General features: G+C 41.1%; 4 protein-coding genes across 4 annotated transcripts; all 4 read left to right on the top strand.

Moving 5' to 3' along the window:
* The first annotated feature begins 13,602 nt into the window (after nucleotides 1–13,602).
* Nucleotides 13,603–51,207, top strand: adamts10 (ADAM metallopeptidase with thrombospondin type 1 motif, 10). The gene is made up of 25 exons (XM_080506158.1): nucleotides 13,603–13,770; nucleotides 19,963–20,102; nucleotides 20,197–20,406; nucleotides 22,365–22,533; nucleotides 23,200–23,402; nucleotides 24,508–24,591; nucleotides 26,574–26,719; nucleotides 27,815–27,858; nucleotides 28,421–28,526; nucleotides 29,881–30,027; nucleotides 30,249–30,390; nucleotides 31,289–31,396; nucleotides 31,742–31,887; nucleotides 33,466–33,529; nucleotides 33,633–33,735; nucleotides 36,279–36,412; nucleotides 38,678–38,801; nucleotides 41,428–41,508; nucleotides 41,614–41,777; nucleotides 42,005–42,131; nucleotides 44,575–44,704; nucleotides 45,100–45,304; nucleotides 45,856–46,032; nucleotides 46,559–46,724; nucleotides 47,145–51,207. Exons 1-25 carry the CDS (start codon nucleotides 13,668–13,670, stop codon nucleotides 47,252–47,254), a joined length of 3,333 nt encoding a protein of 1,110 aa, XP_080362284.1. The 5' UTR covers nucleotides 13,603–13,667; the 3' UTR covers nucleotides 47,255–51,207.
* Nucleotides 51,208–54,086: 2,879 nt separating this feature from the next.
* Nucleotides 54,087–73,469, top strand: myo1f (myosin IF). Its single transcript, XM_080506156.1, has 28 exons — nucleotides 54,087–54,217; nucleotides 57,918–58,046; nucleotides 59,314–59,403; nucleotides 59,485–59,579; nucleotides 59,716–59,803; nucleotides 60,330–60,419; nucleotides 60,937–61,068; nucleotides 61,183–61,317; nucleotides 62,408–62,540; nucleotides 63,423–63,619; nucleotides 63,743–63,823; nucleotides 63,923–64,009; nucleotides 64,188–64,274; nucleotides 64,652–64,819; nucleotides 65,002–65,087; nucleotides 65,177–65,258; nucleotides 65,693–65,799; nucleotides 66,232–66,330; nucleotides 66,527–66,671; nucleotides 67,536–67,650; nucleotides 67,742–67,911; nucleotides 68,118–68,263; nucleotides 68,997–69,143; nucleotides 69,228–69,376; nucleotides 69,496–69,558; nucleotides 70,881–71,088; nucleotides 72,315–72,475; nucleotides 72,598–73,469. Exons 1-28 carry the CDS (start codon nucleotides 54,215–54,217, stop codon nucleotides 72,672–72,674), a joined length of 3,270 nt encoding a protein of 1,089 aa, XP_080362282.1. The 5' UTR covers nucleotides 54,087–54,214; the 3' UTR covers nucleotides 72,675–73,469.
* Nucleotides 73,470–74,778: 1,309 nt separating this feature from the next.
* On the top strand, nucleotides 74,779–79,921 carry acer1 (alkaline ceramidase 1). Its single transcript, XM_080505654.1, has 7 exons — nucleotides 74,779–74,834; nucleotides 75,806–75,918; nucleotides 76,106–76,220; nucleotides 77,197–77,335; nucleotides 78,116–78,253; nucleotides 78,352–78,489; nucleotides 78,752–79,921. Exons 1-7 carry the CDS (start codon nucleotides 74,828–74,830, stop codon nucleotides 78,927–78,929), a joined length of 828 nt encoding a protein of 275 aa, XP_080361780.1. The 5' UTR covers nucleotides 74,779–74,827; the 3' UTR covers nucleotides 78,930–79,921.
* A 5,813-nt stretch (nucleotides 79,922–85,734) lies between these two features.
* On the top strand, nucleotides 85,735–107,341 carry mllt1a (MLLT1 super elongation complex subunit a; the record flags this gene model as incomplete). The annotated part of the gene is made up of 13 exons (XM_080505712.1): nucleotides 85,735–85,877; nucleotides 95,562–95,742; nucleotides 96,681–96,763; nucleotides 98,626–98,769; nucleotides 99,621–99,737; nucleotides 101,533–101,851; nucleotides 101,882–102,195; nucleotides 103,477–103,564; nucleotides 103,749–103,860; nucleotides 104,328–104,427; nucleotides 106,286–106,360; nucleotides 106,540–106,611; nucleotides 107,213–107,341. The coding sequence occupies exons 1-13, from the start codon at nucleotides 85,866–85,868 to the stop codon at nucleotides 107,339–107,341; spliced, it is 1,746 nt and encodes a 581-aa protein (XP_080361838.1). The 5' UTR covers nucleotides 85,735–85,865.
* Nucleotides 107,342–108,096: the final 755 nt, after the last annotated feature.

The following is a 108,096-nucleotide window of genomic DNA, read 5'->3' as shown; positions in this document are numbered from 1 at the left end:
TTGATGAAAGATTAAAAACATCTTAAATGGTACTAAAAAATTCAAACCAAGCTGGCTCTGACTGCAGTCTGGAGCAGTTATTGTGACGGCGGAACAAAAGCCAGTAAAGTTGACAGAAAATGTAAAACGTCACAGAAAGGAAATTATCTATTTTCAAGAAGGATTTAGATTTTATGACACCAAGAAACAAGAAGAGAACAAAACAGTCAGGTGCCAGAATGAAGTCAGTTGCGGTTGGTTAGACATAAATGAGAGCGAATAAATTTAATAAAATCATTCTGATCCTTCTCAGAAATTTACTGTTATCTAAATGCTGGCAATGCTTTTTTTTGTTGTTCTTTTTAAGTTAAACTTCACTGTGTGCATGAATTTCTGTTGTGACCACTGTACAGACAGAAATGCTCCCCAGTAACAAAAGCCACCTTCAAACTCACCTTAACGCCCCTGAACTGTCTCAAATAAAGCCCATCATGGTTTCCTCAGTGAAACCACCGCTTCCTGGCTTCATACCCGAGTCGCTGCCCACATCCACAGTGGACAGCCGAGCCGAAGCCACATGAAGGGGACACCCCACTGAGGCAGACCCTCGACTCACCACAACAAAGACGGTTCGATCCCTCGGTGTGGACAGACAGTCTCCACACTGGCAGTGATGCCAGTGTGCAGGAATGCCTCAGAATCCTTACCTCAGCTCTTTTTTGGGGGGATACATTAACCATTACGGCCTACAGTGAGATTTTAAATACACCGCTTGCATTGAAATGTCACTTACTACATCTCACAAGTGGAGATTTGACTTTTATTTTAGCACTTTTTCTGATTGTCAGTGCCATAATATCATTCAAAGCCTTTACTTTAGGTTTTCAGTGACTTATCCAGTATATTTTTTCACAAATAAAGTAAACTGGACTCTGTCAAATTAGGACCTTCAGTGAAACTTCCGCTGGTTATCATTTAATTACGTAAATACTCACGTTTGTTATATATTAAGGTGTATTGATCTTTCTGTCTGCGGCCATCGTGGGCCAGTTTTTAGCGTCGTAGCTGAAATGAGAAACGTTGCCTTCAACTTTTCCTCTTGGTGAATGAAAGTGATGTTCTGAGTGCACATTTGCAGTCAGTGGAGGAAACAGACTAATATGATGTTCAAGATGCAGAATCAGGAACAAAGAGTGTGAACTGTTAGCTGTGAACTGAAAGCAGCATGTTGCCACTGACAGTCGTCCTTTTCTTTGCATTCTTCACACAGTCCCCCTCAGCACCACAGCGAAGCCCAACAAATGAAAACAAAACGAAGCCAAGGCTTCATGAAGTCACTTCGAAGTATGATTCAACACAGCAAGCAGATAGTCTGGGATTCACCAACACTGAAGTCGCGTCACCTCTGTTCGTATCTATGATCCCTCGAAGCTGCATGACATTTACATCCTAATTGAACTTTGTGGGATTTAGACCGATTTTTAAGAAGTCTTGCAACAAAATAAAAAGTTACACTGCTGTTAGATTAACTGAGTAGAAGTCGTTAGTTACTCATTTGTCTATCAGAGTGAATAATGTTACTTCACATTACAAAAAAAACCTGCTGCATCTTGGGAACAGTATAGAGCTGAAACAATAGTAGATTTAGATGTGGATTTTTCTCTTTCTGATGAATTGAGGTCAAAACTATGTGCTGATTGCGACAGAGAAGCCCGATGCTGCTGAGAAACGTCAGATTTACGTGCGGACGTCGCCACGCAGTCAGTTACATGATCTGCTACTCTCACAAGCGTTAAGTGTTTTCTGTACATTAATGTTCATGCACTGAACTAAGACTATCTGGAAAACTGTTTAGGTTTCAGAGTGTTGAGGTCACAATTATTTCTGTTGCCCTATCAAGAAGTGAACTCTTAGTTATGTAACACAAAACATTCCTCCATATATACATCAACACACCGAGCACAAATCCAACAACACACTGAGTGTCATTTAACGCCCAATTTTTTTTGTTTGTTTTCATCATGGTTTATGTACATTTTTTTATGTGTTTGGATTTGAAGGAGAAGCTGATCTGCTTATCAGATCAGGGGCCTAAATGTCCTAAATCATACTTTCTTGAGTCAGTGCAAACAATTGACGTTCAACAAAACAGCTTACGTATGTTTCTGTTATGGTTTGGTTTATGTTAGAAATGACCCTCTGGAGATGTAATTAACACTGCAAAATAAAGATTAAAGAAAATATGTTGCATGCCCCCCCAAAAAAACCTAAAGAAAAACACACTCAAAAGTATTCATGTTTAGTTTTTTCTCCTTTTTTTTAATGTTTATTAGTTTTGTGCATCTTTTATATCTTTGTCTAGCGCAAACCTCCATCCTGTTGTTGGTCTGAAACTATCCAAACATTTAGTGATTAATGAACAATATTTGTACATTAAAAAAATGTAGTTTCCTGCTTTTTCATTCTCTGCTTTTTCATTCTAGCCAATATATCATAACGGTGGTTGGCATGTTATGCAGATATGCCTTGGTCCAGCAACAAAAATACATCCAGTAATTTTAGAAAAGTTACGAGCGATAAAAGACTCACACACACACGGACCTCTTGGGTGCGTTGAAACCTGCCCATTTTTGGTTTTCTATTCCGAGGCACAATGAAAACTGCCATTTATATTTCGCCCATAAAAAGGCTGCTTTTGTAAGCCAGAGGTACATTGCATCAGTCTGAGTGGAGTGAACGTACAATTTCTTTTTTTTCACCAAAAACTTTGATACAGTCTTTAGTGCAGAGTGATTAGAAATGTACGAGATCACTGGGGGTTTAAAATCATACATGGATTTTTTGTTTTTTTACAATGAGAATATGAGTATTCTACGACTGCAACACCAACATTTCTGCCGTTAAGTAATCAGATATAACTGAATCGACTTACATTTCACTGCGGCTGGTGGTTGTTGTTGCCGTAGAGAAAAATGTATATCTGTTGATCTGAGAGCAACGTGAGGCGCCGTGGAACACCGGAGGTGTGTGGATGTGTGTGATGACACTCACACACACTAACCCACAAATACACAATTGCAAATGCTGACACAGAGCCCTGAAATTCCGTTTAAATGTCACCTATTAAGTTTTTTTTTTTTTGGAGCTCTGTAAATCCTTTCCTGACCTATTACAAATTGTAACATACAGGTTCCAACCACACAAGTCAGAGTGGCTTAATATGTGAGGAACAGTTAGACTTTTGGAAATGCCCTTACTTTGTGTTTTATTGATTGAGATGCCTCAGTGAGTAACTTGGAGTAGTGATTGGACAGTAATCCTGACATGTTACAAAGTTAACAGATCCTAACCTTTTGCAGCTTTAATGCACAGCATTAACAAGCTACATGTTATGTGAGTGATTCCCACAACTGTTTCCTCACAGAAAGTGTGATTTACCACTTTAACAACTAGTTAGTGGTGTTAAACTTAGGCAGAATACACGGCTACAGAAAGTCTAAAGGATCCACCACGAGGGACCTAGAATTGATTTTTCATTGCCTTCAAATGTATTTTTCAATCCCCCTGCTGATGATTCAGAACAGTGAGGGTCCCTGAGCAAGGCACTAAACCTGGAACTGCTCATGTGATATCGGGCGAGGTGTCAGCAAAGACTTCTCTCTCACTTTTTGGAACTTCACAGGTGAACAATCTGAGGCCTTGCAGGATTCGCTGCAACATAAAAAGTAGTTAGCGGGGCAAACGACCGCCATTGTTAGAAAGGCTTGAACAGAGGCTGTGGCGTCTGAAGTTGGGCATGTTTGTTTCATTATTAATGCTTATCGTTTACTCTGCTGATTATGTTGACGTGTGGATTTTATTGAGTCGAGTTGCTGTGGGTTAGCGTGCCACCTATTGGCAGGGACATGCCATTACCTTTTTTCTTTGTACTGTACTGCGTTGTTCTGCTGCCATGTGGGTGTGGAAGGGAGTGAAGCTAGTGTGCGTTCTTGTGTATACTAACAGCCATGTGGATACTGGCTTGTAATAAGTGATATTACTTAATAGTTGGGTCATTTTCCTCATAGAGTTCTTGTTCTCTGTTAAGCACATAGTCTGCCAGTCCTTTAAGATATGTGTGTTATTGTTACAATGGTGTAAATCACTGTAGTTTCTGTAATTATCTTTATCAGTCAATATGCTGTTCTGGTGAATTCAGTTAGTGTTTAATCTGTACTCTGTATGATTTAATATGCTCTGAAGGCAGTTTGTGATTATAATTCCATGATCCATTAATCTAATGATTGTAATTTGTTGTTGTTGTAGGACCACACCCGCATACCCAAAGACATACTCAAACCCATCGAGTCTCGTTCTTAATATAGTGTTCAAATTATTCCAAAGTCATAAAATGTCTAAACAGGTGTGACAGATGAATGTAGATTAGTCTACACTCATTTGGACATCTACAGCAGTCTGGCATGTTGATTGTAGAAACTTTTTCCCCCTCACATCAGAAGGCATTTTAAAACGAAGTACTCAAGTTGAAACAATTCCTATTACTATCTATAAGTTCTAAATACCAGCAGTGCACCTCTTCTATTGTCTTCAGGCTCTCCCTCACTGACTGCTCCGACGACACATACTGTATATTCTGCTGAGGTTGTTTGACATTTACATCGACTTCTTCATCTCTACTTGGACAGGAAAAAAACACAACCTGAATGTTAGATGTCAGGTAACATGTTGGATTTTCCTGTAGAACTTTAAATCCTACAGAGGTATCACTTTCCCAAAAGCCACTGCTTGGGGGAATTTTCTGACCATCAGCTGGTTATTGTGTTTATTAGTTGACTGATAAATCTCATACAACCGATTCAGGGCCAACATAGGAATGCTAACACAAGCCGCATTTCTGCGTGCTCGTAGTAATACACTATTAAAAGCAGCATGAAGTCAAACTGCAAATCTCACCAGATTATGTGAAGGAGGATAACTGGAAGGTCCCACAAAGACAAACTCCTCATCAGCACATTTTTTCCACTCAGCGAGTTTCGTGCTTATAGGGGGATTCTTGGAAGTTGTACAGCATGCCACAAAGGAATCAGTTTAATAACTGCCTCACTCCCCACTAATATGCTGTGAAAGATATTTAACAAAGGCATCTTAAAGATTAGAAAGTTTGTGTTTTCATTAGGAAAGAGGAAAGAGCTGATGGAGACGAGCATCAGAATACTCAATATGAAGTTATTACAATGGCTAAGGTTGTTCTGGACCAACAGGTCAGGTGACAAGATATGTCTGTTTTAAAATTAAATGTTTATGTGAGAACTTGTCTGATATGCAGCTTCACTAGTATTTTCCAGGCCGTTTCTAGAGAATTTCAGTCTTTAAACTGCATCTCTGGGAAATGTTGGTCAGTTGTTGACTGCTTGATTTAGCCGTTATTTGTTTTATCTGTTATTCAATTGATTTAATTGGTTTTCCACTACTTTAGAGCCCACCTAAGCTTTCTAAATTATTCTACCAATTCAACCATTCAGACCAGTCATGAAAGATGCCATTCAAGGTGTTGAATCTATCCATTTGCAGCCCTTTATGTTTAGTGTCTTGATCCGAAAACCTTCTGATTGAGACACAACCCACTCTACTAACTGACTTACACTCATTGTTCCATCGGTTATTTATTTGTTCTGGGTCCTTGTGATAGTTGTTTGATAAATCATTGCGTTAACTCCTGTTTATCATTCACTATTTAATTTGTTGGTTAGTAGGTTCACTTGTGACACTATATAATATGTGTTCTACATAGTTCGTGGTTTACTTATTCTCTCCATCTGTCATTTGCTTCATTATTTCATTTGGCCGTTACAGCTTTTCTTGTTTGTTTGTTTTTAAAAATTTCCCTTCACAGTCAATTTTTCATGTCCCCTTTTTCCATATCCATGTGACTTTGCCTGATATGTAGGAATTGACAACCTTGTGCACAAAGTCAATTTCCAATTAATACATAACTTGGGGAATAGAATATATTAGTTGAGAGGCCAGTGACAGCCAGGAGCAAACTTTGGTGAGACTTGTTCAACTAAAAACTGCTGCAATAATGAGGAGTCTTATTCTCTTCAGGGATTGTTGCTTGTGCAATACTCACAGGGCCAAAGCAACGGTAGGGATCGTAACCATTAGACCACCACAACCCACAGCCCTCTCACACACAAGCGCGCACAGACACAGACACACGACCCCCACCTCACCAGCAGCAGCTGCTTCCTTGGAGTTGCAGGTCTGGCAGGCAGGCAGTCAAGCAGGATCCACAGTGGTCAAGTTATCCAAAACACAAAGGCAGAGAGGAAAAGGCCCGCTTCCAAAACAAAAGCTGGGCTGTACCGAAACACGTTTACAAACTTAAGTGACATGCATTCATAAGGTATTGTAATAAATTACACTTTATTTTTTCAGACCTTGAAGTTATATTTTACTCTTGAATGTCTACACAGCTCAAAATGTTTTTCTGAAGATTATATTTATTTCAGGTCAAGGTTTAGCGATTGGAAAACACACTCGTCAACTCATCATTAACAACCTGCATTGATGAAAGTATTTTTTTTAAATTAAGAGTGACTTTTATGAAATATCTTGTATTATCTTTTCTATAATAAAAATAATAAATTAGATAAAAAAAAAAACATTATAAAAAAACAACATAATGAATGGCTTTGGCCTATGGTTACGAGTCACAAGTTGGGTGCACTTTGTTGGGTATAGTACGACAATTTATTAATGTGTGTGACAGAATAAAATACAATTTCACCAAAGGTCACCCGCCTACAAACGGTGCTTTTCTTTCGAAGGTTCTGCTCTGGAGCTTCCTGCTTCACAGCGGCTCGCTTGACTGCAGACTTGCGTTTGTGCTGCTGGAGGTGGAAGAAGTTGAGTCTGCACAGTGAGTCCGCCGCCTCCTCTCCACACCGAGGACCGATCACCGTGGACCGAGGACCGAGGACAGAGGACAGAGGACAGAGGACAGAGGACAGAGGGCGGATTCACAGAGGAAACTTCTGCACGAGGACACGGAGAAGGTAGGTCCTCGCTCTCTGTGTGTTGCATGCAAAGCTGTGGAGGAAACCGGCCCAGACGTGATGCTGGGAGAAGTCTGTTCTCCAGCGTCGCCCTGTCCTTCCTCCACTTATTCTTTCTGCACAACCAGATTTAAAAAAAATTAATAAATAAAAAATGCGCACCCATGGAGTTTTCCCCAGGTCATCACTGTGGAGTCACAAGTTCAGGGTTCACACCTTTGTGCATCTTATTATGGTATTTGCATTTATCACACTTCTCCTCAGCCCCATCTCTCTCTCTCTCTCTCTCTCTCTCTCTCCCTCTCTCCTTCTCTTTCTGTCTCTCTCTTACAATGTGTGTGTGTGTGTGTGTGTGAGAGAGAGAGAGTGTGTGTGAAGGGATGATGTGGCTGTCAGCAGACATCAGGTACATTCAGTGAAAGGTGCCATTGTGACCAGCTGGGGGAGCAACCTGCACCTTCTCCCTGATGCAAAAGACAATCAGCAACCCGTTTCTAAGCAGATTGCTGTGTAGGGCAATCATCCCTGAAGAGATTGAGACTCCTCATTATGTTCTTCCAAAGGGACTGCAGAGGCACAACTCGGGTTTTGAGATTCAGAGGTTCACTAAATGCCTGGATAACATGCAGACTCCGGTCTACCAAGCTTGAGGTCCTTTAACAGCAGGGACGATGGATGATTCCTAAGGTCAGACATGACGCCTCACAGCAAGTGTTTCACTGTGTTGTTGAAGTTTTGATGGCCATGTAGCAACAGGCAGTTACTCAGATACAGCGATGTAGGGATTTATAGTTTTCTCAGGATTAGACCTTTGTATTTTTAATATTATCCACACTGACACATTAAGGGTGCATCAATCCAACGCTTTATTTTGCCACCTTAAGTCTGATTATTTTGTTAAGACACGGTTTTATCATGATATCATAACTTAGTCTATGTAAGGACTATTTTGTGTGGGCAGCTGCAGCTCAGTTCGTCTTTCAGCCCCAAAGCTTGGCAGTTCAATCCCGCTTCTCGCCCTGCCATGGGCCATCTTGGCGAAGGCAACTCCCAAGTTGTCCCTTATGGTGGACAAGCCACTCGCATGGCAGTCGGTGCATTTGCAGCGGGAGCGATGTGAACGACTGTGTCAGTCGTTTGAACGTGGCGGATCATATAGATTTACACTGAGACTGCAGAGGCTTTAAAAGTAAAGGTCCATGTAAGAGCGATGGGGTCACGTCAAGCTTGCTACGAGTCACCGTGTTTCCTTTTTCAGTTCATCAAACCATGCATATTAAAACATTATTATTATTTTTTTTTTACTCCAGATCTGTGCTTTACAGTCCAGATGGTCTTAAATCTTCTTTTGTCATATGTAACGTTGAGCTGTATTGGTAATGTTGCTGTTGTGTTTAGAGTGAAATATGTGATTCCAAAATCGACAATGAATTGAATATAAAACTTTCCACTAGAAAATGTACTATGTGCCCTGAGCTGCTGCTGCTGGCCGACTCGCTTCATGTCGAGTCAGCTCTCTCTTTCACTAAATATTGTTTCAGACTCGAGAGGCACATTTTGAAAGTCGGGGGTGCACATCCGAGGTTCTCCGGCCTGTTTATGTTCCCACTTTTCATCCGCACACTGTTTATTTGGGAAAATTTAGAAAGGAATGCCCGCCTCCTTCTCTTTCTATCTTTCAGCCATAGAGTTTGTAGTCTTATCCTCCATCTTTTCAATCACCTGCTCATGGTTTCACGTAGAGATTTCACACGAATCACAGACTTGCTGCCGAGGCGGCGTCAGACCATCGACATTGGTCTTGCAGGCCATTTGATCCCACGGCCTGATGGTATTATTAGAACAGAAAAGCTGCACTACGACTTTAATGGAGTGATGAATTGAACCTAATGCTGATTCATGAGCTCTTCGCTGATCAAAGTGTAGACAATGTATGTATGTGTGTGTGTGTGTGTGTGAGAGAGAGAGAAGGACTTGAAGCTTAGCCGAGGGACACTTAGCATCTGTGCACACCACACAGACTTTACTTTGAGCTGGTCATATGGCTTTGATTATTCTGCTCGTTTTCGGATAGCTCCACTCTCCCTGGCAACAGTTAAAGACAAGGACAGCATAGTTAGCTTCAGCATTTAAAAGTAAAAAAAAAAACAAAAACCAAAACATTGCCAATACATCCCTTACACCACATGCAAGCACCACGAGTGGATGACAAGATGAAAAAAAACAAAAACAACGTGTCAAAAAGCTCCTTGGTTCACCGGCTTGATTGCATTTGGCCCCGGCCGTCAACTCCCACCTAATTATCCAGAGTGGTTCAACTTTTCTTTCACTTGTTAACAACGACCCCTTTCTTTCGCCCCATTCTTTTCTTCTCTCTTTCGCAAACCGCGATAGCACTGGAAGCTGTGTGGCCCGTCCATAGCCCGGGCCCCGCTCGCCCCCCTCGGCTGTGATTGCATTTATACGCTCGATGTTCGCGGCTCATCCAAGCAAAACACAGAGCAGTCAGTGTACGTGCTCGCTTTTGGCTTGCTGACAAACATACGTTTTTTATTTCGCCAAAAGTGATACAGCCCAGAGGGGGAAAGTTGTGCATAACAGGCCGTGGAAGATATAAAGCGCCGTCACCTCTGTGAGACAGCTCGCTCTTAATTTAGCTGTATTTCCGCGTGGTTTGCAATGCGGTAATAATTTAAACAGAAAAGCTTTGCTGGGCACTATACACATGTTGTGGGGATTTTTTTTTTCTTTCTTTCTTGAAAGCCCGTCCACAAATCTTTTTAAGCAGCTTCACTTAAAAAGCACCAAGGGACAGCACTGGGGGCGGTGGGGGGGGGGGGGGGGGGGGTTCAAGCACCCTCCCACCCCCTCCCTTGGTTTAAATAAACAAAGAGAGAGCTCGTGGTAATTAAAAGCACTTGATATCAAGCTGCAGGTTTTATAACCCCACAATAAATTGAGAGTGGGAGCACAAGTAATGAAAATGGAGGGCAGCTTGGCTTGTGCAGGAAATGACTGGGAATAAGCTGGAGGGAGGGGAAGAGAGAAAGACTTTTAGTTGTTCCACATATGATGACAAGCTGCAACAGTACAAAGACCCTTTAGTGCCTTTAAACGCAAACGTACCTGTCCGCTGCTGTTTGAAATAAACCGAGAGGCACGTCAGAGCTCTCTCTTGACTTATTCATCCACACTCGGTTTGAAGTATTAAAGCTCAAGTATGACTCTCCCAGCTGGCTGCAATGACTCTCTCTCTCTCTCTCTCTCTCTCTCTCTCTCTCTCTCTCTCTCTCTCTCATGGAACTTTTTTTTTTCCTTCTTCCTCTTTTCAGGAGGCAACTTGTTTCCCCTGTTCTCGTCACCAAAAGGTTTCCCATCTGCCTCCGATTACCTTTGCCTGCACTTGGTTAACTGCCAGCCATCTGGGCCAGTGTGGCGTCTCCACTGGCTCTTCTCTCCCCAGACGGCTCTGGTGGAAGGGGGGGGCGGAGGGCAGCGGGTGGGAATGGAAGGAGGGGGAGCTGGGATGTGAGTGAACTGGGTGGGCAGAATTTATTGGAGGATAGCAAGGGTTGGGTTTTTAGCTGACATTGCAATCTGTAGCCAGGAAACTGAAGTCAAAGTGAAGGGCACCCATGAAAATGTGACTACTGAACCTGTTTTTGTAATGGGCCCTGAGGGTCTGAGGAAGTCATTTTCCATTGATATTATAAAGCAGACTTGCTCTGTGTTGCTGTGCAAAGCAAAAAAAAAAAAAAAGGGACACAATTGGAAGGAAGTTGGGGTTTATATAAAGTACACTGTGGCCAAAATTCGCAGTTGGGGAATTGAACAATAGTTATCATCCATTTGCTAAACTACCTCAGAAACCTTTTCTGACTTCAACAATAATTTCTTCATCCACTGGCTGAGTTGACAATGTATAGCACTGTGGAGAGGACGCGCAACTGTTTGTCCTGACTTGATGTTTCTTTCCAGCTCTTGTTTTTCAATAAAAACTTCAGTCAGTGTTAGTTGTGCCTCCAGACTACAAGGCAAAGAAATGTTCACACATGAGGAAGTAATTGTCCACAGTGATGCAGCCTTGGCACAGTTCTTCCCAAAGTACTGCACTGAAGTACTGCAGTCATTGAATCTTAACTAAATTAAGGTCCCAGCATACGTCCCTCCGATTATTTGAGAATTGCCAATTAAATTTTACTGCTTGTTTGTGAAACCTTGAACGACGAGATGCCGCGCTCCTGCACGGCCTCATTACTGCATAGGAACCTGCCGTGGAATGAAACCTTCATTTGAAGTTCATCAAAGTCCCATGACCTTTTAGTCCAGTCGGTCCCCCCCCCCCCCCCCAAAAAAAAACCCAACAACACAGTTTTTCATTGCTGGGAAAGCTTTCGAAATTCTTTTTTAATTACTTCGAGCTTGTTTGAGTGTTTTCAGTAATTTTTTCAAGAGAAGTTCCTCTTCCATGCAACTCTTGATAAAAAGGCAATTTCTATTGAGGAAGTTGTTTTGATAAAGCGGTATAGAAGATGGATGGATGGAAATTAATTATAAATTTAGCTGGCCGCACAATGGTGATGCAAGATGTTCATGGGTTCAAATACTGGCCCGCGACCCCGAACAGGATGAAGCAATATAGAAGCGAGATGAATGGATTGATGAAATGGTAAAAAAGAAAAACAATTGTTTTTTTAAATTGTGGCTATTGTGATATGTCATTGGGGGTCAACAAAGCAGTACCAAGCAAAGATTGGTAAATGTTATGATGTAGAACAGCAGTGGTGATTGTTGAGATTAAGGACGATAGTCCTGTGTGAGGAAAGGACTGTGATCAAGTTTTTCCCGACATGTTGGTTGATGTAACTTGATGAAATGTTGTTTTTATCATGTTATGTTAAATTCATAGCTCTTATGGGATACTTAAATTTTCCATATGAACAGTATCAATGGTAAAATGTCCAAAAGAATTAATACAAAGAATTAAAGGCAGTACTGTCTGTATATTTAAAAGATTGTAGTTTTATGTTTTAAACACGGGATAATTGTGCAAATAAACAATAAAGTATATGCAAGGCTGTGATTTGAGCATTTAAAGAAAAGTAGAATATCAATTTAAAGAGTATTTATAAGCAAAGGACTATTGTTAAACAGAAATCAGAACAGTGATGTGATAGTCTTCATTGCTCTTAGCCTTCATTGGGCCTGTATCTAATACTGGATTGTATATGAGGGACTATGTTTACACGATTCAACGAGCAATATGGAGATGATTACATTTTAGGAGCAAAGTTATATAGATGGCCACTGGTGTCACAGATGTCATAGAAACAAGCTTGTGGCTGAACTCTGTTCATTCATTTTGAAAGAAAGTAATTACGTATATTTCTGCCAAGCCGCAGCCACAAGTCTGCTTTTCAAAATAAGTGTGAAAAATCTTTTTAACGCAACTGTGCTTTAAACTAGTGCTTTAAATGTGATGGCTCGGGTTGGTGGAGCAGTCGTCTCCCAAAGGTTGCGGGTTGGATTCCCATTTCCATCAGTCCACGTGCCAAAGTGCCCTTGGGCAAGACACTGAACCCCCAAACTGCTCCCATTAGAGTGACATTGCCTTGCACGGCCGGCAGCCTCCGTTGGTGTGTGAATGTGCTTTGGGGCTGCTCACTCAGTGGAAAGGTGCTCTATAAGTGAGGTCCATTTACCATTTAAATGGTGTCAAACACCCTCAGTATCAATCGGTGTATAATTAATACAGCAGTGTTTGTTTCAAATCTAAACAAGATTCTTATAGCCACTCACACCAGTGGTCTTCCACTCAGGACTTTGGCCAATTAGTAAGCTGCACAGTCTGGCAGCCAGCCACAAAGTCTCTCAGCCGAACAACGGAGCACAAGAGTCAGCCAGCGTAGCGGTGATGGCATCCTGCTGCTCCTCTCAAATTGGCTCATTTTATCCACAGACCGTCTGACATAATACCCACTTCAAGCCCTGTTTGGGCATTAAGCACTGCTTTTTACAAGATCAATGGCTTGCTTTGTGTTTGAACTCTTTCCGGTGGGCAGGCAGCTTAAAGTGCGGGTCCTCAGGGGCCCCAGGTTGAGACCTGCTGTTGTCTCTGGTCATCAGAGTGAAAGACGGGGTGCTTGTCCCTCCTCGAAAGCCAAGATTGATTATCTGAAAGAACAAAGCAGCATTGGGCGGTCCTTGAATATGAACTGGGTAGATTTGTCTTGTTCGACTGGGAACTGCATGGGTCAAAGGGATCTCATGCTCTCGCTCCGTCTGTGTTTTACTATGTCTCTCTTGTTCCTCCCTCCTCTTTCAGACTAAATCTGTCCCTCTCCTCCCTTTCACTGCCTTTCCTGGCCTTCCTCGTGCGGTTACCGAGCGGTTTCTCCTCCACAGGGCCACAGAGACGAGCGTGCCCTCGTCGTTTGCTGCCAAGGCCCTGGAGCGGTTGGTCCCGGTGCTGCAGACTCTCAAACGACACAGCAGTCATGGCCCAACAGAGCGCCGAGCTGTCCCACTGCTAAAGCGACGGGGCATCCCAGAGGGCAGGAGACATGTTGGGACAGAGGCTCGGTGACCACTGCACTGAAGTCTGTTACTATAGCTACTACTGTAGTAACCATGGAAACGCTATGGAGGACTGGTCTGGTCTGTACTGCCATCGTGGTTCTGGTTGCCACAGAGGTCGCTGGAGATCGCAGAGAGGATTTCTCCCAATCACAAGGTGAGATTTTTATACATAAAAGATTCTTTTATACATAAACGTAATGATTCTCCATGGATTTTCTGTCTTTTTAGCTAAACCATGAAAATAAACAAACACAGATGAACATACTTTTATTATACGGAGGCCAAACTCACAGGACTCAAGAAACAGCCGAGAAGAAAAAGTCTTCAACTGAAGTGTTCTATTGACCCTAGAAATTTTAAAACCAACATGTATTGTTTTGAATCTTTGTCATAATATATCAACAAGCTATCTTAAAATCTTTCTCACAGTTTCTTAATCAATAGAGACTTGCAGTATTTGTCCAGAAGAATGACACTGGTTGTAGAAGCTCCCTTTTGACATGTTCGTTATCAGCGATTTTATAGTTGGAAACACTGATTTCCTTTCCAAGAAGTCCACTCTATACCTCTTCTGAAGTCAGTGATTCTTGGAGTGTACAGTATTTATGTTCCCCTCATCCCTCCGAAAAACAAACAAAAACATACCGATCTCAGACGTTAATTCAGAACAGACCCGAAGCCAAGATCTTTTCAAACTATAAAGATTTCTCGCGCATCAGTAGTCTGAGACCTGAGTTTAAATTAAACACACGTCTTATAAATAGTAGGAAACATACAAGTAGTTTGTTTGTTGTATGTCATTCAGACTTTAAACTGGGTTACTTTAATGTATTTCATAAAACAGGGCAGAATCAGTTTCTCATTAAAGCAACAGCTTGTTGAGGGGCAAGTTTACACTTTCAAAATATATCAATTTAAACCATTTAAAAACATTATGCTATACTAGGTAATAACAGTTTTAAAGACATTATTGTAGCAAATGGAATTTACTTTGAGATAAAATGCAGTATTATGCAAGTAGTGAAATGGGAAACAATTGCTTTAAATGAGACCAGAAGGGACGATTGCAGGTCTTCAGATCGGACCCGGCTCAGGCTCACTCCGGGTCTGCAGGTCTGGACGGTATGAACATGAACTCTTAACTCCTACAAATCATGTTGCCATGGCACGGCCACGCGCCCGCCTCCTTCGCCATTCACAGTCGCTTTTATTCACACTGAAGCTCGAACAGTTGAAATCCCTCCGAAGATATAAATTCGATGAGCGTCACCCAGGACAAGACGATGATTGTGTATTTCCTAAACTTAACCCCTGACGCCCTCACTGCCATCTGGCTCGAATAGTTTTCCATACTGCTTCCTTTACATAATCTATTCAGGGCTCCTTCCCACTGAGATCTAGTTTTCCACAAGCAGGCAGGTCTTTAAAACTCAAATGCTTTTATTCTTTTTATTTCTCCAGATATATACTTTATATATTATAACATTACTCTCACATTTTGTGCCCCCAACTTTACAGTTATAATTCATTCCATTTATTTTAATTGATGTGATACATTTGTTTTTCAAATAGCCAAACATATTAATCCACTGTATAACTTGGTAAATACCAGTGGTAGCACACTGTGGTTAATAAGCCAGGTCTTGTTGTGTGGAGTTTGCATGTTTGCCCTGGGCCTGATTTAGTTTTTCTTCTGTGCACTTCAGATTTCTCCCAAAAACCTAAAAGAAATCAAACATGGTCATTACTTTAGCTATTGTCTCTTAATATGTTGTAGGTGTATATATATATATAAGTGTGTGTGTGTGTGTGTCTGTGATTTACTCATAACTTTTGCAGAGGGGCTGATATGAAAAAGACTCTGGCCTCTCAACTCGACCTTGGATTAAGCAGAGGATGGATGGTTGTTAAAGACCAAAATCAAAGCTAAGAAGAAAGAATATTGAGTGGACAGAGATTCCATAATGTTTGACAAATATACCAATTATCTGCAGTAAAATGGTTTACACTTTTTAAGCACGCACTTAAAATATAGTTTTAACTGTTGGTGTATGGACGTGAAGACATAAACGTCTTATTCTCGAAGCACTGCTGGTTATGACTCCATTTCTCTTGGAAGGCTCTGTCTGCAAGATTTGTGGATTGGTGCTGCAGGGATCGGATCCCATTCAGCCACAAGAGCATGAGTGCAGTCAGCCACTGATGTTGGATGATAAGACCTGGCTCACAGTACACATTCCACTGCATCTAAAAGGTGTTGCATGGGTTTGAGGTCAGGGCTCAAGTTAAATTGTTCCACACCAAAACCAGAGCTTTCATGAGTGCACCATTTTTCATGTAAGCAAACTAAAATAAGCGTTTCATCATTTTTTCTAATTTTTTTTTTTAATCCACAGATTTGGCAGTAAATTATTATCTTAATGCAATAAGATTTCACACAGTTCTCTTCCGCACAGCTACTACAAAAACTTTTGGTCGTGTTCCACTTGTCTGTAATGCATTTGTGCATTACAGATGTCGAGTGTGCAATGATTATGCAGACAAATTTCAGGAAAGACATGACCAGAATAAAAGTGGCAACCTACCAAAGCCCCGTCAACCTCTGCCAGTCCGTCATGGAATTTCTGATATGGAACAAAAGGGCTTTTGCTCAAACCAAGAACAACACAACGTATTTGGATGGGACATTTGTAGTCATGTGTTTTTTATTTGTTTTTTATTGGTTCATTTATTTTACAAGGACTATGCTTATTATTAAGCAAAAGACCATGAGCGAGCCAAAGCTGGCTCGTTTACATCTTTTGGGCCATGACACTTTTGGAATGTCAACGTGAACACATGAATTAATGCGTAAACAATAGACATAAAACCAGTGTCCAGGCTATTGCAATATAGCCATTTGTGTTATTCACTGGCCCTTGAGCACCAGCCGTACTCCTACAGGAGTCTGTTTTTGTAATATTTAAAAGCTTTCTTTCAACACATGACAGTCTCTTTTGTGATTAATCGCTAAAAGGTGAGATCTCCACATGATCTCAATTACTTTCGTACTTTTATTGAATCAGTCCACCTCTGGTAGTATTTGCTTCAGAAGAGGCTGGTTGTGTGCTCGGCCTGAGATGCTGTGGAGGTGTGTCTGACATGGAGGGAGGGGCGCTTTTCCAACCAGAGTACTTCCTTCGACTATTTTCATTTGGCGATAACAGAACCAAGGGTGTATTTATCAGCACAGACCCTTCAGTATGTAACCGTGCTGGCCAGGGAGTTTTCTGCTGTTAAAATTAGAAACCATGTTTCCACTGTCAGCTTGAGCTTTGTTTTCCATGTTAACTTAACATTTCCAAATCTTGAATTCATTTGAGGTTTCTCAGTATACTAGGTACTGTCAGTGTGTTAGTGTCATATGAGTGTGTGTGCAGTTTTACCTCGTTGCAAAGAATGCAATCAGATATAAGTGAAATATAAATTCTCAAGTTTGGCAACAAGAAGCAGAGCAGGAGTGGCAGGTGTTTGCCGGCAGATACGTTTTTTTGTTTGGTTTTTTTTTCCACATGCTCTCACAATTTTGACAGGAAGCAACAGTCAGAAGCCATTTCTCACGTGTTTAATCCAAAGTGGATGGCTTCAATGTGCTGATGTGCACTTTGCTTTGCTATTTGATATGTGAAAGTAACGGAAGAGGTTGCTGTTACTGTGATAAAACATGCATGTAACTGTCTTGTGTTCTCTTCAACTAATTACCTCCAAATGTGATTAACAAGCTGCTACACATGCTGCATTGATGGGCCCTATAACAGTGTTCCTCTCATCTCACATCTGGTGAGTGTCTGTTACTGTACAGGAAGAATATTAACTAACTGGCAGGAGTGACTAGGCTTGATAACGTTTATTTCTTATTACTTTCTACTAAAGAGCTTTGATAAACTTCTTTTTAAGTTCAAAATGTCAAAATTAGGCACAGTAGGTAATCAAGTTACAGTCACTATTGGCAAAAAGATTGATGTGCTTTATTCATGTTGTGATGGGGAAACCCTTTTCATGGGAACAAAAGCAGGAAGTTGGAAGTCCTGTGGAGAAAAGACCGAGGTGGGTTTATAAAAACTCTTCTGCTCAAAACTTTACTGCATAGTAATTTGTTTACCTGTTCTGTGTGAGGTCTCATTATTTCTTCCATGGAGGTGACTTGTATATCTACTTTATTAACACCCTCCGCTCAGTCTCTCTCTCCAGGAGTTTATCCTGTGCTTTAAAGGTAATTTTAGGACGACCTGCCTGATTAGTTGATGTGGTTTTTCAGTGGGAAGGATGTGTTGTAGAAAGCTCAATGTATTTTTGCATGTTCGCTTGAAAACTATCCCAGTAGTTCTGATGAGATTGATTTGAATTGTTTGGGTAAGGCAGTCCTAATGAGAACACCAGTTTGCACTCTTGAACTCGATTTGATTTGATATTGTTGTTTATAATACCTTTATAATTCCCTTCCAAAATCATTAAACGTCACTGGAGCACCGGGCAGCGGGTTTATTGATCAGGTAACAACATGAAAGGCATAAAGCTTTGAAAAATTAAATATGGTCACATTTTAACAGCATATTTCTAATGGCATCGTTTTGTTTCATTCACTGCATTTATAAATCCCTCTGATCTTCATCCATAAAACTTGCTCAAATTTAAAAGTTTAGTGGAAAAGTCAGGACAGGCCAATCAGAGGCAGAAGTGGGCAGGTGATGGGATGTTTCTTTTGTTAGTAGCAATGCTCTTTTCTGTAAAAGGTCATACTGACTTAATTAAATAAAAAATTTTCCCGGAATAATTACAGACAAGACTAAAACTGAAGGGCGTTGCTTATTAGGTTCCCAAGTGATGCATAATTCTACTGTGTGCCAGTAGAATTATTAATTCATTCTATTAATGAATCATTCATTTGACAAGTTTTGTCAGTGTATTTGTTGTTTAAAAGTTAATCTGTGCGATGTTGTGATATGGTTAAAACTGCCTGCTTGCCTCTCTATTCTGTTATGGTGTTAAATGTCGCTATTCTTAAATTGTGATTTGTCAAAAAAAATATCTATGACTCTTCTTTCATTACAGAGAATAATAAAAGCAGGATATATTTTTGATCATGTTCTAGGTGTATGTATAGGTTTTCATCTACTCGGTGTGAAAAGGTTCAACTATAACAGAGTTACTCCAGTCATAGAATAGGTGGGCTAATGTTCGGCGGTATGATGAACGTTGTAAGGGCTAAATAGAAGTCGGTCAAGCAGAGAATGATGAGACAAGACAAGCTAAGACTTTTGGCAAAAATGAGACTGGGAATAACTGACAAGATGATGTTGTAGATCGAGATGACAGGACAGGTATGGAGGTTGTATGGGGGTGTGGTGAATAGGAAACATGGGAGGAAAGTACAGCTTCATAGAAGAGTAGTAATGACTGTCCAGTAAATAACAGGTGAGAAAAGGTCAAAATAGCTTCTTTGGCTGAAATTCTAGTGTTGCCCCCTTTTTCCCCCAGTTTGTAACCACAGTTATTAGGTTGTTTGGGTTCTGTTCCAATTTTTTGACAGTTTCCCCCATGACTTCCAGTAAAAACTTCATAGGCCTTCCCACCTTAAACGTTTGCTGGAAATTGGGTTTGCCAATAAAATAAAAATAATAATAAAAAGAAAATACAATGCAGACAATTGTGACCCATTCATTATTGTATAAGCATTGTACTTTGTTCTCACACTTGACTTTCCCATGTTGAAAATAGACGAGCAGCAATAAACCACCAGTGTTTACAAATGTGCTTGACGTTTGTTCGCGTCGTAGCTCCTCTCTGCTGCTCACAGATCTTTCTCAGTTCAGAATTTTTCAAATCTGTATCAGGGAACTCTGAGCTCTGTGTATTTACTTTGTGTGTGTGTGTGTGTGTGTGTGGGGGGGGGGCTACTCCTCCACCGACTGAGACCAAAGGTTCGATAAAAGCTGGACTCATTTGCTGGTGACTTTCCCCTGTTAGTTAGCTGACGTTGGCTGTTTGGAACTTTGTATGTTTGAACAATAAATCTTCACTCGGCCTCGGCCCAGACTGGGACAGACAGGAAGTGTATAGTTTCAAGGTAACCATGGCAATATCCCATCTTTGGCCTCACAAAGGAAGGGGGTACTTGAAGTGGAGTGGCCTTGTCAGCATTGCGCTGAAAGTTTTGAAAACAAAGAGAAGCTTGCTATCGATCTGTCAATAATAAGACCTTGAGCAAATCGCAAGCCAATCAGACCAATCAGACCAAGCCGTATACTGGTGCATTTAGTTAGACTCCAATGATGATTTGATGTCTTTCTTATTTCTTCCTCCTCAGCTGCTTTTCTGTCCAGTCTCAGCCAGTATGAAATCGCCATTCCAGTACGTCTAGGGCCCAATGGCGGAACACTGGATAGACACAAGATGCAACACAACCAAAGAAGAAGACGCAGCACTGATGACAGCTTGCCTGACTCTGTAATATATTAAAAAAAAATGTTTTATTATTTTTCTTAACTCAAAAAACTTGAATAGTTGCCTCATGCACATTTTTTTTTTCTATGTGCCTCAGCTCTTCTACCAGCTGTCCACGTCAGAAAACAACTTCTTGCTGAATCTGACGCTTCAGGGAGGTCTGCTGTCCCAGCAGTTCAGAGTGGAGTACTGGAAGAAGGGTCGATTAGCCTGGAGTCACCCTTACTCTCCTCACTGCCACTATGTGGGTCACCTGCAAGACCAGCCGCACTCCAGCAAAGTGGCCCTGAGCAACTGTAACGGCCTGGTAAGAATGAAGCCCCCAGCTTAATCCACCGTTAATACACTATGTGAGGTCAGCCGCAGCCGTGCTGGCTCAGCAAATAAGGGATCAGAAATGTTTGATTCCAACATCAAAGCATAAAAATTCTTTCTAACCTTGAATCCTGAAGCCAGACTTAATCTTCAAACTGACCAGTGTACTTTTCATTCTGAAAGCAACACTTTTAAAAAGAATTTACTCAAGATTTATTTGTCAACATGAAGGGCCAAGTGAAGGACGTGAAGTAAGAAGACTTTCTTGCGCTCTCGCCGAGTAAATTCAACAGGATATTTAGGCAACTATTATTTTCATTTCACACAGCGGGTGATTATTGATCTTGGTCTTTTTATATTGTCAATGGCAATTATGTTTTCACAACTAGAAAATGCCAATTTGGTATCTCTTAAAGGAAATGTTAAAGCTTAATATGAATAAGATTCCCATGTTTACAACAACAAAAATGAAGGCATGACGATTAACTTGTGCCAGCGGTAATTATTATATCCATTATTTTTGCAATTTGCCTTGTGATCTAAAGTTTTTAAAACATATATAACATCAAGTGTTGTTGAATTTCTTTGGAAAACAAATATTGGTTGATGTGTAAATCACCTTCATTCGAAACCTCCCAATTTATCAAAAGCATCAGTTCAATTTTATTTAACTGAGAAAGACACCTGCACACATCACAAACGAGACACTGCATTTGTTTGGCGACGACTCCGACCGCCCGGTTTGATCGCTTGTTCTGAGTGCGTCGTTTTTTTCTTGCTGAAGACTCTGTGCTGTATGAAGGAGCACCTTGAATTTGTGTGTCCTCTCACTACAAACAGCAGGATTAGATATGTTCACAAAGCGTTAATAAGCCGCACACGTAATTACTGTTGGCCAGGCCAGCATGAGCACATTCACCAGTGAGTGGGCTGCATGAGCAGAGGAGCATCACTAACTTTATTATGGGATTAAAGGCACTTTGAAAGCTGCCGCAGTGAGTCGAGGGCAGACACTCGCTCTGACAAGGGCCAACACATCTGAGCACAATCAAAGGGAGTGTGAGTGTATCTCACTCTCTCATTTCTCTCGCTTCCATTCACTCTTTCATGCTCTCATGTGTGTTTGTCTGCATGTGTGTATTTGTTCTGTGGGGTCCTGATACTCGGCAACAAGAGTTCCCCCTAAGAGGACACTGGGGGGGGGGGGTACAGAAATATGATCAAGTTATCAATTATTTCACTGAGCAATTATTTCCTGTAGAGATTGATTGTTGTTTATGTTGATGATTTAAATGTTCTAGTTCAGTACTGTCAAGCTATTGTTATTCCTGAACTTCTTGTTGTCAGCGAGGATGAACAATATAATGTACTGCATTTTTGTAGGTAGATTTTCCAAACTTTTTTTTTTTTTTTTAAGTTTACTTAAGTTACATCAATATTTATTGGATCTGTGTTTTCTCATATGTTGTTTTCTGTTTTTCCCGGTGTCTTGTCTTTTCACCAGTTTTCCATGACCCTACTGTGCAATACTGTTTATTGATATCATTCTAGATTTTTAGCATGCCATCGTAACCACATTGATGTGTTTGCTGTATATGCTGACGTAAAGTGGAACAACAGCTGAAATATTGACTCGCGTGGCTCTGAAGAACATGTTACCATTGAGTCGAAAGTTAAAAAACGGTGCTAATACGAAACGATAACACGCTAGCAAGATTCCGAGCCACGTGGAAGGAAGATGTTGGTATATATTGAATGTACTTCAACTTCAAATGAGTTCCTGCCCTTCTCTTAATGGTATGAATTTTTTTTGTTTGCTCTTTTATAATGCCCGATAGAAAGAAAAAAGTTTGGTCGAAGGTAAGGATTTGGGCAGATTGTACACTGTAGCATTTACAATGTGTGTCATAATGGCAATCAACCCTATTCTTCAAATTTGTCTCTCTGCAGCAGGGGGTAATTGTTGCCGGGGGAGAGGAGTACCTGATAGAGCCCCTTGTCTCACCAGATAACCAAAACAGGACAGAGAGGGAGGAGAGAGCAGAGGGGCGCCCCCATGTGGTTTATAAAAGGTCATCGCTCCGATATCAGTACAAGGGCCAATCCTGCGGAGTCATTGGTGAGAGAAAAGAACGATGCCGTGGTCTCTTTGAAGGCGGTTGTACTGTCTACGCCAGAGGAGTAAAAGATCCCAGACTAATTTGCACACTGGCCAGCAGCAGAATGTCGTGGTCCTGCCTTGAGCTCCCACTGGTCATTAGATGTGGCCGAGTCCTTGTTACAGTGCTGGGGTGTCGAACTGCGGTCCTCCAGGGCCGGGGATCCTGCATGTTTTAGATGTCTCTGCTTCAGCCCAGCTAAATCGAATGTTGACGTCACAATCACGCTTGTAAAAAGCCCGACAACGAGCTCCTCACTGAAATCCGGTGTGTTGCAACTGGGAGAGACTTGAAACATGCAAACCTGCAAGACGCCGGCCCTCGAAGGCCGGAGTTCAGCACATGTGGTGTTGTTACTTAAAAAAACAAACATCTGTGTTCTATGTTTTGGTGAGTGACTGCCATTTTAATTCTGTGCCAAAATCATTGTGGCTCCCAAAGTTTTACAGCATATTATATGAATCTATTGTCAAATTTTGGAAATTGTACTTTCGTAATTGAACAGTTAATTGGAAAATGCATCATTGATTTTCAATGTATATAAATACTAAACTGCAGCCAGTCTTTTGGTTTAGATTTGTTTTGCATTATATTGTCAAAACGTGCGTACATGTGATCTACTTCAGACGAAAAGCCAATGAAAGGTGCATCGTGGTGGCAGCGCACTCTGAAGACCCCTCCTCACCATGTCGGCCGGGGCCAGCTGCCCCTGAAGCGGTCGGTCAGCCGGGAGCGCTACGTGGAGACACTGGTGGTGGCCGACAAGATGATGGTGGGCTACCATGGTCGCAGGGACATCGAGCAGTACATCCTGGCTGTGATGAATATTGTAAGTTTCACAACACAAACGATGTCAACATATTAAGAGCTTACTTTTTTTCCCCCCCAATGCCTTTCTCAGGATAGAAACAATTCAAAGTCTCAGACTACATTACCATCAAGCACTGAAGTTTGTCAAAAAAATTTGGGTTTTTTGTGTGTGTGTAGTGTAGATTTTTTTAGGCTTCGAAATGCAATCCATCAGGCAGTCGTGGTTTAGTGACTTGGCATCCCGTAAAACAAAGGAACAGCTCCTAGCCAGCGAAGAAGCTTTTTTCAAAGTGGAGTTTCAAAGACCAGAAATGACCTCAGTAAGACTACATGAAACAATAGCCAGATGTCAACTCCTGAGTACCCTGTGTAGAAAATAACAAATTGAATTGAAATAGATTACAATTAGGCTTATTAACTGGCATTGACAAAAAAAAAGAAAAAAAAGAAAGCTCTTCCTGATTTCTTCCCCAGGAATCCCCATATGTTTTGCCATAGAGCCCAGATTCTATGTCATTGTCTGCACTGTTATCAGCGAGGATCTCTGCCCACTGTTTGTCGCTTCAAACGCACGTGCAGGTTAGGAATGTTTATAATGAAGGGGTTTCCACCAGACAAAGTCGGTTGCATCTCGACGGTTACAAAGCCAGAGAAACTAAAGGAGCCTTTTCAGTACTAAAGAGCAAAATTAACCATGTTACACCAGACAGCAGTAATAACAACTGTCTGAGTGCAGCGTTGGTACTTTAGTGGTTTCAACTCTGGGTTTGTCTGTTTCTGTTACTGCTCTAATTCTAGTAATTGCTATACTTGGAGGCTAATCGATCTTGTTGAGTGGTTGGTTTGTACCTTAAGCCAGTTCTGATAGCAACACGAACATCCTTCCAGGCCAAACCATTCTTTTTTTGCTGTTGGTCTTTGCCGTAGTAATTGAACTTTTCTAGTTTTTCTCAATTATATTTCTTCCCTTCTTTTTTTCTGGAAATCTTCCTCTTGTCATCATAGAGTTGATTATATGATGGATTACTCACTTTCATATTTCCAGAGTGGTCTCAGCTGTACTGTAATGCACTTTAAGTAAAATATTTTTAAGACTGGTCTTTTCTTGTTTCCCTGGAGGTCAGGTTGCCAAACTGTTCCAGGATTCTAGCCTGGGGAATGCAGTCAACATTGTGGTGACACGGCTTATCCTGCTCATGGAAGACCAGGTGAATTAACTACTGTCACTCACTGTAAAAGCTGTGCAACTCTCAACTCTTCTCTCCTATTTCCACGTCTTGGCGTGCTTGGGCTTATTACCTTTCTGTCCAACTTCCATCAAACTTGTCCCTGAATGGCATATATGAACTCCTTATTTGTGTCAAATTATTGGCTTAAGCATGTTTTCCTCCACCACTCCCAGTCGACTCTGAACATGTAAGTGGGTCTTGTGAAGGGCCACTGTAATAACAGAAATTAGAGGATGTAAGGAAGCAAAGGAGAGATGATTGAGGAAAGGTGGAAAACTGCAGGAATGAGGGGAGTTTTGTACCTGTCAGACAGAGCTGCTTTGTGACTGTCCTACTTGTTAGTGTGCTTGAACAGTGACCTCTCTGACGAGGGCCGTGACGCATGTACAGGTCGCAGTAAATCTCAAATTAAGATTTGGATTGTATAACGCAGCAGAGTAAAACTGTTTCACAAGGATCATCTTATCAGACCAGGTTCAACACTGAACTGGTCCAATTTGTAAATGGCTATGAATATGCAGCTGAACTGGCGATTTGGCTCAGTGAATTGTGAGTTTGTGCTGCGTTTCTCTTCAGACAGAAAGCTCCACTCTATGATTTACCTTCAAAGTATAGACATTTGTGGTTCCCGGCGCAAGATCCTTAATGATGTGTCATACGACAGTAATTTAGGGCTTAGCACATTTCAAAAATATTAGTGGTTGCTAAATTTAAAATAAGACAAATTTAGATATTGCACCTGTTTTACTTGTGCGTCGGTGTGACGTTAGCCTTCAGCTCAGGAGTAAATCCGCACAGCACTGTTTGCTTGTGTTGCAGACGGTTGTCACGTCATGTGATGTGAGGGATTGATTGGAGGTCAGAAACGACATAGAGTGAGAATCCACACTTGACCACAGGGCAGCAGTTCAGCTCATAAAAAGTGCACGACCTCACCAGCACTGCTCAGGCGATGACTGAGCCGTCTGACTGCCTAGTAAATGACCTTATTAGCCTGCCATTAACCGCATGTGGCGAGACGTGAGGCCAGCTCCTCCGTAATGTCAACTTTTTTTGTGCTCTGACAGATGAATTATGCTGAATTAAAGGAGCATTACATTGTGGCTTTGAGGTTTCCTGTGGAGCTGTCCTATTAGGGAACATTTATGATTCATACAGCTCATGCTGCCTTAAAATTAGTCCCATATTTACTCCTCGGATGTGTGCATTACCTGACATAATAAAAGACCAATGTTAGGATCATTAGTGGTGAGCGATATTAGTGTTGTTATTCTTACTCCATGGACTGCTGAGGCTGAGGTCGAGGCAGAATTGAAAGCGGTCTTCCGTGAGTGTTACTGTTGCTGGTTTCCAGGTCTGAAAAAGGCAAGCTGTCCCTGGAAAGGAAAATAAGGCTTGCAGTGGGCCCAGCAAAGAGGGACTGTGGGATGAGACAATTACTAGTTATGTCACCGCACGCATTCCTGGGTTACGAGTTCTTGCCAGCTGTGGTCAGCAAAGCAGTCCTTCCTCTCTCTCTCTCTCTCTCTCTCTCTCTCTCTCTCTCTCTCTCTCTCTCTCTCTCTCTCTCTCTCTGTCTCTCTCTGTCTCTCTGTCTCTCTCTGTCTCTCTGTCTCTGTCTCTCTCTCTCTCTCTCTCTCTCTCTCTCTCTCTCTCTCCCCTCTCTCTCCTCTCTGTGCCCTCAATACTGTGGAGGTGAACAGATGCAAGTATATCATAGGATGGAAAGAGTGACATGCTCTGGTGATAAAGATGCCCAAATCATTGCAAGACAAAAAGTTTAAATCTGTGTTATCATAGCATTGTTGGGTCGTCATATGTTTGTCATAATGCCACGTCTTTTGGTATAGGGATACATTGATATTATCAAATGAAATATTTGTTCAAATGCATGTCGTGCAAGACAGGAGCTAATGTTATTTTCCCAAATGTATGCACATAATTTCATTCTTATCTTTCAGCCAACGCTAGAGATTAATCATCACGCAGGAAAGTCTTTAGACAGTTTCTGTAAGTGGCAGAAAACCATCCAGCATCGGAGCAGCTACGGGAATGCCATACCAGACAACGGCATCGCTCACCATGACACTGCTGTGCTTATAACCAGGTCAGAAATGCAAAACGACAACCTACCTTACAGGAATAAGTATATGAAACCGCAATGCTGTTGTTGACGTCTCTTCATATATAGTTCTTCAGATAGTTGAGTTTTGTATTTTCTATCATAACAAAACTGCCACTGCAACCTCTTGTGAATCAGGGTATGTTTCGTCTGCCTTCCTGTTCACAAAAGGGTTAATGGTGCTTCCTCCGAGCTGAATTGTTACATTCCCAGCCCCTCTCCTCATAGCTTGTCATTAAGCCAAGTCCAGAAGAGTATCTGCATCTTGTCGTGTCTGTGGTGACAATTGCTGGGGCCTCACAGTGCAGCTTAGCACCTGGACAGAAAATGTGAAAAGACATGCGGAGAGCAAGAGACTGACGGATTCACTAGTTTTGAAGAAAACAACGCAGAAAGACACTGTGAGAGAATGAAAGAGAGAGAGAGCAGAAATTGAAGCAAACTTGCATTGAATCTGCCATTGGAGATTTCTGTTTTCTCCTTAGCTCTTTCACTGTACCGTCTATAGGTTGCGGAGGGAAACAGAAACGACAGTGCTGGATGCATATTAAACAGATAAACCGCTGATCCTATTGACTGAGGAATGTGCAACAGAACAATGCCATCATGGTTTGGTCAGAGTCATCTGAAAGCAATGAGGGCAGAGCTTCCACAAATACTTTCCTATTCTATCTCACATAATGTGTTTTAAACTCCTGCTGCAGTTAATTTAGAGGACCTGTACAAAAAGAGGAATGTCAAGGCGAAAACCGCTTCCGAAATGTGGTGTTGTGTTGGTTTTGTGAGAAACGTTTTATGACAGCCTTTATCAAGCAGAAGATGGACGTGGTCCAGACAGATGACACCGCAGTGTCCATCTGTGGTTTCCTGCTATTGTTCCTTTAAAACATTATCCACATGTTATCACTACTGTCTGTCTATAAAATATGTTTGTGTGTCTGTCACTGTGAATATGCTGCATGTCTGAATCGAGCCGATTTGTATGTATGAAGCCATTATCGACTTTGATTACAACAATGCATTCTTTACGTTTTACCGTCAGTTAAAAACGGTCTTGTTTGTTTTCTGTTCCGTCTGCAGGTACGATATCTGCATTCAAAAAAACAAGCCCTGTGAAACCTTAGGTAATATTCATTTACATACACTCGACTTGAGGCTGGCCTACAGCATCTTCACATAATGAAAATTGTTCTCTCAGCCAAGGCCTAAAACCTGAGTGTGCCTCTCAGACTGTTTACATCATGGTTCTTTTCATTGCACTAAGTGTTAGGCAGATTTACAAGGAGGAGTATTATCAGGGTTCTCATGAGACTGAAATTCCTGAAAAAAGTTATGCAAATAGAAAATACTTTTTCCAGAATGGTTTAGATTTAATAGAACATTGTTGGAATAAAGTCAAAACTAAACTGAAGTCATGCAAATGAGTAAAACGTTCTGTAAACATTTGATATTCATAGATTGGAATCCTGATTGTGCATGCCGCTGCTTGTTTCAAGGATTCAAGTATTGACATTTTTTTTTTTTTTTAAGCAATGTGGATTCATAGTTATCAAGAGTAAACATGGCACTGCCTTTCTCTGTTCCAAAACAGTTGATTCAGGGTTCAGTCCAGGTATTTTGTACGGTTTGAAAGGGTTTTACGTTCACATACTGTGTTTCGTGTGTCTGTGCATGTGTGTGTGACAGGTTTGGCTCCGGTTGGAGGGATGTGTGAGCCCGAGCGAAGCTGCAGCATCAACGAGGACATCGGTCTGGGAACGGCTTTCACTATCGCTCATGAGATCGGACATACGTGAGTAACGTGCTCACACTCTGCATCATTTTTAATTCCCTGGACATTTTGATCATCTCGGGGGGGGGTGAATCTTAAGAAGAATTGGTACATGTTTTGCAGTGTGCAACAATATGTATCGCATATTTTGAAGCAGCTTGTCCAGTGCTGGTCCTTGAGGGCCGCCGCCCTGCATGTTTGAGATGTTTTCCTGCTCCAACGCACATGATTGTAATGAGTAGCATGGCTTTCTGCAGGCTTTCTGAACAGCTCGTTTCTCGAGATTGATAGTATTGATTTAAACAAGTCAGTAAGAAAATAGCATTGAATTAATTTAATTGTTGTAGTTTTGGAGTAGTTTTCCTGACTCCGGGTAGCTTTTTAAATCATACATGTTTTTGGGAGTAAGTTTTATAAGTGTCTCTCGATAAACACTTCAGTTCAGTTCAGTTTTGACTGAAGCTGATCTATCACTGTTCGAATGGTTAGAATAGACTGAACTTTATGTGCCATGAGGCGGATCGATGGAATGAAAAACTTTTCGGGCCTTCATTAATTTCAGACATTCATTAATACAGTGATTGAATGAGTCCATTCAATGTTGGAAAAACTGTTGTTTTCCATTCAGCAGCCTTATACATGTCATTTCTGCACATCATACTGGGCCTGAATGCACCTTAAAAAAATAAATAAATCTGAAACAACTTTTTTTTCTTAGTTGTTTATGTATGTAGGTAATTTTTACAGGAAATATCGGTCAGTTTAAACAACAAGTACTCGTGTCTATTTACTGTTTAGTGGTCTGTGCTGTGTTCACCGCACTGTCAGACGTTAATCTGAACTGATCACAGTTTCTTTGCGATGTGCTCTCTAAACTAACTCTGTCCACTTCTTTGGTTTACAGCAAGAAGCTGAAGGTATTATCCCCATTTCCAAACTAGGACCCCACTTATACAGCAATTGTACTGGGGTTAATTTTACTTGCACTGAACAGGACACATTTGCCCATAGCCTAAAAATTAAAGCAGTAAAAGCATCAAATCAAATAAAGTGAGTTGCATATTTAATAACATGTCCAATGTCTTGAGTTAGTCCCTGATTTAGTCTTTGGTAAGCAACAAGTTGGTTTTTTTTCCACTGGTGATACATGTCTTCTGTGTTTGCATGAGTCGAAGGAAGCAGAGTTTTAATCGGCGAAAGGTGAACACTTGGAACAGCTGTGAGCTGTAATCTTTCATATGGCTGCTTTTTAGATCGTGCTCAGTTATCCACAGTGATCTCTTTTCCACTGTCCCCATTGCTGCTGCAGGGATTATGAGCCGCCTGCATGGCCTCAACGTGTATTATAATGTCACTATATTATCATGTGCTTTAGGTTTGGGATGAACCATGACGGTATGGGGAACGCCTGTGGGCCTCGCAGCCAGGAGACCGCCAAGCTGATGGCCGACCACATCACCATGAAGACAAACCCGTTCATCTGGTCGGCATGTAGTCGAGATTACATCACCAGCTTCCTGGAGTGAGTCAGCCTATATGAGATATCTGCAACACCAGAAATAAATTGGTGATTAAATATTTGATGGCCATTTGAGTTTTGGATAAGTCTTGACAGCAGGAAAATAAACTGCAATTTAGATATGAGGACCATTTGAGTTGTCAGCAAAATTTGTGTTATTCTGACATGAAAATACTGAGACCTTGCACTTTTGATTTCACTCTCTTGTCTTTGGTTTCCTGTAGCTCTGGTATGGGCTCCTGTCTGAACAACATTCCACCCAAACAGGAGTTTGTGTATCCCACCACAGCGCCGGGTCAGGCCTACGATGCAGATGAACAGTGCCGTTTCCAGTATGGCGTCAGATCTCGACAATGTAAATACGCTGTAAGTACACAGTTAGGATTATATATCTTGTGTATTTTCAACAGGTTTAGTTCATGGAACTTCACACGAGAAGACTTAGTAAGCGTAATGTATCAGTTTTGATGACATCTAATATTTTAAGCCTGATCCCAGTGAGATTTAAAAAAGAATTGTGAATATTTTGTTATGTGTGTTTACTGATATAGAGTAAGCCATTTCATGTTTCCCAGACATCACGGTCACAAAGTTGGACATACAGTACCGCATCTTGTTTTAAGAAAAGCGAAGGCACAGGTTGATTTTTTTTCTGATTCTATCTTGAATACATACATTTAGTACATTTTTAGTTTTAAAATGTCATTAGCTGTGTTCGTTGATGCAACTTTTTTTTTAAAGCTGTCCCTTTGTATGTTTGTATTCTTAGATGTGAGTGATTTTTTTATGATGCTCTGTCCATTCGCCAGAAAGTGCTGGAACTTTTCTGTGCATTAAATATTCCTTTTCACTGTTTTCCCTGTTGCTGTCAGTTCACATGTGTCCAGGTTCGCTCGATCTTGCACCTTCCTCTGGATTTAATCTCCTCTGGCTCTCTTACCTTTAAGTCTGTCACGTGAATCAACTTGTCGTGTCCTCACTGTAGAGCATCCACTTTATTGCATGGTCGAGTTTTACAAGGTTGACTTTAGAGGGAATGGACATCTGGAACAGTGAACTGCTTTATAGACACATTTCTATCAATACTATTTGGTCGGAGCATATGGATACAATAAAAGCTAACCCCATGTGTTAAGGGCATTGCTGTTGAGGAAAGAGCAGGACTGCATTTCTGCTCTCAAGTCAGCACACTGATCATGGACATAAAAACACTGAAGGCTTTTCTCTTCTGCGTCTCTCTGTTGCACATATCAAACGCTCACAGGAAGTCTGCAGTGAACTTTGGTGCATGAGTAAGAGCAACCGTTGCATCACCAGCAGCATTCCTGCTGCAGAAGGAACCATCTGTCAGACCAACACCATAGAAAAAGGGGTAAACGGCCACAATATTATATTTATATATTTCTACCTATGTGGTGGACATTTTTAAGGGCAGGCTTTCAGTCAATAGAGAAAACCAAGTATTGCTGGTGCTGAGTCTGTTTTGATAAAACACATTTCTTTTTTGTTTTTGTTTTTGTAACATTGTTTCATGTACGAATTTGTCTTTTGTCAAGTAATCAAATCATTCTAAAACAAATTGCTAAATTAAAAAGTAGTGCTTTGTAGTTGTGAACATTGTCGTTGGATTTATATTCTGATATGTTTCGTTACACGTTTATGTTTATGGACGAGACCCATTGGATGATCACCTCGATGTGTATGTTTCCGTTGGCAGTGGTGCTACAAGAGGGTGTGTGTGGCATATGGGACTCGTCCTGAGGGCATAGATGGAGGCTGGGGTCTGTGGTCACCCTGGGAGGAGTGCAGCAGGACCTGTGGAGGTGGAGTGTCCTCTTCTGTCAGACACTGTGACAGCCCCAGGTACAGACTTTTAACTGTGTTCAGTCTGAAGTGGATCAAGTCATTCTTTTCCGATGTACTGCACAACTGAAGAAGACCACGCACACCCATAAATAACAAACTACGATCGGTTAAAATAAATTTACTTTTCGTCTGTCTTCTAATTTCTTTACACCAAACACATTGTGTCAGCTCCACTCAAGACTTAGCGCTGTTACTCCTGAATACCATTTGTTTTTCTGAGATGACTTGTTTATTGATTGTTTTTGTCATCATCATTGAATATGGATTTATGATCTGGCACAAAACAGTGTCTTGTCAAAAAGCACTTTGAAACATGAACAGGTGGCAACTAACATTGAACTATTCATTTTGCGATTGAAGGACGGCCTATTCTGTAATAGTCAGAGAGGTCGTAATATGTAAGGTCACGTTCCCTATTAGTGGGTGAACGATCCAACGCTTGGTGAATTCTTGAGGGAACTCTTTGTTTTTATTCCGCTATTGCATTTCTTCTCACTCAACAATGAACAGCTAAATATTGAGTGTCAAAGGGGAAGGTCACCATTGACCCATATGCCTCATTTTCGTGAATGCAATCTTAGGAAAGCCACACTTTTATTCTAATCCTGAAAAAAAAAAAAAAAAAAATGTCTTCACTGCACGAGTTAGTCTTGAGGAAGTTCATCAAGTAACTCTGATTTTCCCGTAAATGGATACCGCCACAAGTTGATAATTAAGTTACATGTGTGAAGTTTTGATTTATCTGATTGACTGTTTGTTTAAACTCCCAACAGCCCATGCATGATGGACTGGTTTTCATATCATATTAAGCCGTGCAAAATATCTCCAGATTTCAGCTGAATATTCATAACACGTGCATGTCAGGACAGACGTTCCCAGTTCAGCAGAGTTTCTCAGTGCAGACACGATGAAATAATAAAGCAAGAGGCCTTGGTGGGTGTTCAAAAATGATGGATGTTTTGTAGCTTTATCAAAGATGCAGTTATGCTGAGCAGTAAATTATCATCCATAGTGGTCGTAGTAAATCAGTTAAGGATTAGTCAGAAGTTCTCAACATTAAATGCTCATTCTTTTTCACTGCTGCTTTAAAACTGCAAAATGTCTTTTTTTCTCTCTCTCTCGTGTAAACTGTGCAGAAGACATCAGTCGTGCGATTTAAATGCAGGATCTCCACACAGACAGCGGTGGAATCTGAATCATTACGAAATACCAGCCTTTTTGATTTGCAGTCACCAGATGGTTCGTCTTGAATTGATTAAACTGAGAAAGGATTGACCCAGTTCCGAGGCCAGCAGTGTTCTGCTGTATCATTTCTGAGCATCACTTTTTGCTTTCAGTCTATTTGAATTTGTTAAACGTAGAGCAGGAGCAGTCGCCAGAGGCCGGCTCTAGCTTTATTCTCTGTTCCCCTGAAAGTGTTAGAGGGTTTCTTGGTTATACGATAAAGTAAAGAAAATGAGTCTCACGGTGAGATGAGAACGTCCAAAACACTGAGTTTTGACCGATGTAATGGAGGTCACAAATAAAGTCATATTTGTATGTGACTGACCCACTTCTCCATGTGTTTCATTGTAGACCAACTATCGGTGGAAAGTATTGTCTCGGAGAGAGAAAACGCTTCAGATCCTGCAATATTGACGTGAGTATTTCTACTGTATGTCATCATCGACGGGTCCCATCACAATAATGTGACTGATTGTTGTATTTGATTAAATGCTTGTGTGTTTGTGCGTCTGTTACAGGAATGTCCAGCAGGCTCCCGGGATTTCCGTGAGATTCAATGTGCTGAGTTTGATAGCGTTCCTTTCCGGGGAAAATTTTACACCTGGAAACCTTACAGAGGGGGTGAGTCAGTCGCCCAGCTTTGTCTTGGGTTGTTGCATGCATCCATTTAGTGGGAGCCTTACTTTGTGTTTCCATTGCAATGTTGTTCAGCCCTGTACAATCTGAAGAACGGTTTGGCGTTATGGGGGGTTATGGGCAACCCGTCCCTGCTGTGAATGCCATTTGGTTCAGTTTCTACTCGTGTGTTTACTTGAGTTTATATAAAACACTATGAACTCCGTCAAAAGCTTTTTTTTTTGCTGGAATTATTTCCATTTTTCAGTTTAATAAAAGACTGATATTGAACAATCATTGATGTAACTTGATTAAACTTAAAATTCGTCAGCTTCTGCAGCGTCAGTGAGGATAACTGTTGGCTGCTGTGATCCGTTAACTGTCACTCTGAGTACCGGCTGACGAGACGAACAAAACAACACAGCTTTGAGACTGTGAGGGGTAGAAAGTGCAGGTTTGTATGTGATCGGCTGATGGTGGTAAAAAGCGAAAGGATTGGAGCCGCAGACTCTTATCTTGTCTGGCCTACAGATGCTCCATGCAATGCAGGGAGTCATGGATCCCACAATGCCCTGCAAGAATTCTTCTCTTCTGATGATCACGAGGCGAACCTGGACGCAAAAGATCAATTGTTTTAGCGACGTAACTGCTTTTTATTCTGCCTTCCAACAACATAATGGTTTACAGAGACAGATTGCAGCTTTAGGCAAAAAAGTGCTTCTTTCATCAACTCAGCTGATTTTACAATGGAAATCCCTTGCAGCTGTTAAAATAGGATGAGGGCCACAGTCTCTGCCCCAAGTTAAGGACAGATCACGCTTGCCGACCCCTCCACTGTCCTCTGTCGCCCCCTCATTTCTTCCTGATCCTCTCACCTTCAGCCTCAGTGGAGACAGCTTTCTTTTCTTCTTGCTATTTTCTTTATCCCCTCACTGTAAAACTCTTTCCATCTCTCACTTTTTTTTTTTTTTAACTCAACATGATGCAATCTCTCTTTCTCGTTGCTGTCGCGACACAGAAAACAGTCGGCCTCTCTGTCCCGGCTCAGGCAGCCAAGGACAGTTCATTGAAAGCAGCCTCTCATTTAAGGGGCTCCACATCCGTTTTCAGCCCGACAGGTCTTAGAATCCGTCTTCACACTTTACACTGCACACCATTGCAAGTCCTTCTATACACATCCTGCTGCAGTCACTCTGCCAAAACTGTGCACCATGGGAATAGTAGTTTTCCGACTATTTGATTGTCTGCTGGCTTTACCAGTAAGCCACCCCCCCCCCCGTCCCCCTTCATAGTACACACTGTACCTGTCTCTGCACTGCCAGCACAAACACACACAGCTTGAGCTGATGTCAACAGCCACTCAAGCAGTGGAGCTGTTGGCACGCTGCACTCATGAATGAAGGATACATACCACTTGGCAGGAGACGTTCAGCGATACTGTGTGTGTGTGTGCCTGTGTCTGCTCACATTTAGGTATGCTGGATTATTTATGCTCAATTTTGGCCAAAGTACTTAACCTCCTGACATCAGTGGAGCTACTAAATACTAAATATATATATCTGCACATGCTCTAACTGGAGCAAGTCGCACAGGGCTGGAGCCTGTCTCAGCTGCCCATGTGTGAGAAAACTAAAGAAGAAATTCAGCGTTGAGTGAATGTTTGGTGCCATGGTTTAGTGTTAACAGTGTACATTTTGTATATTTTTAAAGCATATTTTAAAACAACTTTTGTCGACTACAGTGTTGTACAGGTTATTCCATGATAAAATGCCAATACAATGAAAAGGCATGAAAGCAATATAATGTATATTACATTTTTTCGTCGCACAATATGCCACAATATGATATAATCATATAAAGTCATATGATGATAAAACAGGATGAAATTTGCTGTGTTTAAAATGTGAAAGACCAGTATGTCCAAACAGTCCAAACAGATGAGGTTTTAGCACTGATCTAGGAAGCTCTACTCAGTATTCAGTCTGGATGCATTTACTCTCCAGAGGTGAAGACACAATCAGTTGCATGTTCACTGACATTCAGCACAGGAAATTCTTTCTCACTCCCCTGCATCTCTCCTCTCAGTGCACCCCTGCAACGCATTCAGCAAAACATGTGCAAACAATTTGCAGCCTTTGTCACACGTCATTACAAAAGTAATGCTTAACACCACAATCTCTTACAGGGTTTGATGCGGAGAAATGACATCGTCTGTTAGGTTGATGTTTATAAGTGTTTCACTTCAGGTTTAGTGAGTGCCTCACGAGTTCTCAGTCAGTTACATCAAAGTGCATCAAAGCACAGGAGGATGGCCTCTTGCCAGCAAACTAAATGTTTTTCTAATTCTGCAAGATTTGTTTAAAAGGTTTACGAGAGATTCATTTTCTGTTGTTTTTCCAGTTGACGGTAATGCTCTTGTGCTGTAATTACACGCTGTCTTTTGTGGAGTGACTTTTTTTGGGCACGTTCGTGTGCTGCAATCCACAATCTGTCTCGATTTGCTCTGTTGACACTGTGCTGCGTCTGTCTTGATGTGTTTGTGTGTCCAGGTGGGGTGAAGCCCTGCTCTCTCAACTGCCTTGCAGAGGGATACAACTTCTACACAGAGCGTGCTCCGGCTGTGGTGGACGGCACGCCGTGCCGAGACGACTCTCTGGACGTGTGTGTAAATGGAGAGTGTAAGGTGGGTTGTGTTAAGCTGTTGGAAGCAATGAAAAACTTTGAATTGAGTCACTTATAACGCTATTATACTGACTGTCAGGACTCTGGAGAGACACACTCATGTCATTCACACAATAACTGCTTACAATCATCACTGTGAAAAAAACCAAAAACTGACATACCTATAGCAGAATCACCTCCTCATTCTAGCTTTTAATGTACATAATTCAACTGCTGCTTCCTTTTGAAGAAATGGAAACCACTTGAACGTCCACCAACCTCTCTGAAATCCATTTCACATCCACAAGGCTCATTTGTGAAAGATTTCAGACACAATGAAGCACCAGTAAGGATGGTGTGCAGCTTACGTAGCTGCTGTTGGAACCCGACATGTTTACTTTGGACGTAGTTGTGCTCTAACTTCACGTAACTAAACACAGTTTAAAGGAAGGAAAAGAAGTGAGGAAATTGCACAAAAACCCTCCAGAATGTTTCCCTGTTGTTAAAGCGAGGGCCTGAAGTATTTGGCCTCTTCTCTGCGCCTCTCACCCTCCATGAGCTTTTTTTTATTTTTTTATTTGAAGCGTCTAAAAATTCCCTGGGACGGCAAAGCTGAGGCGCTCCAGTTTTTGGAGTTGTTTAAAAACTTTGTTTATCAACAGCTGCCTTCGTTTCCCTCCTCCCCTTCACTTTCTCTTGACTCAGTTCTGCTCTGCAGAAACTCAGTGACCCTCCAGCTCAGCTGTTTGTCTGTCTGCACCACAGGCTCACTTTCATTCACTGCATTCTTAGTATCTCGCTCTCTGTTTCCCCCTTCGTCTGAATCTCTCAGCCTTCCCTATCCTCGCCCTTTGTTCTTTCTCCTGCCTCCCTCCTTCTTTTATGTTATAGCCCCAATCGCAAAAAAGTTGGGGTGAGTGGAAAAAGTTAACAGTGATTTACAATTTTACTATACCATTATTTCATTTCACTATGGAACATAGGCACCATATCAAATATCTTTAAAATGATATGTTTCACCATTTCATGAGAAATATTGCATAATTCTGAACGAGATGATGTACAACATCTGAAATAAATACCACAGGGTCATGTTTACCATTGTGTCATTTACAAGCTCCTTCTGGCAGTCTGTAAACAGTCTATAAATGTCTGGGACAATAAAAGATCCATTGTTCGAGGTTTAGGAGAGAAATGTCCCAATCTTGTGTGATTTAAGTTTTTAGCAGCTTAAAGGTCTTCTTCCATTGTATAATACACCAGAGCGTCGGCTGAAGGTGTGGATGGGATGCAGGTCGGCACTATGAGTCTTCTACTGTGAGGGTTGCATGAGTGTCCACACACTCGTTACAGCCTGCATTTGTCAATCACACATTGATCTGTGTTCAAAACTGTGATTTCTAGTGTTGTTCCTATTGTTCACAGTAACGGCCTGTTCCAAACGCTGTGCCGGCTGACGGCCCAAAGCTCACCAGAATTGAGGAAAGATCTCGAGCTTTGTCACTTGAACATGTAGATATTTCCAGATTGATGATTTTTTTTTCAGACTATCACACACAGATTGAAAAGACCCACTTCTCTAATATGCACTTTTCATACTTCATCATTCAGCTGACCTAAATTACCACGATAGCTGTTTTTTTTAATTGACAATCTTAAATATTTTTTTAATGGTTTTGTTTTTGAAGTTAATCTGAAATGAATTGTACAACTGAGCAAATGATATTGAGATCGCGTTCTGATCCTGCATGTGGACACAAGGTCTCAGAGTTCAATCTGTGACATTTGAAACTTTAATTACTCAGCCAACCAGATAACTGTGGGGTGAATCACTGTTTCGACTCTCAATTTAGCTTACAGCAGTAATTCAGTCAATGTAAAACTAATAAGAAATGTAAGCCTCATTATCCCATTCAATAATAAGCAGCTGCCATATGAACGTATTGGGAACTGAGCAACCGCTGTCTGTTTATACCTTTTTGTTTAGGTTTGGTTCGATGTTAAAGAGTTTGAGTAAAGCCACCTGCTTCGCTCATCATGAAATTTATTTATGTCGACAGCTATGAGTTTAGCAACCTAAGAGCACGACGTCTGCACAGGATCAGAAAACACATCTGGACTTACCATCTGATATTTCTGTGTTTTGAAAAAGTGGTCTGGAAGACATTAGGAGGTAATCCCTCAGCCCGGCCTCTGACACCTCTCGGTTTACAGACTGTGCCCCTTCACCCATGAGTCTTGACCCCGAGTGACCCTGCGGCTCACTCGTCTCTCTCTCTTCTCGCAGCACGTCGGTTGTGACCGTGTACTCGGCTCCGATGTACGCGAGGATCGCTGCCGGATCTGTGGGGGTGATGGGAGCAGCTGTGTCTCTTTGGAGGGGGTCTTCAATGACTCGCTGCCCGAAGGAGGTAAAGAACTAAAATACTTAAGAACTTCTTCTACGCTGCCAGATTTCACAGATTCCTTATGTGTGAACTCAACAATGTATCTTTCGCAGACTTCAATAGCAGTTTGAACTCTCCAACAGTGACTTCCTTTTTCTATTTTTCACCCATTTACAGGGACCAGTTGAACATTAATTGTCTGCCGTCAGTTAAATGTGCACATTTGGATACTGTCTCGCAATGTGACTGATGAAACCCCAAACTTCCAAACTGTATCGTCTAACTTTCTGTCCGCATGCAAAGTCTCTTCGCAGCATGCTGTTAAAGTTACTCATTAGAGCCAGCAGTTACTCCATATAGCTACAACACAATCCTTTTGTCCTGCACCTGCTGTCCTCGAGTTTCTCCGTAGAGTGCTTCCAGATAAATGAAGTGTATACACAAAGCAGGTGAGAGTTGATGCAGTCCAGATATTGATCTGGCACGACATAGAGAACCCATCAGAGGTCGACATTTACCAATTTTAACATTGCCCCAGAGGACAACCTGTAAGATATTTCTTTTTTTTTTTTTGTGATGGCAAAAGTACTTGGGAAGTCCTTCAACATCCTATTGAGAGGCCTTGATTCATCAGGCCGACAAAAAAATATCACTCTTATCTTTGGACATGGTGTGGACTTCCAAGTTGAATTAAACTGGTTATGCAATCTTTATATATTCATATTAATAATCAAACATAATAATATATGTTACATTTAACTCGATGACAAACACTACACTGAGCCAGCCCAACAGCCCTCGGAACATGAAAGACCTCCTCAAAACACTCTGGCATGAAAATATACACATATGCTTACCATATACTGTGTATACTTAAACATATTTAATTAGCAGCCACCCACCCGGGGACATGTGGTAGACAAATATACGTGAGGTCCAACCAGTGCGGCTTGAAGTCCTGTTGCTATCGAATTTATTTTGGGTGATTTTCGCCCCCACATCACCAACCCCAGAGTCTCTCACTCAACTGTCAACAGCGTTCACACACTCCCAGGATTCCTCAGAGGGGCCACACCCTCAGCAGGCGTCCGCGCTCCGAGCCGCAGGGACCAGGCCTCTCGGTTAACCCCGGCTGAGGTCTCAAGTACCCTCGAAATATCTGACATTATTGTTGTAGTTAAAAAAGAAATACATTAGTGAGGGTAAAATCGAGGAGGTTTTCTATGCGAGTTCTGTGGCGGAATGCACAACCTACTATGGATTAGAAATGGATGCTCCTGTCAGCATCACACATTAGGTTCTCATGAAAAAGAAGAAACACATTTTGAAATATTAAATACTGTAAAAAGGTTCTGCAGGCGTTCGCGACCGTCAGTTCTGATAATGAGTCACTGTTATTTCACACCGACTGATTCGCACCAATTGTCGAATTGTGTGGGCCATAATAGTGCAGCCTGTATGGAAGGCCTCTCAACAGTAAAAACTTAAAACACTGAGTTCACTTGAGTTTAAACTTTGCTCCATAGTTAACTTGTCAGAAGTCTTTAATGTCAGTCGACTTGGTCGCTGCTGCAGCACAGCATGTTCTTATTTTATACCAAACTGAAACTCCAGGCGCAGATCTTGAAGGCTTTTTCTGGTCTCAAGCAGATTTATTACAAGCAGAATCACTCAGTCATGTCCACAGCAAAACGTTTGATTTCTCAAAAGTCCTAAAAGCCTTCAGCCAGCACTTCTCTCCTCGCTGTATCAGCAGCTTAAAGGTTCCCTGTGGCGTTTTTGACCTGGAGTAGCACTGTGGGGCATTTTAAAATACACCGGTTGCTGTGAGGTTTGAGCAAAACCAGAAAAAGAATTAGTACAAAGCTGTATAAACAATACATGTGAGGATTTTAAAGAAAATTGTATTTTGCAAGTGTTTATAGACAAATGAAATGTATTTGTCATTTTTATTATATTTTGAGTGGTCAACATCGTGGTGCCATGAAAAGTGACCTGGATGTCATATGGAGTTTTTCCTGCTGCAAACGTTTTTGTAAAGATTCTGTTGTTCCAACATGTACAATAGAGGCATTAAGTTTATCCAATGTATTCCTGTGGCTCTGATACGTTATGAGGAAGTACTTGGGCGTCACGTGGCCGAGGTTGATAGCGTATTTGCGAGCTCCACAAGGAGGTCACAATCCTCTCATCACTCAGAGAAACTATTTTATTCCTCTGTTGTTGTTAACCGTCATTCCTTCTTTCTCCAGTGAGCCAAAGCAATTCACGGGGCCGCAGTGGCTCGAGAGCAGCGCCGGAGAAGGCAGACTGTTCACGGAGTAGATTTGAAATGAGCATAAAAAAAATCGAGAAGAGAACAAGCGAGCAAAGCAGATGGAAATGAGCGCGGAGAAGAAAAAAAAAAATAGGAAAAGCGGTCTCTTGGCATCGATTTTGCTCTCGAGCAAAGAGCCGAGCACGACCGCCGAGGATCGCTGCCCAGGAATGCAGCTGGAATCTGAGGCCTCTGTTTAGTCCATTGGCGTCTTACGGAGCTGCACACTACTTATACATCCCGACCTTGATCCCCAGTGATTCCACCACTTTCTCCTAACTTTCACCATTTGTTGTGTGCGTGTGCGTGTGTGTGCGTGTGTGTGTGTGTCAGGTTATGAAGAAGTGGTCAGAGTTCCAAAGGGATCCGTCTTCATTCACATACAGGAGCTCAATATTTCCCTCAACTACCTTGGTAAGACGATGTTCAGCCTCATTTTTCACACAACTATCTTCCACTGTAAATAGAAAGAAATATTTTTTTTTTATTCCTGGTTTTGTCTCTCCTTCTGTGTCCCAGTGCTGAAGGGTAAAGCTGACCAGTACTATATCAATGGGAAACTGACCATCGACACGCCTCGCAGGTTCAGTGTCGCCGGCACCACCTTCCACTACAGACGACCCACTGATGGACCGGAAACACTTGAAGCTCTCGGTCCAACAAATATGACGCTCGTTGTCATGGTTAGATCACAATTAAAGACTGATTGAAGCTCTTCCTTATCAACTGCTTGATGACGAGAGATGCTCTGGAAAAGTCCACCGATTGAAGAATTGAGTTTCCATGTTGGACTGGTGTGTGTGTGTGTGTGTGTGTGTGTGTGTGTGTGTGTGTGTGTGTGTGTGTGTGTGTGTGTGTGTGTGTGTGTGTGTGTGTGTGTGTGTGTGTGTGTGTGTGTGTGCGCGCACAGGTGTTGGTGAGGGAGGAAAACCAAGGGATCCACTATCGTTTTAACCCCCCCATCAGCAAGGACCCGCTGAGTGGCTTTGCCTGGCACTACACCTCCTGGTCGCGCTGCTCGGCCCTCTGTGCTGGAGGTAGCAACACAACAAGAACACACACTCTCACTGTCGGGGACACAACCATGATTTAACTCATTCCTCAGAAATCCATTGGTGAGCATTACAACAAAACGGTTGCGGCGTGATAATGTAATGAACTCCTAAAATCCTGAAATCACATAACACTCATGTACTCTAAGTTCAGGACAGCATTTAAATTAATGTATTTAATCCTTCAAACATAGGTATAATCAAGTTTACTCTACATATATGGAAAATAATTCCCTTTTTAAATTTTTTTATTATCATTCATGTGCTCTTAAATTATGACTATATTAATATAGAATTACGAAGAGGGAAATGAAAAAGATGACAGAGAATATTAGAGACGATGCATCATGGCGACAAACGATCAGTAGTGACCTTTTATAGCTCTACTTTGTTTGAACCCATCATATTGAAAGTTTTTCCACACCAAACATCCTGCAGATTTTTCATCTACAAGATGATTTTCGTGTCACTGGGGAGACTTTAGTAACTGGCTTTTTAATTTGACAGCCAAATTTGTTTCGAGGTAGTTACCATGAATGCCATAATTTTCATTTTCATTTGACCAGAAGCGTTTTACCATATATTGTTGTACTCTCTCAATTGTGAAGGGTATCTCTCTGTAGAAAATATATACACAGGATGACTTAAATTTGTAACATATCTAAGTTACAACACTGAGAGTATGTTTCACTGAGTCTTTAAAACGTCAAGTGCTTCAGCGTTAGAAGCAGCTGAACATCAACACACCGTTTTCAGCAAATGTCACCCAGATGTCAGATTGGGAATCTTTACTCAAAAGCTCAAAACTAAAAAAAAACTAAAGTAATACTCACTTTGAAAACAATTCATTTACTCTGAACAATTCATTGAGGTCAATGATCACAGACATAACATCCCCCCATAAAGACAACAACAAACAACAACAAACACAAAAAATACGTTTTTTTTTTCATGACAAAGGTCTCTAGTGTTATCTGCCAAACTTTGATAGCGGCCTCATGTTTACGGGGCTTTTATCTAAACCACCCAGCTGTTGGCAGACCGTGTGACTGTGTTTTTCAGATAGGAAAGTGATAAGATAAATCATCTTACGAGTATAAACATGTTTTGTGTGATTTTGTATTGGTGTCATTGTTGTCCACATTTTTCCTCCATGACTGTTTTCTAAAACAGACATTTTAACTCTTTCGCCCTCTTCTTCTTCTTCTGAGACGCACACACACACGCACGCACGCACGCACACACACGTGCACACACACACACACACACACACACACACACACACACACACACACACACACACACACACACACACACACACACACACACACACACACACACAGTCCAATATAAACACAAAGTAGACGTCCCTGTAGACTCGCATTGACCGGGGAAAGCCACTGTGTGACGGGGGTTCTCTGGAGTCGCTGGTGAAGCCAGAAGCATTGGAACGGTTCACAGGCTCTCACACTTCAGGGAAATCACGTTTAGCCAATCTGCCTTTTCCTCTTATGACCTTTGTTGAGTTAATGATCCTTGTTGCTTCACCTGATAACGGCTTGTTTTCTCTCTGATAAATACATTCTTGTACTTGGTGTCCACCACCCGAGTGACGAGGAGGATGTGAACCTGGAGCTCGGCCAGTTAGTGAGAAAATAGCAGCGTTTGAGATTTTTTGTTGTTGTTTTAGTACTCAGAGTACTAGTAAACAGATTCACTCAACTTTTTTCACATAAATATATCTCATTGCTCGTACCTTCATATTGTGTCACCAATGTTAAAACAGTTGTCACTATGCAGTACCTAAGATACATTGAGGTATTTAAATGTTTGTTTTTTTATTTTCAGCAAGAAAACCTTGCTGTTTCATCTGCATGCAAGGAATATTGAAAAGGCACCAAGCTCAGACGAAAGGGTATTCTGATGTAGAAAACTATGGTGTGGGTTTTTTTTTTGTAGGAATCCTCAGCAGACCGTGTGATATTATCATTGATTCAATCAGATTGCGAAACAGGCCACATATGTGTAGATGGGCCTTCACACCTGAAAGCCACCAATACTTCGGAATGGAGAACGTTTACACTCATAACTCAATCCATCCATCTTCTATTCCGCTTAATCCAACTGAGCTATGCCGTAGCTCATTCAAGCTGACTATGGACAATGTTCACCAGTCCACCACAGCGCAAACACAGAGCGACACACACTCATACCTTCAGGCAATTTCAAGCCATTAATTAACCTCAAGCTCAGCCTGGAATCAAAGCAATGTATATTGTCACTACAAGGCGGGAGTGCTTCCCACTTTGCAGCAGTGCACCGACAGCTCACTCATATAATTGTCCATGGTTGATCGAGGCACAGTTAAAGACTGTTGGCGCAGAAAGTGGATATTTCTCAACAATTCCCCCGTGTGTTGTGTCGTCAGGTGTGCAGGTGCAGCAGGTGGTGTGTAGAAAGCAGACTGATCATTCAGTCATCTACAACCACTTCTGTGACAAGAAGAGCAAACCCAAAGAGAAGAGACGATCCTGCAATACTGAGCCTTGCTCCCCATCGTGAGTGGCCTCCTCCGTATAATATGTATTTATGTATTGAAGACATGAATGTATTTTTCAGTTTCTTAATTCAAGACATAATCATCTCTCTGGCCCAGCTCCCCTTTCTCCACAATGTAGGCTGTTACTTGGCTTTTATTGTCTGCTTTTATCCCGACTCTAAAATGACATTTACATGAGTAAAGAGGAGTGACTGCTCTAGTTTTCTTCTGCGTAGTCAATGGGAAGGTGAAACTTAACTGGAAAGAGACCATTACAATATACATTTCTTGTTTCTTCTTACTTTAATTTGCTTATTTTCTTGCTGCGCCGTATTTCCTTGTGTGTTGGTATTGTCTCATTGCATTATACAACTGAAATGAGAGAATCGAAAACAGACTTTGGGCGTCTTCTAGCTGGTGGACAGGAGAATGGTCGGAGTGCAGCCGCAGTTGTAACGGCGGCCTGCGGACTCGAGAGGTTCTGTGTAAACGGCGGATCTCTGGGCCAGAGGAGAAGGTCCTCGATGACTTCACCTGCACCACCCCTCGTCCTTCGCTCACCGAGCCCTGCAGCAACCACAGCTGTCCCCCTGAATGGCTGGCCCTGGACTGGTCAGAGGTACAGTCTGTTCTGCCTGCACTCCGGCACTGTTTTTACTCTATTAATGTATGCATATGAATCAAAGCTTTTCACAAAATTCCTCTCAGGTGAAGCAATGCTTTCTTTTTCCCAGAATAAATATCCGAGCACAGCACAGTACAAACACCTTAACCGCAAAACACATAACAGAGAGACAGAGCAACACAATACATCACTAGGAACTAGAGTCCCAGTCATGAAAACTCAATTCTCTCAGTTGGGGGGGGAAACACTAAAACTAAGTGAAAACGTGTCAGAGGTGCTTCAGTGTTCAGCTTGTCTCTGACATCTTGTGTAATGTAGCAAGGGCACACCAGTGATTGGAATTATGTCCAGCTGTTTTACAGGAACAAAGCAGGCTGTGGACTTTTTGTTTTCATACAACTGCTGCCCTCTGCTGAGTGGATTAACACTCCTCTGGTGACCCCCCGCTGCACCCTCCCATTCCCTCCATGCACCTATTTTTCTGCCTGATGTTTTCCTTTTTTTTTTTTTTTTTCCCTCTCTCCATTTCCTCACTGTGTCTGCAGTGTACGCCCAGCTGTGGTCCGGGCTACAGGCACCGTGTGGTCTTGTGTAAGAGCGGCGAGAGCGGCGACACATTGCCAGAGTCCAAATGTCCCAAACAGGTCCGGCCCACCTCCAGAGTGCGCTGTAACCTGCAGCGCTGTCCGCCCTCTCAGTGGGTGACCGGCCCCTGGGGAGAGGCAAGACTTTTAACACTTTCCTTTTTTTTCCCCCAGTGTAGTCACATTTAATTTGTAAAATACAATTTTTCCATTATAACTGTCTGTAATGTTCTCCACGTTGTTGGTTTTGTGTAGTATCTGATTTTCTATCACTTGAGTACATGTAAAATATATATATATAGAACACAGCAGAAGCTTGTTACGAGTTCATACTGTTTGATATAAACTCTTAACAAACAGAGAATGATTTAATTACAGCATACATAAACTTTTGCTGCCTTGAGTCAAGCAATAGTCTCAACATATAGATGCACTGTCAAACATAAACTACATATTTTGACTCGAAAATGTTCATGAAGATAAAACCAACAAGATGCAACATGTCCACTGACCTTAAAAAGTGCCTTAAGAAAGAATATTGCAAAGCTAAGTCTTTTTGGTTCTTTTACATCACTGTATTGCTTTACTGCATACATATTCACCATGTAGAATTTCATGTTTTTTTTTTTGTTTGTTTGTTTGTGTTTTGTTTTTTTTGCTTCAGTGCTCTGCCAAGTGTGGTCTGGGTCAGGAGATGCGTTCGGTGCAGTGCCTGACTCATACCGGCCAGCCATCCAATGAGTGCCTGGAACATCTGCGGCCTGCAGCCATGCAGCAGTGCAAGAGCAAATGTGACCTCAGTCTGCCCGTCGGTACAGACAACCCTGAAGGTCAGGGGTCAAAATTGAGTCCCTTTTTGTGTCTCACTGTGCTGCGATTTAACGTTTTGGACATGAAATCAAAACAGGCTCATGTGGCATTTCGGGATTTGTTCTGTTGAGATTTAAAATGTGTTAACGTGACCCTCTGTGTTATCAGGGAGGTTAGTGAATACATCAGTACAAGCTGAAAGTAAGATTTTGCAAACATTTTGCAACATGAGGGATAAGGGAAGCTTATTAAACCAATGACTGTCTGGGATGGAAATGACATGAAATGAGACTTTCCTTGATTTAGAAGCAATTCGCTAAATTCATCAGAAAAATCTAAGTTTCAGATTTAAAAATTTACAAATAAACGAGCAAAACTGCATGATCTGGGTAGAAATACAATGGAATTAATAACAATGCCTCTTGTTTGTCTCCCAACAGAGTGTAAAGATGTGAACACTGTGGCCTACTGCCCCCTGGTGCTCAGATTTAAGTTCTGCAGCCGGCCATATTTCAGACAAATGTGCTGCAAGACCTGCCAGGGACACTGACTCCAAGAGACCCTCAGCATCCTTCTCTGGGTTCTGTTTCTTCACACAGTAAGCCTGACACCCTCCCACTGGGCCTGATAACGGCTGTCCTGTCCGGAGACTGTCACATCCAAGTGGGACACTGTCAAACAGACGCCTAGTCTCACGAACTGGTCTGAAGAGACCTTTGTTTCCTCCACCCAGAGTCCAGATCAGATGTGTCTCTGGGCTGAGTTTATACATTCCACAGGAGCTAGGCCTGCTGAAACCTGGAGAGGCAAAGAGGAAAAATTGTCTCTCGTCATTTTCTTTTTATATTTTGGTGCTACTATATTTCACTTTGGCCACAGGACTGTTCACAGTATCTCTTTCCTTTGCTGCAGTGGTCTGAAGGTTTAGCTTTATTTCTCGAACCTGGGTGTCAACAGGTGATATTTGTTTAGTTATTAATTGTTTAAAATCCACTTTATAAAGGAAATGATTTGTCAGCATTTTGCTGTCCACACCAAGGAGTATCTTATGTTATAAAATAACTGTTTCTATGTTATCTGACAGTTATTACTTGACCCTGTTTGGTTTTATGTTGTCGCTTTGTTTCATATCAACCTATTCATGGAGTCCTCACTGTTTTACAGCTGAAGTACGAGCAGAGTTTGATTTGCACAAAGAGTCAACAGTAAGAGGACTTGTGTCTGTTCGTGTGTCACTTGGACTTGATGTCTCTGTGGAAGCTATACATGCCTCGCTGCCGTGAACTCGCCAGAGTCTTGCCATTTTTGTTCGCCCGTGTTAACGTTATCACCTCTGCAGTACATCTTGTGTTTCTTGCTCCCGTAGCAATGTGAGTAAAGCCGGTGCTTTTCACGTTACTTGTGTTATTTTGAATTGAGGCCGTGCATGAAGTCTTCAGACGGGCACACGACGTCGTCATCAGAAAATCCCTCAGTGCAGCAATGCTGTTGGTCCTTTTCTCATTTTGTCTTTACCACATGGTTGGCGGTGTGAGCAACTCGTACTGTGGTGGGCGTTCAGAGCACACTGAGCCACAGCAAGTCAACTCTGCCAGCAGGAAGAGGATGAGAGAAGACCCCTGACTACGCTGCTTTCAAAGAGCAGTTTTCATAAAACTGGTTTCTTTCTGGATCAGATCAGATCAATTCACAACCAGTCTGAGACCTTTGTCTCTGTCTTGGGATTTATCTTATAATGTGATCATATTAAAAAGGCAATGACAATTTATTTTAGCAAGGCGTGAACCCAACAAGGGGATTTCAACACACTTTAGGTGATTGTTCATTCGTTACAAATAAACATTATTTTCAAAGGGAAGTCATGTTTCAACGTTATCTTTAAAGGAAAGTCATATTTCTGAACACCTGTCAAATCCAGATTAAACTCAGTTCATAGTTTCCTCAAACTCCTGAGGAAAACACTCTCTCCGACAGCTTTCCATTTGCAGCACAGTGGCATCTTTCTAGTTTAAATATAGAACATGGATGAGTCAGACTAAGTAATGCCACATTTGTGTGCCGAGTGGTTGTGTTGTGTTGTGTTGTCACTGCAGCATTCAACAGACTACTTGTAAAATGTAATTGTATGGAGCTAGCAGTTGTGATTGATTAAAAGGAAAAGATCATTGATTCACTATATTGCAATTTTTAGTGTATGGAGCGATAAAGCAAGATTCAGTAGTTAGTAGTTCATCACATATACACATGTAAACACAGTAAACACTGGATTCAGTTGATAAGAAGATGGCTCGGATGACTAAAGATTATACAGCCACAGCAAAAACAATGATGTGACACAGTATAAAACATGTATCTGGACAGTTAGTGTTACCATTGCTTTCTATTACACAAGATTATCTCAGTTTATGTATGATGTGTAGCTTTTTTTGTCCTGTCCAAGTACGAGCACTCAGTACTTGAGCACCACACTCATTGAAAAATATTCAGTGTCCTATAGATTTACTGTTTATGGTGCAGTCGCCTGGTCCAGGCCCCACAAACAAGGAAGCATCAGAATAGTTTAGCTGTAAACCTTCATTTAGCTTCTAATTCTGCAAATGTGGTTTCATGCTGTGAGCAGAAGGCAGTGCTGATGTTGAGAATTTGCAATGAGTTTCCTTTTTCTCATCTGGACGATGGTTACATTAACAGACGAGATGCAAAAGTGACTCGAAACACTATCTTGTGGTTGAAAATGGTTACAGTGGAGAGGGTTTAACTCAAAAGCTCTTAACTTTCATCACGAACGGGCTGAATGAGGAAGACCAGTATCATACTGATTGATAATGACAACTTTTCCCTCGTGTCATGTTCACGTCATGTTCGACAGACAGACATTATGACTGGGTTTTTAAACTATTATTTTTGGTTGTTTGTGAATCGTTTAAACTACAAATCTTACCTTTTATACCTTTTGATCTTTGAAGTGTAGGTCTGTGTCTATTATTCTCTGCAGATTTGACCTTATGAGTGACACCATTAATATCACCATGTGATACACAATAAATGTAAGAAGAGAGAACAGCGTCCATTATAATTTTGCAAATGTACTAAACTAAGAAGCTAAATTGATTAGGATAATACAGCAGTTTCATAATGCTTCACCTGACGCGACTTGCCTGGCAAAGAATCCACTAAACATTTTCACTGACAGATGTTGAATAGGCAGTTTTAGAAATTACTTTTAGAACCGCCGCCTCGTAGAATTACAGATCTGTCATCGGTGTGACTGCATCGCTGTGGCTTCCACTGTGCTCTGAAATCAGCCACACTGTGACACTGATCCGCTCCGTGCAGTACTTCATGTTAAAGAGAGGAAGCGACAGAACCAATTCACTACAGTGTTCTTCCTGTTTATTTTCTCCGTGGTGCTTTAGTTTGAAACGGTGCTATTAGTCAACTGTTGATGTCTCCTGGTTCTCGGTGTAACAATTGTTAAAAATCATAAATCCTTCAGAAGTTCATGTGCCTTTTGAAAGTAGAGAGCTCTTCCTGATGTGTATACGTACGTTACCCACCGTAAGCCGCCTTTGGATTGTTCTCACTAGTTCCTGATGTCATTTGTTTAAAAATTAATTGGCGAATTGAGCCCTTTAAATGTCGCCCTGGCCTCGCCCATAGTTATCTCGGATTGGTTTCAGCGCCCACGTCCATGAACAGTGTAAAGGGAAGATGGACAGATGAATGGACATACATTTGAGGATTAAAAGATTCATAAGCGGCACAAAAAAAATGATGTCACATCCTAGTACTTTTCTCCATTAAAAATCTTGGTTTGGAAACTAACTCATACCTCCATGCACTTTTTGGTTGACAAACTGTGCATGAATCAAACAGCTTTTTTTTTGTTAACCATATGAACAATGGAAACTTTGCCCATGTTGATTCCTTTTCTGTCATTAAAGTGTTTGATGTATCAGTCTCATCCCAACAGCTCAATTTAAAGAAAAGGTTCAAATGCCTGTTTCAGTAAAAATCCTTAAAAAACCTGTTTACACCTGGCTTCAATGTGTTTTGGATATTTTGATAGTGACACTATTTTTAAGTGACTTTTATATTATTAAATGAGGGATCTTTCAGATCAGAATGGATCAGCCTGGTGACCTTCAGGGACCTCATTAGTACCCAATCAATGTCTGTTCCAATAAAAGTATTTAGTAACCCTGAATTGAGGGCCAGTTTTAAAAAGGTTGATGAACCTTGGTGTAGACATAGTTACACCTACTTGGTTTGTGTCACAGTTAGAGTCAGTGTGCCTCTTCAATGGACCCGCTCTTCAGGGGAGACGTCAATGCCAGGTGTCGGGGTTGTGGATCTGACCATTGTGTGAGCTGAAAATCAGGGTTCGGGCTGATTTGTGAACTGTTTTATCATAGAGGAGGAAAAGAACAGTATTTGTTGTGTTGCTTTTCACATGTTAATTATGTACTGTATATTGTTCAATGCTCTTGGAAATGAGTCCATTTGTTCCCATGTACATCTTTTTAAAAGGAAATATTAAATTGAGTAAACCTGGTTCCTTTTTCATTTTAACAAATGACACAATGTTTAGGTTTCCCACTCTCAGAAGTCCGTCATTCACCGCACACTTGTCTTTGCATCCACGTAAAAAGCGTAATTTCATCAGTCATCAGGGACGTTTGTCTATTTTTGGACCCCAGTGATTTCATGGAAAAAAGTGAAGCAACGACTTCTTCCTGCTGACTGAAAGACGCTGAGATGACGGTTAAAAGTGTTAAACGGATGACAAATGACCCCGTGTTTGTCAAGATGAACTTGGATGGACGGTATTTTCTGAGTCATCGTCAGTAAGGACGTATGGATTGTTTCATGTTATTACAAATAAAAAAATAACAACATTGCAGCTCGCAAGACACTGTAGACAACAGAGTAAAGACAAAAATAAACCTGTGAAAAACCACAAAAACACTAGGTGTAATCCAGGTCAACTTCTAAATGGGAAGAAACAGAGGTATGACAGACTTGTTTCTAGTATTTTGAGTTTGGTGACTCCTAGTGGAAAATCATAAAATACATTTATATTAACATTAATGAATCTCTGCAAAGGTATTGGTTTGAGCCAAACTGGAAAAACAAAAGCCAATGAAGTGCAAGGGACACAAAGTTGTTACGGGAAAATTAAATGATCCAGATCTATCCAGAGATCCTCTTTTTTGAATTTTAATCATGATTGACCAAGGTGCTCTTACACAGGAATAGTTTCCTCAACTTCACAGTTCTCTCAGAATGCAAGAAAGGGATTCCAGGTCTCTCTGACTTTGGCTGATTTCTTTTTTATTGTGTATGTTAACTTTTCAAGGACAAGGCATGCTGATTTACATGTATGCCATGTAAATGTGTTTTATTGGGATTTTATGACCGAGACCAACACATTGTGCTGCATAATTGAGAAGTGGAGGGAAAATGATACCTGGTGTTCAAAAAATTTTGCGAATAAACCAAAAAAAAAAAACAGAACAGTGTGACGTGATGCCCTGATGTAAACCCATTGCGAAGAAGTGCCTGCACAAGTCCCTTAATCAGTGAATAAAGTCAACCTGTGGGCAATCTAAACGCAGTATAAGTCCAGCACATCAGAGAGGATTTTATGCAAACGTGGCATCATGAAGAGCAAGGAACACACCGGACAGGTCAAGGTTGTGGAAAACATCTCATAGAGCACCGTTGCAATCCACCATTCAAAAACTCAAAAGAGTACGGCGCAACTTTACACCAAGAGATATGGCCGCCCACATAAACCGTCAGGCTGGGCAAGGAGAGCATTGGTCAAAGAGTCGGCCGAGAAGCCCGTGGAAACTCTGGAGGAGCTGCAGAGAACCACAGCTCAGGTGAGATGATCTGAACACATCAGCCCCACTGTCAGACATGGCGGTGGCAGCATCATGCTGTGGGGATGCTTTGCTTCTGGAGGAACAGGGAGACTGGTCAGAGGTAATGGGAAGACGGATGGCCAAATACAGGGCAGTCTTGGGGGGGTGAGGAAACAAGTCTGCGAAACTGTTGAGTGTGATGGATGTTAACTTTGTTTCACATGCAGCATGTATCGTCCACATTTGTTTTTGTATTATTTTCAGTTCTTGTTCAATACTTGAGAGTGTTCACAGTCATTTTTGAATCAATGCAAAAACAAAAAGGCAACATAGGCCTGATTTGGATTTAAATATTTCAATTTCATCTGAGTGTTTAAGTTCAGTCTCATACATCGTTTATCAGTGTGTCAACCGTTCACTGGCTTATGTTATTCAACTGATTCATGCACGTATTATTCTCTCTGTTTAATTATGGCTGTGTTTACATTTTTAATTTTAGTACTATGGATGCTTGTGTCTTTGTGTGTACGTGTGTGTTTTATATGTATGTACTGTATGCATGTGTGTGTGTGTGTGTGTGTGTGTGTGTGTGTGTGTGTGTGTGTGTGTGTGTGTGTGTGTGTGTGTGTGTGTGTGTGTGTGTGTGTGTGTGTGTGTGTGTGTGTGTGTGCGCGCATGCTTGTGTGTGTGCGTGTGTGTAATTTCCCTCTTGAATTCCCACGCCCAACTATTCATGAGGAACTTTGAATTACATTTTATTATCTGAAAAGGTGCCGTATGAAGATTGAATGATTGAATATCCACTTCTGGCTGGTTTGTAGCTGTGACTTTAAAAGTTTGACTTCAGATTTTCAGTAATGTGAGGTGTGCCGTATGAGTAAAACAAAAACTGAAAATGACATTAAAGCAGCAGTGTGACACCTGCGCTCACTGCTGACACCCTCGCCGCTTTGCATATGAACCAATGGGTTATTATGGGTGTTGGAAGCTGCACAAACACTCAGTGAAGCAACCACAGCCTGGGTGGTGCCGGCAGCAGCTCGCAACTGAAACACCATCATTTGGCAATAGGGTAGAGGTAATGACCCCCCTGGCTGCTGTTGTTGCCATCGACGCCGGTACTTGTACAGGGCAGACGAATTGGACTGACTAATTGTGTTGTTAACCTTTAAAACTTACAACACTGTCATAGTTTTATCATTCTGCTGAGGGCTCGTAGCAGAGTGGAAATGCAGAAGTGATGGCTTTGTAATCTGTGGTAAGTGTGGGTGTGTGTGTGTGTGTGTGTGTGTGTGTGTGTGTGTGTGTGTGTGTGTGTGTGTGTGTGTGTCTTTGGGCAGTTCTTGTTTCACACAACGACTGTGGGAGGATAAGGAAGTAGGCTTTCAATATTGTCCCGGGTGTCTTGTAGGTAACAAGCTGCTCTGGCACTGATTGACCGTCGGCATGATGGCTGCAGTCTGAGGAGGCCCGCCTGTGGATTATAACAGCAACATACACACACACACACACACACACACACACACACACACACACACACACACACACACACACACACACACACACACACACACACACACACACACACACACACACACACACACTGGACACCTGAGGAGGAGGAGAGGCCCAAAGGAGCAATGGTACAGTACTGACACTTCATTTGCTCTTAACAGCTGTATTACAGTGTGTGTGTGTGTGTGTGTGTGTGTGTGTGTGTGTGTGTGTGTGTGTGTGTGTGTGTGTGTGTGTGTGTGTGTGTGTGTGTGTGTGTGTGTGTGTGTGTGTGTGTGTGTGTGTGTGTGTGTGTGTGAAAAACATGCAGAGCTTTTTCACCTAGATCTCAAAAAGTTAGGATTTTGCCAAAGAACGAAAAGAAGTATTTTTTATTTTCAAAGTTTTTGTGTTTATAAAAGCTGAACTTTCCTTTTTAGAAGCTGTGACTATAGGTCTGTTTCTGTTTAAACACAATAGGAGACACAATGCAAGTTTCCTCTTTTTCAAGAGTCTCTTCATACAGAGACACCTCCTCCTGCTCCTAGCAGCTTAAAGCTTAGATTGCAAGGGTGTGAACCCTGATATCTGATCATGTTTCTGTTAAAAACCATAGTTTAGGGATGCCTCTGCGTGCCAAAATTCATTGATAAAAAGCATATACATAAACTTAAAGAGAACAAAAAACTAAGTGTGAAAGCAACAACAGAGTATTGTGACAAACATGAGCTGCAGGCGGCAGCAGGAAGAGAGCCCGTCGCTTGTACAAAGTTTAGAGGGTTTCACAAGTGGCTATGATGAGGTATGAGAGGGGGAAGTGGACCAGGGGAGTCACAATACTTCCTCCTCACTCTCAGAAATCAACCTAAATCACACAGAAACCCGATGAGGCTGAAACATGTTGCTACAAGCGTTTACGTTCATCCAAACAGGCTCAACATGTGTTGCCAAAGTTGCTTTAATTTTCGGTTTTCGCCCGACAGCCGACACGCTCATTGTGATCGTTTGCTTTCAAAATACTACTGTTGTCATGGATAATATTGTCGGTGAAGAAGCAGAGGCGGCAAATACGATGTGCAGTATTTTAGGGTCACCTCACCCTATTTGCTCTGTAAGTTCCTGTCTCCTGTCTATGCGATGAGGTTTTTTTTTTTTTTTAGATCTCAGCTGTCGTGACTTCTGTCAAAACCGCAGCGCATCACAAATGACTGGCACTGTGTGTTTGTCATACTCAGCACATTACCCACTTTAAATTTTATAAAGGGATCTGTTGAAAGAGCTCAATGAACACCAATCAATGATACACCAGCAAGATGTGTGTCTCTGAAAAATAATCTTTTACAACACTAATGAGATAATGTTTTCAAAAATGTAATGTAAGTCTCTGTTAGGGTCGCACCTGGACTTACTTATGTACTAACTTATCTAGCAAGCAGCCATCAACAAATTAGCCATTTATTATCAATTGATAAGTCACAGACAGTGTCTTTTCATGTGAAAATACAATAAGTCTGGCTTTCACTCGAAATGTTATAAATGGTGCGTGGGGTCAGTGTGAGGCGTTGAGGCACATATCATGAACAGCGTTATTTAAATTTCTTCCAGGAATAATGCCCTTATCTGTTTCTCAACGAAGTAAATTGCAGAAATGAGACTGCATATTGAGTTGATGCCGAAGTAGCACAAGAAGAACTATTCATGTAAAGGACACACTTTCCTTTATTTCCTTTGACAGTTTTTCTCCCACAAAGCAGAACACCCTTGACAACAAAGTCCAGCTTTACTTATGGATTCTGTGTTCTATAAAAGAGATTTTCAAATTTAACTGAATAATCTGAAATGTAGTAAAACAGGATAGAAGACTGAAAGTCCAGACGGAGGCTGAGACGCAGGCAGACACTTCCTGCAGACTCAGATAATGTACAGTTGACACATGAGTGAAAATCCTCATGATTTCTGACTCCACACACAGTTGTTGTTCAGTGCTACCGCGATTAATATTCACTGAAAGATAAACAGAGTGGGGTTTATTTTTAGTCTACGTTTATATGAAATGAGAAGAAAAACTCCTATTGCTACATGTAAGATAAAACATGAAGCCCAGAAATAACAGATGATATCTTGGAATGTTTGTTGATTATTGGAGGAGACAAGAGTCGCGAGACCAAACTTCTGCAGGCGCAGGGCAGACATGCAAATAATATCAACAATAATAACTATTATTCACCCACAGTGCCCAGCTCGTTTACAGGTTAGAAAGATTCTCCATTAAAACCCAATTTTCAAGGTATTTTTATGACGAAGCATTTAAAAAGAAAACTTCCCAATAATGAACTTAACAAGATTTTTTTTTCCACTGAAATATTTGAATTTTCAAGATCAGAACACATTGTCATTTTTTGGCATCCTTTGACATTTTTCATTTTAAGAAAATGTTTATGTAGACTTGAAAGCACAACAGAAGTTCTCCACCAGTTCCACCAAACAAACCAAGATTTAAAACAGAGAACCTCACCACTGTGAGGAAGGAGTGCAAACCGCTATACTACTCTGCCACCAGAAAATCCAATAGATTTTGCTAGTGAAAAATGTAAAGACTGAATACAACACGTTATCAAGTAATCAAAGTTAGAGAGTGTGTGATAATATGCTGATGTTAAGGACAATGTTTTGTTCGGTCTGAGAGGGCGTAGACCTCCGTGTTGGTACAGGGTCAGGGCTCAGGCCACAGCCCAACCACTTTAGCCAATAACAAGCCTGGTACCACATCACACATCAAACAGACCCGCATCTTTGAAGAAAAAGAAAGAATGAAAGAAAGAAAGAAAGAAAAAAAGCAGGAGACAAGTTCACCCCAGGAGGATGTGCACCAGTTCAGACATTAAACATTTCCATGGGAACATCCTTTTCACAAAGGCCGGGTTCACGGCTCAGCAGCCGGCCGTGTTAAAGCAGCTGGTTGTGCTTCAGCAGGTACTTCACATGTGGCGTTACATTAAAAGGTTCTTTAAAATGTCCAAGTTAGAACATGAGCTCGCCTCACTGTGACCAGTTGCCTGGTAACCAGGCCCTGCTTCCTGTCATGACGACCACAGAGGGTTACGTCGTCACTGCTGGAAAACCTGGCTGTTATTTACTTCATTACATATGTTTAATTATCCAAAATCCACAGGATTTTTTTATTTTGTTCCATTTCTCTCTTTTTTGGGGGGTTTACTGTTCACCACACTTTGTCATTGCTTTTTTTTTTTTTATTGTAGACTATTCTTCATTTTTGTTTTGTTTTTTTGTTGTTGGTTTCATTTTGCTCTTTTATTTGCTCTATATCTCTTTACTTTCTTTTGTCTCCTCGTTCTTTATGCTTTTTTCTACCCTTCATTGGTCCATTTTTTTGTTAGTTTATTCTTCAATTTTTTGATTTCTGTTCGTAGTCTCAGTATGTGTCTGTTCATTCTTTTTCATGCATTTCTTTTCCATCTGCTCCACTTGCTGGCACATCAAGTGAACTCTTGACGTTGAACGTGATTCAGGTTCCAAACCCAGTTTTATCGTCTGTTGTACAAACTAATCCAGTCTATGGTGCAAGGTTCTCATGATGTGCTTTGGTGACATCTGTGAAAAAAGGGAACAACGAAACTGACATTCTCTTTTCCCTTTTTCTTTCTGTCTTTAAACAAATGTATGATACATAATAGCTGGAAAATTTGCATTTTAGACATACATACAGTATATCTCAGTCCCTTTCAAGACGCTGCATCTCACGTCAAACACAATTCACCTCAGAAGCCTTTGTCTCAATTGTTCCTGCTCAAGTTTTTTGTGTGTATTACTTTCTGCTGCGTGATCCAGGCGAAGTACCACTGGCAGAGTCAAAATGTGAAGCAGAGTGGCGTGGACGACATGGTCCTGTTGTCCAAGATCACAGAGGTCGCCATCGTGGAAAATCTGAAGAAGAGATACATGGACGACTACATCTTTGTATCCTTCCTCATGCTGGGCACCACATCTTAATTTTGATTTGCGGTCATACTGACGGAGTTTTCAAAATGTCATCATGAAAGCACAAAAATCCCGTTATGAATATAGAGAGATGTCTGAAGAAGGCATAATGAAATAATTTACATGTCGTTTTCTGCAGTAATCCAATCTTGATAAATCGACGACCTTTACGCCCATAGTCCCTGTTGCACCCACTTCCCACCTCCAAACTTAACCAGCTGTAATGCTCAATGCACAACCAGCAACCAAGCAAACATATAAGGGCATAAACAAGAAACTCTCTCTTCCTCTTCTGCCTCCATTATGTGACTCAACAGTTCATTTCCGTCTTCTCAGAGCCCTGGTCAACATCAAAACCATATTTAGAGTCCAAGAATACAAAACCTTCATATTAAATGAAGAACAACTGTCGTGGCCCCTTGTGATATGGCAGCAATAGTAAAACAAAAGAAGTGATTTCTAATTAAGTTGCAGGAATGAAAATGACATTGGCATTTCAAAATGAGATTTTAAAAGGGACTATTTATGGATACAATTTAGATTGATCATGTATGATTAAAACGATAAATGCATCATATTCTTAATATTCTCAATGAAAAGCATAGACACTTGCAAAATCTCCAAATTACCGTCACTTAAAATAAATAGAATAGAATAGAATAAACATCCTCGTTTTAAAAAAAACTTAGAAGTGTTCAATAAAAATCCGTTTTGTAAAAAAAAAAAAAAAAAAAAAAGGAGAACTAATTATTGCGACTATTATGATCATGCCTATGACCCATATTTTTGGAAATACTGATGACAAAATGGATTCATATATTCAGTATTTCCCCTATCAACCACTTGCCTGTGTGGGTGGTGCACTTACTCACTCAACCACCGTGGTGTAGATTCATGTATCTTAGCAGTCGTTACTAACGCAATATTTCTAGTAAGAGAGATGTGATCATAACTAACTTAAAAATGAATCAATATGTATGTTTTGAATGAACCATGAATGGAAGGACTGTTTGGACCACCGGTGTACAATGTAATTTCCGTTTGGCGGCCAGACCTGCAAGATTGTTGACAACCCCAGTGAAAACTCATGCAAACTCCTCCCAGAAAGGCCCCACTCCTCAATCAAGCCTTGGTTTTCTTACTGTGAAGCAGCGATGCTAACCACAGTGCCTCTTAAATTTGGAGTATACTCTGTGAATTTAGACGTACATATGATTCCTTAACCTGAGTTGCCTTCCTGACTCAGACCTACATCGGTCCAGTACTGATTTCGGTGAACCCGTTCAAACAGATGCCCTACTTCACTGACAGAGAAATCGAACTTTACCAAGGCGCAGTGAGTACACATTTCCGTGGTTCGTGTGTATGGCGTGGTGCTTTCTCCTGCTGCTCCGTAATCTTGTGACCCTGCTTGCAGGCACAATATGAGAATCCACCCCACATCTATGCCCTGACGGATAACATGTACAGGAACATGATGATCGATGGAGAGAATCAGTGTGTCATCATCAGGTGATCACCAGTATCCCTTTTATAATGCCAATCATTTCAGTATCCTTGGATTTCATATTACGTCAATGTCTTACTGTCTTACGTGTGTTTTGTGTAATCTGTTCCTGTGCATTTTCGCTGTTTTCTGTCACTGCAGTGGTGAGAGTGGAGCAGGAAAGACAGTGGCTGCCAAATATATCATGGGTTACATTTCTAAAGTGTCTGGAGGGGGATCCAAAGTGCAGGTAAACCTCAGGTGGTGCTACCACACAACAGACCGCTCGACATCATTGGAATTAATCAACATTATTGGTGGGGCACTGATCAAATAGTAACCTCTTTACTGAATACAGTTTGAAACATGAAGCAGTTGGTGTGTCTGTATATGCATCACACTTGAACTACCGCAAATGGAATGATTACATTTATTTGAACAAATTTTTTAAAATTCCATTGAACATTTTGTGTGCCATCATGAATGACCAGTGCAGGATGGCAGATTAAAAATGCTTAAACATGCTCCCAATCCTTATGAACCATGCAAATATAGCACCCTTTTAATAGCCAAATATGCTTTACTTTGATTTTCTGTAGATAATCCTGATAACAAACCGACAAATGATGTATCCGGCTGGTAATTGACGGACAATTGTCAGACTTCTCAGTCTAACTCTGAAAGAGAGCGTGAATCACCTGTCACGATTCTCACCACACATCACTGATGTGTCAGTGTTTGTGAGTCACTCATTATGCTGCTGTTGTGTATTGCAGCATGTCAAAGACATCATCCTGCAGTCTAATCCCCTGCTGGAAGCCTTTGGCAATGCCAAGACTGTCCGCAACAACAACTCCAGTCGATTTGTAAGTAAGATCCTCACTGTCGAGCCTCTAAAGGTGCTGAGTGAAGACTTGAGTGTGTTTGCTAACTACTGATCGATCAGGATGTATTGTTTGATGGGTTTGAATGAGAACACAATGATGTTACGGACATGCAGAAACACAAGTATCCAACAGAAGCGCAGCACTAACAATGTTAAGGTGAAACATGAAGACTTGATTAAAACGTGGCTCAATGTGGCTCAATGTACCTAAAGTGTAAAGGTAACCAGCAGCTCCTTATAGAGACCGACTTGTATGGCTTCTCTACAGCATACATACATCCATTTCTATATTGATTTGTTCAACTCAACTACTGGAACACTTCAACACTTTAACTACTGTAATTATTTGCTGTTTGTTGTCTGAGTGGATGGTGTGACGACGAGCTGCCATAAAGGATTAACATTGTCATTTCAACTGCCCTCAACTGAACATTTGATGGATTATATCATGTGTCTTGACCCCAGTCCGAGCGCCATCTTTTCATTTCCACACACAGGGGAAATATTTTGAGATCCAGTTCAGCCGGGGCGGAGAGCCAGACGGTGGCAAAATCTCCAACTTCCTGTTGGAGAAGTCTCGGGTGGTGAGCCAAAATGAGAACGAGAGAAACTTCCACATTTACTATCAGGTTAGTTGGCGACGAGTATCCTCACAGTGATCTGTGGCTTTGATCAAACTGAAAGGTGACACATTAAAAAATAAAAAAATAAACTTATTCTGTTCCTGCACTGGTGTTTTCCAGTTGATGGAGGGCGCCAACGCTCAGCAGAAGGAGAGTCTCGGCATCATGACCCCTGACTACTACAACTACCTCAACCAGTCTGGGACATACAAGGTGGACGGGACCAATGACAGTAAAGACTTCCACGAGACGATGGTACTGTTGTGTAATATTCTTATATTCCACAGAAAGCATTTTAGCCTTTTACTCCCTTCACTGCTACAGCCAGAATTACACCACAAGACACCAGAGGGGCCGATTGGGTCGGTGGATAAACCTTGCATGCAAAGCTGTGGGAACGAGGGGTCAATGAGCGTGCTGCAGCACCCCCTGTCGCATATCAAATGTGTATTTCTCAAACTTAAAACATGAATAAAAATCAGTCTCCATTACAGCAAAATCCAAAACACAATACTAACATGAAAACGTTTCTGTTTATTCCCACTAAGTCACCAATACTCCACATCGATATTAATAATGTCATTTTATATTTTTAAAAACTGGCATTGAAGAGCCTGGTCACGCTTGTGTGATATTTGGGAATGCTTCTGGAAGGTTCCTCATCTACTATAGGCTTAATGACTGGCTCACAGTATCAGTGGCTCTAATTGTATTGAGCATTTATTGTGTGAATCTGGCTCCTCTAGTGGTCTTGTTTGATAACTGAATTATTACTGTCAGGGGTCACTGTTCTTTCAGTTTGTGTGCCAGTGTTTCCTCTGAGTGTTTCTTATCTCTGACAAGTTTCACATGATCAGACTGATTAATTAAGTGTTTGCAAAGGCTAATGCTCTGGATATGCTCGGTGCACATATGTAGATGGAAACATATAGGCCAGTGGGGAAATTTGCGAATCTTTTCACTAAAACATAAGGAAACATTGAGAGCTAGTATGTAAAAGTATTATGCCTCATTCTGCTCATTTATCACACACAAAAAGATTAACAAACCACATAAGCACATCATAACCACAAAGAGATTTAACAATAATGAAACAACGAATGACCAAAAATGTGACACAAGCTGTACAGTAATACATATAAAACTACCTGGGTGATAAAAGTTATACACTTTATGGTTTAAAACACTGTTTTATAACATATAGCAGAGGAACGGCAAACACACGCTATAGCAACCATAAAAGCATGAAAATCAAAACAAGTCAGAGCCATAAAAAATAATGACTGCTTATATGGGTTTTTTTTGTTTGTTTTTTGTTTGTTTTATTTTTTTATGCGGTCTCTAGGAAGCCATGCAGGTGATTGGGATCCCAGGTGACATCCAGGGTCAGGTGCTCCAGATTGTCGCAGGCATCCTTCACCTGGGAAACATCAGCTTCATCGAGGCAGGGAACTATGGACAAGTGGAAAGCACAGACTGTGAGTGAGACACACGCACACACACACACACACACACACACACACACACACACACACACACACACACACACACACACACACACACACACACACACACACACACACGCACACAAATAGCTTTTCCTATGGGATACAAGCAAATTAGAGTTGTGACAAAGGCAGTCCCTTGACAAGCACTGCTAACTGATATGTGACTTTGCTCCGTGGTACTACTTTGTTTACGTTCTCCCTATTATCACTTACATTTGCATTGTACATGAAACCAAAATACACACAAGGCACGTCTCTCCTTTTAAATCACAACTTTATACATCTGGGCAATGTTTTTTGTTCACTCTTAAATTTTTCATTTACTTTCATTTACTCGGGCCTGTAACTTGTAACGTCTTTCTGCATATGCTCTTCTGCGTAATGTCATTTTATCCATCATGACATTTTTCATCTGTCTAATATAATTTGATTAATTTCATAAATCACTCAAAAACTGCTTTTACTCTCAAGTGTTTGAGTGGTACATATTTTTTTCCTTTTCTTTTCATGCATTAGACATTATTTGTTCTGTTACCTATTCTATTATGTTTTAAACGTTGAGCAACTTTCAGTAGTGTATCATATTCAAGTATTCCCAGTGTGTCCTGGACTGCACAAATAACTCTATTGCTTTAGATATTTCTGTGCATACATGTATATGAACATCTAGATGTTTAAGTGTACACACATTTAATTACACATTTAATTACATTAATTCAGATACAGACTGAATAATCAACTTAAAGATATAGATAAACATAAATGCAATATCTAGATGATCATATTTCATTGTCTGTGATATGTCAAAGCAAAACTATTCCTGTTCATTTGAACTTTGCTTTTCTCGTTTAGTGCTTGCCTTCCCTGCTTATCTGCTGGGCATCGACGACAACCGTCTGCAGGAAAAACTCACCAGTCGGAAAATGGATTCGAAGTGGGGAGGCAAGTCGGAGTCCATTAATGTGACCCTGAACCAGGAACAGGCCACCTACACTAGAGATGCCTTGGCCAAAGCCCTCTATGCTCGCGTCTTCGACTACCTGGTGGAGGTATTTACTTCTTTTACATTCTTTATAATGCAAATGTAGCAATAAACACACTCAGGGAAATGGAACATTTAAACAGCCAGTTTAATATCCATTTTCTTTTCTGTCTCTGTCTGTCTTTTTCAGGCCATAAATAAAGCCATCCAGAAACCATACGAGGAATTCAGCATTGGAGTACTTGACATTTATGGCTTTGAGATATTCCAGGTTTGTCCTCTACAAGCTTATCATTTAGACAATATTTATAGCCTGTTTAACAATAAGACTTTCTGTATACACTGATTGTATTGTGTTTTGTTTTGACAGAGAAATGGTTTTGAGCAGTTTTGTATCAACTTTGTCAATGAAAAACTGCAACAGATCTTCATTGAGCTCACTTTGAAGGCTGAACAGGTAACTGCTGTCAATTTACTTTTTTATACTCATTAAAACATCTTCTAATCTGTGTTTCATAGTACATAAACATTACCAAGTGTAAAAAAAGAGTGAGATTCTTATCTCATCTCGTCTCATCTTACCATATCCTACCTTACCTTGTCACGTTCTGTCTCATCTTATCTTTTTCACTCAGGAAGAGTATGTTCAGGAGGGCATTAAGTGGACACCCATCGAGTACTTCAACAACAAGATTGTATGTGATCTTATTGAAAATAAATTGGTAAGTTTGTGTCCATCGCTTTATTACTAAATTACATGTCTATTACACTTCAATTTGTCTTTGTGCACAGCAGCAGCAAATGACAAAGACACACGAGTAACGAAAAAGTGAAAGAAAAAAAAAGACTAATAGTTGAATATTAATATCCGTAATCTTAATTCAGCATTTCACCTTCAGAGTCTGCATTCATGTCTCTTGATGGAAGAAAATGAAAGTTCAATATAGGTTTCATTTCTTTATCATCTACAATAATGATCTTTCAATCGATACATTTTAAAAAGTTCCTTTTTTCCTTTTGAATTCCAGAAAACATAGAAATAGTGTGGAGTGATTATTTTGAAATTAAATACTTTTTAAATGTTATGCCCACCTTGCAGAGCCCTCCAGGGATAATGAGTGTACTGGACGATGTGTGTGCCACCATGCATGCGAAAGGAGAGGGTGCGGACGGCACTCTGCTGCAGAAACTGCAGGCTGCTGTGGGAACGCATGAACATTTCAGCAGCTGGAACTCTGGCTTTGTTATTCATCACTATGCCGGCAAGGTAGGAACCTTAAACCAGCTCGTCAGTCTTATTATTTGGGTAATGTATTACTGGTACTGTTCAAGTAGTCTGAAGTTACAGTCACATTTGGAGGGAGTAAACAATCAAGCTTGTAGTTAATGATTTTATTTATCTGGCAAGTAAAATCTGCACAGCAGTTACAATGTGTGTTGTCGTCTCAGGTGTCTTATGACATCAATGGCTTTTGTGAGAGGAATCGGGATGTGCTGTTCCCTGACCTCATTGAACTCATGCAGAGCAGCGAGATGTGAGTCTTCTTTGCCCAACAAATATAATTTTTTGATGCAAACTTTGTGTGGAAACACAAAACCAATGAAAAGGAATGTGTCTTTTCAGTGCCTTCATTCAAAGCTTGTTCCCTGAAAACCTCAACACGGACAAGAAAGGGCGGCCAACCACAGCAAGCTCTAAAATCAAGGTAAAAAGTTGAGTCCTGAAAAGCAACATACAGTGACCAGCCATTAACATTATGACCCTGACTGCTTTTCAGTTTTACAGACATATGCTTTGAAGTCAGATTTGCTATTAACTTCTGCAGCAGTTTGAGTTACTCAAGCTTGTCCATTGGATCAGACCAACCAGGACAGCCTTCACTCCCTATTGACAGATATTCACCACTGTGGACTGAAAAAAAAAAAAACCCACAAGAGCTACACTTTTGAAGCTACTCTGAACCATTCATCTCACTATGATAGTTTGGCCCCTTTTAAAACTCACTGAAATCCTTACATTTGTCCATTTTCCATTGTCCACACGTCAACTTTGGAACTGGTGTCTTGATAAAACGACGAACTATGGAAGATTTTGTTGTCTGTTATAGCAATAATTCTAACAAACTTATGTTTCCAATAGAAACAAGCTAATGATCTGGTGAACACACTGATGAAGTGCACTCCTCACTACATCCGCTGTATCAAACCCAATGAGACAAAACGACCAAAAGACTGGGAGGAGAGCAGGTCAGCAGCCCTCTGGGGCACGCATACAAACAACGAAACACTGGATTGGCGACTTCTCTTCTTTAATCTTTGTCTAAGTTCAAGTTAATAGGATTTTTTTTTTCAGATAAAGCTTCTGAGAAAATAGAGAAAAAAAGTAAAGTTTTGTATTGCAATAATGAAATGATTCAACCGACACTGGAGCCTCATAGATATATCAAGTTACTGTTGGTTCTTCAAGCTTATGTTATTTACTTTGAAGTTGTACACTCCAGTTATAAATCTAACAACACATGCTCTGTTTAGCAGTTTGACTGCAGTTGTACAAACATGTTCACATATGGTCAAAGCAGAAAATCATTGACTAAATGAAGCACATTCTCTTTTTAAAAAAATCTTTTCAGATACGGTGACAAGTCTGTAATTTTTAGTATTCATCGAATGTGTTTTTAGGGCAAAGCATCAGGTTGAATACCTGGGCCTGCGGGAAAACATCCGTGTGCGAAGAGCTGGGTTTGCGTACCGCAGAGTCTTCAATAAGTTTCTGATGAGGTGGGTTTTATTTTTGTTTTTGATAAGTCTGCAAATACCTGCAGCCCTTTTGCTTTGAAAAAAACAAGTGTGTGTGTGTGTGTGTGTGTGTGTGTGTGTGTGTGTGTGTGTGTGTGTGTGTGTGTGTGTGTGTGTGTGTGTGTGTGTGTGTGTGTGTGTGTGTGTGTGTGTGTGTGTGTGTGTGTGTTGAATCCAGGTATGCCATTCTAACAGCTGAAACATGGCCACAGTGGAGGGGTCCAGAGCAGCAGGGGGTCCTTCACCTGCTCCGGTCTGTCAACATGGATAACGATCAGTACCAGATGGGACACAACAAAGTCTTCGTCAAGAATCCAGAATCGGTACAGAGCTCTGAATTAATCCCAATCTGATTTTTATTTATTTTGAACCACTGATGCTTTACAATTGAAATACATTTTGTTTTAAAAATCTACAATCTCTAAAAGGTTGGTACCATATTTAAGGAGTGAATTGAAAAAAACAATGATGTGTAAATCAGACACTACCATTTTATGATTTAAAAAAAAGTTTTTTTTTTCAAATTTAACTTGAGCAACATATCTTAGCACCACCACCACACAGTGGAGGAAACCAATAAGAGCCGCTGTTTTGGGCTGTTGTGGACTGAATGAATGAGAGTTGAGGTGGATTTATGCTTGGCAAGAACAGATAAATTAGTTTGTTTTCTTGAGGTTGGAAGCACAAGACCGCATTTATTTCTATTCAGGCACTTTCATACTTCATCAGAAAGCCAAGAACAGAACTTCTATGAAAAAGAGTGAACATAGGTGGAATGTTTGCTTCACTGCATTAACGATGTTCACTTCTGAACATTCACACACCATTTGCTGAACACTACATGAGGAAAAGGTTCAACAGTATGTCAAAGACACGCTGCAAGAAGAACTCCTAAACCAGAGCTGAGAGAAATTAAGGATATTACTCAGTTCTCTTAGGCCTGAGAGCGAGAACCAATTTCTCTGTTCTATGTGTATTTTAGGGAAGCGACGTCTCTGATTAGTAAGCAGATGTTTACCAATCTGTCAGGATATGTCCAAAAATGTTAAACACATTTTATTTCATCAACGTTTTACATACCATGCCAACTTATACATTCCTGGGGTCATATACTGACATACTGTAAATTGCAAGCTTTATTTCAAAAGGTGGTATTAGTATGTTGCGGCGTGCTCTTGTCCCCTCAGCTCTTTCTTCTGGAGGAGATGAGAGAGAGGAAGTTTGACACCTTTGCTCGGATCATCCAGAAGGCCTGGAGACGATTCATTGCCCGGAAGAAGTACGAGCAGATGAGAGAAGAAGGTGAGTTCGACCAAAGCGGCTTCAAGCCGTCGCGGCCGAATGGCACATTTTGAGATGCGGTGCTAAACATTGTTGTGTTGGTGACTCTCAGCTTCAGACATTCTGTACAACTCGAAAGAGAGGAGGAAGAATAGCATCAACAGGAACTTTGTTGGAGATTACCTGGGGCTGGAGCAGAGGCCTGAGCTGCGACAGTTCCTTGCCAAGAGGGAGCGCGTCGACTTCGCTGACTCCGTCAACAAGTTTGATCGCAGGTTCAAGGTGGGACGTTCTGTCAAGGATTGTGCTCTTGTCCTTTGTATACTTCAGGAAAACTGTAGCATTTACATTGTTTTTTGGGGGGTTTTTTTAATCAAAGGGGATGTTTTAACAGCAAATCGTATGGATTTGACTAAATAATTTGCAGGGTCTTCTTTTATCTAGCAAATGCTCACAGATTTTTCTTCCTATTTTTTTCTCATACATAGTCCATCAAGAGAGATTTGATCTTGACCCCCAAAGGCATCTATCTGATTGGCCGAGAGAAGATAAAGAAAGGACCTGAGAAAGGACAAATAAAGGAGGTGCTGAAACGAAAGCTGGAGTTTGGAAGCATCGGCGGCGTCTCTCTCAGGTCGGCCCAGTGTACCAAAGACACATTTCCTTTAGCTGGCATGCTCTCGTGTTTAGCATTGTCTACTGTTATGAGAAGACCTGTACAAGCAAAGTTCAGAACACGAATATTTACTTTATCAAAGCAAACAATGAAGTAATGTTATTGCTGGTGGATTTAAAATCCCATGAATATGTCTTGTACTTAATACAAGATGTTTGTACTTAATCCTAGCAATTCATTGACTGTAGATAAAGAACTCGCTATACAAACCTCATAGTTCTATTAAAGTAATATTTCCATTTTAACATTAAGTAGTGGTATTTCCATTTTAACATGGGAGTGGAAACTTGTTTGTCAAAAAGGGAAAGCAGAAAGATGGCCACACAAAATGATACAGTCTTCAGATATTAAAGATGAGAGAAGTTTGAGGATGTAGGAATGCATATAAAAAAAACAAACAACAAAAAAACCCAGCATAAATGTGCATATTGTAATGGATAAATGCAGACAACGCTAATAATGAGATTTTGCCCACTGGCCTTCGAGAAAGGCTTCAAATATTGAACATTTTAAATGAGGATATCTCATTTCCAGTTTGTTTGAAACATTGTACAAACTGTGCATATTAGTGGATATCTCTTTTACGCCTCCCATTGGCTTATCGGACCTGTTAAACAGAAACCTGTTAAATTACAATTATCACTTATATTTTCTTATTCAAGCTTGTGGACGGTCTGGTTTCTTTCTTTAGCACGAGACAGGATGATTTCTTCGTTCTGCACGAAGCCCAGTATGACAGTCTGCTGGAGTCCAACTTCAAGACAGAGTTCCTAAGTTTGCTCTCCAAACGCTACGAGGACGTGACCAAGAGAAAACTGACAATCTCCTTCGCTGACAGGTGGAGGAGCTCACTCTCATGTTTTTAATCAGGCATCACACACACAAACACAGATTCCACTAACACACTGTGCCACTATTGCAGGCTGGAGTTCAGAGTGAAGAAGGAGGGCTGGGGTGGAGGAGGATCCAGAGTGTTGGTGTTCCAAAGGGGCCAAGGAGACCTGGTCCAGCTCAAACCTGGAGGGAAAACCCTCTCTGTCGCTATTGGGGACGGTCTACCCAAGTCCTCCAGTAAGTTTAAAGATCCAGTCAAGTCAGGACTTATGTGTCTTTCACAACTAAATATGTTATCACAGAAAGACTTTTGCATCCTGCTGCTGACATTCTTTTTAATTTTTTTTTATTTATAGAGCCAACCAAGAAGTCTGCTCCACAATACCATGGAGGAGGGAGAAATCATGTAGCAAGCAGAGGTAAAATGACGCATAAATCTTTCATATTCATTTCTATATAAGGTGTATTATCTACACAGGGAAACAGTGGTCAAAAGGTTTAATGAAACAAGTTTGGGACCAAAGGTCAGCTGGTTAAAATCCAATTGTTAACAGTTGTGTTTCTGAGCAAGGTCCCTAAAAAGTACCAGCTGCTCATCATAGATGTATTGAAGTTAAATATGAATGGGCCTTGTTAAAGGATGTTTCTACTGATTGCATAGATGATTAATAGCTTTGAGAGCCATGGTTACATCTGACGTCACATTAGCCCTTCTAAATTGCTTTTAAAAAGGCTGTAGACCCCCCCACCCACCCACCCATGTCTGTATCTGACCATCCACCCATCTTCTATTCCACTTTATCAGTGCCTTCCCGAAAAGATCCTCTGCATTTGCACAGACAGCCTTTTCATATAAAACCATTAAACAATGGAATCAACTCCCTGACCGTCCGAATTTGTCTGTAGATCTGAATCATTTTTCTCGAAACTTAAAGAAATACATCCTCGATGACCAACTATGTCAGCATCAGCACACCCAAATTTTACAGATGTAATATATTGTTGCAAATGTTTTTTACTATTGTATTGATTTTAGGCTGTGATGGTTTCTCGAAAGTAAGCCATCTGATTTTTTTTGGTTATTTTAAATATTACTCTTCAGCTTCGATTGCATGTACTGTATTTGTTAGTGCTATTGACAGTTATTTGCAATGTAATGTTTTAATACTGTGTGCACCTGCCTGGGGACTGCAGATGGAAATTAGCATGAGCTAAATCTGGTACAGAGCAACTTTTTGTAAGATCAATGTATTTTGTACATTGTCCCTGTCAAATAAACTAATAAAATCAAAATCAAACTTGGGGTTGTACACATAAAAAGACCACACAGTCAAACAACTAAACACACAAATGCGCTAAAATCCTTGTTTTGGGGCTGTAGAAGGAAAATGTACTGTACAAAACCAATATTTTTTTTCTTTTAGGAGCCAAAGTCAAAGGCTTCCATGAGCATTAGCATTATATTCAATGGAAAAACACACACACAAAAAAAACACTGTCTTTGTAGTGAGCAACTAGTCCCGTCCCTGGAAGTAGTATGAAATAAAATTTGAATATGGCTTCCAAAGAAGTCACTCAGGCACAGGTGTAATGTACTAACGCCACACAGAAACACCGAGAAGTAAAAGCATTTACTTCAGGTCATGATGTAGAATAATATGAGTGTATTTAACAGTTACCTTTACTTTTTCTCTCTGTCTCTCTCTCTCTCTCTCTCTCCCTCTATCCCTCCATCCCCCAGCACACCAGAATGGAGCGCCCAAGTTTCCGAGGACTCCTCAGAACCAACAGTCAGACATCACATATTCCTCCCCCCACATACAGGGCCGGCCTCCCAGTGCCGCCCTGCCCAGACTGAGCTCCCAGAGGGCCCCCCGAGCCCCGACCCACAACCAGCACAAGCAGGGGAACCTGGACTTCCTCAATGTTCCAGAAGTGGGCATGTCAGGGTGAGGACAAAAGATCACATTGTGACATATCTATAATAAAAACTAAAGAACGGAGGCATGTTGACAGTATGTGTGGGTGGAGCTGATGAATCACGAGAAATATTCAGACTTAATGCCATGAGCTGTCAGGACTTGTTAAGGCGAGGCCCCAAAAACAAATAATAGAATGACATCTCATTCACTTTGTTTTTTTTGTTTTTTTTTCGGCAAACAAACCTTCAAACCTGTTCTCATTGTGAGCTGAAGCTTTGATACTACATTAAATGTGAGGAATTTGTGTAAAAGGAATGGCAGGGACAACGTCCTGTGTGAACTGTGTGCATGAAGCAGACATTTCACATATTGTTTGCAACTGCATGTCATAAAAATCTGTACAGCTATAATTTTTATAATCATATATTATGTAATTACACGATTTAGATGTTTGTTATGATGTTTTACCTTTAGTGTAGTAAATCACATGACATTAAGTAGCTCGGCCAATGACATTTTAATCATATTAAATTAGTAATGCAGTTAACGTTACAACAAACTCCTTGATAGTTATTTTTCTCTTACATGTCAACAATTAAGAGCTGCTGTGTCTTTGTTCTGCACACGGTGGGGCTTTTTACATTGGCATTATCCGACATGGTTGTCTCTGGTTAACAGACGTTCAGTTACTATTTTACTAAATTCCTGTTTACGATCATTACTCCTGAACAAATACACTCCTTTGACAGCAACTTGAAAGATGCCCCACTGTAGGCAAAAAATGTACTTTCCTGTATCATACAGCCATAAATACACATCAGCTTATATTAATAAGGTAAGAGCTGTCTATAATGCTTTTATTAATCTCAGCTGTTTTGTTGCTGCTGCTTGGAATTGTCATTGGCTCCTAAAATTGTTTTTCTCAAGGACCAATAGCATCCAAATTATAAAGTAGAAAGAGTAAATGTCTGTCTGTGACTAATCGATGTAGATTCATCTGGACTTAATAAGTTAATCAGTCAGTGAACTGAACCACACAGTGCAGACAGCTCAGCTCACACATCACAACACAACAATAACACAGATTTCTGCTCATTATTAAGACAGAAGTGAGTAAAGTAACAAGAATTTCATCTTTCTAGTTAGTTCCCCCCCAAAAAATGAAGTACCATTTTCATCGAGTACCATTTCAGCTTCAAGGAAGGCTACAAATTTTCTCATTCTCTTTGTCATGTATCTTTTTTCTTTCACAGACAACAGAGGAAAAGGAGCATCGGCCAGCGACCTCCTCCTGCTCCCAAGCCTCAGCCTCGACCTGCCGGCTCACGTTGCCGGGCGCTGTATCAGTACGTCGGCCAGGACACAGACGAGATCAGCTTTGAGATCCAGGATGTGTTCGATCTCATCAAAGAAGGTGTGGAGGCAAATGAATTGAAGGATGGCAAGAGAACATGAATATAGACCAAAAAAAAAGCAGTTTAATGAAGCTGTCCTAAATTGCTAAATGATATGTGTTTGTGCGGTTTCTCCCTGCAGATCCGTCAGGCTGGTGGACGGGAAGAATTCACGGAAGGGAAGGGCTCTTCCCGGGTAACTATGTGGAGAAGATCTGATGAACTCATTCGGCCGTTGTGGATATGTCCGCCTCTGCTGAGAAATACGATTTATTTGTTTAAAGCAGGTTAATCTGTTCGGAAATAGACACTGCAGGTGTGTTCGTGCATCTGCAATTGACCAGGTCTAATAAAGGGTGGACGTTGCTGACATTTGAGCTACGGCTAACTTGTTTGACTGCACGCTATATGTGAACAGCGTCAAGAAGACATTGTTGTGGTGATTATTGTTACAGCACACCTGCAAAGAGCCACTCGGGTTTCATCTCCATTGTTGGGTCAAACAATCGATGAACCGTCATGCAAGGAGCTAATTGACTTCCCCTGAAGCGCCCAAACATACATCACTGATTACCACCAGAAAACAAAAAAAAAGAAAAACTGCCTCACTTCTCGATGACTGCAATGTTGCATGACGTACCTTGAAACATTTATACATATCTGCATCCAGTGTCGCTCTGTTCGTTTGATTTATTGAGCAATGAAGAAATAATCAAGAGCAGCAATGTTGTTTTTAATTTGTGGATTTTCAGTTTTATCCTCTCAAAAAAAGTTTAATCTCGATGAAAGATAACTAGATGTGGAGATGTAGTTTCATATTTCTGTTTTGTGACCTGTCACCAGTGTGTTGTCCAAATATCAACATAAAGAAATGACTGAATACTGTTGTGTAAATTTCAGCTTTTTTTTTACTCTTTTTTATATCTATATATATATATAATTTCTTTCTTGAATAATGAAATGTTCTGACAATCAATGAAAATATGCTTTCCTCGAGGAACATCAACAGAAAAATAAACCTCACAAGATATTTTTTTTTCACAAGTTGTTTTAAATGCAAAATAAAACAAAATGCACAACTCAATCAAGTGTTTGTGTTATATGTCCAGATACGTCACTGAAGCACAGAAAGATACATTTTAAAAAAATAGCTTCATGTTTATCCTCAGGCTTGAACATACAGACGGAGTTGTAAGTGGTAACTGAGTTAATGAAGCTTGATGGTAAATTCAATGATGAATACAAATGAGCAATAAACATCCCACCTCAAACCACAAAATAGCATAAAACCTGGGTTACAAATATCCACCTTTTTTTATCTTTACCCTATTTATCGAAATGTTCTTAATCATTTTTTAATTGGTGACCTCTGGCGCTCCACAATTGTGTCCTGAACTTCATGTACTGAACCAGTACTTTTGACTAATAGTTGCTACAGTGTGTCTTACAATTGTTTTTTGGGGGGTTTTTTCTTCTTTTTTTTAATGAATCTGTCTATTCATCTGTTGCCTCTCTTTAATCCAGATTAAGGTCAGTCTGATCCTTCTGTCCCGGCCCAACCACAATATGAGACAAAGGGCAGAGCACAACCTGGGCAGGGGACCAGGCCATCCATGGGCCCAATTAACCCAACATATCTTTGGCTTTTGAAATAGGTCTCTGCTTTAATAAAGAAATACATCGGATAGCACAGAATTGTGATGTTTCCTACAACGGATACTTGCTGGGAGTACACAGAGTGGACCTTGTGTGTCAGTTGACCTCTATGTTGAACAAACGCTGCATGGTATCAACTTCAAAAACAAGGTGAACACATCTACCCTGGCCTATGTATTTTTGTCACACATGTATGAGTCAGACATGCTGCACCACCTGTTTGCTTGTCATCCAGTACCTCCAGACCTTTATTTTAAAAGGCTTTGACTTGGCAGATGGACTGGTTGAGCCTCTTCTCCAGGGATGAACTGAGATTAGGAAACGACTTGCAGCACGGACGGTACTGTGAACTTTATCTCCATTTATATGTGATTCGTCAAATTTCGATAGAACTAAGAGCTTTTAATGGATGTTTAAAAAAAAAAACCCTGTAACATTTGCGCTTTAGGAATTTTACGCACGTTTTGCATCCTACCGCATGTTCCCATTTTTCAAAAATCTAATTTTCCACGTAGAGTGCGGCACAATCACTGCCAAAAGCAGCCACAGGTGAAACCACTCCTGTGATGGTGTGAAGCAGTTCAGTTTACAGTTCGGTGACGTCAAGGTCCCGTGCAGCAGGCTCGGCAGCGTTTCGACGCTCCTCGCGCATCCACCTGTTGTGTCACCTGGAGCGCGAGCAACACTGACTGGGTGGAGGCCGGCACGAGAGCAGCATGGGAGGTGAGAGAGAGAGAGAGAGAACTGATTTCTAATACTTTAAACTTTGCGACAGCGCAGTTTTAACGACAATCTAACTCTGTGTTTCTCCTTCCGTGCTTTATTCCGCCCTATTTGTCTCTTTACGGAGTGTAAAAACTGCCCACAGATAACTAGAAATCACTGGAATAGTCTCATTGTTGTCCACAGAGCGACTGTGCTGATCGTCAGAGAGGCTCTATGTGTCTCATCTGTGTCTTATCAATGTCATATTTTACTCACACCATTATAGTGTACCAGTGCCATCAGCATATATAAAATGTATCCACGTGATAGAAGCTGTGAACATGAAGGCTGCGTTCTTGTCAGTTCATTTCAGTTTCTTCAGTTCGTGTAAATGTGATATCACTTCAGTTTTCTTCTGGAGTTGATGTTTGATTTTACAGTTGAAAATATAACGTTATCATCAGCAGGAGATTTTTATGTTTGGTACCAGTATTTACACAGACCCCACCTTGTGTAACTGTAGCAAAGTTCACAGTTCATTTATTGGGGATAATATACTAGTTTTATTGCAAATACATAAAATGGAACTGGTCATTCTGCAAAACATGTAACCTGCTTTAATTCTGTTGTTTTACCAGTAATGTAAGTCTGCTATTGTGTCTCTGAGGTTTGTGGAACGGCCCCCAGTATGTAAATTCAACTGAATAACAGTGACCTTTTCAAAATATTAAGGCTTATTTGGACCGTAAAGATGCTGGAATAAAAATAGATTCATGAAAAGGCTTTCTTGCAGTCACTGTGTCCAGATTTGACTGCTCTTCGAAAAACAGCACAGGGGGATTGGAAACTGATTTCCATAAACAACATATTCAAATATTCTTCTTGTAGATAAACGGACACAGAAATGAATTTTCCCAAAGTGCTGGTTTGCTCTTTATTGAACTGAGTCAGCGCTGAATGTTTTTTTTTTTCTTCTGGCTGTGTCTCAGGTGTTTACTCCAGTGAGAAGGTGGCAGAGGTTTTCTCCTATGGGAGTTCAGAGATCGACTGGTGTGAAGACAATTACAGTCACTCTGAACACGTTGTGGAGTTTTTTAACACGGTAAGTCCTACAATACGAAACATTCACATTTGTTTAAGGGAATATACTGTATCTATTGTGAGAATACTACAAGCAGCACCTGACATATACCTATTTATTTATTTATTTATTTATCTGTCTGTCTGTTTGTTTGTTTATACATTTCCATCCTTTTTTTTTTTTTGACCTATTGCTACTTTGCCCACAGATAACCAGCTTTGTGTTCTTCATCATATCGCCCATCATGCTCTACCTTATGCACCCGTATGCCAAAGAGAGGTCCCTGGCCATCCACATCGTCTGGATCATGATGATATTTGTAGGTCAGTCAAATCTCCATTTACCTTACCGGTGCCTGATTGGCTCACAAAGGTTCACATTGGCAGAGTTGTCCTTCCAATGTTTGTGTTACGCCACCATGTTGACGTGAAACGCCAATCCTGTTGGGGCCATTCAAGTTTACAATTTAGAAAATATACTCAGGAACAATAGGAGGTTGAACATTAACTTGCTGCCAAAAGGGTTGAGAAATACAAACACTGCGGTTCAGATAATGCTCAGGTATTCATAGATGACTGATAGCTGAGCCGTGCTAAAGGTCTCATATAAACCCAGGATTGAGATTAACACTCGGTCTGTATCGTTGTATCGTTCAAATAAAGCTGATAAAAGATATTGTATGTGATATATTGTTGGTTTTTGTCACTGGTTGGCTTAGTAGATATAACATGGATGTAAATCATCAACGTGCTATGAACTTAAACTGTTTTGTCCTATAAGCAGAGAGGGATGGACTGTATAATCTGGAGGATTGTTATTGGATATTGATTTTTCTTTCAAAAGAATCATTGATTCTTCAACTCTGTAAAGTATCTTTGTACCCGATTAATCAATCAATAAAGAAAAGTACCAAACATCTATGTTGCAGCTTCTAACATAAAAACGGTTTTCTGTCACTTTTGCAATAGCAAGCACATTAATATGTTTAACCAAACGAGACTGATGGAGACCCCGCCATGGTCTCTGAAAACAGAGGAAAGAAACATGCTACTTATGCTACAAATCATGAATAAGTTACTATTCAAATGACCAGATTGTCATTCGAATGTCACTTTAGTGCATCTGCAACGAGATGCACCTGAAATCTGTTCTTTTGTTAATAATCATGAAAGCCTTTACATTTTCCAATGTGAAGTTTGAATCTCTACAAAATCCAATCAATTCAGTTTCATCATGTATGACTTGTGGTTTTTGTCTGTACGGAGTTATGTCATGTTCAGTCACTTTTCTCATTCACAGGAATGTTTTCTGCCTACTTCCACATGACTCTGAGCTTCGTTGGCCAGATGTTGGATGAGCTGTCAATCTTGTGGGTGTTGGCAATGGGATACGCTGTCTGGTTCCCTCGGAAGCTCTTTCCTTCTTTTATAAAAGACCGGTAAGTCAAATTTGTCAGACCCCCCCCCCCCCCCTTCTGATCCCCTTAATAGGCCCTTCTCTGTGTATCTGGTGACTTGGATGTGATTACGAGTCTGTTTTTAAAGACTCATTGACAAATACATAAAAAAAAAAAAAAAATCCTTCAAATTGAGCAAAACAACTTCAAATTAAACACTGATGCTTGTGAGGCTGTGAAACTCAAGCCTTCAGGGCCCATGAAGTCAGTCTGACGGCTCCAACTGGAGTCATTGTCCTAAAGACACAATATGGTGCGGCTGTCCTCACCTCACCGTGACAGTATAGGGGGCTGTAAAAATTGAGCTCCTCCCTACCTCTCTAAATATTTAACCACAATGTTGTAACTCGCAATTAAAGTTTGATGAACATCTGAAAGGAATCTCCCGGCCCTAAATAATCTCACATTGATTTTTCCACTTATCTTTAAGCTTCATGAGCTTGTCTTACTGAACATGAGGGGATTACTGACCCTTCCCATCAGGGGAAGGAGGAGGGGTCCAGAGGGTCAGGTGGCTCCTGAGCCAGAGCTTGAAATGAAACATTAATATTTCATGGTGAGACGACTTGTTGGCACATCAGGCAAAGATAGAGCTTTTGCATTTGTTGTGGACTAGTGGCATGACAAACATCTGAGAGTAATGACCTGAACCGGCAGTGACTTCACGTTGTTTAACAATACACACTGTTTCACTATTCTCATGTGGTTGTTTTCATGTTTTCTTCTTTAAAAAAAAAAAAATGTGTTTCTGTTTTATTGAAGGTCCACTTTTTCAAGACTGGTCCTGGTGATCACGGTCATCAGCACTCTGTCATCGTTTGTCAAACCCACAGCCAACGCTTACGCTCTAAACTGCTTTGGCCTCCACCTGCTCTACACTTTAGTAGTCGAGATGAGATGGTGAGAAAAAGACGTTTCTGCTGCACACTGTACAGTAACTGCACATGTTGTTTTTTTGTTTTTTTTCTAATTATTCACTGACTCTGTTTCTTCATCAGCTGTACTGACCAGAAGGTTCTTCGCCTTGCCAAGCTGTCAGTTGCTCTGTGGGTGCTTGCCATCTCGTGCTGGATTAGTGACCGTGTCGGCTGCAGTTTCTGGCAGCGGGTAAACTTCTGCTACCTGCATGGGTTCTGGTAAGTTTCCATCTTAATGTGTCTAATTCCTTTTCCCCACTTCACTTTTCTCTCTCCCACTCAAAAAGTGTAGGAAGCGTCCTGACTGAATACATCTGCAGCATTCCGATTTCAAAGTTTTGCTTTTTTTTCCTCTATGCCTTTCCCACATCATTACAACAGGCTTTACCTACACACAAGCTCAAATCAGGAGATTACTAGAAACTGTCTCCTATCTAAGTGAAGAGGTTGTACATTGAATTCTAATTTATCCACCCTGCAGGCACATTTTCATTGTGATGGCTGTGGCCTATGGCAGCACCCTCATCGCTTACCTGGATGCAAACTACGAGATACCGTACTCGCTGCCCGGACTCCAGTACTGGCCCTGTGATAAGTGGTCTGTTGGATTCCCACACATTGTGCTGAAAGGCACCACCAAGACTCAGAAACGGTGCTGACAGCAGTGACATTGATTGTCGGTTCCGCCGGGTCTTTGCTCCACGCCCACTCAGGCAGTGAACTTCAGGAATATAACTATTTAAATGCACTGAATCAGTCGAAGTCACATGAGTATGATTGTTACCCCAAAATGTGACTGACACTCCAGTTAATACACAAACTGACACAAAGAAAAAAACTCGTATTGAAAAAAAGAGGCCTTAATTTTCTTGAAGCTTGAAGACAATCATAGACTCATTTTGACGTGTTTGCATAAAATGTAACAAAACTACCCGTGTCAATAATGAAATACTGTTTTATGACTGCTTTAAAATTGTACCACACAGAAATGAAATTATTTTGTTAAACCATACAATGACTTACTGGAAAATTACGGTCCATTAAATAATCTTTGTTTACGTAATAATTATAGGTAGTTTAAGCTAAATGTTTACTCCTATTCTCAGTTTCCAGAAAAGATCAATCACAGATAAAACATGTTAAAAATATATATTTTTTAAAAAATCATATAATGTTAGATGCAGAGCAGCCCAGTAAAGCTGACTGAAATGTGCACATGTGCAACATTAAATGATTCAACATGTTTTTTTTTAGGTTGTACCATTGACGGTTTGTTTTACTTATTATATGAAAACTGAAAACACTCAGAACGACTGACACAATGAGGAAAACTTCGTGTGGTGTGTGTGTGTGTGTGTGTGTGTGTGTGTGTGTGTGTGTGTGTGTGTGTGTGTGTGTGTGTGTGTGTGTGTGTGCTACAATTTGTAAAGACAGTGAATAATGTATTTTTTTGTTTGTGTAAAACATTTTTTTTCCTCATTTATGAATCCATATCTGATTGAGGATATCATATTGAAATGCTTGTTTTCTTTTAACTGTCTGACATTCATGCTCTCTCTCCTCATGAATGCTGTGTTTGTTTCTTTTTTGAAAAAAAAAAATGTTTTTAGCAGCAACATAATTTGAGAAAACTTGACTATCATGTACTGTAATGATAATGCACTCTCACTTGCGAATAGTATCTTTGAATCACTTAAAGAAAATACAAGCAGGGTGATCAAATGAAAATAAAGGTTCGCCAAAACAAAACAATGTTAGTATATAGGAGTACTTCTTTCCTTTTTTTGTTTTATTTTTTTGACCATATTTCAGAGTGTTTGTTTTGGTCTACGTTTCTACAACAAATCAAACAGCAAGAGGCAGAGCGCCACGGCTCCAGATAGGTACTGCTGGTGTTCCACATCAGACAAGGTTTCTTTTTCCTTTTACTGCACCATTACTACACATTACATGAAGTTACTTTGACTCAATCTGCACAGAGTTTGAGGCCTTTACAGTGCCTCTCTTCAATTCACTTATTACAACCCCCTTTTTTTATTAGACATTTGCAAAACACAACATACAGGCCCACATTACTGTTCTCAAAAGTAAAGGACACGTCTTTTTAGACTTTCAGACCAAATATACCATTGTGATATTTAAGCATGTCTTTGAGCATCAGCTCTTCTCTACTAATTTTTTTGGAGGCACTCTGGAGGAAAGTTTTTAATGCACGTTGAATAACAACACATTATATTTCTTGGCTGAAACCAATGCTTTTTTAATCGAAATTCTGAACAAAGTAATTGATGTTCAGCTCGGGAATCTGTGAGGCCACACCATCACTTTTTCAGTTGTTACATTTTTTTAAACTCGAGCCAAATCACATCATGATTGGTGGCCCGTTTATTTTGCACAGAGAGTCAACTTGCTGTTTAACCCTCCTGATATGTTCCGGGTCAAATTGACCCGTTTCAAAGTTTGAAGATCAAGCAAAATAGTTAAAAGTATTTTTTTTTAGTTTGAAACTTCTTTAGCTTTAATTAAACATGCACTGGGTCAAATTGACCCGGGAACATCATTGCTGTTCCTGACAAACGAACATAACAGGAGGGTTAAAGAATTAGGAGTGAAGCATTGTATGGACATTGCATTGATTTGAGTGGCATTTTTAACACTGTCTTTAACTTATTAGAATTTTTGCACAGTGCACATATGTTGTCCTTATGCTAAAACAGGGTGTGTGTGTGTGTATTGGTATTTTCCTTCTGGACCCGTGAAATACGATTCTGGAGTGTGTTTGTTGTATCTGTCACAACAATAACATGCAAATCTTTCCCCTTTGTGTGACTGACCCGGATTCACAGACCTGGCCTGCTATGAGTCTTTTTGTTGAATCTAGGGATATTCAGAATATTCGTGGCACTGGAGCTCCATTGACATGATCTTGCCTGAAAAACACAATAAATGAAACAATAGATCCCTTTTTACACTCTCGCTCTCTCTCTCTCTCTCTCTCTCTCTCTCTCTCGCTCTCTCTCTCTCTCTCTCTCTCTCTCTCTCTCTCTCTGAGAAAATGCACGTGCTTTTTGGTGTTCAACACTGGCCTCCAGTGGTAGACAGGATGTATCGCATTAAATAAACGGCTGACCATATGATGCACACCACGAAACAAATAAATGGGGGCACTTTGGACACCTTATTATGAACAAACATATAAAATATAGTTGTGCAATCCAATACAACAGCCTGGCCAGATATTTGAGTGGTACATCATTTTCAAGTATTGGTTGACACTGTGAGAGGCAATACATTAATTACGAGCACAACTGAAAATTGTTGCAATGTAAAGGTAGATTTTATGACGTTGCTGATATCTTAGATCACATTACTTTATTGACGTGTATATGATGAAGTAGTCAATGAGTGTATATAGACTTGTTTCAGCATATTATATTTGTTATTTTATTATTGTGTCTCATATTTCATTGTAAAATGTGGATGTTTCTTATTTGTTTGTTTGTGTTTTGTATGTTTTTGCTTTGTTTGTTTGAAATGGAATAGCTCGAGAAGAAAGTATTTATAAGAATTACAGTTATGAAATGGATAGTTTCCAGATTAATTAGCTCTAAAGATTGGGAACAGGCACTATCTCAATGGAGATATTTTCTTTATAAAAATGTCCAGGATGGAGGATTTTTCTGCAACTTTGCTTTGAGTTTAGATTTAGCTGTGTCTTCTCTGTGATTTGGGACGATACAGTTATGTGCTGTCATTTATTTATTTAGTTAGTTATTTAGTTAGTTGGTTAGTTAGTTACTTAACTTTTTTAATCTGCTTTTTTTATTTATTGTTTGAGTTCCTTGGCAATTTAAAAAAAACTGCCACTGGGGGGTGAAGTTGGGTTTGAGGAGGAGGAAGAGGAGGAGGAGGAGGAGGAGGAGGATGGCGAGAGGCACCAAGCCAGTGAGAGAGTGGTGACCTTCTGTCACGTCGTTGAGGCCCGATAATCTCACTTCAAAGACCAATCACCGCAGAGACCTGACTGCAGCAAACCCCCGCTCTCTGACTCTCTATGAGAAAGACGTCGTCAAGTAGAAGACTGCTTTCCTTTCAGACGGAACGTCTGACACAAGCTCCGTGAGAGATGAATGAAACAACCTGGAGGCTCTGAGGTACTGCTACATGTGTTTTGGCAGCTTTCTGATACTTGCAACAATTTATAAATGAATCTTACTGATGTGAACTTTTGAAGTTGACACACTGATTCCGTGGCTTTAATAGATGAGCGGTTTCCCGGTTGCAAGTAAAACAAAACAAAAAACCCAAAACAAAAACAAATGAGTCCCCAAATGAAAAGTGAAATGTTTTGCACTTAACCTTGAAAATGGGTCATACACAAATGGACTGATGGTGTCGGCGCGGGTACTTTGTTAACCTAATTTTCACGACAGTTTGTTGTCACATTTTCTGCAGTATTCAATGCTGACACCTCTATTAGAGCCGTCTGTTAGAGTAGGGTAAATATTTGATAAAGGCAGTATACCTGTGTTCTGACCTCAAACACCAAAACACTTCCAAACAAGAACCACCCCCCTCCAAAAAAACTGCAGCAGCCAGAGTTCAGGAAAGATTGCAGTGTTTGCTCATCTGGCAATAGTTTGTAAATTTCATCTGTAATTATTTTTAGTCTGGCCACACAAGCAGGAAATGACTTCAAAAATGAGAATAGCTGTTAGATGTGTCAGTTCTCGTTGGGGATCCTTGTGCTCTCTGTCCTCTGTCAAAATGTACATTACCAGTGTTTTCTATAATGTTGGCACGCTCTTTAGTAATTATATGCAAATAGGCACAGATCCCCTTTAAAAGAATCTCACCTTACAAAGAATGTCAAAGGAATCCCCTGCACATCAACATTTGAGGTTATGGGTCGGGAAATGTATTTTTTCTAATTTGTTCTAAATTAATATTCCAGTTAAGCCTTCACCTCACACAACTTCACCTTCCTGGAGAAATTGCCTGGTGGAATTTTGTTGCCGAACATTTAAGATTGAAGTCAGCATGATTCTCTCATTTGTCCCAGTGGATGTAAATACCTGAACTCCAAGAGGAAACCTAAAAGAAACCAGGAAGAAACATTCACAGTCACTCACAGGTCAATTTTGGTAGTAAAAGTCAGTCTCACTACATCCATATTACATTAAAAAACGTATGATTATAACTGTCATTTCATTAATTTCAACTTATGACACTTAATACTTTTTTTTTTAACAATAGCTTGTACATGTGCCTTGATTAAAAAAAAAAAGCTATACAAATCCGATTATTCCCAATTGTATCTCAGAAACAATCACACATAGATAACTCTTGATGATTCAATAGATTTCACTGGCAGTGTTGTTCTTGTTTCGTGAGCCGAAAAAGCTCCATACGTGGATTTCAAAGGATTTCCTATCAACATGAATCTCAGCCTCTGACTTTATGATCTTAGTGTACTTCTGTGAAGTATTTATACAGCTGCAGATCAGGTTATATGACAAGAAAAAAAGCACTGTTGTCCAGCCAGCTTGTGGAGAATTGGGCCTGTAAACAGCTTAGTCAAAATTTTCTGTGCTAATCAATTATCATAAATCACGGTGATCATAAACATTTGCCTTTCTTTTATAAGGATAAAAGCCCTTTAGTGGTGTTACAGTGTTATGTGGGATATTGTCTTTGTCTGTCTTTTGAAAGAGAGGATTTAAAGGTTGATGTCTCAATACAAGTGGGACACCCTCGTGTCTGACGGCCAGGTGTGACTCCTTTATATTTCCCCACTCCGATTGGTCTCAGCCTGGATCACTCTGAGCGGCAGGAGATCTGGCGGCACCGAGCCAGTGAGAGAGTGGTGACCCTCTGTCACATAGCTGAGGCCCGATAATCTCACTTCAAAGCTGGAGCACTCCAGAGACTTGACTGCAGAGGACCTTGGCTCCGTTAAAGGAAGGTCTTCAATCAGAAGACTTGTAGCTTTCTTCTGAAGAGAGAACTCTGAATGGATTCAGAAATATAGATGTATCCACAAACACATTTTTAAGACAAGGGAAACAGAGATTTTGATGATTACACCAATAATCCATGTACTTATAATTCAATACAATCAGTTCATCAGGTGCGAAGCTACAAAGTGAACTTTAAGGTTTACTAAAAAAAAAAAGAAAGAAAGAAAGAAAGAGAGAACCGCTGTCATGTTCGGTGCGGAGACAGGGGCCAATGAAAGACCAGAGGCTGAGCTCAAGGCAGACACTGAGATTTTCATTTGAGTGATCAGGATGAACAGGATTAAAAATGAACATATCAGAGGGACAGCTTAGGGCAGCAGTATAAAGACAAAGAAGAAGTCAGGCTGAGCTGGTTCACACATATGCTGAGGAATGATGGTAAGCGAATTGGACAAAGGATGCTGAAGACGGTGCTACCAGGAGAGGTGGAGAAGCAGAAGACCTGAGAGAAAATTATCATTTTTAATAAATGGATTTCTTTTTTTATTTGATTTTTTTTTTTTTAACTGTGAACACAAGGTCACTTGTTGAATGGGACAGTTTTCATTTAGCTTGTTGATCACTATACAGCTGGAAGAAAAATAAACATGCACATTATAGTCACACACAAACATTTTGATGAAAAGGAGAGTAACATATCATTTTCCAAAAATGTTGAAGAATTGGAAGATGTGTGCTGTGTGAAATAATTATGTGCACACAAAGCTGTATATCAATGTTGGATGATTGAGACTAGATCTACTTTTCTCTTTTAATACATGGTCTTGTTACTTCACTCTTAATATTAAACCTTTTCTAAAACAGTGCAGACAAATGATCTGATCGACTACTGCGGACAACAGATTTATTGCCATCAAAGTAAAATTTTGTCATCGAAGTTGGCTGATATATTACCAGCAACTACATAATATATTTTTATTCGCATTTTACACATTGACCAAACCTCCAAAAATGTGATTAGCATATTTTCGATGCATCAATAATGAGTTTCTGAGCCATGTGTATCGCACTGAAGCAGGGGCCAGTGTGTGCAGTGCAGCCACATTCTGGATGTAACACTGAGGTGCAACATCCTGGAAAATTCACATTAGTATGCAAATATAGAAGGATCTTGCGAGTTGCCTGAGTGAATCTGGGCCCAGCAGTTAATGGTATTGATTTTGCATGCACTTCTCAAACAGCGATATCTAAAACGTGAAACTCCTGCTATTAATCAATTAGCCTGCTGTGCATTTTACAATTGAAACAGAGCTGCACCCATTGGGACAGGATCGCTGTCACTCGAGAAAACCACCAGAAAATGCTTTAATTGTATTTGCAGCTCGGCGCCCGCCCCGCCCCCCGCCCGCTCCGATTGGCCGATTTCGCTCGAGCTTGAATTTACCGCTCTCCCATTGGCCGCGGGAGCTTTCTGTTTTGGTTGCCTGCCAGCGGGCGTCTGGAAGGGGAGGAGAGGGGAGCCGTCTACCTTCCGCTTCTGGGGCTGGATTGACACACAATGAGGAGCAGAGGCTGGGGAGACGCTCCACGAACGCCGCTGTAAATAAATACAACAATCAGTGACGGCAGAGAAACATGGAGAATCAGGTACCGTGGCTTTTCCCGTCTCCTTGCGCGATGTGAACTTTTGGGGGTGAAAATGGCAGCCGGCAGCGTGCTGGCAGGGCAGGAATGAATCCTCTGTTCGCCAGAAGAGAGAGAGAGAGAGAGAGAGAGAGAGGGAGAGGGAGAGAAAAAACCCCGCTTCTGCTGCTAATGAACTCGTAGTTGTTTGGCTCCGGCGCTATGCTAACTGGCCACTCATACATCGGTATTTACCGCTAGTGCTAGCCACGGTGTGCCACAGTGTTCAGCAGCGCCGCTGCGAGCAGCCACACAAAGAGACCCTCACCTCGGTTCTTTCCCCCTGCGTTCTACGTTTTAGCAACCACCCGCTCAGTTAGACAGCCTTAAAAAAAAAAGAGAGAGAGAAAGAAAAAAAGCCTTATCATGTCGAGGTTTGGAGGAGCTAGCTGTGCTAATGGAGCTATAAGGAGTGGACTCGGCCGTGGGCTAAGCGGCTAAGGAGCCACTACAAGGCGCCGGGGAAAAAAAGATTTGTCCTCCCCAGGTTGAGCCGGAGAGGCGGGGTGTTGTCTGCGCTGGAAGCGGCCTCAAACCTCCACATTCGGGGGGCTAATAAAACCAGGGATCTGCGCTCAACCTTTGAAATATCTGTGCATTATTTGCGAACGCTTGGTTAATGTTTAATGCCCGGCGCGTTCGCGGTTGTAGAGTAAATCGCGTGCAGCGCGATGGGGACGCCGATCGGTTCTCTGTACGAATGTTGAACTTGAATTCAGTTGTGATGACCACTCTGGCACTGGAAGATCATTGTTAAACCAAAAGAAAAGCAGTGTTCCATAGACTGCCTTTTAAAAAATCTGCACATTTGATACTGATGCATGTTTTGATCTGCTCAATTTGAGATTTTGTCACCATCGAAACGTGCAGATTTTATTTCGCAGAAACGTGGGTAAAGCAAATTATAGATCTGCTTACAGTGAAGGAGACACTTCGACAGAATGGGTTTCTCTAAATGCCTGAGGTTATGCAGGACTGTATTTCAGATGGGTAGGCCACACACACCCATGGAAAGTGGCTCAGCCACTTTCTTGGAGCCAGTCTCCTTTCAGTACTGGCTTCTTTGAAGTTTTAACTACATCTGTGAAAGTGCATCCAGGGGAAGTCTTCTGCTACAAGTTAAAAGCACTACTGTTACTGTCAGGAGATTTTCCCATCACACGTCCAACTGGAAGCATGATTTTAATTGGGAGGTTTTTTTTCATTGTGAAATTTTAATCTAAACTTTTGTAATGTACTTATGACGGCAATGGGGAATAAAGCAGCCTGCCATCAAAGTCTATGTAAAGCACTTGTACGTCTCCATTACGTGTCAATATAAGCCAGATAAAATTAGTCTCGTCAAACATTTGATTAAATCAACAAATGGGATTAAAGTGACTTAAATTCCCGAGCTTTTCTTCTGTATGCATTGAGTCTCCTGGAGAACCACCTGGAAACAATAGTGAGCGTCTGCCTTCAAAGGAAAGAATGAAAGCCAAAACTGAAAAGAGTGCTAATTGCCCCCGGATATCAACAACCACCAAATAAAATGGCATTCTAAACCAATTTACATGCTCTAATTATAGTGCAGCAGAGTGACTTACAGTCACTCACTGTTGATAAGGGCGCCTGACTCTGGACTGTGGCATTCATCAGTCACAACAGATAATCCATGAATACTCTTGGTGTGTCATCAAAATTAAATAAATCAATGTAAAGTGACCAGTGCAGAGATAGGTGTGGCGACCAATCCTTTCTGTCGGACATGGCTTTAGACCAAATTCATTAAACTCGTGGGCAACTGTGATTCACTAGGTAGATTAGGTCATCGTTCTGTCCAAATATTCACCCATGAATACTGAAGTGATCAGATTGATGTGCAGCAAGAATATCATCAGATTGAGGCATGGCTTATATGGCGTTTTCAAGAGGAAGTCAATCACATTTGATCTGTGATGCTGGCCATTTGTAAATTGCACCTTTGAACCCATATCTAGTGTTACATGGAAGCCCACCACTATATCAAGATAGATTTGTTAGGGTGACGAAACAAGCTTGTTGCTTTTTTTTATGTGTGTGTGTTTAAACAAGAAACGCCTAAGAAACAAGCGATCTGCAGGAGCCCAAATAATGTTTGACAGTAGCATTGTTTTCCAAGTCGGATCAGTTGTTCTTTACTGCTGCCATTTTTTTCTTGAAATTGTGTGCGTAAAGCATCACAATGTGAGTTTACATAACAAGCATGCAAGCAGGGTAAGAATAATTTGATCCCAAACGAGGGAGGCGCAGGACATAAAACGAGTCTACTTCAGAATGAAATTTCTTTCTTAATGGAATCTATTGGATTAAGATCTTCTGAAAGGCATGTTTGAAAGGCTTTCATTACAATTATAGTTTACAAGTAAACACAGCGAGGGAACATTTCACTATGACAAGAAGTTGTTTGGAGAATGTTCATAGGACGGTGGCTAGCTATTATATGGAGTGTCGGACCGTGGTTGTGTGCACTTTGTTTCAGATTCTTCACCCAATCATTTGAAAAGTTCAAAACAATGAAACAACTTGTCCTAATTTTGGGCCCCACACAGATCTGTCTTTGGATGTGACTCCAGTAAACATTTTCTAACATGCATCATGCACTGAAGATAAACCTCTAAGCTTACCTTACGCTTATTTTTAAGTCAAAATAATCCCGTCAGAGTTCTACATTTAATAGTTTATTTCAGAACCTACATAAAGAAAGTATACCAGTGTCTCTCTAGCTGAGGCTGGTATGTGCAAAATAATTTTTTAATGTAATAAATAAGCACCCCCTCAATAGTTGGCACTGAAAATCTTAATCTGTTCATGTTTTATCCATATGAAACGCTCTGCTCTACTGCCATGCACATGCCAGCCACGAGTTGGAGCTTCAGCGATGTCAGACAGCAGTCCGCTTCCGCATTGCAATGTGGGTAGATGAGGCGATGCATCGCATTGAACCACCATGGTGTGACAGGTTTGTTCATTAAAGCCTCAGGAAGTTGGTACCTTAAGTGTGAATACCCCCGATGATGTGAAATGATAACGTCTTGAGTGCTGCCCAGTTCAAAGTGCCTCATACTTCAGCATTTAAAGCATTTACACACAGATTGTACTGAATTTGAACTATTTTCTCAGCATTTTCTTTTTAAGCCAAATCACATGCTTCATTTACATAGTTCCATTTATTTAACAGGAACAATTGTCACCAGTAGCATGCGTATTGGTAGATTACTAGATATCTTTAATGTTTATCTCAAAACCTCCGCAGTAGTTGTATTTGTGAGGTGCGCTGTTAAGAAAGCTCAGTTGCAGGTTCCTGCTGAGTTTAGAAACAGAGCAGGATTAGCTTCTTCGAGGTGCGACGTGTGACGTGTGACCAACTGCTGTTATAGATTAGTTCGGCTCATTACCGATCAATCAATAATCAATACGCTTCTTATTGGAAAACGCAGGTTGATTTAAGAGGGAGGTTTGTTGTCCCCGAAGAAATGGTTCATAGTCGGGCTGACAGTGTTGTTGTCTCTACGTCAATGGAGAGTTGACTCCAATGAGCAAACAGGTTCTCGCAAAGGTTTGCTGGAAGAAGCTCATGTAGGGAGAAAAAAAACGTAGATATGTAGACTTAAAGGCAGAAGCTGAATAGCAAGGGTGGAAAGTTGGCGTGTGGCCAGTTGTGTTGGTATGTCGGTGGTATCTCACAGGGCCAGCAATCCTGCTCCTGGGAGAACTGGGACTGCTGGGACAGACCTCGGGAAAGGTAAGGGAATTGTCAGAGCAGGCAAGCAAGTGCAGCTGATGGCTTTGGTTCAGAGGGACGACTGCCAATTGGGGGCCAGCAGGGGGACCTGCTGAGCAGGTTTCATAGCTCCTCTGAAGAGACCATGCAGGAAGAGGAAAGGGTTTTTTTAATGGTGGGAGTGACCTATTGGTCACTCTTCGAATGAGGCCATGCTGCGACACTTTGCTGATTTACTCTGCAGAATTATTTTTTGTATTTTGTTTTGCTCCTCTAACATTTTCATGTTTATGATTTAGTAAATGGGGCTAAAGTGTGCAGCCTAGTCCAGCAGGGAATGGTTTTAGCTTATTCTAGCTCCCCTCCTCAAGAACATCTTCCTTGTGCTCTCTTAATTAATTTAGGTCTTATTTAGTTTTGGTCTTTGAATGTTGCCATGCTGCCACAAGTTATGTTTCTTTTTGTTTAACATTAGCATATTAAAGCTTTATTAACTCAAAGAACCCTAACCTGGCACTGACACTAACTTATTTGTGTTCTCTTACTACATGGCTATGGTACTGTAGTACCAGGAAAGGTAGCATCAGCAGTGTTGGTACCTAATGCTCCCACAAACTTGTTTTTTTTGTAAGGTGGCAAGTTCATTTGAGCCATGACAGCCATCTGGTAATTTTGGTAGTTTAGCTTCAACAGCCATAGCAGGTCCTGGATATCATATGAAAGGGGAGCAATTTGCTTTTGACCAAGACCGCAAAGTATAAATCTCAACTGCAACATTTTCACCCTGAGATAACCGGCCCTCTGTGTGTTGACTCAAGTCCAATTCATGAATAACCTCGCATCACGCTATGACTTTTTAAAGCACTATTATCCACCATTACTCCACTCATTAGTCACATTACTCAGGCTCACAGTCACATGCTCGAGTGTCTAGTGAACAGTTGTCACTGCATCTGGACCGAGGCAAAGTCTTCATGTCCTGAATTGTACGGAACAAAGTTGCGAAAGTCGTCTGCTGATAATAATTGTGGTCACATACATGCAGACATTTACCATCAGTTGCCAGAGATCACACCGATGCCTGGCAACCTTTGGTGTGTGTGACAGATATTATCCAATTCATTTCTAACAGTTAAGTATTTTTTATGGACTGCAGAAAAAAAATCTACATGGATTTCTTCCTCACAAATTACTGGTTTTGTTTGCAAAGTTACACCAGGAGGCAGGCCTGAAACCATGTTACACATGAATAATCCATCAAAAAGTGATTTTATTTTTCCCATTAGTAAAGCCACTTTTAAACAGTGCATTGAAAAATCAAACAAAGTTGTCTTACGAAAGGCGCTGTTTAACACGGGGACCGTTTGGCTGTTTACAGGACACAGAAAACCCAACTTTTAGAAAATGGCTTCCGGAGTGCAACATTTTTGAAATGCTCTGTTCTCCATCTCTATGTAAACAGGATAATTTTTACATTTCTGGATCACTGGGTAATGCTCATGCACACTTTGGTCGTATTAAATACTGTAGTAATGCACTTTTAGAAGTGCACTACGCTGTGGCGGAAGGCCATAGGCGGGTATTTTGTCAGCATTTAAAATCTAATTCAGTTGTTGAAAATTGTGATGAAAAGCTTGAAGTCACAATACATTTTGGCAACGATGTTTAAAACACCTGTCTAAAAACTGTGTTGCATTTTTTATATTTTCTGTGCGTTTCCCTTTTTTGTTAGATTAGTCAGCCTTAAATCAAATTTTGCCTTGGTTGACACAAGGAACATCTCGAGTCCTCACAAAAGTTCTCATTCGGTGAAGTGTTCTCGGTCTAAATATTCTTGAAAAAGAAACATCCATCCGACAGACTTAACTCAAGTCCAGCATGTGAATGTTTAATTTATGTTGAATCCGTTTCCCGTTGGAGCATCTCGACACAGCTTGACGTTGCTTTGATTCATACGTGAACAGCGAAGGAGGGCCGTGACCTTGTGCGAGTACATTGTGAGCTTTAATGTCTCCTTGTAATCCTTAGGTGTGTGTGTGTGTGTGTGTGTGTGTGTGTGTGTGTGTGTGTGTGTGTGTGTGTGTGTGTGTGTGTGTGTGTGTGTGTGTGTGTGTGTGTGTGTGTGTGTGTGTGTGTGTGTGTGTGTGTGTGTGTGTGTGTGTGTGTGTGTGTGAGAACTCTGCATTAGGGAAGACTGGACGAGCACTCGCGCCAGTTTTTGTAATCCCCGTACACCCGTACACACGCCCTCTTTCCAAGGTTCACTTGCTTTGTTTGGGTGCCACACACAGGTTGTTTGTAACCTCCTGTCCTTCGGAGTCCTGTAGCTTCCCAGTGAAAGCTCCACTTTGATCTCACTTTGTGTGATCTTCCTTTAAAGCAAAAGTGACTTAGCCTCCCATAAACATTGCCGCTGCTGAGATTGCTTATTCGTGTGTGTGTGTCATCTCCGAGGAAAACCTCCCGACTTTTATTTTGATCGGTTATTAGCTGGCAGTGATTAACGTGGTCATGTGGAGTGTTATTTACAAGGCAGCCGGGAGTTCATTGTTTTCATGGGAGCCGGTGTGTCTGCCAAAATTTGTATTTCCCTCAACTGAAGCGCTGAGTGCGTGTGTGTGAGAGAGAGAAAGAAGGGAGTAGGACATACAAGCACTATTTCAGTATTACCAGCTTCGCTTTGCTTGTTTTTATGCAAGTTTTTACTTTGATAGAAGTGAAATTTGTCGTTTCAGTGTTTGTCCACATAAATGTAAGAAAGCAAACAGTTAAGAATGGCCTTTTCTGAGATTTGTCCCATTTCATCTTCAGATTTGGATACAGCACAATTATTTTAGATGTAAATATTTGGGCAACCAGAAATAATCCCTTTGTTTGAGTGCATTTGTATAATTTGTAAAAGTCTATGTTGGAACACATATAAGTTCAGTATTTTTAAAAGGTGCAGTCTCAACATGAGCCGTTTTCAATGTGACTTTTTGTTGTCTTCGGTTTGCATTTTTCTTTATAAAATGACACCTGCAGTATAGCTTTATTGCTAATACTCCTTCTCTAGCACTAAGGTTGTTTTCAGTGCTGCGTCACTGATCTATCAGCTTTTATTCTTCCTGGTCGGGCCCCTGCAGGCTGCATGTTTAACAACCTCGCGATCTCAGTATCCTTAAAGGTTACAACATATTTCCACTGTTGACATTTACCTCTGTGCCGTTCCTCCAGTTGAAATGATCTGCAGCTGTAATAATTTTCGTTGAAAAATACTAAACACTTAAGTTTTCTTGTCTCTCAATGCAAGTAATTTGCTGTTATTCTGGTTGATGGTGTTGTATCCATCACATGCTGGTTAAAGAAAATAAAGCTTAAATGTTGCATTGAATTTCAATAGCTCTTCAAATGGTGGCAATATAATAGCAATATTAGCAACAATAACAAACATAAAGAAGCCCTACCACAAGTCGTTCTTCTGTCACACACACACACACACACACACACACACACACACACACACACACACACACACACACACACACACACACACACACACACACACACACACACACACACACACACACACACACACACACACACACACACACACGTTAAAAATCTGACGCTGAACATGAATATGACTCCTTTGCTTTGAAACCTACTCCACTGATCTCAGTCCTGAAAATAACGGCTCATTAATTTTTGGGGCCAATCATCTAATCAACTAATTGTTTCAGCTGTAATTTTTATGCCTCTGGGGCTCTTTTTTGATTATTGGCTGATATCTCACATAGGGATGCAGCTAATTATTGTTATTATTATTCAGAAGTAATTATTCTGTCAGTTTTAGTCTCAATGAATCAGTCAGACGAAAAACGGCAATTAGAAGTGTTTTGTGTTTTTTAATCTCTTTTTTCCCCCCCTGATCAACAGTTCAATCCCTAAAAATACTAAATTTATCCAATATGTGTTGAAGAAATAGCCACTTGCGGGGGCAAATGCATCAGTAGGAGAAAAGTCCTGGTTTTCAAATTAACTAATCAATCAATTAACAGTTTGTTGTTACTCATCGCATCTTTTACCACAGTGTATATTTATTGCCCGTCTTCATCCTTCCTGGGCTTGTAGTCCTGATTTCTTTACGTTTTGCTCTTCACAGCCCTGCTTCTTGCAGTCTCCTCAAGGGGGGAGGGGTTGCCGATGATTGCAAGGACTCCACAGCGGCTCGCTGTGGGTGTGGTGGAGTCTGGAGTTTAAGGGCATTACTGCCACAGAATGGCCGGGCATTGTGCCAGGCAGCGGTGTGTGTGTATATGTGTGTGTGTGTGTGTGTGTGTGCGCTTCGGGGGAGTGTGGGGGCTGCAAAGCGCCAGACCAGCTCATCTCAAAACTGTCTCCTCTAATCCCCCCTCTCAGTCCCAGCTCACGAGCTTCTCAGTGCGGGGGCTAAATCCCCACATTCTTCAGTCCTCCCCTGGACATAAAGTGCCTTTCTGCCCCCCCTCCCCTCCTCCTCCTCCTCCTCCACTCCCAACGCCACAGTGTCATCCGTGTGGCGCGCTGCCGTCATAGCTTGTGGCCGACTGAGGCGCCACCACGACAACGTGGACTAACCTTTTGAGATGCGTCGACTCGAGCTGCAAATTACTTGTGTTCCTGCTCCCACGCGTTGTCCAGTCCTCGCATATATTCCGCGGTTTTGTTCAACGTGGACTCGTGGAACTGATGAATAATGACCCCATGGATTAATCTCACCACTAGCTTATGTTTATTTCATAAGATACCTCCCTTTTGCAAGGTGTCTTTGCTGCTGTAATTTATCACTGCCAGGGCCCGACACCCAGCTCTGACGTACAGTCATTATCGATCCTTCTCATCGAATTCCCTATGGTCGTCATTTGGTTTACATTTTCAGCACACATATTCACATATGCAGCTCACATCGAAAGGATCATTTCAATGTGCACAGAGTGGTCCCACATGCCGCTTATGCTTAGTATCACATCTTTTTAGTATTACTGAATAATTGAGTTCCAGATCATTTCTACATGTATACACACAATTATTTAAAAACAGATTTCATATTATAATGTCAGTGAAGACGAAGACATTTGACGTTGCCCGTCAGTACGCATCTTGATTAGGGAGTGGTATTTACCACTGATATTGTGATGCGGTGCAAATAACCGTTCACAAGTTTGCCAATCTATCTTGCCTACACTTCATTTTAGGGTTGTAGGACGATGCAGCTAATCCCAGCTGACTATGGGCCGGGTTGAACCCTGGACACGTCACTAGTCCATCATAGGGCAAACAAGAAGCACTGCACTTTTTTTAGATTCACGATTTTACATGATCCCCTCCTTGATGCACGTGACATCAAATTTCAGTATATCCAAGTCCAGTGTTGTGTATTTTCCTTATTGCTTTCTTTTTAGGCAGGCATATTGAAACCAGGGTTAGACACCCCTGCTCTAAAGCAATTACTTCCCCCTTCAGCCCCGAGGTGTCTGTGTTACCAGTTATCCTCAGAAATCAGGGAGTGGGGTTGTTTTGTCGAGTCACTTTTCACTGTTTTAGAAAAGTGGACCAACAAGACTCTGAGGACTTGAATGGAAATATATTATTCTGTTAATTGAAAATCTCTCAATGGATTTTATGTGCCGATATGCTCAGTTCAAACAATAACTGCAGAAGCGAGTGTCGCTATTAATGCCAAGCGCTCAATCAGTGTGGATGTTTAATTTCAGTTTTATTTCAGCACTGCAAACATCCATCTTTCTGACAGATTTTAGATCGTCGAGACAAAGATCCCCTGTTGAACACACGGGTTACGAGACACGACGCTCAAAGGGAATTTGCCCGTCACCCGTGACCACATCTCTTGTTTGCGTTGACGACACGTCGTTTTCTGTTTCCAGTGTACCGTGCAGGTCAAGCTGGAGTTGGGCCACCGAGCTCAGCTGAGGAAGAAAGTGACATCGGAAGGTTTCACCCACGACTGGATGGTGTTTGTCCGAGGGCCAGAGACGGGCGACATCCAACACTTTGTAGAGAAGGTTGTCTTCCGCCTGCACGAGAGCTTCCCAAAACCCAAGAGAGGTATGACGGAGCGTCTGCAGCTCACACACAAAGAACTGCAAATACGGACACATCTTTCAATATTTATGTTTAAATGCGATGTTGCTGATCTGCGATGTCCTGTAGTACTCGCCTTTTTGTTTTAAACTCTAGGACTTTATTGTTCCACTGCTCGAAAATCAAGAAACAACATTACTACATTATGTTTGATTTTTCGACGCAGAATTGTTCACGTCTGCATCGCAATTCGTCGTACTGTAGAAACGATTAAATTCAGCACCTCCAACAGACATGTGTACAGATATGCAGACACACTTGGATGTAGATGTGTAAAAATGCATTTATATAGACCTACTCTTCTAACGATAGATAAAAGCCCAGGCATACATCTTGAATATATGTCTGTATATTTGTGCACATTGTAATTATAAGTAAAGACCATGATCTGATGCTTTTTGTCATTAAAATCACTCCACTTGGTCTCACATGAGTTTCTTCACTCCGATATGTGAATATCATGCGGTGTCATAATTACCTGTTTCATAAAAAAAAAAAAAAAATCTTCCATGTCGATATGGGTTCTTCCATCATCTTTAGCGTAAAATTGAAATATATTTGCATAATTACTTTTTCACCGCTTGAAGTCAAGAATTTATATGGTGATAATTTAGACCCTACTTTCTTAGTTGTTGTCCACATGGAGCTACTGCCCTGCATATTTACCCACCTTTCTACTTTCGTAAACACTTTTTAAATAAATAGCCTGTCATCAGACACTGTGGGAAGCTGATAGTGACTCACTCATGTGAATTAGGTGTGTTGCTGAGGCGCACATTTTAAAACGCCGGGTAGTGGCACTGAGCGACTCTGATTTAAACATAGAAGTCCTTGTTTTAAGTTTTCATTTGTACATTAAATCAGGTTTATTATCACAGTGACATGTCTGCGTCTCTCCCCAGTATGCAAGGAGCCGCCGTACAAAGTGGAAGAGTCGGGCTATGCTGGTTTCCTCATGCCTATTGAGGTTTACTTCAAAAACAAGGTAAGAGACGGAGGAGTGTGGTCCTTTATAACTAAGTGTGGTTGTTTTTGTTAGTTTTAAGTATTTACTCACTCGGATTGGATTAACATTGCGGTTTGTGCTACGTCACACATGTTTTTAAATATTTGTCTTTAAAAAGATTTTGCTAATCTGGCCTACTACTACTTGAAGGAAGGTAAATAGAAGGAGCTAGGCTAACTTTAAGGACGTGCACATTTGTGTTTGGAAATAGGTGAATGAACTTGTTTCAAATTTGTTTCTGTAAACCAAGACGATATACTAATGAGCAACGACGCCTGATTGGCAGAACTTATGATCAGCTCAGGGTGAGGTTCACGACAGAAGAACCCATCTCACCAACGTGAACAAGGAGCTTCCAGAAAAAGGAACGTTCAATTTAGCAGGTCTTCTTTAGATTCTAGAATGTGTCTCGTTCTTGTTTTGTTTGAGAAGTGCAACTGTAATTTTGATGACCACAGGCAAATCCTCGGGGATCCTTCCCTTTATTTGGAAAGAGAAGTCTCATAGCAGTAATCAAAAAATACATTCAACTGCCGCTATTTTTAATGTGGCCTTTTGTTTAGCCTTGTTGTTGCACCTATTATTTAAAGTGCCTGTACACTGAGGGACCTGCTGGTACAGTTACTAATTGGGTTCACAAACATCAGTTGGAGTCGTCTGTATAAACAGTCTAATTGTGTCACAATCATTGATCTGGGAACTGAAATATGACTCCAGTCTGAATGGGGGGGCCTCAAACTTCTGGAGCTCTCCCACACAAATTATAATAAGAAGGAATCTTATTTTTCTCGAGAAATCTGTCTGTGCTAAGCAGGTTATTCATTGAATCTATCAAGAAAACTCGGTCTTCCTTTTACCCAATGGGGCCTAAATCTTGTTACTGCCCTAAACCAGGAATAATCCCATTACTTAAGTATGTATAAATGCAATGAACCTCTGCTGGAGCAGGATGCGTACAGACTCCCTTTTCATCAGGAGAAGGCAATCAAAAAAATGGACTCCTCAGTACATTAGATAAGCAATTGTGTTTGTAAAATACTTCTCATGAGTGGACTCATATTGTTACTGTTAGCGTTGGAAATAAAACGAGCTGGTGACTTTATGTCTCCGTGAAGCTTTTAATGGCACGTTGAAAAGGGAAAAACCCCTTTACTCTCACTCCAAGATAGGAGAGGTGCTTGTGCGGTAATGTCCCCTCAACTCATGCTGTGTTTGTAATACTACACCTCTGGACTGCATCCAGAAAACACTTCAGTTTCCTCTCATGTGCATTTAAACACAATAGACGCATCTATCAGGAGGGGGAACGTAAATATCAGAGCGATTACTCCATCCCTCATCGTCACACTTGCAAGTGTGTTGTTCGTGTGAAGCGTCTTCAGTTATCCTCCGCTCGACCTTCCTCCGCTCAGCTGAGCAGCCAATCTCAGGAATGTATTTTATCAGCCTGCTTTCTTCAGCTTCTATTGATTTTATTGACTTATTTCAGTGGTTGTCAAACTTTTCACTGCGTACGACCTGAGTATATATTGATCTCTCCATAGCATAGGCTCACCCTATGAGCTATAGACATTACTTATATACTTAGTTTAAATATGAATTTCTATATGTTTTACAGTTTTTAGTCTATAAAGTTTTGCACTGTTCCACTTCAATTTGAGACTCGCTGTCTTGGTCAATTCATTCAGCTTTTATTATCTTTGATTTATTATTAAAGTGAAGGTCATCGGACTGCAACATATCCAGAGTGGTGGTGCAGAAAGAAAACCATAGTCTCAATGATCGCAGATGGTGTGAGAAGAACCATTGCAATGATTCCTTTTCCTGTTTCTTTCCTGTAGGAGGAGCCCAAGAAGGTGTATTTCAACTACGACCTGTTTCTTAACTTGGAGGGAAACCCCCCAGTGAACCACCTGCGCTGTGAGAAGCTCACCTTTAACAACCCCACCAAAGAATTCAGGAGAAAGCTGATCAAAGCTGGAGGGGTAAGCCTTGACCCACATCGAGAGCAGACGACATAGTGAACACCTACGCTGCACTGCATTTCTCCAGGAATTCTCAAGAGCTCCTTTCAAGTCACATCAACTGATTTCACTCGTCTCCCACAACTGATTTTCTTCAATTGGCTTTGGTTTTCATGGTGATTGTGGCAGTGCTGCCCAACAATTATTGTCTTGTTTTATTTTATTTTTTTATATAGTTTTTATATAAATAAGTTTTTATTGCGCACAAAATAACTTGAGTTCAAGATTACTAATGACCCATAATGCTAGGCGGTTCTATACTCAATCACATCAGATTTTATTTATTTTTGTATACATTTTCTGGAAAATATCACTTAAGTCACACTAAGTGATGACTATAAAACAGTTGTCTCAAACTTTTTCAGTTTTGGCGAGGCATTAAAATGGCTGGGAAAATATTCAATACTCTAAGAGCACATTTTCCATGTGTGACATTGTATTAAAAAAAGAGAGCCTGACTTATAGCGGTGTTGCTTGTGTAGTTGTAACTACTGTCACATCAACCACCAGTTTCAGGTTTTCTGTGTTTGTAATCCCTCTGCTACAAAACTTTGAATGCCGCGTCGGGGAAATGGAAATGATGGCTTATAAAGCACTAGTGTGTGCTGCACATCAATACTTCCTTTTTGCAATGTACACAAAGCACTACATATATTTTATTTTGAATTTTTTACGTCTAATTAATGGTGCTAAATGCAAGAAAAATGTTATTTTTCTTAATACATATCAGCCCTTGCAATGTAGGATAAGGGGACATTTTACTGTGAAGAATCAACGAAGAAACACTGGACCTCTTGTCTCTCTAACTCCAGGTGTTGGTGGTCCCTGAGGGGGCTGAAGCTGTGTCCAGGCCCAGTCCGGACTACCCCATGCTCCCCACCATCCCCCTCTCCGCCTTCTCGGACCCCAAGAAGACCAAGACCTCTCATGTGTCAAAGGTCAGTTAAGTAGTATGGAAGTGATCTTCATTTTGGAATATTTAACCTTAATAAGGAGACTTGAGTGATCTCTGCAGCGGGAGGCATTTGTTTTAAAAACAGTTTGGATAAATGCCACCAGCAGAATCATCAAAGCAGTCCTCAGACCGGGTGGCTGACTCAGACGTATAATGGGTACCAGCTGTTTTTGAGCATCTGTATGCAGAATTACTCGGCTTGCTTATCTGCCAGAGGAGGGGAGATATCACGAGGAAACAGGAAACGGATCCCTTTTACATTTTCCACTCATGCCTCCGCTTTTTTTTTAGTGAACCCACAGACCAGATCTCAAAAGTCCTGTCTGTTGAACAAATTCTGGTATCGTGCAAAACAATTTTGTTGATCCTGCTTAGTTTCTTTGGGTTGTTTTTTTTTTTTTCCCAATACAGTTTCATGACTGTTACTTTACCAAACTATAATTTCCACCTGGATTTTTACGCAAATGAGAACAAGTTTCTGAACAAGTACTTGCTCTGCTTGAGACAGAACTAGTGCGTGTGTCAATGAGACCCCCCGCCCCCCATAGTGAGTTAATATAAGTCGTATGTACTTCTGCTGTACATGTGTGTTCAATCTCACGGTGTAGTTGAAGCCTGTGAAGCTGTTTGGTGATGACGAAAAGCTCAGTGTGATAATGAGAACCTCTGCCGGAGGACTCTATGGACGTCGACTCTCGTGAGGACTTTTATTACACGCTGACCCCATTTTCGTTATTAATGTTTTCACCGACAGTCTTGAAGTCAAAAGTCTAATTTCATAACTGAAGCAGCACAAGCCAGACTAACCAACAGCCGGTTTGATTGCTTCCTGTTTCAGTTTTGTTTTTTGTTTTTTTTGTGTCTTAATATTATCTTCCAACGTCTGGTGATATTCCCCACAAAACGGCAAATACTATTTGCAGAAAATAGACAAGCATACTAGTAAAAACACATTGAACAGGAGGTGTTTTCTTATACAATTCTTGTACATTTCACTATTTCCTCTTGAAGTGTGTGTGTCAGTCACCCATAAAAGCAACAGCAGTAAAAGTTATAATAATCATACCAAGTCTGCAGAGCAGTGTTTTTCAGCATGCGCATAGAGCCTTCCCTGGGAGAGCCGGACGGCTTCACGGGGGGATCCCAGTTCATGGGGATCCATTTTCCCAGCATGTTTGCTTAAAATCAGAAATGTACTTCATCTATGATGATTAAAAGAAACTTAAGTTTGTTTGCGAGAACTTTTCTCCACATACAACACTAAACAAATGCTTAAACTCTAACATGTTTAAAGTTACAATCAAAGGCATCTACTCATGACATTTCTATCTACATCAAAACAAAACCGGCAACAAACAAGAACAACTTGTTAGAGACGACGTGTTCTGGTGCTGCTATATGCTTTGTAAATTTGGCTAATCAACATTACGTTATGCATTTGCTGACCAAAAATGTTTTGTTCCTCATATCGTGGCTGTTATGATGACCTTATTTACCTGATTGTTCTGGCTTCATTCGTTCTCCATACTGAAGAGGTGATGCATTTAGCTGTTAAAGCTTTGGTCTGTGTTCACCGTATTTTAGATGTACCGCCTCTGAAACGTGTCTGAAATAGGTTCATCATCAATCTCTGTAGAAAGCCTCATGGAAAGCCAGTCATCACAGTCGGATTTGGTGGAGCAGTGTAACGTCTGTAAACCCTATGAAGTCTTGGAGTGGAGAGCTGGTTCGTGGCGATTGCTGATCGCTGTGTTTTCTGTCTCCAGGAACCCAGCAAAGATGGAAGTGGCGGCAGCAGCAAAGGACCCAAACCCCACAAGCTGACCAAGGAGCACCGTGAACGCCCTCGTAAAGACTCTGAGAGCAAATCCACGTCGAAGGGAGACAACGATCGAGATGGAAGCAGCAAAGGCAGCCGCGACCCGTCCTCGTCCTCGTCCTCGTCCAAAAAGCCCTCCGACATCAAAGTGAAGGATGAAGTGAAGGTCCTCCCCAAGGCCGCCTTTAAGGAGCCCAAACTTACCCTGAAGGAGTCAAAGATGGAGGGCATGTCCCCGAAAGGAGGGGGGGCTGGGGGCGGCGGGGGCGGTGGGGGCGGTGGGGGCGGGGGCGGAGGAGGAGGTGGGCCCGCGGATTCAAAGGCCCCGGGGAAGCGGCCCTCCACGGTGGAGTCTCCCAAGCCCAGCGCCAAGAAGCAGAAGAAGGGCAGCTCAGAGGGGCTGAAGGGGCCAGCCGGCGGAGGCTTCACGGGGACGTCCCCGCGCGTCTCGTCCTCGTCTGCAGCCAGCCAGCCGTACGGCGAGAAGAAGCAAGGCAAAGAGAAAGGTCGCTGGCACAAAAGCAAAAACGAAGCCCAGGAGCTGAAGGAGCCCAAAAAACCTCCCGAGTCGGAGGATTCCAATTCAGAAGATGAAGCGTCTTCAAAGTCTGAGGTGCGAGAAGACGACACGTCAACATGAACACAGGCACACAAATCCTCAAAAGTAGTCATGGACAAGAAATATTTTATATTGAATGACTTTAAATATATCCCAAATTTAAAAAAAAAAGGGGTTTAAAATTATTGAACTTAAATGATGATTTATTTGAACATTGTCAGTTTTCTTCTGCAATTAAAATGCTTTGACTTTCATATTATGCTATAGTTGGATCAAACAGACAATAGATATCAGCAAATCTTTTACTTTTAAGTTGGCATCATTTCTTTTTCTGCCAAACGAAAAGGCACAGCAGTATTTTAAAGTAACTGTGAAGACTTATTTTCCCGCTGATTGTGCTATTGTATTGACAAATAGTAGAAAACTGATGGATATCCAAAATATCCTTCGTTATCAAAAATGAAACATTTGAAGTCTAAAAATATGTGATAATACTTGCGGCAATTCACATTTCAGCTCATGACTTTTATCGCTTAACTTCGTAAATACATTTACGTTTATATAATACACGATTGCCTTATATTGGATGTTGAACTCGTGTGATGTTGAGCTAGCTTATTGTTTTGTTATTTGGACAAACAGGGTAGTAAAACTGATTTCAAAATATCAGATCTTGTGAAACATGAATCATTACTCTTACACACAATAAACATTAAATGAGTTGCACTACCAAGAAACAAATCCCTAAACACTTGTCAGAATATAACAAGCTTGTTAATACTTAAACCTATTTTATTATTTAACGTTATCCTTGACATTACCTGATACCATGTACTTACGCATTTCATACAAAAGGTTATGATGAAAAAATGTTTCTCAAAATATTTCTAACATTTAAGTTCCACCCTGTGCGTAAAAGCAGCAAGCAAGGGTGGCAGCAAGCACATATTTTTGTAATTGTTTTCAATGAACGCTATGTTCTATCTCTACATCAGGATGGTTTATATCCCGTCCACCTTTCACCATGTTTTTTCCTGGGGCCACTGTAGCTCAGTGAGTCGTATCCATCGCAGGTTCGATCCCCCACGTCCTGTCCATTCGTCAAATCCTTCTTGAACAAAGTTTCCAAATTGATCCATATGGGTGGATTAAGTCACTTGCATGTCAACAGTCACAATTGAAGTGAAGTAGTGCATACTTGAATTTGTGGATGTGACTTGATGTCGTATTTGCTTTGGGTTCTGCTCAAGCAGTGGCAAAGTGCTGTGTCGGTAAAATCCATTTACTATTCTTCCCTCTCTGCCACTCTCCTACTCTTTTGACTTCCTGCAGCAGTCGGCTCCCTCCAGCCTTTCCAACTCCAGCTCCAGCTCGGACTCCAGCTCGGACTCTGACTTCGAGCCGGGGCAGAAACAAGGCCAAGGTACGGTTCCTTCAGCTCATTTCGACGTGATCATTTAACAATTGTGAGGCGAAGAGACGTGGCTTTCGAAAAAGAATGTCGCAAAAAAACCTTTTCAAAAGATTAACACAGAGCGACGTTGTAAACCATCGAGCCTTCTGAATGGCAGAAGCTGGCAGTGTGTGACGTGGTGCTGCTCTCTCAGGTCCTCTGCGCTCCATGGTGGAGGAAATCCAGTCGGAGGAGTCGGATGATGACGACAGCAGCTCCGAAGAGGACACGCCCATCAAGACCAACCCGCCCAACCGTGACTCTCGGTCAGTGTCTTTTAAAGCCTCTTTCAACTGTTGAGGGTTCAAGTTGCGTCTGACAGCCACAGACGTGTTGACTTTGACGACTTGCTATCTCAAAGCGAGACTAAATATATTGCCTACGGACGAAGCGCAGATGTGTGCAAGGATTGATTACAAAGACACTTTAATCTGTTTGCATAAAGTTGTAGTTTTGTCTGTTGACAGTAGATTGTGAATTCATCAGGGGACAATGCGAGATTCCTCCAAACTTGCAGGAGCACCATTTGTCCCTTTCACTTCGCACAACTCGCCAGGTTTTAACATATTTAGTCGTGAACGCGTTTGAATCAAGATGCCAGCTTTTATTTTCTAACTTTCTTGAATCGGGAGTGCGGCATATTGGTGATATCAGACACAAAAGGCAAATGTGTGTGTGTTCTCGCCGTCCGTCTGTGAGACTGACCTCTGCCCTGTCCCCGTTTGCCCATCAGACTCAGCCTGGACAGCGAGAGTGACAGCAGTGACGGCTCGCACCGCCCCAGTCGAGACCCCGCCCCGCCTCCTCAGAAACACAGCTCCTCCAATAACAAAGTGAGTCACAGGGCGCTCGCTCTGCTTCCCGGCTTCACTGATGTGATGACAGGAACTGAAAGAGTTGTGCTACGCAATCAGCACCGAGACCTCAGAAGACCAACTTGCACGGTTTGATCAGTTCACTCCTCCTTCACGGCGTCTGCTCCGATTGGGTTACGACTGATTTCATCAACATTCTTTCAATTACTTTTTGTAACTAATACATCTGTTTTTTTTAAAGGCATTGTTTAATGTATTGTCATCAAACTTTGGGACTTCAGGAGATAAATGTTTATTTCAATTACGATAAATATGCTCTTGTAAATTACTGTATATTGTTTTAAAATCATATTTAGGAAGAATTGTATTTTACTACATGCAGGATTTTTTTTCTTTTTTTCTTTTTTTTTTCTATCTTTCTTATATATATATATATATATATATATATATATATATATATATATATATATATATATATATACACACACACACACATACATACATGGAGGATGAACAGGACATTTAGGGGGGAAATACACTCAAGAAAAACCAATAAAGAAACGAGAACAAAGAAAAGCAATCAGACAAAACAAAAATAATAATTAAAAAATAAGGTGAGAAGAGAACAAGCTAACTTTAAACGGATTGAGAGATGCGTAGTTTGTTGTTTGTCTGTAATTGGCGTTGGGTGTTTCCCCTTAAGTCGACAGCGAGGTGATATTATTTCGACAAAGTCACGTCTTTTAGACCAGTTATTGGTGAATTTATCATTTTGTAGATTAAGTGTGTAAGTTATCCTTTCCGTATTGTGCGTGTCATTGACGGCTTCATGTATGGTGGGGGTCTCGGGGAGTAACCAATACCTCGTGTTGGCCATTTTTGCAAGCGCATAAATTAGATATGTGTCTGATCGCCTCATGATTCCGAGAAATAGAGTGGGAAATTGAAGAGACAAATTGATATCGAGTATCACTTTTAAAGTCTTGTGAACCTCAACCCAGAATGGCTTTAGGAGAGAACCGTAGTAGCCAGGAGTCGGCCTCCCGAGTTCCACACCGTGTCCAGCAGGCGGCTTCACATGATGTGAAATGTGTTTTCTGCTTTGATGTAATGAAAAGAAATAAAAAAACGCATCAAACATTTACAACCAAACTTTTTCCAGATATTTGATATTGATTGTACAGGTCCAGGGAAAGTTTTCAGTCCAATCCTCACTTGAGATGTAAATATTTCCTTCCTTTTCCCATACATTTTTGATATATTGGGTGGTATGGGAGGTTTTTTGCCTTAAGGGCTTTCCAGGACCTGGCGAGGATAACCTTGTTTAATTTGCCTTGAAAGGCATCAATATTCCTCAAGAATATATCATTCAGATCTGTTTCATTTATAATATTATGTTCAAAATCGTTTCTCATTTGAAAATATCTATAAAAAAATCACACTTTTCATGAAGATGTTTCTTTGAAATGTCCAGGACAGGACTTTGAAGAATAAATGTGATACAAGTAAAAGAACAGAACAAGGGACTTATTAAACTGTTGTGATTATTTTACGTCAAGGTTTGTCTGATTGTCTCAAAGAAATAAAACGACACACTTCAAGTAGGATCTAAGCAAAACATTTTTCTAACACAAAACCACAAAATATAATTTTGTTTTGAAACTTTTGGTAGTTGGATTACAGAGTTGGTTCGTTTGACTGCATCGCTGTGATATTGTTAAAGAAACAACTTGAATCCAGTCTGTAAACGGACATGAAACACGGTTGCGTCTCTGCAGTAATCCTCAGTAATCACCTGCTCCACCCTCGATGCCCCCCGTGTCAACATTTTCTCTCTATTTCTGTGTTTCTTGTTTTCCCTCGTACTCTGCTGCAGATGTCAGTCAGAAAGAGTCCAGACTCGTTTCGCTCAGAGAAAGTGATGAAGAAGGGATACGACAAGGTAGGAAGGGTAAATCAAACTTTTTTTTTTCTCCTGCTTCACCTTTTACACACACACACACAAGGAATGCTTCCAAGAAAAGTAAATTTTTAGCCCAAACAAACGAATATTGAATTAATTTAGTTTTGACTCTTCTTTTGCTTGAAACGCCTCTAACCAAGTTTACTTTCTCGTTTGTTGTCGTGAAGGCCTACACAGAAGAACTGGTGGACCTCCACCGCAGACTGATGGCATTAAGGGAGCGTAACGTCCTACAGCAGGTTTGTGTTCCCACCTTCATTTTGCCCATTGTGTTTGTATTTTGTTATGACAATGTTTCAGTCTTCCTGAGTTTGGGATTATAGATGAGATGCATTTAAATTCTGGTTCCTGAATGATTGACGTGTGCAGCAACTGTAGGCTGAGCTCCTTAGCTTTAAGGCTCTGGCTTCAGATCCTGGTCCTTGTTGAATCTGCAGGTCATTCTTCTTTGTTATGACAAATCCCACCGCCTGCCTTTAAAGATATGTTGGATAAAGATCTATGTTTGAGCTCTACTGACTGATTAGGATGCATTAAATGTCTGGGTGGAAACACGATAAATCAAAACAATGCACAACAAGTCTTTATATATGTATATAATAAATATTCAGCACTGGTTTAACAGGCGGTACATACATAAGATTTAGTAACAGATTTTTTTCAATTCTTTACATTTTAAAAGCCCAATTATACGATATGATTCACTACGAGTTTGAACCTTGTGTTATTTATTTCCCGCAGTGTGTGTGTGGTTTGTTTTGTCCAGTGTGTGTGCAGAAAACACTTTAATATTGTGGAGTTGCTGCTCTTTAATCACATGACTTCCTCTTCTGACGTCAGATCGTCAACCTGATTGAGGAGACGGGCCACTTCAACGTGACCAACACCACCTTTGACTTTGACCTCTTTTCACTGGACGAGTCCACCGTCCGCAAACTACAGAGCTACCTGGAAGCCACGGCCACGTGACAGCGAGTGGAAGCCAGCGTGTGGACGATGCCGGCGGCAGCAGAGGTAGCCCCGCCGCCTCCCTCCCAACCCTCTGGGGAGGAGGCGAGCGGCGGCGGCGTCTGTTGCGGCCCTCTCACAGGCGTGACTGAACCATCAGGCGGCTCCCGCACACAGAAACACACAAGCAAACACACAAAGCACACACAAAACCACGACGCCACTATCACGCGGGGAAGGAGCTGGAGGAGGAGGAAGGAGCGCCGTAGCAGCCGAAGTCCGTCTCCGGTCAGGACTTTCACCACACGTCTCCCGCCTTGAGTCTGTGCAGAGCTGTGGAATTCACCCCACACACCCCCGCCCCACCCCCCACCCGCCTCCTGCACTCATACTGCTCCCCACTCTGCAAACCTAGTGCCCCCCCCCCCTCTCCCCTTCCTCCTCGTGTTCTTCCTCGCCTTTACACGCACACTCCTTACTCGACAGAACACTCCAGTTCCCTCCCCCATGTTGTCAGCTGGAGCTCATTTCTCCCCTCCGACATGCTCCAGAGTCCCCTGTGTGGGTCTGTGTGTGTCTGTGAGCACTGCTGAGGGTTAAGAGGAGATTTTCTTTGTGGTTACTGACTTTTCTTTGTGAAGTTTGAGCAGAAACAACCACTTGTTTCTTTTCTTCTACACGCACACATATACACATACACGCACATACACACACACACACACACCAGTGGACGCAGATTCAGGTAGCACTTGATATGTGATAATGTCGGTTATGTA

Source organism: Blennius ocellaris, assembly GCF_963422515.1.
Source record: "Blennius ocellaris genome assembly, chromosome: 12".
NCBI classification, from domain to species: Eukaryota; Metazoa; Chordata; class Actinopteri; order Blenniiformes; family Blenniidae; genus Blennius; species Blennius ocellaris.
The sequence above is the reverse complement of the archived record's forward strand: the minus strand, read 5'-3'. Positions and strand labels throughout refer to the sequence as shown.

Coding starts and splice junctions, on each gene's coding strand:
- acer1 (XM_080505654.1), top strand. Junction 75,919..76,105: donor TTGTGGAGTTTTTTAACACG/GTAAGTCCTACA, acceptor CTTTGCCCACAG/ATAACCAGCTTTGTGTTCTT. Junction 77,336..78,115: donor CCTTCTTTTATAAAAGACCG/GTAAGTCAAATT, acceptor GTTTTATTGAAG/GTCCACTTTTTCAAGACTGG.
- myo1f (XM_080506156.1), top strand. Junction 60,420..60,936: donor ACAACAACTCCAGTCGATTT/GTAAGTAAGATC, acceptor TTCCACACACAG/GGGAAATATTTTGAGATCCA. Junction 61,318..62,407: donor AAGACTTCCACGAGACGATG/GTACTGTTGTGT, acceptor TGCGGTCTCTAG/GAAGCCATGCAGGTGATTGG.
- adamts10 (XM_080506158.1), top strand. CDS start 13,668: ATGGAAACGCTATGGAGGACTGGTCTGGTCTGTACTGCCATCGTGGTT. Junction 13,771..19,962: donor GGATTTCTCCCAATCACAAG/GTGAGATTTTTA, acceptor CTTCCTCCTCAG/CTGCTTTTCTGTCCAGTCTC. Junction 46,725..47,144: donor CGGTACAGACAACCCTGAAG/GTCAGGGGTCAA, acceptor GTCTCCCAACAG/AGTGTAAAGATGTGAACACT.